Source organism: Bufo bufo, chromosome 2, assembly GCF_905171765.1.
Source record: "Bufo bufo chromosome 2, aBufBuf1.1, whole genome shotgun sequence".
In the NCBI taxonomy this organism is placed as follows: Eukaryota; Metazoa; Chordata; class Amphibia; order Anura; family Bufonidae; genus Bufo; species Bufo bufo.
In genome coordinates, this window is record NC_053390.1 from 502211972 (window position 1) to 502356150 (window position 144179).

The following is a 144179-nucleotide window of genomic DNA, read 5'->3' on the forward strand; positions in this document are numbered from 1 at the left end:
CCACCTGTTGAGAAGAGGGATGGCTGACTGATGCACCAGTACTCCGCCTGTTGAGAAGGAGAGATGGCTGACTATGCACAAGTACTCCGCCTGTTGAGAAGGGGAGATGACTGACTGATACGCAAGTACTCCGCCTGTTGAGAAGAGGGGATGGCTGACTGATGCAACAGTACTCCGCCTGTTGAGAAGGGGAGATGGCAGATTGATGCAACAGTACTCCGCCTGTTGAGAAGGGGAGATGGCTGACTGATGCACAATTACTCCACCTGTTGAGAAGGAGATGGCTGACTGATGCACAATTACTCCACCTGTTGAGAAGGAGATGGCTGACTGATGCACAAGTACTCCGCCTATTGAGAAGGGGAGATGGCTGACTGACGCACAAGTACTCCACCTGTTGAGAAGGAGAGATGGCTGACTGATGCACAATTACTCCACCTGTTGAGAAGGAGATGGCTGACTGATGCACAAGTATTCCGCCTGTTGAGAAGGGAAGATGGCTGAATGATACACAAGTACTCTGCCTGTTGAGAAGAGGAGATGGCTGACTATGCACAAGTACTCCGCCTGTTGAGAAGGGGAGATGGCTGATTGATGCACAAGTACTCCGCCTGTTGAGAAGAGGGGATGGCTGACTGATGCACAAGTACGCCGCCTGTTGAGAAGAGGGGATGGCTGGCTGATGCATAAGTACTCCACCTGTTGAGAAGGAGAGATGGCTGACTGATGCACAATTACTCCAGCTGTTAAGAAGGAGAGATGGCTGACTGATGCACAATTACTCCACTTGTTGAGAAGGAGATGGCTGACTGATGGACAAGTACTCTGCCTGTTGAGAAGGTAAGATGGCTGACTGATGCACAAGTACTCTGCCTGTTGAGAAGGGGAGATGGTTGACTCATGCACAAGTACTCCACCTGTTCAGAAGGGGAGATGGCTGACTGATGCATAAGTACTCCACCTGTTGAGAAGAGGGGATGGTTGACTCATGCACAAGTACTCCACCTATTGAGAAGAGGGGATGGCTGACTGATGCACCAGTACTCTGCCTGTTGAGAAGGGGAGATGGTTGACTGATGCATAAGTACTCCACCTGTTGAGAAGAGGGGATGGTTGTCTCATGCACAAGTACTCCACCTGTTGAGAAGGAGATGGCTGACTGATGCACAAGTACTCCGCCTATTGAGAAGGGGAGATGGCTGATTGATGCACAAGTACTCCGCCTATTGAGAAGGGGAGATGGCTGACTGATGCACAAGTACTCCACCTGTTGAGAAGGAGAGATGGCTGACTGATGCACAATTACTCCACCTGTTGAGAAGGAGATGGCTGACTGATGCACAAGTATTCCGCCTGTTGAGAAGGGAAGATGGCTGAATGATACATAAGTACTCTGCCTGTTGAGAAGGGGAGATGGCTGACTGACGCACAAGTACTTCACCTGTTTAGAAGGGGGTGGCTGACTCATGCACATGTACTCCACCTGTTGCGAAGAGGGGATGGTTGACTCATGCACAAGTACTCCACTTGTTGAGGAAGGGGAGATGACTGACTGATGCACAAGTACTCCACCTGTTGAGAAGAGGGATGGCTGACTGATGGACCAGTACTCCGCCTGTTGAGAAGGGGAGATGGCTGACTGACGCACAAGTGCTCTCTGTTAAGAAGGGAAGATGGCTGACTGATACACAAGTACACTGCCTGTTGAGAAGAGGGGATGGCGGACTGATGCACCAGTACTCCGCCTGTTGAGAAGGGAGATGGCTAACTGATGCACAAGTACTCTGCCTGTTGAGAAGGGGAGATGGCTGACTATGAACAAGTACTCCGTCTGTTGAGAAGGGGAGATGGCTGATTGATGCACAAGTACTCCGCCTATTGAGAAGGGGAGATGGCTGACTGACGCACAAGTACTTCACCTGTTTAGAAGGGGGGTGGCTGACTCATGCACAAGTACTCCACCTGTTGCGAAGAGGGGATGGTTGACTCATGCACAAGTACTCCACTTGTTGAGGAAGGGGAGATGACTGACTGATGCACAAGTACTCCACCTGTTGAGAAGAGGGATGGCTGACTGATGCACCAGTACTCCGCCTGTTGAGAAGGAGAGATGGCTAACTGATGCACAAGTACTCTGCCTGTTGAGAAGGGGAGATGGCTGACTATGAACAAGTACTCCGCCTGTTGAGAAGGGGAGATGGCTGATTGATGCACAAGTACTCCGCCTATTGAGAAGGGGAGATGGCTGACTGACGCACAAGTACTTCACCTGTTTAGAAGGGGGGTGGCTGACTCATGCACAAGTACTCCACCTGTTGCGAAGAGGGGATGGTTGACCCATGCACAAGTACTCCACTTGTTGAGGAAGGGGAGATGACTGACTGATGCACAAGTACTCCACCTGTTGAGAAGAGGGATGGCTGACTGATGCAACAAGTACTCCGCCTGTTGAGAAGGGAAGATGGCTGACTGACGCACAAGTACTCTGCCTGTTGAGAAGGAGAGATGGCTGACTATGCACAAGTACTCCGCCTGTTGAGAAGGGGAGATGACTGACTGATACGCAAGTACTCCGCCTGTTGAGAAGAGGGGATGGCTGACTGATGCAACAGTACTCCGCCTGTTGAGAAGGGGAGATGGCAGATTGATGCACAAGTACTCCACCTGTTGAGAAGGGAAGATGGCTGACTGATGCACCAGTACTCCGCCTGTTGAGAAGGGGAGATGGCTGACTGATGCACAAGTGCTCTCTGTTAAGAAGGGAAGATGGCTGACTGATACACAAGTACACTGCCTGTTGAGAAGAGGGGATGGCTGACTGATGCACCAGTACTCCGCCTGTTGAGAAGGAGAGATGGCTAACTGATGCACAAGTACTCTGCCTGTTGAGAAGGGGAGATGGCTGACTATGCACAAGTACTCCGCCTGTTGAGAAGGGGAGATGGCTGATTGATGCACAAGTACTCCGCCTATTGAGAAGGGGAGATGGCTGACTGACGCACAAGTACTTCACCTGTTTAGAAGGGGGGTGGCTGACTCATGCACAAGTACTCCACCTGTTGCGAAGAGGGGATGGCTGACTGATGCACAAGTACTCCACCTGTTGAGAAGGAGAGATGGCTGACTGATGCACAATTACTCCACTTGTTGAAAAGGAGATGGCTGACTGATGCACAAGTACTCTGCCTGTTGAGAAGGGAAGATGGCTGACTGATGCACAAGTACTCTGCCTGTTGAGAAGGGGAGATGGCTGATTGATGCACAAGTACTCCACCTATTGAGAAGGGGAGATGGCTGACTGATGCATAAGTACTCCACCTGTTGAGAAGAGGGGATGGTTGACTCATGCACAAGTACTCCACCTGTTGAGAAGAGGGGATGGCTGACTGATGCACTAGTACTCCACCTGTTGAGAAGGGAAGATGGCTGACTGATGCTCCAGTACTCCACCTGTTGAGAAGGAGAGATGGCTGACTGATGCACAATTACTCCACCTGTTGAGAAGGAGAGATGGCTGACTGATACACAATTACTCCACCTTTTGAGAAGGAGAGATGGCTGACTGATGCACAATTACTCCACCTGTTGAGAAGGAGATGGCTGACTGATGCACAAGTACTCCACCTATTGAGAAGGGGAGATGGCTGACTGACGCACAAGTACTCCACCTGTTGAGAAGGAGAGATGGCTGACTGATGCACAATTACTCCACCTGTTGAGAAGGAGATGGCTGACTTATGCACAAGTATTCCGCCTGTTGAGAAGGGAAGATGGCTGACTGATACACAAGTACTCTGCCTGTTGAGAAGGGGAGATGGCTGACTATGCACAAGTACTCCGCCTGTTGAGAAGGGGAGATGGCTGATTGATGCACAAGTGCTCTGCCTGTTGAGAAGGGAAGATGGCTAACTGATGCACAAGTACTTCACCTGTTTAGAAGTGGGGTGGCTGACTCATGCACAAGTACTCCACCTGTTGCGAAGAGGGGATGGTTGACTCATGCACAAGTACTCCACTTGTTGAGAAGGAGATGGCTGACTGATGCACAAGTACTCCACCTGTTAAGAAGAGGGGGTGGCTGACTGATGCACCAGTACTCCACCTGTTGAGAAGAGAGGATGGCTGACTGATACACAAGTACTCTACCTGTTGAGAAGGAGAGATGGCTGACTCATGCACAAGTACTCTGCCTGTTGAGGAAGGGATGATGACTGACTGATGCACAAGTACTCCGCATGTTGAGAAGGGGAGATGGCAGATTGATGCACAAGTACTCCACCTGTTGAGAAGGAGAGATGGCTGACTGATGCACAATTACTCCACCTGTTGAGAAGGAGATGGGGAGATGGCTGACTGATGCATAGGTATTCAGCCTGTTAAGAAGAGGGGATGGCTGACTGATGCACAAGTACTTCGCCTGTTGAAAGGGGGGGGGGGGGCTGGCTGGCTGATGCACAAGTACACTGCCTGTTGAGAAGAGGGGATGGCTGACTGATGCACAAGTTCTCCACCTGTTGAGAAGACTGGATGGCTGACTGATGCACAAGTACTCCACCTGTTGAGAAGAGGGGATGGCTGACTGATGCACAAGTACTCTGCCTGGGACAGCGTAGTGCCCGTCAGAACATAGCAGTACAGTACAGTTACTCCTCCGAGGAAGAGAGCAATGTGGTTGCTAATAGACATAAGAACTAAATTAGACCTAACAAACAATAGCGCAGTTAAACGGACTACTGAGGTGGGTAATGCGGCTGTCTGATGCATGTCAGAGCTGCATAGGTTAGTCTTATACAGCGTCTAGCCACAGCAGAAACACTCCACTATTGAAGGGGTTCATGCTGAAGTTTAGTGCATGTCTATAGCAAGCAGCATTGTGTGGCCTGACACCAAGCGAGAGCCCAATTACTCCAACTATTGAAGGGGCAGTGCAGTTGACTGGCACACCTCATACCTATGCTTGGCAGTCTAATGACGGTACAATTACTCCACCTATTGAAGGGGCAGTGCAGTTGACTGGCACACCTCATACCTATGCTTGGCAGTCTAATGACGGTACAATTACTCCACCTTTGAAGGCTGATGCCTGGTGCAGTACCTGGGAGGATTGTATGTAGTGTAAATAATGTAACCCTAATGGTGGTGTTAGGGTACAACTACACGTCTCACGACATTTCATGTAATGATTGTCAATGCAGTCACAAAGCGATACGCTGTTCCTGTACTGCGACATGCTGGATTTTATAGCAGGTCACGTCATGCGTGACTTCTCATCCATTGACTTTAATGGAAGTCGTGAGCCACACGTGACCGGCCTGCGATTTGTTGTTCTCACAGCCAAAACACAGTTCTAAAATAGATCTGTGGCAGACAAGTCATACACATTCTTTTGTCACACCACTTTTCTGCAGTGAGGTTCATGGTCACTTCGGAATTCGGGCTTTTGATGTTACATGACTCGGTGACGTCACAAAGTCCTTTCCGATTTAGACACTATCTTTATAAAACGCCTTCTATAACACTAGTGTACTTTAGGGTAGTGACCAGCAAGGGGCAGAAACATGGGGAACAATGCAACCTTTTCCATTAAACCGAAGACCGTGTCATCAGACACTGAAGAGGTTAAAACCACCCCAGTCCTCCCCACAATGTTCCTGGTGACGTCACTTCAGACAGGAACACTGGCAATGCCTGACTGTGTGGGTACGGGACCGAAGTAAAAATGGCCGCCGGCAGCTTCCTAGCCTTTCAAGCGTCATTTCCGGAGAAGGCGGAGCTTTGGGGAACATCCGTATGGCTGTAGCATAACCACGTGCCTTCCAGTAACCGTTCATTTCGGTGCGCCCTCGGACCCGGACTGGTGCGGGATTCTGCCACGTGACTGCTTTCCATATTCTGTAGTATACAAGGTGTCAGCCCTCATCATTCACTGTTTGCACTACAGTAGAAATTAGATTTCAGCCATTGAAGCTCCTAAACCTTTTTAGCCTGGAATATGCATGGTCATCAATTCATACTTTTTCGGAGCTTATTAAAAGGCTTTACCAAGACTCAGGATAGGTCATCAGTATCTGACCAGTGGGGGTCCAACACCCGGGACCCCCGCCGATCAGCAGTTTGAGAAGGCACCTGCACTGTCCTGTGTGCGCCATGGCCTTCTCACAGTGCGCTACATTGTATAGCGGCTGTGCTGAGGCCATGTAACCGATGGAGATGTCATCCCTGGCCTAGGAAAAGCTGTGAGAGCAGCTGATCGGCGGGGGTCCCAGTTGTTGGAACCCCATCTATCAGATACTGATGACCCATCCAGCGGATAGGTCATCAGTAGTGTCGAGCTTCATCCGAAGTCACTTTGTTCAAAGCTTCGGAATAATACTGTATGAAGATCTGTCTCCGTACAGTATTAGAATGTATGGGCTCCAATGAGCCGAAGTAAGTTATTCACTAAGTCGCGCGCAACTTTGTTGAATAACTTCAGTAGTTGATTTTTTTAAGTGGAAAACCGCTTTAAAACTTGAAACCAAACTCGGCTTAGGTTCCGAGGTACTCGGTAAATAACTAACTTCGGCTCATCGGAGCCCATACATTTTAATACTGTATGGAGACTAATCTTCGCACAGTACTATTCCGAAGTTTTAAACGAAGCGACTTCGGATGAAGCATCTGAAGCTCACTACGCTCAACACTAGTTAGTCATCAGTATTAAAATCCTTGAAAACCTCTTTAATGACAAACTAAAATACCTCATACTCATGCCTTGCTGGAGATGATGTCAATTCTGGCCAGAATTTAGGGATGAAATCCACTTGTGAACAAGGCCTTAAAGGGATTATATGAGACTAAAATGTCCCCCATATGCCCGAGCCCCTCACACTGAATCTACTTACCTGGTTCCCCATGCCGCTCCTGGTCCCAGCACCGCCACTGCAGCTTCTCCCTGTGCGCGGATGAAAACATCCGTAGTCTCGGATAACCCCTTTAAAAAGTTGTTCAGCTTTTATTAATTTGCATTGTGGTTAGGTGTACTTCCATATTTGCGTGCACTTTTTGGGCTTCCAGGCTGTCTTCTTTGGATTTCTGGTCCCCGTTGGCCAGCGACCGGCCTCTGCAGGGCTGGGTGTACTAGTGTAATTCACCACCCAATACAATAAGGCTAATTTCAGGTGAGCATGCTCAGTGGGACTTCCTGTTACGGATTCTACTCCTTTCACAGGACCATACGGCATTATAAAGATTTATAATGCTGTGTGTCTCTGCCAGACCTGTATCTACTGAATTATAGGGACAGGACTATGTCAGTACAGTTCAGTAGATGCAAGGTCTGGCAGAGACACACAGCATTATAAATCTTTATAATGCCATATGGTGCTGTGAAAAGAGCAGAATCCGTAACAGGAAGTCATACTGTCACACGAATATTTTTTTTCCACATTGAACACTCTTGTCTGAAATGAGCCTAAAGAGCCAGTTTTATTGTCATTTGTGTCCCAATATTAGACTGCCCATTGCAACCGCCAGGTATATTCTCTTCCTAATCTGAAATTGGGGGTAGAGACTCGCTCCTGCATCATGATGGTACAGTTGCTGAGGCAACCATATGACAGACTATTGTACGGTTGACCCTTCTGGCGACTTGACTGCCAGCCATGCAGTAGTAAAAGTCTCTACGCCCCAGATGTCAGATTTGGGAGCTTTGGTCTTGAGATCTGAAAGACTTCCGACCTCTGATCTATCTGTAACTAGAGAGGTTGTCCAGTAGAATACATTTTTATTTATTGCTCAGAGGAGGTTCAAAGTTAAAAATGAAGCCACACTCCTCCTCACCGATACACTAGAAATGTAAGATCAGCCAATCACTGGCTGTAGCTGTGACCTGTCTTAGCCAGTGATTGGCTGACATTTCCTGTGTCGAGACAGGACCCAGAAGTGGAGAGCAGCAGGGATAGGAGCAGTGTCGGAGTGACAGTGGACCAGGGAGAGCGAGGTTTCTTTAACCCATTGTGAGCCATATATAAAAAATGTCACTGGACAGCCCCTTTAAGTTGGGTGGTGGTAGAGTTCTCTGTGTACTGACATTACGTTTCTCTCTCTTCCTCCAGATATATAGATATATTGTGTGGCCTCCCTTCTGCCGGCTGCAGCCTGGTGAAAGCCATGTCTCCCCAGGGTCGGCTTATACTGAACCGATTTGCAGGCTGCTGGCGAAAGATGTTCAAGGGGCAGAATTTGCTGGTTACTAACACAGTGAGCGCTGGGGTACTTCTTAGCCTCGGAGACATAATTCAACAGACTCGAGAGGTCAGGAAAGACCCAGATAGAAGGCGAGACTGGCTGCGGACAGGTAGAGATGTTCTCTTTACGTAGGAATCAACATTGGGTGAACGCAGTGTCAGGCCCCATGCACATGACCGTATCTGTTTTGCGGTCCGCTAATCACAGATCTGCAAAATACGGATGCTGTCCATTTTGCATCCGTATGGGGCCTAACAATGATAGAAGTGTGGCACAGACAAAAGTACAGGCAGGAAAAGGAGTAAGTGCTTGTCGAAAGAGGTACGTGAATAGAGGGGAGGCACAAGAGAAGGCTTGTATCCAAGTCTGTTAAGGGGTCATTCGAGAGGGGGTTGTATCTGAAACTCAAGAAATGTGGAAACAGATAGGGCTCTGTAGATTAGGGTGAAGATGTTGAATTGGGTTCAGTGGCCACTGGCCAGCATATGTTTGTACAGTGTATGTCAAAAACTTGCAAAAGTACATGTCGGGAAATACTCCAACTGAGGCAGAAAACAAGAAGCAAACAGTTCATGACCGGGCCATTTTCTTTCAACTATGTAAATCATTTTTGTGCCTTTTTTTTCAGTGATTTCAGTCATTTTTATACTTGTGAGAATTTAAAAAAATAGGAAACGAGTGTTTTTCACATTTTTTCTTTTGTTTTACTAGCTCAAAACACAACTAAAATCCTCCTCCTAGCCCCAGAGGCTTAACAATGTTGTACTGACCTAGCAGTTTGTGCAAATACCTGACCTGGGACCCCCCTCTATAACATGGTCCTTCTCTATAGGAAGCCCAGTGATGATTGTTGCGGCTGCCATCTCTGCAAGGACATTCAGGAATGTCTTTGAAGAGATAAGCACGTACCTGCCAGATGTATAGTCAACAGGCGTCTGAAAGCGATTAAACTGGCCATACACATTAGGCCAAGTTCACACTTCAGTTATTTGATCAGTTATTTCATAGAAACATAGAATGTGTCGGCAGATAAGAACCATTTGGCCCATCTAGTCTGCCCAATATACTGAATACTATGGATAGCCCCCGGCCCTATCTTATATGAAGGATGGCCTTATGCCTATCCCATGCATGCTTAAACTCCTTCACTGTATTTGCAGCTACCACTTCTGCAGGAAGGCTATTCCATGCATCCACTACTCTCTCCGTAAAGTAATACTTCCTGATATTACTTTTAAACCTTTGCCCCTCTAATTTAAAACTATGTCCTCTTGTAGCAGTTTTTCTTCTTTTAACCCCTTAGGCTGGGTTCACACCTGAGCGTTTTACAGCGCGTTCCTACGCGCTGTAAAACGCTCAACAGGCAAAAACCAATGATTCCCTATGGGCATGGTTCTCACCTGAGCGTTTTACAGCACGTATGAACGCGCTGTAAAACGCCCAACGCCCCAAGAAGTACAGGAGCTTCTTTGGGGCGTATTGTCGCGCGTTCCCGCACATAGACTTAGCGGGAACGCGCCTAAATGGGCGTTTGCTTGTTTCCTCGCGCGTATGTAAACGCCCGATAGAAATGCCTGTAAAAAGCGCATACAGAGTACGCTCAGGTGTGAACCCAGCCTTAAGGACACATGACGTACCGGTACGGCATGTTTCCCGAGTCCTTAAGGACACATGACGTACCGGTACATCATGTGTTGTTCCGATCACCACCGCCCGGCGGTTTGCTGCGCTTTCTGCAGTTTCTGATCCCCGCGGTCCCTGACCGCGGGCATCAGAAACTTTAATATGCCGAAAGTATAGATTTTTCACCCCCCCTGCACCCCTGAATGATTTTATGCCGGCGGGTGGTGCAGAAGGGGTTGCGGGAGGCGGGATCGCGATCCCCTGCCCGCCTCCTCTTGAATATGCATTGGCGTCCAGTGGTTATACCAGAGTGTCAGCACATTGCTGACACTCTGGTATAAACGGCTGACATCTGTGCTGTGATGTCAGCCGTTTAACCCCTTCCATACCGCGGTATGTACGGACCGCTGTATGGAAAAGGTTAACAGTCAAGGGCGGCTCCCTCTCCGATCGGGGGGCTGCTGTGCCTTTGCAGCCCCCAGACAGGATGTGGCCACAACTGAGCAGACGGGGAAGGTTCCCATGGCAACAGGACGCCTTCTCAGGCATCCTGCTGTCCATGGTGCTAAAGGCATAGATCTGTTCAGACAAAGTGTAAGTAAAATACAGTACAATACACTATATAGTGTACTGTACTGTATTATACAGACATCAGACCCACTGGATCTTCAAGAACCAAGTGGGTCTGGGTCAAAAAAAAAAGTAAAGATAAAAAAAAAACACATTTATCACTGAATAAAAATAAAAAAAATTTAATACACTACACATATTAGGTATCGCCGCGTCCGTAACGACCTGATCTATAAAACCGTCATGTTACTTTCCCCGCACGGTGAACGCCATAAAAAAATAAAAACTATGAGGAAATTGAAATTTTGCCCGCCTTACTTCCCAAAAAAGGTAATAAAAGTGATCAAAAAAGTTGCATGTACGCCAAAATAGTACCAATCAAACCGTCATCTCATCCCGCAAAAATCATACCCTACCCAAGATAATCGCCCAAAAACTGAAAAAACGATGGCTCTTAGACTATGGAAACACTAAAACATGATTTTTTTTGTTTCAAAAATGAAATCATTGTGTAAAACTTACATAAATAAAAAAAAAAGTATACATATTAGGTATCGCCGCGACCGGCTCTATAAAAATATCACATGACCTAACCCCTCAGGTGACCACCGTAAAAAAATAAAAATAAAAACGGTGTAAAAAAAGCAATTTTTTTGTCATCTTACGTCACAAAAAGTGTAATAGCAAGCGATCAAAAAGTCATATGCACCCCAAAATAGTGCCAATCAAACCGTCATCTCATCCCACAAAAAATTAGACCCTACCTAAGATAATCGCCCAAAAACTATGGCTCTCAGACTATGGAGACACTAAAACATGATTATTTTTTTTCAAAAATGAAATCATTGGGTAAAACTTACATAAATAAAAAAATTGTATACATATTAGGTATCGCCGCGTCCTTGACAACCTGCTCTATAAAAATACCACATGATCTAACCTGTCAGATGAATGTTGTAAATAACAAAAAAAAAAACGGTGCCAAAAAAGCTATTTCTTGTTACCTTGCCTCACAAAAAGTGTAATATAGAGCAACCAAAAATCATATGTACCCTAAACTAGTACCAACAAAACTGAAACCCTATCCTGTAGTTTCTAAAATGGGGTCACTTTTTGGGAATTTCTACTCTAGGGGTGCATCAGGGGGGCTTCAAATGGGACATGGTGTCAAAAAAAACAGTCCAGCAAAATCTGCCTTCCAAAAACCGTACGGCATTCCTTTCGTTCTGCGCCCTGCCGTGTGCCCGTACAGCGGTTTACAACCACATATGGGGTGTTTTTGTAAACTACAGAATGGGGGCAATAAATATAGCATTTTGTTTGGCTGTTAACCCTTGCTTTGTTACTGGAAAAAAATGGATTAAAATGGAAAATTTGCCAAAAATGAAATTTTATCACCATTTGCCATTAACTCTTGTGGAACACCTAAAGGGTTAATGACGTTTGTAAAATCAGTTTTGAATACCTTGAGGGGTGTAGTTTCTAGAATGGGGTCATTTTTGGGTGGTCTCTATTATGCAAGCCTCACAAAGTGACTTCAGACCTGAACTGGTCTCTAAAAATTGGGTTTTCGAAAATTTGTGAAAAATTTAAAGATTTGCTTCTAAACTTCTAAGCCTTGTAACATCCCCCAAAAATAAAATATCATTCCCAAATTGATCCAAACATGAAGTAGACATATGGGGAATGTAAAGTAATAACTATTTTTGTAGGTATTACTATGTATTATAGAGGTAGAGAAATTGAAACTTGGAAATTTGCAATTTTTTACAAATTTTGGGTAAATTTGGTATTTTTTTATAAATAAAAAGGATTTTTTTTTTACTTCATTTTACCAGTGTTATGAAGTACAATATGTGACGAAAAAACTGTCTCAGAATGGCCTGGATAAGTCAAAGAGTTTTAAAGTTATCAGCACTTAAAGTGACACTGGTCAGATTTGCAAAAAATGGTCTGGTCCTTAAGGTGAAATAAGGCTGTGTCCTGAAGGGGTTAAATATTCTCTCCTCTTTTACCTTGTTGATTCTCTTTATGTATTTAAAAGTTTCTATCATATCCCCTCTGTCTCGTTTTTTCCCCCAAGCTATTCATGTTAAGGTCCTTTAATCTTTCCTGGTAAGTTTTGTCCTGCAATCCATGTACCAGTTTAGTAGCTCTTCTCTGAACTCTCTCCAAAGTATTAATATCCTTCTGGAGATATGGTCTCCAGTACTGCGCACAATACTCCAAATGAGGTCTCACTAGTGCTCTGTAGAGCGGCATGAGCACCTCCCTCTTTCTACTGGTAATGCCTCTCCCTATACACCCAAGCATTCTTCTAGCATTTCCTGCTGCCATAGAAACATTTCCATCGTTTTTTTTTAGCTAAAACTAGATGCGAGTCAAAAACACATTGGCTCCCAATAACTGACCAAATAACTGAAGTGTGAACTTGGCCTTAGATGTATATTGGACAAAATCACAGATTTTAGTGGGAATGGTCTACCATATAATATGTATGGGGTCCTCCCAAAAGCAGATGCTGAGGAACATAAGGTTCAGCCTGTTGGATTTCAACAAGCCTGATCCCTTTGTTCTTGGAGAGATAAACCACAACCAGAGATGTCTGGCAGCGGCTTACTTACTTCCCTCTCCCCATTGATTCTTAATAGTTTTATGGGAAAATATTAGCGTGTGATTAGTCTTACGCCGTAGACTGTGTAGATTTGAATATACTTATATGCTTTTTGCAGTATTGTATTTATTGTTAGCATTTTGTAAACATTTTCTGTTGGGTATTCTTTACACAGGTAGGATGTTTATCGTTGGCGTTTGTCTTGGGCCATTGGATCACTACTGGTACATTTGGCTGGATCGCCTATTACCTGGAGCAACAACACAAGTGGTAGTGAAGAAAGTTCTCCTTGAACAAATACTCGTATCCCCTATTCTGGGAGTTCTGTTTTTTGTTGGTGAGCATACATTATGTTATAAAAGGAAATGCAGCTGGTCTTCAAAACTGCAATAAAACAATGGGGGGGGGGGGGGGGTAGCTTTGCACCAATTTTTTTTGCTCAGATTTTGCCCTTTTACACGTTGCGTGGGTCATTTACTCTAGGGCACTTGAGATTAAGTCCATCGCATGCAGCGCCCATCTTGATAACTTCTTCCATAAGTGTGCATTGAGATTCATAAATTCTTATTCAGGTTACACTCGGCCAATATATATATATATTTTTTTTTACATGTTGAAAATGCAAAGGCAGAAGAACCCAGGCACCCAATGAGAACCTGGCCATACAGTTAAACCCCTCCCTGACATGCACCGTACATGTACAGCGATTAGTGGCAGTAGCCCAGCTGTTAATGACTGGTTTCCTGCTGTATCTGCCGGCATCACTACAAATGTCGATGCTGACTGGCATATAGGAGGTTTGCCGAGGGAGGGGCTCCCTCTCTCACCCCTTTGGATCCCTACGCTGCAATAGCATTGTCCAAATGGCTGTTATGACATTCCCAGGCCTTGCAAAGGCCTTGGGGCCCAGCATCTATAGAGGCCTATGAGGCCCAGCACCCAGGCTGGTCTCACAGGTGAACTGTCAGTTTAATACTGACAGGTCAGTGCAGTACAGTACAGCATGTATTGTACTGCACTGAAACAGGAATCAAACCCTGAAAAGTTGAAATCCCATACTGGGACAAATAAAAAAAGTAAAAAAAAAAGGTGTTTTTAAAAATTAAAATTTCAATTTAAGAGTTTCAAGTAAATAAAAAAAATAAAAAAAAACCCTGTCCCTTTATGTGCAATAAAAAAAAAGAAAAAAAGAATAGAGCTATTGGGTATCACCATGTCGGTAACAAGCGACTCTATAAAAATATCATATGATCTATCCTGTCAAGTGAACGCCGTAAAAAAAATAAAAATGCTGTCAAAATAGCCATTTTTGGTCACATTGCCTTAGAAAAAGTATAATAGCGAGCGATTAGAGATGAGCGAATTTCCGGTTATAAAATGCGTTCACGCTTCGTTTACTGGTAAAAGGTGAATTGCGTTATGGATTCCGTTACCACAGACCATAACGCAATTCCATGACGAAATACCTTTAGAGGCATTTCGTTATTCATTCCGTCATAATAGAAGTCTATAGGCTCATAATGGATCCGTCCCATTTCTGTTATGCAGGAGAGGACTCCCCTGCATAACGGAAACAGGACGGATCCGTTATGCAGCCCCTAGACTTCTATTATGATGGAATGAATAACGAAATGCCTCTAAAGGTATTCCGTCATGGAATTGCGTTATGGTCCGTGGTAACGGAATCCATAAAGCAATTCACCTTCTACCAGTTAACGAAGCGTGAACGCATTTCAAAATATGAAATTCGCTCATCTCTACAAGCCTTCAAAAAGTACTATGTACCCCAAAATACCAATTAAAACGGATCCGTTATGCAGCCCCTAGACTTCTATTATGATGGAATGAATAACGAAATGCCTCTAAAGGTATTCCGTCATGGAATTGCGTTATGGTCCGTGCTAACGGAATCCATCAAGCAATTCACCTTCTACCAGTTAACGAAGCGTGAACGCATTTCAAAATATGAAATTCGCTCATCTCTACAAGCCTTCAAAAAGTACTATGTACCCCAAAATACCAATTAAAATGTCAACTCATCCTGCAAAAAACGAGCCCTCACTCAAGACTATCACTAGAAAAATGAGGCTCTCAGAAAATGGCGACAGAAAAACAGGATAAAAAAAAAAAAGCTTTCTATAGAAATATCACATGATCTACCACGTCATGTGAACACTGTAAAAATAAATAAAAAAACTGTGCCGGAAGAGCCATTTTTTGTCACCATGCTTCATAAAAAGCATAATATTGAGAGATCAAAATGTATGTACCCCAAAATGATACTAATGAAAATGTCACCTCATCCGGCAAAAAATGAGCTCCTACAAAATTTTTACAGGGCACCTGAGGGGGCCAAATGCTCACTACAAACCTTGGTAAATTCTGTGGGGGTATTTTATTTTATTTTTTTAAATGGGGTCACTTCTTGGGTTTCTTTTTTTTTTTTTTTTATTTCACTTCAGATCCTCAGCAGTTGTCAGCCAGTGCTGTATAAATCACTAAACTAGGCCTCAAACGCCCATGGTGCTCTTTCACTTCTGAATCCTGCAGTGTACCCACACAGCAGTTTAGAACTACATATGAGGTGCTGCCGTATTCTGGAAGAAATGTGTAACAAATTGTGATGTCCCTTTTCTCATGTAACCCCTTAAAAAATGGAAACTCTGGGCCTAAAGCGACATTTTCCCATAAAAAAAAAGTTTAATATTTTATGTTCACAGCCAAGATGTTTATAAATTCTGAGAAACGCCTGTTGTGTCAAAATGCTCACTAGACCCGTGTGGTTTCTAAAAGCCATATGGTGCTCTTTACCTTCTGATTCCTGTCGTGTACCCATACAGCATTTTACCACTACATATGGGGTGTTACCGTATTCAAGAGAGAGTGCTTAACAAAATTTGGGGTGCTTTTTCTCCTGTTACCCCTTGTGAAAATGAAAATCTGGGGCTAAAGCAACATTTTATTGCAAAAAATAACATTTTTCATTTTCACAACCAAGTGCTTCTAAATTCTATGAAATACCTGTGAGGTCAAAGCACTCGCTACACCCTTCAATAAATTCCTTGAGGGGTGTAGTTTCCAAAATGGGGTCACTTATAAGGGGTTTCCACTGTAGGAGTACCTTAGGGTCTCTGACATGGCGCCCAAATACCATTCCAGCAAAATCTGCCCTCCAAAAACCATATGGTGCTCCTTCCCTTCTGAGCCCTGACATATGCCCACACAGCAGTTTATGACCACATATAGGGTGTTTTTGTAAACTGCAGAATCGGTAATAAATACTGAGGTTAGTTTTAGGGTTAAGCCTTGCGTTGTTACAGGAAAAATGTATTAAAATGGAAAATCTGCAAAAAAAAAAAAAAGAAGCAAGATGTGCCTGCTTCGCTAAGCTAAAAGCTTACATGCAGTAGGACTTTTAGTTTAGCGAAACAGGCATAGGCTGGAACCCGCTCCGCTAATCTTGGCATAGCACATTGTTACAGAGTACCCATGTGCTATGCCAGGATTTAGCCAGCTTCGGGGGGCACAGACAGGAGCAGCAATTTGTGCACCCTCCCGTACTCTGTTCTCTGCAGCCCCATTATTAAGTCAGCGATGTGGAGACCAGTGAATTTAAAGCGCACAGGAAATTAGGGCTTTAGGGGGAAATATGTTTAGTAAAAAGTCAAAATCAATAAATAAAGTATATAAAAAAATATATTTTTAGGACATTTTCACCACCTCAGCTCCCCTAGCTTAAACACCCTTAATGACCAGACCACTTTTTACAATTCTGCACTACACTACTTTCACCGTTTATTGCTCGGTCATGCAACTTACCACCCAAATGAATTTTACCTCCTTTTCTTCTCACTAATAGAGCTTTCATTTGGTGGTATTTCATTGTAGCTGAAATTTTAACTTTTTTTGTTATTAATCGAAATTTACAGATTTTTTTTTTTTGCAAAAAAATGACATTTTTCATTTTCAGTTGTAATTTTTTTTTAAAAAAACGACATCCATATATACATTTTTCTCTAAATTTATTGTTATACATGTCTTTGATAAAAAAAAAATGTTTGGGTAAAAAAAAAAATGGTTTGGGTAAAAGTTATAGCGTTTACAAACTATGGTACAAAAATTTGAATTTCAGCTTTTTGAAGCAGCTCTGACTATCTGAGCACCTGTCATGTTTCCTGAGGTTCTACAATGCCCAGACAGTAGAGAAACCCCACAAATCACCCCATTTCGGAAAGTAGACACCCTAAGGTATTCGCTGATGGGCACAGTGAGTTCATAGAACTTTTTATTTTTTGTCATAAGTTAGCGGAAAATGATGATTTTTTTTTTTCTTACAAAGTCTCATATTCCACTAACTTTTGACAAAAGAAAAAAACTTCCATGAACTCACTATGCCCATCAAGAAATATCTTGGGGTGTCTTCTTTCCAAAATGGGGTCACTTGTGGGGTAGTTATACTGCCCTGGCATTCTAGGGGCCCTAATGTGTGAGAAGTAGTTTGAAATCAAAATGTGTAAAAAATGCCCTGTGAAATCCGAAAGGTGCTCTTTGGAATGTGGGCCCCTTTGCCCACCTAGGCTGCAAAAAAGTGTCACACATCTGGTATCGCCGTACTCAGAAGAAGTTGGGGAATGTGTTTTGGGGTGTCATTTTACATATACCCATGCTGGGTGAGAGAAATATCTCGGTCAAATGCCAACTTTGTATAAAAAAATGGGAAAAGTTGTCTTTTGCCGAGATGTTTCAAACTACTTCTCACACATTAGGGCCCCTAGAATGCCAGGGCAGTATAACTACCCCACAAGTGACCCCATTTTGGAAAGAAGACACCCCAAATTATTTCTTGATGGGCATAGTGAGTTCATGGAAGTTTTTATTTTTTGTCACAAGTTAGTGGAATATGAGACTTTGTAAGGAAAAAATAAAAAATCATAATTTTCCGCTAACTTGTGACAAAAAATAAAAAATTCTAGGAACTTGCCATGCCCCTCACGGAATATCTCGGCAAAAGACAACTTTTCCCATTTTTTTATACAAAGTTGGCATTTGACCAAGATATTTATCTCACCCAGCATGGGTATATGTAAAATGACACCCCAAAACACATTCCCCAACTTCTTCTGAGTACAGAGATACCACATGTGTGACACTTTTTTGCAGCCTAGATGCGCAAAGGGGCCCAAATTCCTTTTATGAGGGCATTTTTAGACATTTGGATCCCAGACTTCTTCTCACGCTTTAAGGCCCCTAAAATGTCAGGGCAGTATAAATACCCCACATGTGACCCCATTTTGGAAAGAAGACACCCCAAGGTATTCAATGAGGGGCATGGCGAGTTCATACAAATTATTTTTTTTTGGCACAAGTTAGCGGAAATTGATTTATTAATTTTTTTCTCACAAAGTCTCCCTTTCCGCTAACTTGGGACAAAAATTTCAATCTTTCATGGACTCAATATGCCCCTCACGGAATACCTTGGGGTGTCTTCTTTCCGAAATGGGGTCACATGTGGGGTATTTATACTGCCCTGGCATTTTAGGGGCCCTAAAGCGTGAGAAGAAGTCTGGAATATAAATGTCTAAAAAATTTTACACATTTGGATTCTGTGAGGGGTATGGTGAGTTCATGTGAGATTTTATTTTTTGACACAAGTTAGTGGAATATGAGACTTTGTAAGAAAAAAAACAAAAAAATAACAAAAAAAAAACCAATTTCCGTTAACTTGGGCCAAAAAAAGTCTGAATGGAGCCTTACAGGGGGGTGATCAATGACAGGGGGTGATCACCCCATATAGACTCCCTGATCACCCCCCTGTCATTGATCACCCCCCTGTAAGGCTCCATTCAGACGTCCGTATGTTTTTTACGGATCCACGGATACATGGATCGGATCCGCAAAACACATACGGATGTCTGAATGGAGCCTTACAGGGGGGTGATCAATGACAGGGGGGTTATCACCCCATATAGACTACCTGATCACCCCCCTGTCATTGATCACCCCCCTGTAAGGCTCCGTTCAGACGTCCGTATGTTTTTTACGGATCCACGGATACATGGATCGGATCCGCAAAACACATACACACGTCTGAATGGAGCCTTACAGGGGGGTGATCAATGACAGGGGGGTGATCAGGGAGTCTATATGGGGTGATCACCCCCCTGTCATTGATCACCCCCCTGTAAGGCTCCATTCAGACGTCTGTATGTGTTTTGCGGATCCGATCCATGTATCCGTGGATCCGTAAAAAACATACGGACGTCTGAATGGAGCCTTACAGGGGGGTGATCCATGACAGGGGGGTGATCAGGGAGTCTATATGGGGTGATCACCCCCCTGTCATTGATCACCTCCCTGTAAGGCTCCATTCAGACGTCCGTATGTGTTTTGCGCATCCGATCCGTGTATCCGTAAAAAACATACGGACGTCTGAATGGAGCCTTACAGGGGGGTGATCAGGGAGTCTATATGGGGTGATCAGGGGTTAATAAGGTGTTAATAAGTGACAGGGGGGGGGGGGTGTAGTGTAGTGGTGTTTGGTGCTACTTATTACTGAGCTGCCTGTGTCCTCTGGTGGTCAATCCAAGCAAAAGGGACCACCAGAGGACCAGGTAGCAGGTATATTAGACGCTGTTATCAAAACAGCGTCTAATATACCTGTTAGGGGTTAAAAAAATCGCATCTAGGAGTGGCCGGCGGCGCATGGAGCAGGACGCACACTAGCTGAGCTTCAGTGCCATTAAGCCTGTATAGCGGCTCATAGCGAATTTTCAAGGATAGCTGGTGAGCTGGTTTTTTCCCCAGCAGGAGACAAAGTCGGGGAAGAATGGTTAAGCCGAAAAAGAAGCCGGCATCATCAAAACTCACCGAGTTCTTCCCAGCGGTAAAAGGCAGCCAAGATGGCGCGGGTGGAATCGCGGCCCTGCACACCGCGGCTGAACAGACCTACATGAGCCCTGCAGCTTCTTCCTCACTGCATGCGAGCATCGGATCCCCAGCGAACCGGCTGACTCCAACCCAGAGTGAGCATATCGGCATACAAAATGTCGTCAATGCAGCCCTGTTTACAGGTACTGGGGGACAGCAGCACAGCATTAGGCATGGGCATAGTGGGAGTCCAGAGGCACAAGGCAGATCAGCTTTGATGAGAGCTCAAGAAGATCACCTGTTATCATCTGGGTCAAGATGTGGGGACAATCCCCTTACAGAATCCATGCTAATTATGCTGATGGGGGACCTGAGGAAGTCCCTGCAAGCGGACATTAAAGAAATGTTATTGCCACTGCAAAGAGAGATTACAGCTGTGGGTCACAGAACGTCTCACTTAGAAAATAAAATGGCGGAGTTCACCAGAGCGCATAATGATCTTGTAGATTCACAAAACGAGAAAGAGGAGGAGCTAAAGTTTATGAGAGCGAAAGTAATTGATTTAGAGGACCGTTCTCGCGGGAACAATATCCGTTTTCGCGGCATTCCAGAGACGGTTAAACAGGAGGAGCTGCACACCTTTTTAACGGATCTATTTGTGGCCCTACTTCCAGACCTGTCTCAAACTGAGTTAAATATTGACAGGGCTCACAGGATCCCCAAGCCCAAAAGTCTGCCATCTGAGGTGCCAAGAGATGTTTTAGCGCAGATTACTTTCTACCACGTAAAAGAAAGAATAATGGCGGCTGCCAGAGAGAATCCCAGCTTACCTGCTAGGTTTTAAGCTGTGTCCCTATACACAGATCTGTCAGCTGCTACACTAGCAAAGAGAAGAGAATTTCAAGAGGCGGCCAAGATTCTTCGCCATCATGGCGTCCAATATAGATGGGGGTTCCCGGCAAAACTACTCATCTCGTATAAAGGCAGGAAATTTGTGGCTTCGACAGTAGAGGAGGCTGTGTCTTTACTGGACAATTGGAATTTGTCATCAACCAATATACAGAGGACCAAGGCTCCTTCACCGGCTAAGTTGGATGGCGAGTGGTCCGAAGTGACAAGCGGACGTGCACTAGATACTTGAAGAGGCTCTATGTAGTGGAAGAGGATTTAACTCCTTTATTGCCAATTACACAGACACTGTATCATAGTCAGGCTTAAACGGTTGTAAGTGGTTATTACAACCCCCACTAGGACGCATTGTTGTCGGCGTCCCGATATGGAAAAGTTGAGGTTTACTTGTTTTTTTATTTATTTTTTATTTACCATGGTCCGGAAATATGTACTTGCAATGTTGTATGTTTATATCCCACAAGGCACAATGGAGGTTGACGGGAGATTAGGAATGGGGCCCATACTAACTAGCGTCTATTATTCTTGTCAAAATGGTGATTAAGTTTACCACTATTAATGCTAAGGGGCTTAATAGTCCTTTTAAAAGATCTCAGCTGTGGAGGAATGCGCTACTAGACGGATCAGATGTCCTGTGTGTGCAGGAGACGCACTTTGTCACAGCTGACGCGCATAGATTTAGACATAAAAAATATCTGCATGTTTTCTCTTCCACTCTAGTGGATAAGAAAAAGAGAGGAGTATCAATAGCCATAAAAGATTCTGTGGCATTTAGGATGATAAACTCTAGAATAGATGCTGGGGGTCTGTGAAATTAATAATGTCCCATTTACATTAGTAGCACTGTATGGGGCCTGTGAAATTTATACGCAAATTGTTTAACACTGTTTCAGGTCTCAAATCAGGTTCCTTAGTAGTCATGGGGGATTTTAATTCGCTGATGTGGCCAGCGTTAGATTCTTCAGCTGCTGAGAAGCAAGATGCGCCCTCCAAATTATTTGCAGTCACGCAACAGGAAGGATTAGTTGATATTTGGCGGGCCAAACATGCTGATGAACGTGATTATAGTTACTTCTCTCAGAGGCATAAAACTTACTCTAGAATTGATCTCATTTTATCTGATTTAAACACTTTGCCTAGAGTCATCTCTTGTGACATAGGACATATCAGTTGGTCTGACCATGCCCCAGTTCATATTATGCTTAGGGAGCAATACAGGTCAGGTACTCGCACTTCGTGGCGTTTAAATGAGCGAATTCTTCATTCAGCAAAATATATTCAAGGGTCACACAAATCTATCAAAGAATATTTTACCTATAATGAGACGGGGGAAGTTAATATTAGGTCGGTATGGTGTGCTCATAAAGCCTTTGCTAGGGGGCATTATCTTAGTTTAGCAGCCAAAGATAGAAAAGAAAGAGAAGCGCATAGAGCACGGCTAGTTAACTCTATCATTAGAATTAGTTCCCTAAATAAGAGTGTGTTCTGTGCATCACGTGAGCAGGAACTAAAAGAGTTGAGGCATGAGCTACATATTTTGGATCTACACAAGTACGATTTGGCGCTCCGGCGGATGAAAGCCCAATACTACGGGAGGGATAATAAGGCGGGTTTTTTATTAGCTTCTAGACTAAAAGCAAGGCAATGTAAAATGAAACTTCCCTATATACTTAGTGAGAATGGTACAAACAATTTTGACCCTCAATTGATAGCTGAGGAAATGGCTTGTTTTTACTCGTCGCTTTATAATTTACGGCTTAATGACACAATGATTCAGCCCTCCATAGAGGGAATTGATAGATTTTTAGAGGGGGTAAATTTACCGGCGGTATCACAAGCTCACCTAGAGGTTCTTCAGGCAGAAATCACTGATGAGGAAATAAATTGTGCCATTAGAGGTTTAAAACCAAACAAAGCTCCTGGTCCAGACGGCCTTACAAATAGTTATTATAAGGAATTTAAGGAATATCTTGTACCTTCGCTTAAAAAACTTTTTAATGAAGTGAGAAGGGGGGGGGGGGGACTTCCCGGCTGAAATGCTAGAGGCCACTATTATCACACTCCCGAAGCCTGGGGAGTCTCCGGATAAACCAGAGAACTTTCGTCCAATCTCATTGCTGAATACAGATTTAAAATTGTATGCAAAGATTCTAGCTGTGAGATTGGCGGAGGTTCTCCCTAGTTTGGTCCATAAAGATCAGGTTGGCTTCGTAAAAGGCAGACAATCAGCTGACGGAACCAGAAGGTTCATAGACCTAATTGAATTGGTTGAGCAAAGTCGAACGCGTTCTCTACTTCTATCTCTGGATGCGGAGAAGGCGTTCGACAGGGTCCATTGGGGATATCTTGATAAGATCTTAGATAAAATTGGAATTGTGGGGGTAGCGAAAACTGCAATTTTGGCTATGTACTCTAAACCAGGGGTCTCCAAACTTTTCAACAGGAGGGCCACATTGAAGATTTTACAAGTATTCGGGGGCCGGAAAAAAAAATCAGTTATGTATTAAATTAAATGTATATATTTTACATGGATCGTTTTTGTAATCAGCATGATATGACTGAGAACAAAAGAGAAAAAACTTTAGCAAAACAACGCAAAGACACCCGTGTCCCTATCAGCGGTGTCCCCATCAGCACAAAAATGTCCCCATCAGCACAGCAATGTCCCCATCAGCACAGCAATGTCCCCATCAGCACAGCAATGTCCCCATCAGCACAGCAATGTCCCCATCAGCACAGCAATGTCCCCATCAGCACAGCAATGTCAGCATCAGCACAGCAATGTCAGCATCAGCACAGCAATGTCAGCATCAGCACAGCAATGTCAGCATCAGCACATCAATGTCCCCATCAGCACAGCAATGTCCCCATCAGCACAGCAATGTCCCCATCAGCACAGCAATGTCCCCATCAGCACAGCAATGTCCCCATCAGCACAGCAATGTCAGCATCAGCACAACAATGTCCCCATCAGCACAGCAATGTCCCCATCAGCACAGCAATGTCCCCATCAGCACAGCAATGTCAGCATCAGCACAGCAATGTCAGCATCAGCACAACAATGTCCCCATCAGCACAGCAATGTCCCCATCAGCACAGCAATGTCCCCATCAGCACAGCAATGTCCCCATCAGCACAGCAATGTCCCCATCAGCACAGCAATGTCAGCATCAGCACAGCAATGTCAGCATCAGCACAGCAATGTCAGCATCAGCACAGCAATGTCCCCATCAGCACAGCAATGTCCCCATCAGCACAGCAATGTCAGCATCAGCACAGCAATGTCAGCATCAGCACAGCAATGTCAGCATCAGCACAGCAATGTCCCCATCAGCCGTGTCACCCTTAAGCACAGCAATGTCCCCATCAACGATGTCCCCATCAGAACAGCAATGTCCCCATCAGCGGAGTCCCCATTAGCAGCTGATAGGGGCCACCACTGATGGGGACACTGCTGTTGGGGACGCGGCTGATGGGGACACCATTGATGGGGACACCCGTGTCCCTATCAGCGGTGTCCCCATCAGAACAGCAATGGCCAAATCAGAACAGCAATGTCCCCATCAGAAAAGCAATATTCCCATAAAAAAAAAAAATATTCCCATCAAAAAAACAATATTCCCATCAGAAAAACAATATTCCCATCATGGGGACACCCACTGATGGGGACGCTGCTGTTGGGGACATTGCTGTGCTGATGGGGACACCACTGATGGGGACGCTGCTGTTGGGGACATTGCTGTGCTGATGGGGACACCACTGATGGGGACACCATTGATGGGGACACCCGTGTCCCTATCAGCGTTGTCCCCATCAGCACAGCAATGTCCCCATCAGCGGTGTCCCCATCAGCACAGCAATGTCCCCATCAGCGGTGTCCCCATCAGCACAGCAATGTCCCCATCAGAACAGCAATGTCAGCATCAGCACAGCAATGTCCCCATTAATGATGTCCCCATCAGAACAGCAATGTCCCCATCAGCGGAGTCCCCATTAGCAGCTGATGGGGACACCACTGATGGGGACACTGCCTTTGGGGACGCGGTTGATGGGGACACCCGTGTCCCTATCAGTGGTGTCCCCATCAGAACAGCAATGTCCCCATCAGAATGGGGACGCTGATGGGGACATTGCTGTACTGATGGGGACACCATTGATGGGGACACCTTTGTCCCCATCAGCAGTGTGCCAATCAGCGGTGTCCTCAGCAATGTCCCCATCAGCACAGCAATGTTCACATCAGCAGTTTCCACATTAGCAGCGTCCCCATCATTGCTGATGGGGACGCCGCTGTGCTGATGTGGAAACCGATGATGGGTCACCGCTGATGGGGATACCCATGTCCCCATCAGCGGTGTCCCCAGCAATGTCCCATCAGAACAGCAATGTCCCCATCAGCAGTGTCCACCGCAACATCCCCATCAGCACAGCAATGTCCCTGTCAGCGGTGTCCCCAGCAGCATGTGTCCCCATCACCGCTGATGGGGACACCTCTGATGGGGACATTGCTGTGCTGATGGGGACATCGATTATGGGGTTACCGCTGATGGGGACATTGCTATCCTGATGGGGACACCATTGATGTGGACACCCATGTCCCCATCAGCAGTGTGCCAAACAGCGGTGTCCCCAGCAATGTCCCCATCAGAACAGAATTGTCCCCATCAGCAGTGTGCCCATCATCGCTGATGGGGACACCTCTGATGGGGACATTGCTGTGCTGATGGGGACACCATTGATGGGGACACCCGTGTCCTCATCAACGGTGTCCCCATCAGAACAGCAATGTCCCCATCAGCACAGCAAAGTCCCCATCAGCAGTGTCCCCAGCAGCACAGCAATATCCCCATCAGTATGTGTCCTCAGCAGCTTGTGTCCCCATCAGCGCAGCACAGCAATGTCAGCGTTCCCCATTGTGTCCCCATCAGCGTTGTGCAACACTTGCCTCCGCTGTAGCCGGCTTCTGCTCCTCTTCTTTTTTTTTTCTTCTTGGACTCCTGAGTCCCGACTCCCGCCCGCTGCTACACACGTGGATTTGTTATTTCAAACAGCGGGCGGGAAGAGGGGAGGTGCCGCACCTGTGACGTCACTGGTTGCCGGGACATCGGCGGTCCCAGCAGCCAATCAAAAAGCACAGCGTGACAGCATGGGCGGTTGTGCGGCTTTCGTTCCTGCAACCTGTCAGCTGCGGGCGGGCGCGGAATCGAACACACAACACAAGCGTGACAGCATGGGCGGTTGTGCGGATTTGGTTCCTGCAACCTGCCAGCTGCGGGCGGGCCAGATCGAACGCACAAACGGGCCGGTTGTGGCCCGCGGGCCGGGGTTTGGAGACCCCTGCTCTAAACCATCGGCTAAAGTTCTAGCCTCTGGTTTCATGTCTGGGGCGTTCCCCATCACAAACGGCACGCGACAAGGGTGCCTGTTATCACTCCTAATCTTTACCCTAGTCATGGAACCACTGGCAGAATATATCCGAGGGGCGCGTAATGTCTCGGGAGTCCAGGTAGGAGGGAAGGAGCATAAAATAGGCTTATTTGCGGACGACCTCATTATAGCATTAACGGAACCAGCCAGCTCTTTAGTAGCAGTTTTGTCCATACTGGAGGAATTTAGTACCGTTTCGTACTACAAACTCAATGTTAATAAGTCAGTAGTATTAAATATGGGATTAGTACCTGCTGATCAGTCATTCATAGCATCTAAATTCCCGTTTAAATGGGCAAAAGAAAGTATTACGTATTTAGGGGTAGAATTGTCATTCCCTTCTAAAAAATTATTTAAAGTAAACTATGAACCGCTGATAGATACAATAACTGAGGACATCAAAAGTTATGCATGTAATGAATTATCGTGGGTAGGTCGGATAGCTACGATAAAAATGATGGTGTTGCCGAAAATTCTATATGTGTTTAGAAATGTTCCGATTTCTGTGTCCAAGAAATATATTGCGAAATTGCAATCTTTGCTGTTGCGTTTCGTATAGAAAAATGCCAGACACAGGGTAGCGGCTGTCACCCTCTATAAGCCAATTGCTCAGGGAGGTCTTAGTTTTCCCAATTTACTATATTATCATTGTGCGGCACTTTTGACGTCCTTAAGACAAAGCCTGGTAGATCCGGATCCTCCACTATGGGTGCAGGTAGAGGCGAACACGTCAGCTGTAAAGAATACCAGGGTGACATTACAATGCCCATATATTGATCCCACTAGTAGTGAATCAAAGTTAACACTGTTCAAAGCAGGGTTCGCGTTGTGGAAGAATGTAATTCTCTCCAAAGATTTAATTCATATGAAACGGTCAGACATACCGTTAGAAGCTATAGAGCAGATGATACCAGATATATCCTTTAACTCATGGATGCAAAAAGGACTTAGGACAGTAAGAGAGGTGAGGGACGATTCAGAGATGATGCAATTTTCTGATATCTCTCATAAGTTTGGGATTTCTAGCAGAGAGTTCTACAAATACTTAAGATTGAGATCCTTGTTGAATTCCCTACCAGAGGAAGTAGGTAAACCTGACTCATTATTTGCAACATTCTTTTTTAGTGCGGGAAATAAGGAGAAGGGTATATCTAAGTTCTATAGGCTGCTTCTAGGCGCTTATAACAATGAGACCGTGACAGGTTTAGATAAATGGGCCAAAGATTTGGAAATACCTGCGGATCAAATTGCGTGGGAACATATATTTTCGCTACCTCAAAAGCACTCTAAATGTTCGTATCACCTGGAAGCTACTAGGAAATTAATTTACAGATGGTATATGACTCCAGAAAGGTTGTCCTTGATATATCCGGAAGTATCAAACTTGTGTTGGAGGTGCGGGAGGAATGTGGGGGGTATGATGCACATTTTTTGGGAGTGCGTCAAACTGAAACCCCTCTGGAAAGAAGTGTTTAGCATGCTTGCCTCGTTTCCTCAATTAACTCTCCCTTTTACTCCTGACTTGGTTTTATTACTCAATGGGTTACACTTAGTGCCGAAAGCATACCGCACGATTGTTTTTCATGTATTAACGGTTGCCAAAATCCTCATAGCTAAATATTGGAAATCTAATAAAGTCCCCTGCATCTCAGAGGTTGTCAACCGTGTCAGTTACCATTGTGAAATGGAAGGTACCTTGGCATCATGTCAGGGCAGGTTTAAACATTATTTGAAAAGCTGGGGGGGTGGAAAGAGAAATTTCCCACTAGCTAACGGATAAAAGAGAGAGATGGGGAAATCTTTGGGAGTAGATGTTCTTTTTATGTCATTACGAGGGATGCCAAATCAGCATGTGTAGTTGGAGCACGTCTTCCTTCATTATGAGACCTTGGATTATCTCGTGGGCTTACTGAATACCATTCGTGCATAAAGTGTAATATGTAGTATATATGACTTCGGACCATGGATAGGTTGTTGTTGTTGATATGTTCATGCTTTGTTTTCTCCCCTATGTCCCTCCCACTATCCCTCACCCCGATTCGGGCAATTAATGGATGTAGAGCCATGATTGTATGTAGCATCAAGATCATTGAATGTCTGTATACGCTGCTAATACCACAATGCCTGTATTGTTTCACTCATTAACTTACTAAAAATATTGTGAAAGAAAAAAAATCGCATCTACAGCCTGCCAGCGAACGATCGCCGCTGGCAGGCTGTAGATCCACTCGCTAACCTTCCGATCCTGTGAACGCGCGCGCCTGTGTGCGCGCGTTCACAGGAAATCTTGCGTCTCGCGAGATGACGCATAGATGTGTGACTCTGCCTGAAGCTGCCACCTCCGGAACGCGATCCTGCGTTAGGCGGTCCGGAGGCGGTTAAAGAAAATTGATTAAAAGTTGAGTTACTCTTTAAGGCCTCATGCAGATGACCGTTGTGCGGCCATTCTGTGCATTGGGGACCGCATTTGCGGTCCCCAATGCACGGGCAACGTCTGTGCATTGGCCAGAACAGATTGAGACCCATTCGACTTGAATGGGTCTGCATCCGTAATGCGGGGAGCACACGGCCGGTGCCCACATAATGCGGCCTAAGTGTTTAGTTTCTAAAATGGGGTAATTTATGGGTGGTTTCTAATATGTAAGTCCTACAAAGTGACTTTATACCTGAATTGGTCATTAAAAAGGCAAGTCTTGGAAATTTTCTTAACCTCTTCAGGACACCGGTACGCCCTGATGTCCTGATACTTAAGGACACAGGGCGTACGGGTACGTCCTGTGTATTTTCGATTGCCGCCGCCCGGCGGCTGTGATCGGAACCCGGTGCCTGCTCAAATCATTGAGCAGGCACCTTGGCTAAATGCGGTTTGCGGCTTTACCTGCGGTTTCTGCTGCTGGCAGCGGTGCCATCGGGTCCCCATGCGGCTGTAGGGGGGACCCGATGGCATGGAAGGCATCGCGCTGCCTTCCGGTGACGAGCCTGTGAGATCCAGCCCCCTGGATCTCACAGGCTGGAAGCTGTATGAGTAATACACACAGTATTACTCATACAGCCAATGCATTCCAATACAGAAGTATTGGAATGCATTGTAAAGGATTAGACCCCCAAAAGTTCAAGTCCCAAAGTGGGACAAAAAATAAAGTCAAAAAAATTAAAAGTTTCAAGTAAAAATAAACAAAAATGTCATTTTCCCTAAATAAAGTTAAAAAAAATTGGTAAAAAATATGGGGGGGGGGGGGATATACATATTAGGGATCCGTCTGCATTACTTAGAAATTTTCGGAATGAAAGAAGCCTGAGCGGATCCGTTCAGACTTTACATTGAAAGTCAATGGGGAACGGATCCGCTTGAAGATTGAGCCATATGGTGTCATCTTCAAGCGGATCCGTCCCCATTGACTTCCATTATAAGTCTGGACGGATCCGCTCGCCTCCGCACAGCCAGGCGGACACCCGAACGCTGCAAGCAGCGTTCAGGTGTCCGCTCACTGAGCGGAGCAGAGGCTGAGCGCTGGCAGGCGGATGCATTCTCAGTGGATCCGCCTCCACTGAGAATGCATTAGGGCCAGACGGATGCGTTCGGGGCCCCTTGTGAGCCCCTTCAAACGGAGCGCACGAGCGGACACCCGAACGCTCGTGTGAAAGTAGCCTTAGATAATCGCCCAAAAACTGAAAAAACTATGGCTCTCAGAATATGGAGACACTAAAACATGATTTTTTTTTTGTTTCAAAAATGATGTTATTGTGTAAAACGTACGGAAATAAAAAAAAGTATACATATTAGGTATCGCCGCGTCCGTATCGACCGACTCTTTAAAAATATCACATGATCTAACCCCTCAGATAAACACAGTAAAAAAATGTAACATAAAAACTGTGCTAAATAAACTATTTTTTGTCACCTTACATCACAAAAAGTGTAATAGCAAGCGATCAAAAAGTTATATGCACCCCAAAATAGTGCCAATAAAACCATCATCTCATCCCGCAAAAATCATACCCTACCCATGGTAATCGCCAAAAAACGGAAAAAAATATGGCTCTCAGACTATGGAAACACTAAAACATGATTTTTTTTGCTTCAAAAATGAAATTATTGTGTAAAACTTACATAAATAAAAAAAAGGTATACATATTAGGTATCACCGCATCCGTGACAACCTGGTCTATAAAAATATCACATGATCTAACCTGTCAGATGAATGTTGTAATTAACAAAAAATAAAAACTGTGCCAAAACAGCTATTTCTTGTTACCTTGCCTCACAAAAAGTGTAATATAGAGCAACCAAAAATCATATGTACCCTAAACTAGTACCAACAATACTGCCACCCTATCCCGTAGTTTCTAAAATGGGGTCACTTTTTTGGAGTTTCTACTCTAGGGGTGCATCAGGGGGGCTTCAAATGGGACATGGTCCAGTCCAGCAAAACCTGCTTTCCAAAAACCATATGGCATTCCTTTCCTTCTGCGCCCTGCCGTGTGCCCGTACAGCGGTTTACGACCACATATAGGGTGTTTCTGTAAACTACAGAATCAGGGCCATAAATATTGAGTTTGGTTTGGCTGTTAACCCTTGCTTTGTAGCTGGAAAAAAATTATTAAAATGGAAAATCTGCCCAAAAAGTGAAATTTTGAAATTGTATCTCTATTTTCCATTAATTCTTGTGGAACACCTAAAGGGTTAACAAAGTTTGTAAAATCAGTTTTGAATACCTTGAGGGGTGTAGTTTATAGAATGGGGTCATTTTTGGGTGGTTTCTATTATGTAAGCCTCGCAAAGTGACTTCAGACCTGAACTGGTCCCTAAAAATTGGGTTTTTGAAAATTTCTGAAAAATTTCAAGATTTGCTTCTAAACTTCTAAGCCTTGTAACATCCCCCAAAAATAAAATATCATTCCCAAAATGATCCAAACATGAAGTAGACATATGGGGTATGTAAATTAATAACTATTTGTGGAGTTATTACTATGTATTGTAGAAGTAGAGAAATTGAAAGTTAGAAATGGGCAAATTTTTCTAAAATTTTGGTAAATTTGGTATTTTTTTTATAAATAAAAAATTATTATTTTTTTACTCAATTTTACCAGTGTCATGAAGTACAATATGTGACGAAAAAACAATCTCAGAATGGCCTGGCTAAGTAAAAGCGTTTTAAAGTTATCACCACATAAAGTGACACTGGTCAGATTTGCAAAAAATGGCCTGGTCCTTAAGGTGAAATAAGGCTGTGTCCTGAAGGGGGTTAAAAATGGTAAAAATTGCTTTTAAAATTCTGAACCTTCTAACGTCCTAAAAAAATAAAATCACATTTAAAAATGATGCCAACATAACTTGAACGTGGTAAATGTTAATAACTATTTTATGAGGTATCACTAGCTGTCTTAAAAGAGTAGAAATTCAAAGTTAGAAAATAGCCATTTTTACCAAATTTTCTGTAAATTTTGGATTTCTTTTTATAAAGGTAAAACATATTGACTCAAATTTACCGGGACTTGCTGCTGTAATGTGGGAGCCAAAATGCACCCATATTATACTTATATTAAATCAAACCAGCCTCAGAGTTCTTTCGCTTTAGGGCTCGTTCACACAAAGCAGTCCACAATACGGCAACGGGCAGCACACGTTCGTGTGAGCGAGCCATTATGTATAGATGTTACATGTTGGCAATAGGAAATTATCAAACGTCCTGTTTTTTATTTCAGTAGTGGCATTTTAAGACAATTTTCCAACTTTTTTTTTTGTACCTTGGCATTATTTTCAAATTGCAATGTACTTGGATGTGCATTTTTTTCAGGTGTTTCCCATTGAGTTCTCTAGATGAAAAAAGTCTGAAAAAAACAAGTAGAATGTGAATAAAAAAACACCACCCCAGAAAAATGTTATAAATGCTTGAATTTCATGGTTTTTGTTTTACAAGCCCATAAATGCCCAGAAAAATGTAGTGTGACAGCACCGTTAGGGCACTTTTGCATTTTTTGCGCATGCAGTTTTACTTAAAAATACTAACTCCAAATGTTTGCTGAAAGTCTTTGGGAATTATGAAATACAAGACAGACCAGGCTTTTTTGAGTTTGGCATATTTTGTCTGGTATTTAAAAGAAAAAAAAAAAACGCAGCATGTTAAACCCTGAGTTTTTTTGTTTTTGCGCTCCAAACTTTTTTATATTTCCGTTCACATAGCTGTATGAGGGCTTATTTTTTCGGGACAAGTTCTTACTTTATAATGGGACCATAAATTATGGGATACAATGTAGTGGGAAGCGGTAAACAAATACCTAATGGGGTGGAATTGGAAAAATAAACGCAATTTCTCCACCGTTTTACGGGTTTTGTTCGCACGGCGTTCTGTTTGCGGCAAAACTACCCATACCCTCCATTTTCTGGGTCAGTACGATTACAACGATACCCCATATATATAAGTTTTTATGTCTAAATAGTGTAAAAATAAATGTAAACTTTGAAAAAAATAATTTCTTTTTTTTACATCACCATATTCTGACCCCCAAAATGTTTTATAGTTATATCTGCTGAGCTGAGTGGGGGCTCATTTTTTGTGGGACAATCTGGAGTTTTTATTGATATCATTTTGGAGTGTGTGACTTTTTTCTAACATTTTTATTGCATTTTTTTGGGTAAGAGAAGCAATGAAAAAATGGCAAATTGGCCATTTTGACCCCTTTTTCCGTTACGCCATTTGCCATATTGGAAAAATATTTTTATATTCGAATAGTATGGGTGTTTTCAGTCATGTGATACCCATGATGTTTATATTTTTTTATTATTTAGGTATTTATTTTTTATTATACAGAAAGGGGGGTAATTTAAACTTTTTTTGTAATGATTTTGAAGCTCGTATTTGAGCCTACAAAATCAGTTTTTTTATTTTGAACAATCATGTATTTTTATAATGACTTTATTACTGTCTATTGCTCATTTCCTATGTTGGCCTGCTACATTGTGGTCTAAATAGGAAATGCAATTTGAATGCTCTCAGCCTCTTCAGCGAGAACACCCCGGGAAGCGTGAGCGTCTGGGTTTTTGTGCATTTAGATGCCGTGATCTCACTCAATAGTTTTTTGTTTTGTTTTGTTTTTTCAGGCTTTTTTTCATCCTCTTCTCTATAGGGAAAAAAACTGCATTCAATCAAAACTGCCAACACAAAACCCCATAAAAAAAAACGCATGTGATAAGGAAAAAAAAAAAAAAGTCCAAGTACCGTATTTTTCGCCCTATAAGACGGTGCGGCCCATAAGATGCGCCTAGGTTTTAGAGGAGGACAATAAGAAAAAAATATTTTTCATTAGACCTTTAGGTCAGAACAACAATCAGACCCCCAATGTTAATCAGACCTCAGCTGACAGCCCCAATCAGACCCCCAATGCTAATAAGACCTTATAAGGACCTCAGATCAGACCCCCAATCAGACCTCGGCTCAGACCCAAATGTCACACAGCAGCAGGGAGCTAACTATGGCAGCCAGTGCTTCAATAGCGTCCTGGCTGCCATGGTAACCGATCGGAGCCCCAGACTTACACTGCTGGGGCTCCGATGGGAACTGCCACTGAGGAGGAGGGGAGAGGGGACCCTGTGGCCACTGCCACCAATGATTAATACTGGGGTGCTTGGGTGGGGGGGTGCACTGCGCCACCAATGAAGATAACTCTCTCATTAATTCAAATACAGGAGGCGGAAGCTGGCTGCAGAGTTATCTTCATTGGTGGCGCAGTGGCCACAGCCCCTCCCCTCCTCTCATTGGTGGCAGCGGCACAGGGGGGAGGGAGACACTGCTTCCTTCTCCCCTGTGCTGCTGAGGGAACACGGATCGCGCTGACAGCAGCGCGATCCGTGTTCCAATTAGTTATCGGAATATCGGCAAAATAGATGCCGATACCGATAACTTTCAAAATCCTGAATATCGGCCGATAATATCGGTAAAACCGATAATCAGTCGATCCCTACTTTGTTCCCCGACTTTTGGGGGGACAAAAATGTGTCGTATTTTGGGTGAAAAATACTGTAATTTTTATATTTTTTTTCAGTGATCAAGAAACTGTAGTGAAAATTTGCGTGAAGGAACCCCTAACCCCTTCCCGACATCCACTGTACATGTACAACAGATGTTGAGTCTTTAAAAATTGTGCCTGCTCCAGAGCAGAGCAAGCACCACAGCTGCCTGGTGCCTGTTGTTTCACTCAGCAGGCACCTGGGGCTAATGTCTGCGATGGACGATAACGCTATTCTCGGAATTTAACCCCTCAGATACTGTGGTCAAAGATGTCCATGGCATCTGAAAGACAAAAAAAACAGAAGCGAGCGCTTGCCAGACAGGAGCACCATCCACTGGCTGAGATTTCCATAGAAATACCTATTTCTGGTATATTCTAATTCAGGCCTGCAGATGGCAGAACTGCATTGAAATATACTGATCTTTGTGTTCTGCAATGTATAAAATTCCTTTACTTTTTATACAAAAGGTAGGCTAGAAGCTCCATTTAGACAGCTGCACTTTGGGTCCGGATCCGTTCTGCAATTATGCGGAACGGGAGCGGACCCATTCATTTTCAATGGGGACTGAAAAGATGCGGACAGCACACAGTGTGCTGTCCGCATCCGCATTTCCGGTCCGCGGCTTCGCAAAAAAATAGAACATGTCCTATTGTTGTCTGCAGCTGCGGACAAGAATAGGCATTTCCTAACCTACCATTTACTGAATCGGCATTTCCATACCCTAACCCCAGTATGCTGCTTAACTGGAAAAAAAAATCTATATGGCCGATTCAGTTTTTTTTCATCTCTTCAACTCTGCAAAAATTTTAATAAGAAGTAATCAAAAAGTCATACACCCCAAAATGGTATCAATAAAAACTACAGATCATCCTGCAAAAAAATGAGCCGTCACACATTTTTTTCAGTATTGAAACACAAGTAATACTATATAAATAAGGTATTTTTACAATTCTACTGACACAGAGAGTGAAGGAAACTGGTCAATTTTACCGCATAGTGAATGCAAAACCCATAAAACTGGTGGAATAGCATTTTTTTTTTTTTTTTTTTACAATTTCATTTGGAATTTCTTTCCAGAATTCCACTACATCAAATGCAATATTAAATGGTGCCATTAGAAAGTACAACTTGTCCTGCAAAAAAACAAACCTACATTTGAGAAGGGAAAAATAAAAAAGTTATGGCTCTTGGAAGGCGGAGAGTAAAAAACTAAAACACAAAAAAGAAAAATTGTCAAATCGGGAAGGGGTTCATCACTTTTTTTTCACTTGTAATCAACACCATGATTTTTGTGTGTTTTATTACAAGCATTTTGGGTGGCATTTAATATAGACTTTTATTGTCCTACATTATTTTCCCTATTGCCTTACAACTAACATCTGGTTGTACCTGTGCTTATTAGGTCTACTGCAGTAGCTTTGGCACTGAAATTACAAAGCTCCCTCCACTATACAGGTCATGGAGGTGGTTTACTGTAATGCTTCTCCCACTGAAGTGAATAGAAGAGTCAGACTCTTGCCAATTTGATATTGATGACCTATCGTAAGGATAAACGATCAGTATAAGGCCACATGCACACGGTCGTTGTGCGGCCGTTCCGTGTGGCGGCCAGGACGGATTGAGACCCATTCAACTTGAATGGGTCCGTGATCCGTCCGCACCGCCTAAAAAATAGAATGTTTTTTTTTTTGCGGTGCGGAGGCACGGAGAGAAACACCACAGAAGCACTTCGTAGTGCTTCCATGTGTTTCCGTGCCTCCGTTCCGCACTGCAGATCCGGATTGCGGACCCATACAAGTGAATGGGTCCGCATCCGTGATGCGGGAAGCACATGGCCGGTGCCCGCATATTGCGGACCCGCTGTTTGCGCTCCGCAGTACGGCCACGGCCAGGCAACAGCCGTGTGCCTGAGGCCTAAAAGTCCAGGAAAAATTCTTGCAAACATTTTGTGACATCGCCCTACAGGAAATGAAGATAGAAAAACATTGGGGAGATTTATCAAACTAGTGTAAAGTAGAACCAGCTTAGTTGCTCATAGCAACCAATTAGATTCCACCTTTCATTTTCCAAAGGAGCTGTGAAAAATGAAAGGTGTTATCTGGTTGCTATGGGCAACTAAGCCAGCTGTACTTTACACCAATGTTGTTGGTAAATGTTATGATAGTAACATAAGTCTACATAAAATCTTTCACTTCCCATGACAGGAGTTGGCTCCATGGAAGGACATGGTATTAGGAACAGCTGGGCTGAATTTCAAAGCAAATTTTGGGAAATGTATAAGGTGAGTTAGGATTTGTATATTAAAAAACTGAAGCAGAATTTTCAGGGGTTGAGTGGCCAATAACTTTTTTTAAATCATTTTCAGACAGAATGGTGTGTATGGCCACCTGCACAAATGATTAATTTCTACTACTTACCAACCAAGTACCGTGTGATCTATGTGAATGTCATAACACTGGGCTGGGACGTCTACCTCTCCTACCTTAAACACAGGGTAAGATATTTTTTACATTAAAAAAAACTTAATTTAAACTATCACAAAACATAAATCCACCTAAGGATTTCATCCAGTTTTACATAGTTACATAGGGAGGTCATTTATCAAACTGGTGAAAAGTAGAACTGCCTTAGTTGCCCATAGCAACCAATTAGATTCCTCATTTCATTTTCCAAAAGAGCTGTCCAGAATGAAAGGTGGGATTTAATTGGTTGCAATAGGCAACTAAGCCAGTTCTACTTTACACCAGTTTGATAAATGACCCCCGTAGTTTGTAAGGCTGAAAAAAGACATTTGTCCATCCAGTTCAGCCTGTCATCCTGCACGTTGATCCAGAGGAAAGAAAAAACCCTGTGAGGTAGAAGCCAATTTTCTCCACTTTAGGGGAATAAAAAATTCCTTCCCGACTTCAATCATGCAATCGGAATAACTCCCTGGATCAACGACCCCTCTCTAGTAGCTATAGCCTGTAATATTATTACACTCCAGAAATACATCCAGGCCCCTCTTGAATTCCTTTATTGTACTCACCATCACCACCTCCTCAGGCAGAGAGTTCCATAGTCTCACTGCTCTTACCGTAAAGAACCCTTTTCTATGTTTGTGTACAAACCTTCTTTCCTCCAGATGCAGAGGATGTCCCCTCGTCACAGTCACAGTCCTGGGGATAAATAGATGATGGGATAGATCTCTGTACTGACCCCTGATATATTTATACATATTAATTAGATCTCTACTTGGTCGTCTTTTTTCTAAAGTGAATAACCTTAAGGGTCCATTCACACGTCCGCTGATCCGCAAAACACGGACATCGGCGATGTGCGTTACGCATTTTGCGGACCACACATCACCGGCACTTAATAGAAAATGCCTACCTTAGGATGGTGCAATGGAATAGGAGGGCGGGCATATGCAGACCCTGGGGCGGGGGAACAATGAAAAAAGGCAGGGCAGCCTGGGCACCAACACAGTGAACGCCGCCCCTGGGCACTTGCGAGTGCTCATTTGCATATCAATCAAAGTTCGTTTTTCCAGCTTCTGCAAGTCTAAAGACAATGACAAAGTTACCATAACATTTATGTATAGGTGTGCTATAGGGCAATGTAAGCACTGTATATGGTCATATGGAGGTGACAGACAGGACCTTTCATTGGTTTGAGTATTATAAACTGGTATGCCTACCAGATAGGTAAACGCCTCCACATGTAAATGCTTTTTTTATTTAAAAAATGTCGCTCCATGGGGACGCTATGCCCCCTGCTATTTTTGGAACCTCATATATTAATTTCCACCATTGGTACAGGTAGGAGGAGACGCTAGGGTTTCTCAATGGGCTTCCCCTTCTCCCTGCCTGTGACACCGTCCAATCACAGCAGAGCGCGTCCCAGCCAGGCAGAAGCAACAGCTCAGGGTGGGTTCACATCTGCGTTCTGGATTCCGTTATGGCTTTCCGTTCTAAAATGGCTATAACGGAAAATAATGGAATCCATAAGATGGAAGAATGGATCCGTTTTGCTGCCCATAGACTTGTATTATGACGAAATGCAAAACGGAAGACTTTAAAAGGCATTCCGTTTTAATAGAAGTCTATAGGGAAGCATAACGGATCCGTCTGGTTTCTGTTATACAGAACGGAGAAAAAAGTCCTGTCGACAGGACTTTGTTTTCCGTCTTGCATAATGGGACCCGGACTGATCTGTTATGATTCACATAGACTTCTATTAAGACGGACCAAAACGGAACGTCTCTATAGCCTTCCGTTTTGACTTCCGTCTTATGGATTCTGTTCTTTTCCGTTATAACCATGTTATAACGGAAATCCATAACGGAATCCAGAACGCAGATGTGAACCCACCCTCACCTTCTTCCTGGCTGTGATGCTTCCTTTACATTTCTATTTATCCACATAGGTTATTTCTTGTTCCTCACCCTTTTATTCCATTAAAGGGATTCTGTCACCTGGATTTTAGTGACAGAGCTTTTAACATCATCACATCAGTCTGCTCTTTTTGTATTAAAATATACTAGTATTACTACCCTAAGTGTTGTCCTTTGTCTAGTAAATCGCTTTTATTAATATGGTAATTACTTGAGTAAGGTGCCCAAGGGGCTGTCCGTCCGGCCGTTGGAGCCCAGACGCGCCCCTTCTCCTGGAGCCCAGCACCGTCCCCCGGCTGGCGCATGTGCAGTGCGTCCTGTGAGGCCAATTCCAGGCGCTGACATGTGTATCCACGGCGCATGTGCGAGCTTATGGATCAGCGAACGCATTCCGTGGATACACATGTCAGCGCCTGGAATCGGCCTCACAGGACGCACTGCACAAGCGCCAGCCGGCAATGAGGAGTGAATAAATTAGCAGTGGGGCAGTGCTGGGCTCCAGGAGAAGGGGCGCGTCTGGGCTCCAAGTAAATTTTCTGTGGACTTTTATTATTGTTTTTGCCTCCATTTTCTACCCACAGTGACTCCACATCTATATCTTCCCAGAGTGTGGGCTTTAGAGAGGACTTTACATAAAGGCAGACCCCTCTCTATCTCCGGTTTTGATGATCCTTTCTAAACAGACTGTAACCTTGTACATTAACCACCCAGTCATAGCTATCATCCAGCCATGTCTCAGTTATTCCGATATGTCAGTGATGGGGAACCTTTTACAGACAGAGTGCCCAAACTGCAACCTAAAACCCACATATTTATTGCAAAGTGCCAACACGGCAATTTATCCTGAATAATACAGTCCAATATAGTATATCTTCCATGTACTTTATCATTTATCTATAAATGCCTGCCTACATTCAGTGTGCTGTCTTTGCTGTTCATAGTGCGTCCTGCGCTGATGAATGGCAGGAAAAGTCTAAGGCATATTGGTTAGGGATCGACCGATTATCAGTTTTACCGATATTATCGGCCGATATTCAGGATTTTGAACGTTATCGGTATCGGCATCTATTTTGCCGATATACCCAGGATTTTGAACGTTATCGGTATCGGCATCTATTTTGCCGATATACCTTGCGCTGCTGACAGCGCTCTCCGTGTTCCCTCAGCAGCACAGGGGAGAAGGAAGCAGTGTCTCCCTCCCCCCTGTGCTGCCGCTGACACCAATGAGAGGAGGGAGGAGAAGAGGAGGGGCGGGGATGTGGCCACTGCGCCACCAATGAAGATAACTCTCTCATTAATTCATATACAGGAGGCGGGTGCTGGCTGCAGAATCACATAGCCGGCTCCCGACCTCTATGACAAGTAGCTTCGATCTGCGGTAGTTAACCCCTTCAGGTGCCGCACTTGAGGGGTTAACTACCGCAGATCGCAGCTACTTGTCATAGAGGTCGGGAGCCGGCTATGTGATTCTGCAGCCAGCTCCCGCCTCCTGTATATGAATTAATGAGAGAGTTATCTTAAGTGGCGCAGTGCGCCCCCCCCAACCCCAGTATTAGGCATTGGTGGCTCAGTGCGCCCCCCCCCAACCCCAGTATTAGACATTGGTGGCGCAGTGCGCCCCCCAACCCCAGTATTAAAGACATTGGTGGCAAAGACATTGGTGGCCCCACCCAAGCCCCCCAGTATTAATCATTGGTGGCAGTGGCCACAGGGTCCCCTCCCCTCCTCCTCATTGGTGGCGGTGGCAGTTCCGATCGGAGCCCCAGCAATGTAATCCTGGGGCTCCGATCGGTTACCATGGCAGCCAGGGAGAGTGTGAGGTCCCATTTCAATGAGCTAGTCCCCAGCAGCAGATCAGAAGAACCCTACACAAATCTCCCAGTAGTAGGGCTCATGCACACAAAGGTATTTTCTTTCCGTGTCCGTTCCGTTTTTTTTGCGGACCGTATGCGGAACCATTTACTACAATGGGTCCGCAAAAAAAACTGAAGTTACTCCGTGTGCATTCCGTTTCTGTATGTCCGTATTTCCGTTCCTCAAAAAAAATGGAACATGTCCTATTATTGTCTGCATTACGGACAAAGATAGTACTGTTCTATGAAGGGCCAGCTGTTCCGTTCCGCAAAATACGGAATGCACACGGACGTCATCCGTATTTTTTGCGGCAGAATACGTACAGTGTGCATGAGCCCTTACAGCTATTAGAGCAGGATCCCCACTGGACCTATGTACAGTAGTTTGCAAAGAGTTTGCTCCATTTGTATTTGGAAAAAAAAAATGCAAAATTGGAAAATTATTGACTCATATTTTTATTAAATTAGGAATCTGCTGAGCAGATCTGTAACTCGGGACCATAGCTGCTCAGACATATGTCATTGAATGGAAAAAGATAGCATCAACCTGTATCTGAGAAAAGAAGCTTGGCGAAAGTTGGAAATTTGATTGCACTGCATTACCTTATAGTTTATTATGGTGCAGCACCTTTATACATCAGTATGCCATGTCCCTCTGTTTTGTAGACTATGGCCCATTTTCCTGGTCCTTATATAGGCTGTCTAGGCATGCACTACATTTATCAAAGTGGCTCAGGCTAGACACTTTTCTCTGACTCCATACCAACTATTGGTTGGCATACTTTGAGACAGATTTTTATGTCCTGCCTCTTTCCCATGAAGCAGCACCACCTTATTGAGCATGTCGGAATAAAGTGTAGAAACCCTAGATGCACTAATTTGCACCACTTTTATTAAACAGCTTTTTGGAGCAGACACATTAGTCTTCAGACCCTTTTTTCTGGCGTTTTATTATGTTGCAGGCTTGTGCTAAAATAAAAATAAAAAATTGAATTTTCCCGATCATTCTGTACTCCATACCCCATAATGACAGTGAGAGAATGTTAGAAACCTTTGCTAATTTATGTAAAAGGAAAAACTAAAATCTTCCATTGACATAAGTATTCAGACCCTTTACTCAGTACTTAATTGAAGCCCCTTTTTCAGTGATTACAGCTTTCAGTCTTCTTGGATATGATGCCACAATTTTCTGCCATTCTTCTCTGCAGATCCTCTCAAGGTCTGTCAGGTTGCATGGGGACCGTTGGCTTGCAGCCATTTTCAGGTCTCTCCAGAGATGTTCGATTGGGTTCAAGTCATGGGTCTTGCCACTCAAGGACACTCACAGAGTTGTACCTAAGCCACTCCTTTGTTGTCTTGGCTGTGTGGTTAGAGTCATTGGGGGAGATTAATCAAACTGGTGTAAAGGAAAACTGGCAGATTCCAGAGCTCCTTTGGAAAATGAAAGGTAACACCTGATTGGTTGCTATGGGCAACTAAGGGTACTTTCACACTAGCGTTTTTCTTTTCCGGCATAGCGTTCCGTCACAGGGGCTCTATACCGGAAAAGAACTGATCAGGCATATCCCCATGCATTCTGAATGGAGAGTAATCCGTTCAGGATGTCTTCAGTTCAGTCGTTTTGAGACTGATCAGGCAAAAGATAAAACCGTAGCATGCTACGGTTTTATCTCCGGCGAAAATAACTGAAGATTTGCCTGAATGTCAGATCCGGCATTTTTCCCCATAGGAATGTATTAGTGCCGGATCCGGCATTCAAAATACCGGAATGCCGGATCCGTCCTCCCGGCCTGCGCAGACCGGTAAAAATGAGGAAAAAAAAAAAACATGTCAAGCGGAGAGACGGATCCGTTCTTGCAATGCATTTGTGAGAGGGATCCGCATCCAGATCCGTCTCACAAATGCTTTCAGTCATCCAGATCGGCGGGCAGTTCTGACGACGGAACTACCCGCCGGATCACACTGCCGCAAGTGTGAAAGTAGCCTAAGCCAGTTTTGATAAATCACCATTGTATTTTTGGAAGGTGAACATTTGGCGCAGTCTGAGGTCCAGACACCCTGGATTAGGGTCCATTCACACGTCTGGCACCACCATACAAATGCCTATCCTTGTCCGCAATTGCGGACAAGCTCTATCTTTTTCCAGAGCCGCGGCCTGGAAGATCGGCAGCCCGATCTGGAAATGCGGATGCGGACAGCACACTGTGTGCTGTCCGCATCGAGAATGAATGGGTCCGCACCCGTTCTGCACAATTGCGGAACTGATGCGGAAGTGTTAATGGAGCCTAAAATTGTAACGTTAAATGCCCCTTATGGGTGCACAAAGTGTTAAAAAAAAAAGCTTCTAGCCCTACCCCCAGCAAGCATAACTAATACATTGTTTCTATCAAAACAACCATGATGCAAAGGGAACATCATTTTAAAGTGTGTTAGGTGCACGTTGTTCTATTAACAAGAAAAATTTGAAAAAAAGTGAAGCCTTTTTGTTTACATTTTCCTGGCTATAAAAATAAAATAAAAGCCTAAACTAAAAAAGGGCTCAGATCACAGGAAAAACATGCAAAATTATTTACATGACCAAACAAGTTATTGCTTCAAAGACGTTTGCAGTAAAACCATGGAACAAGCTCCGGGGCAGGAAGGGAGGCCCGGTCTTGAACTGGTTAATCATGTGGCTGAGTAGCTGCAGACCGCACAAAGTACCGATGCTGGCCTCTCTCCACCGTGGAAAGTGCTTATAATGGGCATCTGGGTGTGAGAACTGGACCACGGAGCAATAGAGGTTGGTTTGACAAATCTTGTTTTCTTTTACATCATGTGGACAGCCAGGTATGGCTATCATTTACCTCAAGATGCACAAAGGAAGAAAAGCTGGCAGAGCCAGTGTGATTCTCTGCTGGTAAACCTGGCATTGTGTGGATTTTACTTTGACACCTACCCAATTGTTTTTTCAGCACAAATACACTCATTCGTGACAGTGGTATTCCATAACAATTAAGGAGAACAAAAGAAAAATGTATATCGTGCAGTGTATGTTTTTTACACAGGACAAAAAGTTAAGGCTACTTTCACACTAGCGTTATTGAGATCCATCATAGTGCTTAGTGCTTTTTCCTACAGTGTGCAAGCACGACCACCACTGATGGATTGCAGCGTGGTCATAACCATGGAAACGGGCAGTGTATAATGTTATGGAAAAAGCAATGAAGCGAACAAAGGAGGCAATATATGAACAATCAATACGTTTGGAGGAGTACTTTCACACTAGCGTTATTCTTTTCCGGCATTGAGTTCCGTCCTAGGGGCTCTATACCGGAAAAGAATTGATCAGGCATATCCCCATGCATTCTGAATGGAGAGCAGTCCGTTCAGGATGCATCAGGATGTCTTTTTTACTTTTCATGACAGAGATAATACTGCAGCATGCTGCGGTTTTATCTCCGTCCAAAATTCCGGAACACTTGCCGGATCTATCATTTTTTCCTATTGACATGCATTAATGCCAGATCTGGCCCTGAGTGTTCCAGCATTGCGGTCTGCACATGCTTAGACCGCAAAAAATGTGAAAAAGATAATGCCGGATCCGTTTTTCCGGATGACACTGGAGAGACTGATCCAGCATTTCAATGCATTTGTCATACGGATCAGGATCCTGATCAGTTTTGACGGATCCGACAGGCAGTTCCGGTGACTAAACTGCCTGCCAGAATCCTCTGCCACAAGTGTGCAAGTGCCCTAAGGCCTCTTGCGCACACAGTTTTTTTTTTCCATTTACGCTCAGTTTTTTGCATTCCGTATACGAAACCATTAATTTCAATGGATCCGCCAAAAAAACAGAAGGTACTCCGTATGCCTTCCGTTCAAAGATAGAACAGTACTATCCTTGTCCGTTATGCGGACAATAATAGGACATGTTCTATCAAGGGCCAGCTGTTCTGTTCGGCGGAATGCACATGGACGTCATCCGTGTTTTTTGCGGACCGCAAAATACAAAAAAAAAAATCCATGTGGTCGTGTGCAATAGGCCTAAGTGTCTTGTATTAAACTTTCTCTACATGATAAATGCTATTCCCTTTAACCTTTATTTCCACAAAGCTTCTTGAACATTCCAACTTTACTGCAGATGTTATCAGTATTTGTAAGGCAAAACCAAGAATGGAAGCTACAGAGAGAAAGCTTTGTGCTTATAAATACCGATGGAAATGACTGGCTGTGTGAAAGTGGCCTAATGAGGTTTTCATCAATGGACACCTCCATGTCTGTGCATTACACATCATCAGCCCCAGTTACTGCACCAAATGTAATAGAGCGCTGTACTCCGCATCCACTCATGTAGGGTGGGGGACACATGACCACCATTCTTGTGACTGTGGGCATTCCAGTGGCTACGTTTTTCTCTTTGCACAGTCCCTTCAAGTGTTATATTCCAAGGTAAGTAACAATGTGGAGAGAAAAAAAAAGGAAGAAATAGCCAAGTGAACAGCAGACTGAAGACTTTATTCTTAACTTGGAAAAATCAAGTAAACCATTTCTGTTAAAGGTGCAACTAACAACGCTTTCCTTATTCCCCCGCACATAGAAATGATACTTATGCATGCACAATGCTCAGTTTACCACTCTGGAGCCATTCCACAAAAATCAGCTTGTGGCTGCTCATCAGATTTACTTGATTTAGCTCAGTTTTCCCAACCATTAATTTCTTGAATTTAAAAAAAAGGAATACCTGTTAAAAGATGGACCCCACTGAATGGCAGAAATGTGTGTCAATGTGAAGGACTAGAGTAGGGGCTGGTGGCAATGAAATACTTGGAGTATTATCACCAGAGAACAAAATGCATTAATAAAAGTTCATTTTTGGCCTCCACTTCTTATTATGTAGCCAGCTTAAGCAGCTTACTGTCTGAAGGGATGCTGGCAGTCATAATCTAAAATTCCAATAGCGGGGACAGAACAATGGAGATGTTGCACCTTTAAAGAGGTTTCTTTTTTGTTAAGATCCAACTCTTTTTAGAAATACATTTATTAAAACAAAAATGATCCTCTTTTCACTTACTCTATTGTAACTACGTCAACAAAATTGCAGAGGAGATTCACACCACTCAAATGCAGTTTTAAAAAGCCTGTAATATTTAACATACAATTTGCTATATATTTGTGACTATACTCTAGGAGATCAAAAATTAAATAGAACTAGAATATTTATTTAAAGGATAATATTCTATCACCGCCTAAAGCGAGGACATTAAAAGGACTATTACTGGCCACAGTACTCCTCTATAAGCAGCTGCCTCCTTGTGGCGGGAACCTGGAACGGCACTCCATTAAAATAGAAAGATTCTCACATACATATTGCAATTTCAGACACAGGAAAACAAAAGTATAATAAAATATATACTGTATATATAAATAATCTTAACACAAAAGAGTGGCAAGAGGTACGATATGGAAGTGTTTCAATGCACACACAAAAAGCAATTCAGGGTGAACTGATAGAACATTCATGTTTCATGCGAACACATTTATAGGAGGTCTTATTTCTGTTGGATATTGCCATTGAAACGCTTGAAAAATCCATGCCGTACAGAGTCAGAGTCATGTCCTTCCATAGATCTTAGTGTTTAACCACCACTACTTTGCGTAGTAGAAAGACTCGGTACAAACATGGCATTTTCCTAGTCATTTCCATCTCATTACTATTATTGAGTCACTCTCTCTATACATATAGATATATATTTATATATAATTTATTTTTAACTTTTTTTTTTTATTCAACCACTCAGTTTTAACGCTCTCTTTGCTACATAGATTCTAACTAAAAAGGTTGTAACAGACAAAGTCATCTTCTGATGATATGCAGGTTTTTTAAAAGGTCAGTGAGGGAGAGGTCACCATTTTACAGCTGATAGGGGCAGGGGTGCGAAATGTTGTGTGTGTGGACAAGAAAAGGTATATTCTTTAGCAGGCACAGTCCTGGTGTGGTGGAGCCTGCTGGTCGGTGAGCTGAGGTCCCTGTTTTGCTCCAGTAACAGCTGGATCAGCCGTATCCAAGCTTTCGGACATCTTTTCACAGATTATGTCCACCAAACGTTCAAATGTCTGCTTCACATTAATGTTGTCTTTAGCGCTGGCTTCAAAGAATTCAAAACCTGGAAGGCAAGAATAGAAAATTAAGGCATATCCTTTAACCATCCTTCTCACTTGTCTGTTTTCCCAGTAGATCACTAATAGACTTTTGTGAACAAGGGTGTCTCCTGAAGGGAACCCTCAGAATCCTGGTTCTTTGACTGGATGAACAGAATTTACATATTTGCCATTACAACTAGGGATGAGCCAATCGACTCCGGATGAAACATCCATAGCTGCTCCGCATACAACTTTGTCAGAATACTGTACGGAGCGAGCGCTCCGTACAATATTAGAATGTATTGGCTCAGATGAGCCGAAGTCTCACGAGACTTTGGGTAATAACTTTAAAAATTCAATTCTACGGTTAAAAACAGCTTTCCGAACATTGGATGACCCCTTTAATGACCCCCAGAATGCCCGGGAACCCCCTCCAGATGCATCTCCTGCGCGGGTGACACTAGGGAGACTGGTCGCGGCCTGCTATTGGCTGCTCCCTCCATCACCCGGATATTTTGATCTGGGAGATGCAGCAGTGTCGTGGAACAGTTAAGTATGCTTTAGAGGAGGGGCCCAGGCATTCTGGGGGCATTAGAGGGATTGGATAACCCCTTTAATAGTATACAGTAAAAAGAAATTATATATATATATATATATATATATATATATATATATTTCAAATTTATACTGCCACTGTATGGCTTTAGTCTGAGGCATCTAATGTATACAGTATGTGACGAAGTATACCTCAAAAGGAGGCCATGAATGTGATGCACATGTGTCTTACTATTAAAAGACAATAGTTATTCATAAAATGAAAAAAAAAAACATAATGAGGAATGCCAACAGAACCTCTGGTATCGGGGATCAGCAAAGCTCATGAAATGGTGGAAAGGTAGTGTCTTACCAAGGTGATCTGCCAGCTGTCTTCCCCGTTCCGATGATACAACTCTTTCATCCTCCATGTCACATTTGTTACCAACCAATAGAACTTGAGCATTGTCCCAGGAATATGTCTTGATCTGAGTTGACCTAGTAAGTGAAGTGTAATCCGCAAGTTACATTATAAATGCAAAAACAAACACATGGTTCTTGAATTGTATTTATAGTGTGTATGTATGCATTCCAGACCAAATGTACCATTACATGCGGTGTAATTCGTGGACTGCTCCAGTCTGCCAGAGCAGGAGAGTGGCTCGTCATAAAGGGAGCTTTGGCATCGACTAAACAGCATTTGAAATGTGGATGTTCTTTACTGTGAAGCTAGTCAGTGAATTCAGACTTTTTTTTTATTTTTATTACAGCAGTCATTAAGGGGCCCTAGGCTAGACCCGTCGCCTTTTTTGCTGTGGCCTAATCTAAGCACTGCATGGGTTTCCTTTCCAGTGTACCAAAGAGCAGGAGGTTAAGCTGTTTTATGACAGCCAGACTCCTGCCCTAATGGTCCATATTGGCAGAACTGGTTGTTTGACCTTTTTAGGCCTCTTTCAGACAAGCGGGTGTCACACTGCAGACTCACAGCACAGCACCTGGCCTTACCTTCCAGAACTGCCGGGGTCGCATAGCATTATATTGATTTATGATGCTATATAACCCTGGATTATAATACTGTCAGTGTTATACAATACATTCCAGACCTCTAAGGGTTACATAGTATCATAAATCAATATAATGCTATCATAGGTCCTTAAAAGGGACACTGACAGGCCCAATAAGCATAATTAGCTATATATATGAATGCACAGGTCTTCTAATGTGTATTAAAAACATATAAGTATAACCCCTGTCCACCTTATAAATACAGCAAACTCATGTTTTATAACCTGATGTAATCGCTCTTCTTTCTGCCCAAGGGGCGGCGTTTCAGCTTCACTTCTGCCCAGCCAGCCGTGCCCCAACCGCCATTTTGAAGCGCCGCCCAGCTCATCAATATTCACTTCGCTGGGCGGCTTCTGCTGTCCCCGACGTTCCGAAATCCTGCGCATGCCCAATAGAAAGCTATGGGCATCGGATTCACTTTCAGCTTCTGCGTGAGGGTGCCGGGCGCATGCGCAGAAGCTGAAAGGGAGTCCGATGCCCATAGCTTTCTTTTGGGCATGCGCAGGATCTCGGAACATCGGGGACAGCAGAAGCCGCCCAGCGAAGTGAATATTGATGAGCTGGGCGGCGCTTCAAAACGGCAGTTGGGGCACGGCTGGCTGGGCAGAAGTGAAGCTGAAACGCCACCCCTTGGGCAGAAAGAAGAGCGATTACATCAGGTTATAAAACATCAGTTTGCTGTATTTATAAGGTGGACAGGAGTTAGACTTATATGTTTTTAATACACAATACAAGACCTGTGCATGCATATATATAGCTAATTATGCTTATTGGGCCTGTCAGTGTCCCTTTTAAGCTGTACTTGGAGTTTTAATTTCCTTTCAGTACAGCTGTAGGACCTTCCTTCCCATATTGCTCTCGCTGCTGCTGATCACACAGATTGGTGTCAGCAGGGAGAGCGAGGCAAGTGCAGGTGCATTCTTCCTGATCGGGCAAAGCAATGTATGTGAGCTCTGTCAGATCATTAAAAGGAAGCACTCAGGGAGGTCTGGCCATGCTGGATCTCCCCGACTGCTGTTTAGAAGACGCAGACACTTTTTGTTGCTCAAAAGTGTGTCTTTTAAAGCAAAAAATACTGTATTTATTTGGTATCGCTATTAAAATCGTACTGACCCAGAGAGTAAAGTTATTGTGTAAGGCTACTTTCACACTTGCATTGTTAATTCTGGTATTGAGATCTGGCAGAGGATCTCCATGCCGGAATTAAACGGATCCTTTTTTTTGCACATCAGGATGCGGTTGTGTAAAATCAAAACGAAAAAAAAAAAAAACAGATCAGACACTAAATACATTGACTTTAATTATTTTCATATTTTCAGTGACACATCCGTTTTTTCCCCCCGTTTTTATGACCGAACACAAAACCGCAGCTTGCAGCAGTTGTGTCCAGTCACAAAACGGAATGCTGACGAAACGGAAGACATCCTGAACGGATCTCTTTCCATTCAGAATGCATGGGAACTAAACTGAAACATTTATTTCCGGACCTCAATACCAGAAAAACAACAACAACAACAACAACAACGCAAGTGTGAAAGTAGCCTAACTTAAACATGAAAAGACAATGTAAAAAGACAATGGGCATATTTTTTTTATTATTCCTCCCCACAAAAGATTTAATAAAAGTTAAAAGGAGTTTTCTGGGATTTTCATATTAATGGCCTATCCTCAGTCTCGACTCCCAGGAGCCCCGCCGATGAGCTGTATGAAGAGGTTGTGGTGCTCAGTGAGCGCCTAGGCCTTGTAATGTCAAGTACAATAGTCAAATGGCATAGGTGCAGTTTAGTCCCATTGAAGTGAGTAGAATTGGGCTGAAATACCAAGCACAGCCGCTCTGCAATGTACAGCACTGTGCTTGGTCAGCTCTAAAGAGACTACAGTGAGCACTTTGGGTTTCTCAAAGAACTGATTTGCAGGCGTGCCAGGAAACAGATCTTTTGCTGATCTCATTCATGACCTATCTTGAGATTAGGCCATCAATATGAAAATCCAAGAGAATCCCCTTTAATCAATGATTAAGTATACCCCAAAATGGTACTATTAAGGCTACTTTCACACCTGCGTTCGGTGCGGATCCGTCTGGTATCTGCACAGACGGATCCGCACCTATAATGCAAACGCTTAGATCCGTTCAGAACGGATCCGTTTGCATTAGCATGTTCATGATAATGCAAACGGATCCGTTTTGACTCTACATTGAAAGTCAATGGGGGACGGATCCGTTTGAAAATTGAGCCATACTGTGTCAACTTCAAACGGATCCATCCCCATTGACTTACATTGTAAGTCTGGACGGATCCGTTTGCCTCCGCACGGCCAGGCGGACCCCTGAACGCTGCAAGCTGCGTTCAGGGGTCTGCCTGCTGAGCAGAGGACAAACGGTGCCAGACTGATGCATTCTGAGCGGATCCGCATCCACTCAGAATGCATTAGGACTGGACGGATCCGTTCGGGGCAGCTTGTGAGAGCCTTCAAACAAAGCTCACAAGCGGAGCCCCGAACGCTAGTGTGAAAGTAGCCTAAAAACTGCAAGTTTTCCCACAAAATATGATTCATACGGCTACATCTATGGAAAATAAAAGGTTATAGCTTTTGGAATGCAATGTGATCAAATAAATGAAAAATTGCTTGGTCACTAAGGCCCAAAATGCACCCAGGGAGAGAATGCCTTAACAAGACCAGAGCGGCTAAAGTTGGAGTCAATGCACAGGTGAAGACCAAAATTTACTTGTACATTGAATGGCAAACACTACTTGCAACAGTTTTCACTTTCACAGTCAGTGTTTGATACATGATTTCCATCAGTGATTGGGAGCCAAAACCAAGTGCAGGTCAAAAAGACAAAACAGTAAGGGCTGTTTCACACGAGCGGATGCCGTGTGTGGCATCCGCTCCGTGAATGACAGCCAAGACCCGATGCAGACTGCAGAAGCACGGAGCAGTAACATGATTGATAATGCTCCGTGCCTCTCTGTGATCTCTTTACTACGAAATCACAGTGACAACTTTATCTCACTCTGATTTCGTAGTAAAGAGATCACAGAGAGGCACGGAGCATTATCAATCATGTTAATGCTCCGTGCCTCTGCAGTCTGCATCGGGTCTTGGCTGTCATTCACGCAGCGGATGTCACGCACGGCATCCGCTCGTGTGAAACAGCCCTAATAAATCTTTCATTATACATTATCTGTGTAGCAACCATTCCTGGTTTTGGCTCACAAGCACTGATCAAACACTGATGTGTGAACACCGCCTTACCTGATGGTTTTTAGTTCTTATTTTAGTGTTTGATCAGTGATTTCCATCAGTGATTGTCAGCCAAAACTAGAAATGGAAGCTACAGAGAGAAAAGCTTTGTATGTGTTCTGTGTTTAGACCCGCACTTGGTTTTGGCTCACAATCACAGATGGAAATCACTGATCAAATCAGTGCAGTGTGAACTAGGCCTTAGAAAAGGCATGCATAGGCCATTTCAACATGTATGCCAAAACAATGTTAGACCCACAAAAAACAGAATTGAATATAATTTACACCCTGTAATGTAATAGTAGTGGAAGCTATGATGGGAACTGAAAGAGTACTAAAAAGAACGTCTTCTATAAAAACATCCAGGTTCTGACTAATATATACAGAATAAAGGAGTGACCAGGTCAAAGGATTCTCTGAAATCTACATACTAACCAAGTGTAAAGGGGTGTTTAGTGGCAGGGTAACACATTCTCCTATCGGCTGCGTGTGATAAAAATTCAGCTATACCCTGAATGTGTAAATGGTCTTCACACTTGCCATTCTTAAAAATCCTGTATAAAACCAGTGTCAGGCAGATTTTTTTTATACAGTTATGAGAATCTGATGCATGTACAGTACATTTTGGGCATTTTAAAGGCAGCAAAAAACAAACAAACAAAAAAAACTTTTTTTTTTACCATCACTTAATGACATTTCTGTACTCACCAGTCCTGTACAGCATTGAATGATTCTTCATTGGTTATGTCATACATCAGGATAAAGCCCATAGCCCCCCGGTAGTATGCAGTGGTAATTGTCCTGTACCTTTCCTGTCCAGCGGTGTCCTGCAGAACAGTGTTATTAAGGCCATGTAAGTGTACATACACAAATTACTTTGTGGCACTCCACTTACTATTGCTAGGAGTCGGGTTCCCACTCCGTTCGCAGTAAAAAGAGTACTCCAGCAGTGTGATTGCAAGGTCGTGAGTATTTATTGAAATGTCGGCTGTACAAGACGTGACGTTTCAGCCTTTATAAAACTGGTTCCGCTGAGGTGTGCGGCGCATTCCCAATAGTGCAAATACACAGCCAGATAGCGCACGCTTCACTAAATCTTCACCTCAGCGGAACCAGTTTGATAAAAGGCCAAACGAGGCCAAAATGTCACGTCTTGTACAGCCGACATTTCAATAAATACTCACGACCTTGCAATCACACTGCTGGAGTATTCTTTTTACAGTGTACATACACAATAATACGATCAGACAGTATGCCAGCTGAAATAACGCCTACACTACTTTGCGGTATAAATGGTTTGCTCACTTGTGGCGCAACACATTGCAAGATGCTGAGTGCACTGATAGGAGTCACAAACCCCCAAAAACCTCAACTGCATATATAATACAGCTCTCAGGGCTTCCTTATATGATAAAAGTTCTAATTATTAATATAGCTACCACCTATCTACAGCCAAAAGAAATAGAAATAATGATTATGCAAATATACATTATTTGTACCATTGTAATGAGCATATTACCACCCTCCCCACAGTATAGAAACTCGACAGTATGTATACCATTATCCCAACATTGGTGTATTTTACAGACCTACATGCTGCTTATAGCACATAGGAATAAAGCCCGATGTGTGAAAAAATACAATGACTGTCCCCCGGATGCCACCACTGCCCCCTATATATCCATTGTGTAAAAATAGGCTCTAGTAAACTCTTATTGGTTATTTCTATCATTTTTCATGAAACATTAAAATATAAAATGCCGAAGCGTTTGCAAGATGATAGAGGAAAATCCTGGCTGATCCACGCCTGATTCATCTTGACAAAAGGTCAGACTCTCCATATTTTGGGTGGACAGGAGAGTTCTACTTGGGGTAACTATAGCCCCCGCCACACTAAACACCTGCTCTGATGCCACACTACTGGCCGGGCAGGACAGCAGGGAAAACTCCGATAGTTGCGACCACAAATCCAGATTGGCTTCCCTGTAGTCCAGCGGATCTTCAATGTGGGGTGGCAGGGTGCTGTCCAAGAATGACAACACCTGCTGGTTCAGGTCCTGCTCCAGGTCATGGCAGTGGAACGTGAGCACAAAGGGCCCCCCGGTCAGACCTGCGAGAGGATGGACGATGGCACAGATAGGCAGCGGCCAAATGACTACATAAGATATCTCTTTAGTAGTTCAGTTTGTCCTTCCTCTCAGTGGGTGTAAAAAAGGCCCCCATTCTGGACCGGTAGCGAGGGTCTAACAAGGTGGAGAGCCAGAAGTATCCCTCTGCCGAATGGTGACAATTCAGCTGTCACTACGCAAGCAAGCATGCATCAGCCCATTTGTGTAAGTGACTCGCAGGGACTCCCTGCCTCCATTTCCACTGCATACTGCCACGGTGTGTCTGGGTCCTCTGTCTCATCTTCCTCATCACCCTGTATCTCCTCTGGCTGCTCCTCCTCTCCCGTCACCCGAGTAGAAAAACCACCCATTTCACTACACATTGCCAGTCCTTCAATGTACTCCACTTCCAGTTAAGCCCCCACAGGGCTCATGAGGCCATGAGATCTAGGCACCACGTCTCCAGTCCCCTGACCAGCCATTGTTACCACCAACTGTTCCAGGACATGAAGTAATGGAATGCTTTGCAGTGTACGAGTGGCTAAAGTGCATGCAAAGTTTCCTGGCCATTTTTAGGATGTCTTGCAGATGGGTGGAAGACTTCAGGAACCCCTTGACCCAGATTAAACACGTGTGCCATGCAGCGCGCATGGCTCAGCCTTCCTTGACGCAGCACCGACACAATGTTCTTCCCGTTGTCGGTCACCATGATTCAGATTTTGAGTTGTCAGGGAGAAAGCCAAGATTCGATTTCTTGACAAAGGACATGGAGCAGTTCACCCAGGGAAACAAGGAGCAGAACAGCGTGACACCGCCGTGCCCTGCACATGTGGTATGCTGGAGGGGCACTGTGACTTGTCCCTGCAGTGGAGCCTGAGGACCTGGTGGAGGATGAGGAGGCAGACATTGTCGCAGGACCAATGGCGTGACAACGTGGAGGCAGAAGCAGCATGACCTGGCCAAGTTGCTGGTGTGGCTGTGCAGGAAACACATTCACCCAGTGGGCCGTAAAGGACATGTACTGTCCCGGACCATATACCGTATTTATCGGCGTATAACACGCACAGGCGTATAACACGCACCTTCATTTTAAGAGGGAAATTTCAGGAAAAAAATGTAAATTTCAAATAAAGAACTTTGAAGCAAAATAAGGGTAAGTTGTTAATGCGTTACGCCGTACATAAAACCCCACTCCAGTTTACTTCACTACTTTACTTGTACCTGACGGGTACAAGTTCTCCTGCCTCAGACAGCAAACTCTTGCGAGTCTGCAAACTCTCGCAGTACAGAGAGTTACCGTGGTTACGCTCCGACGGCCGCGAGAATTAGACGTGAGGAAGGCGCGGGTTGCCTGGGCTTGCCGTTGCCTACTGATTGCCGTTACTCACACTCCACACGCTGCTACTGATCCACTCGCTGCTGTGCGGTATGTACATTATATCGGCGGTGTATATGGTGTATACGGTACTTGTTAATACTGTAAAAACATGGCATCTTAACATTATATCGGCGTATAACACGCATACATCATTTGCCCCCTATTTTCAGGGGGAAAAAGTGCGTGTTATACGCCGATAAATACGGTAGTTACAGCTCCACACGTCGGCACTGCCGTGCACTTTGGCAGACACCGACAGGCTCAAGGACTGGCCCACCTTCTGTTCTACATATTTGTGCAGGGCTGGTACTGCCTTTTTCGCAAAGAAATGACGGCTTGGTACTCTCCACTTTGGCTCGGCACAAGCCATCCTTTCTCTGAAAGGTGCAGAGTCCACCATTTGGAAAGGGAGGAGGAGCAGGAGCATCTGGACCAGCAGAAGATGGGAATGACAGACAGCTCCCTTCAGCTGAGGAGCCTTGACTGCGTGACACTGGGTGATGTAGCGAATGCTGCAGCAGGCTGGACCACCACATCAGAGCCACAGTTCTCCCAGGTCACTTTATGGTGACGCTGCATATGTTAACGCAGGGCCGTGGTGCCATCATAGGCACCCTTGCCACACTTCACCTTCTGCCCACATATTCTACATATGGCCATGTTAATCTCCGGAGGCTTATCAAAAAACTGCCACACCGCCGAGTAGGTGATTTTCCCCCAACAGTCTGCACTGACTGACTGCTACCGCCTCTGCCTCCGTGAAGCCCTGCGCCACTACTTCCCGGGCAGATCGGCTGCTGTGAAGCAGGTGGTCTACCCCAGGCATGTTTGTCTCCTGACTTCCAACTGCTGACTCCCAGCCTTGCTACCACCTTGCTGGCTCAGCCGCTGCCTCACAGGCAAGCTGCCACCCTCTTCTCATGATGATGATGATGAAGCCCCTTCTGCACCCGGCTCCCAAGTGCGATCAGCTTTATCATCATCGATTAGTGTCTGCACGTCACTGATGTCCTCCTCAACGGTCTCTGGGTCAGGAGCCTGACTGCTCGCAACACCACCTCCCACACCACTCTCCTCATCATTACTTGCCAGCCTAGCAGAGGAAGCGGCGGATGTCTCCTCCAGATCTTGGCTGGGCAGTAGCTGCTGACTGTCCTCTAGTAGCTCTTCCTCGCTGAAAAGTGGAGCTGAGCCTACATCATATAATACTTCTCACGGTGAGGGAACAGAAAAGGACAGGGCAATGCCAACTAAGGTTTGTGTCTGACGAACCCACTGACTGTTGGCTGGGGGTGTCTGATGTCACTTGGGATAAAGTGGATGACCGAGTTAACCAATCAAGAACCGCTGGTTTTCTGGTCAAGACACGACCACTAGACGACATCGGGAGCTCAGGCCTCTCACTGCGACTCCTGCTGCCACGCCCCCTTACTCTGCTACGACCCTACAACCTCTGCCTGCGCCAGAAACATTTATGCCTCTGCCACTCCTGTGCATGGCCTGGCACTTCTCTGTCTGACATACTTTTACCTGAACTAAATAAATTAAAAGCAAATTAAAACACCCCTAAAAAACGACAAAAATGTTTTTCTTTTTGTACTGAAATAGGCCACTAAGCGCTTTTGCCACAAATAACTGCGGAACTGTACACTTTTAACACTTCTAACTGCAGAAGTGAACTGAAAATACACTGCCTGTCCCAAAAAAAAGTCGCCACCTGGATTTAACAAAGCAAATTATGAGCCTCCCATTGGATAATTACTGTATGGGCGATTATCTTTCAGCTAGCAATAAGTTATTTAAACCCAACTGGTGCAATGAGTTGCTTCTCATTTCTTAAACAACTGTCGAAAGACACATCTCGTGGTCGTGGAAAAGAGGTTAGTCTGTTTGAGAAGGGTCAAATCATTGGCATGCATCAAGCAGAGAAAACATCTAAGGAGATTACAGAAACTACTAAAATTGGGTTAAGAACTGTCCAACGCATTATTAAAAACTGGAAGGATAGTGGGGACCCATCGTATTAGAGGAAGAAATATGTCGGGGGGAAAAATCCTGAATGATCATGATCGGCGATCACTTAAACGTTTGGTGAAATCAAATCGAAGAAAAACAGTAGAACACAGGGCTATGTTTAATAGTGAAAGTAAGAGCATTTCCACACACACAATGCGAAGTGAACTCAAGGGATTGGGACTGAACAGCTGTGTAGCCATAAGAAAACCACTAATCGGTGAGGCAAACTAGAAATTGTGATTACCACGAAGCGCAAAGAAATTCGCATTAGTTGCAAATCTAATTTTTTATTTTTCCTGAAATTTGGATTGAATAATGTAATACATTTGAATCATAGTCCAGCTGTAAAATTAAATAAATCAAGTAGTTAGAACGCGGCAACAGTTAAAAGGGTTTATCTCACTTCGGAAAATTGACATTTATCATGTAGAAAAAGTCAATACAAGCACAGGCACTTACCAATGTATTACATTTTTTTCGCCTAGATTCATTTTTCCATCACATTATACACTGCTCGTTTCCATGTTTACAACCACCCTGCAATCCAGCAGTGGTGGTTGTGCTCGCACACTAATGGTGGCCGGGACCATACGCAGTAGCTCCCTTCCTGGCCACCACATAGCTGCATTGTAGCAGTGGCTGTGTGAGGGATGAGAATCAATTTTGTATAAACATGTCCTCCATCTTGTGCATATGTGGAAAATTACTGAGCCAGCTGTGAAGGAGGAGGGGAGGGGGGCTTCTACGAAAAAACCAAATGTTCTAGCTACAAGGCCAAGGTAAGCAGCTCCCTCGCTCCCATCAGAGTTTGATGTCCAAGAAAGTTATGTTTTGTTTTCTCAATTTCGGGATGTACTGCTGAAGAATGTCAACTTTGATATAAGATGCTGAAGAAACTTTTTAATTATTAGAATTCTGTTAGTATAGTTGGAAGTATTGCCTTTTATGAATAACGAATCAAATTATTAGTTTTGGTTTCCACCCCCTTGGTGGTGTGCCAGATTTGTCTGTGATTATCTGTAGTGTTATAAAGATGTATGCTTGTGTGGAATAAATGAGAGAATCTGATTAAAGCAGTGTGTCTGTGTCAGCTCTCTGAGCGCTCATATGGACACTTCAATTGGGACCCAGACAATTAGACGTGGGGGTTTTGCACCAACAAAACTTGGCGCCCAACGTGGGGCTAGACTAAAGGACACTTCATTGATCTCCCGACAACTTAGATAATCCAGACCGGGACGAACAGATATAAAAGACAGCGCTGTAAGGTAAGAGACTTTATCGTATATTATATCTGTGTCTCCCTGACCTGTTGTCTGGCTCAAGGGACAGTTGAAGGAAGGAACATACGTATATTGTCCTTTTACAGTCAAGTCCATATTGATAAAGAACCTTTAAATTTGAAAAAATACCTGTGATTGTTGGGTTTAGTTTCTGATCATGAGTAACTTTGATTGGGATGTTTTTGGTCTGGCTTTAGGAGTCATGGTATACGTTTTGTTTGTTCCTTACTGTGTTTGAAAAATTGCAGAACATTATAGAAAGGGAAATCAAAGTCCTTGGACTCCAATGTCTGGTTTGTAGACATTTGATTTGTATAATAAATCTCAGTAACAAAGTACACTAGGTGAATATAGTGAGTAAGCTCTGAAGAAACTGAGGGAAAACAGACGTCTGAATTTTGTTACTTTCTATAGTTGTTCTGGTACAGTTGAAGAGCAATGGGGAATAATTTTAGTATACCCGAAGGTTATAAGACGGCCAAAACATTGGTGAAGGAAAGAGGAGATAAGGAGGGTCTGAAGAATGTGGACAATGTGTTAGAGAAGGCAGGGATGGAGTATGGGAATCTTAACCCTAGGAATACTAGTACAGTGGCACCTCGATTTAGGGAGGAAACTCAGAGGAAGCTAGGCTGGGAAAGATTCTGAAGAACAAATTGTGGTTGCATAAAGGATCATGGATGTGATCAAGTGGTTGATATATGGATAAAAGTAGCTTGTGAGGTTGAAACTGAGGGATGGAGAGGAAAAGTTGTGCGAGGTGGATTGTTGTATACTCAGAAACAGAAAGGCAGTACCATTCCTGGTTGACATGGGGCAGCCAAAACAGTAGTAGACTAGAGTTTCTTGCGGCCACATCAGTTAACCTCTTGTTATGTACCGTCTGTGGGATTTACAGGAGAAGCAGTTTTTGTCCGTGAATCTGAGCCAGATAAGACAGTACAGTTGTTGCCCAATTTTTAAAGATAACCTGCCAGAACCTCTCTTAGGGACTAATGTTTTGCAAGCACTGGGAGCCCACATACACTTTTACCCTGACAGCACTACCTGTGCCATTAAGGAAGTATTATGTCCCATAATAGAGACACTGGCCCTGCCTGAGACTGAACCATCAGAATTAACCCTTGTAGACCAGGCTGTTCTTGAGGTGGTAGAAGGATTTATGGGCAACATAAAAAAACAGACATAGGGAAACTCCCCGTGTCTCTGGTCACTGTGCATCTTAAGCCAGGATGTCAGCCCCTTCAAGTGAAGCAGTAACCCCTCAGTCATGCCCAGGGGATAGCAGTTGCCAGTCAAATTGATGCTTTTCTCCAGGCCGGCGTATTGATAAAAACAGTATCTCCCGCTAATACCACGCTGATCCCAATATAGAAGAAACCAGTTAAGGGACAGTGTCAGTTACAGGATGGTTCATGATCTTGGAGAAGTTAACAAGGTGAGTGTCTTGGGGTACTTTCACACTAGCGTTTTTCTTTTCCGGCATAGAGTTCAGTCCTAGGGGCTCTATACCGGAAAATAACTGATCAGTTTTATCCCCATGCATTCTGAATGGAGAGAAATCCGTTCAGGATGCCTTCAGTTCAGTCTTTTTGACTTTTCAGGGTGGAGATAATACCACAGGCCGGCATTAATTTACATTGAAATCTATTAGTGCAGGATCCGGCATTAAAAATACCACAATGCCGGCGCAGACCTTTAACAATGTGAATTTTTTTTTTAAACTGATCCGTTTGTCCGTATGACAAACGGACAGACTGATCCGTTCTTGCAATGCATTTGTGAGACGGATCCGGATCAGTCTACAAATGCTGTCCGTTTGCCCGATCTAGTAAGCAGTTCCGACGACAGAACTGCTTGCCGGATCACTCTGCCGCAAGTGTGAAAGTACCCTTACAAACTCCAATGGTGCCAAACCCACATTATTATTATTATTCATTATTAAAGCGCCATTCATTCCATAGCGCTGTACATGTGATAAGCGGTGCACATACATAATACAGACAATTGCACTAATCATAAACAAGACAAGTTACAAACTGGTACAAGAGGAGAGAGGGCCCTGCCCGTGAGGGCTTACAATCTACATGGTATGGGAGAAGGACACAGTAGGTGCGAGTTAAGTTGGTCATGGCGGTATAGAGGCAGCAGGGTCACTGGTTGTAGGCTTGTCTGAAGAGGTGGGTTTTCAGGTTTCTTTTGAAGGATTCCAATGTAGGTGAGAGTCTGATATGTTGGGGTAGCGAGTTCCAGAGTATGGGGGATGCACGGGAGAAATCTTGGAGTCGATTGTGGGAAGAGGCGATAAGAGGAGAGGAGGAGGTCTTGTGAGGATCGGAGAGTGCGTGTGGGGATGTATCGGGAAAGTAGCTCCGAGATGTAGGGAGGGGACAGGTTATGGACGGCCTTGTATGTATTTGTTAGTACTTTGAAGTGAATTCGCTGGGCAATGGGGAGCCAGTGAAGGGATTGGCAGAGGGGAGAGGCAGAGGAGTAATAGGGTGAGAGGTGGATTAGTCGGGCAGAAGAGTTGAGGATAGATTGGAGGGGTGCGAGAGTGCTAGATGGAAGGCCACAGAGGAGAATGTTGCAGTAGTCTAGGTGGGAGATAATGAGGGCATGTACAAGAATTTTCGCAGAGTCAAAGTTAAGGAAAGCACGGATGCGGGAGATGTTTTTGAGTTGGAGGCGGCAGGTGGTGGAAAGAGCTTGGATTTGCGGTCGGAAGGAAAGTGCAGAATCAAAGGTCACTCCAAGGCAGCGGACTTTGTTGACCGGGGAGAGTGTGCAGCCATTGATCATGATAGATAGGTCTGCTGAGGGGGTTGAACAAGATGGGGGAAAGATTATAAATTCTGTCTTATCCATGTTAAGTTTTAGAAAGCGAGAGGCGAAGAAGGATGATATAGAAGATAGACATTGTGGGATTTGTAATAGTAAGGTGGTGATGTCTGGACCAGAGGTAGATTTGTGTGTCGTCAGCGTAGGAGTGATACTGAAAGCCATGGGACTCTATGAGCTGTCCCAGGCCAAAAGTGTAGATAGAGAAGAGCAGGGGTCCTAGGACAGAGCCTTGCGGGACACCAACAGAGAGGGAATGAGACGAGGAGGTGGTGCGAGAGTGGGAGACGCTAAACGTCCGGTCTGTGAGGTATGATGTGATCCAGAAGAGGGCCAGGTCGGTGATGCCAAGAGATGAGAGAGTTTGCAACAGAATGGAATGGTCAACAGTGTCAAAGGCAGAGGATAGGTCAAGGAGAAGGAGGACAGAGACCTTATTGTCACAAGTTCCATCCACTGCTACGTGTTTCATAGCAATAGACCTGTCAAATGCTTTCTTTAGTGTCCCGCTGCATCCCGACTGTCAATATCTGTTTGCCTTTACATTTAAAGGGGTTCTGCACTTTCATTTAACTGATGATCTATCCTCTGGTTAGATCATCAGCTTCTGATCGGCGGGGGTCCGACACCCAGGACCCCTGCCGATCAGGACCCCTGCCGGTAAACAGTGAGAAGGCCGCGGCGCTGCTATAGCGCCGCTGCCTTCTCAAACAGCTGATCGGCAGGGGTCCCAGGTGTCAGTCCCCCGCTGATCAGAAGCTGATGATCTATCCAGAGGATAGATCATCAGTTAACTTAAAGTGCAGAACCCCTTTAAGGGTAACCAGTATACTTGGACTGTTCTGCCTCAGGGAGCTCAGAACTCCCCAACCATGTATACACAGGCTCTGCAATCTGTCCTTACAAACTGGGCACCGCCCGGCTCAGGGGTCCTGTTACAATACGTTGATTTGCTTTTGGACGCTGAAACTAGGGTTCTTGCGATACCAAAATTTTGATTCTATACTAGGGATCGACCGATTATCGGTTTTACCGATATTATCGGCCGATATTCAGGATTTTGAACGTTATCGGTATCGGCATCTATTTTGCCGATATACCGATAACGTATTGGGAACACAGAACGCGCTGCTCTCAGTGTTCCCTCAGCAACACAGGGGAGACAGAAGCAGTGTCTCCCTCCCCCTGTGCTGCTGCTGCTGCCGCCAATGACAGGAGAGAAGACAAGAGGAGGGGAGGGACTGTGGCCGCTGCGCCACCAAGGAAGATGAGTCTTTCATTAATTCATATACAGGAGGCGGGAGCTGGCTGCAGAATCACATAGCCGGCTCCCGACCTCTATGAACGGTAGCTGCGGTCCGCGGTAGTTAACCCCTTAAGTGTTGCGGATCGCAGCTAACGCTCATAGAGGTCGGGAGCCGGCTATGTGATTCTGCAGCCAACTCCCGCCTCCTGTATATGAATGAGAGACTTATCTTCATTGGTGGCGCAGTGCGCCCCCCCCCCCCCAAGCCCCCCAGTATTAATCATTGGTGGCGCAGTGCGCCCCCCATCCCGATAGTAAAAACATTGGTGCGCCCCCCCCCACCCAAGCCCCCCCACCCAAGCCCCCCCCCCCCCCAGTTTTACTCATTGGTGGCAGTGGCCACAGGATCCCCTCTCCCCTGCTCCTCCGATCGGAGCCCCAGCAGTGTAAGCCTGGGGCTCCGATCGGTTACCATGGCAGCCAGGACGCTATTGAAGCCCTGGCTGCCATGTTCGGCTCCATGCTGCTGTGTGCACAAAGCACAGAGCAGCAGGGACAGTGTGAGATCCTATTCACCCTGATAGAGCTCTATCAGGGTGAATAGGACAAGGGTTCTAGTTAGTAAAACAAAACAAACAACAAAAAAAAAAATATTAAGTATAAATGAAAAAGATTTACAAATAAAAATACACGTTAACAATAAACATATTAATTTTCAGCAGATTTGTGTAGGAAATTATTTTTTTCTCAAAAATGAAAATTCCCAGAATATCGGTATCCATTATCGGCTATCGGCCTGAAAATTCACAAATTATCGGTATCGGCCCTAAAAAAAAAATAGATATCGGTCGATCCCTATTCTATACCATAAAAAAAGTATTGCAATACTCAATACCACTCGAAAAAAAAAATATATATAACCCCAAAAAAGCCACGTGCATTACGTATTTAAAAAAAATAAATAAAGCGAATTACGCAGTTTGTATTTTATTTTTTTTCTGTTCCAGCGTTCATATTTTAATAGTTTGGACTTTTCGGACGTGGCAATATGTGATATGTTTATTTATTTATTGTTTATATATAAAAGTGGGAAAGAGGGCGATTTATACTTAATATATTGGCGTTTTTATTTTTACTTTTTATTTAATAACTATTAGCCCCCTTAGGGACTAGAACCTGGGATCTTTTCATCCCTTGTCCTATTCACCCTAATAGAGCTCTATTAGGGTGAATAGGACTCCACACTCTCCCTGCTGCACTGTGTATAGTACACACAGCAGCAGGGAGATTACCATCGCAGCCAGGGCTTCAGTAGCGTCTTGGCTGCCATGGTAACTGATTGGAGCCCCAGGATTACACTGCTGTGGCTCCGATCAGAAGCTGCCACTGCCACCAATGAGGAGGGGACCCTGTGGCCACTGCCCCCAATGATTTTAATACTGGGGAGGGCGCACTGCGCCACCAATGATAATTAACCTTTAATACAGGAGGCGGGTGCCGGCAGCAGATAAGCGGCACCTGAGGGGTCGACTGCCGCTGATCGCAGCTCCCTGTCAGAGGCAGGGTGCCGGCTATGTGATACTGCTGCCGGCACCTTCCTCCTGTATTAAAGGTTAACTATCATTGGTGGCGCAGTGCGCCCACCCCCCTCTCTCCTTATTGGCAGCAGCGGCACAGGGGAGAGGGAGAGTGTGACTCCTCCTCCTCTGTGCTGCTGAGGGAACATGCTGTCAGCGCGCTCCATGTTCTCTGATGCTAGGCTGCGCAGTAGGGCAGCCTAGAATCGATAAATGTCAAATCCCGGTATTTTATCGATATTTCAATACCCGCAACAACCCTAGTTGAAACCGATCAAATTTGCTGTGAAGCAACTATATATCTCTTAATTTTCCTACATCAGAACGGGTGTAAATCCTCAAAGCAGAAGCTGCAGTTTTGTAAAAACAAGGTTGTATTTCTAGGACACTGTCTCTCCCATGGAGCTCGCCACCTAACCCCAGAAAGAAAGGAGGCTGTTGAAATGATAGAGGTGCCCAAAAGAAGCACAAAGCCCAAGGGTGTTTTAGGGCTGGTGTCATACTGTCACCCCTGGATTAGACATGCCTCCATGTTCATGCAGCCATTATATGATGGTCTGTCATCTGACCCATTTCACCTGACAAAAGAGGCATTTTCATACATTGAAGCTGTACATAACCTCGGGTATTCTAAAATATGATGAGGAATTCGAGTTGTTCTGCTCAGAAATGCAAGGTCACAGCACGGCTGTACGGACTCAGAAACATGGTGACAGCCAGTGGCGTACTTTTCATCCAGATTAGATCCCGTTGCCAGAGGCGCCCCCTCCTGTGACAGGGCGGTAGCGGCAATGATAGAAAAAGCCTCTGAAATTGTGTTTATACAATCACTGGGTAGTCTAACACCTCATGACATACAAGGCATATTAACACAGGTTCAACCCAAGCATATTTCTATGGCTAGGCAACTCAGACTCCAGTGTGCACTCCTTATGCCCGCTAACATTTCTTTCATAAAAGGTGTACTACTCTGAATCCTGCTACTTTGTTACCAATCACAGATTCAGAAATGGGGAAAGGGGGCATAGAAGGTACAGGCAGCCTCCTAAATGACATGATGGAACATGACCACCATGACGGTGTACAATTAATGCAACAAGAAATAATCAGGAATCAATCATGTACATGAAAACCCCCTTGATAACCCTGATTTTGAGTATTTTGTAGATGGAAGCAGGTTCATGGGAGAGGACGGCTGGTTCCACACTGGATATGCAGTGGTCACACACACGAGGTAGGGATAGCTAAACCACTGCCACCTCACATGTCAGCACAAGAGGCGGAGCTGAAGGCACTCACTGAGGCATGTAAATAGGCCAAGGGGAAGAAGGTGAAAATCTACACGGACTCAAGGTATGCTTCTGGTATTGCACATGACTATGGACCCATATGGCAGGCTAGAGACTTTAATATCAGCCGGCCAGCTAATTAAAAATAAAGATTCTGTACTTGAACTTATGAACTCTCTGTTATTACCAGAGGAGGTTGCCATCATTAAGGTAAGGGCTCGCACAAGATGTACCACAGTGGAAGCAAAAGGCAATGATCGAGCAGACAAACAAGCTGCACTCCAGCCACTAATGCTGACGCCACCCTGGTGAGAGCCTTGAGACCTAAGGACATTTCAGTAGGTATATTTCAAAAAGTGCTCGAACAATCCCCTCCTGAGGAAAAAAAAAGAACTTTGGGCAAAACAAGGGGCCAAACCTGATGAACATCGGATTTGGAGAAACAAGTACAAAATTTACCTACCACGCCCTCTATACCGAGCTATGGCTCAGAAGGCCCACTCACCTATCAAAAGGTGCCATGGTAAAGTGTGGTTAATACAGGGTGGATAGCTCCAGGATTTTCTACGGTGGCAGCTCAGTTTGTACAAGGATGTATGATCTGTGCATTGAACAATCCCGGTCAAGTGGTGAAGACTCCAAGCAAGCACACCCCCAGGCCACTTTACCCGTTCCAGAGACTGCAGATAGACTATATACAACTGCCTAAGGTAGGAGTATATGAATTTTTCCTTGTGTGTGTTGATCTCTTTTCAGGGTGGCCCGAAGCCTTCCCAGTAGCAAATACAAAGAACACAGCAAACAAGCTCGTCAGTGAACTGGTGTGCAGGTATGGTGTCCCTGAAGTTATTGAATCAGACAGGATTATCCCCATTTGAGCTTCTGTTTGGAAGCGCCCCCAGATTAGGACTGTATTTTCCACAACAGTTGCAAATGAACAATGATAGCCTAACAAGCTACATGCGGGCCCTCACAAAGAGGCTTGAGCACACCCATAAACAAGTGTTTGCTTCCCTTCTAGATCCAGATTCAGTAAAGGACCACGCAGTCTGCAACCAGAAGACTGAGTGGTGATAAAAAGACATGTGAGGAAAGGCATGGATCCCAGATTTGATGGTCCTTTTTCAAGTCCTGTTGACTACTCATACAGCAGTAAAGGTTGAAGGAAAGCCGCTTGAAGGATACACGCTTCTCACTGCAAGAAAGTTCCAGCGCCAGAGGATGAGGATCCTACTGCTGATGGCCGCCCTAATCCTGGGAACAACGGCACTGTACCAACTGAAGGATGATTGGGACAATGCACTTATCGGACACCACCAGGTGCTGTTTAGAGGACTTAATGACACAGTAAAATTAAAGACTGTTGGATCTATACTCACAGTCTGTGAGTTCAAGAACTATGCCTTATCTGTCAATCCCTTTGATTTTTAAAAAACTTCTTCATGTGTCTTGTTGGCAGTTTGTCTCACAAAGACGACCAGGGCCTGATGAACAAAAGTATAATTCCACTGCAGTTCCTCTCTCCATAGCAGGGTGGGTGGAGGCTCCCTGGTGGCAAGACAAACAATAATGCAAGTAGTGTTGATTAGAATAGTAGTATATGCTGTGATTAAGCTTATGTTTATGTGCGCCAACAAGTTATGTACCAAAAGTAGAAACTACCAGGATTGAGAGGTCCTGGGAACTGCATTGATACCTGGAAGGGAATCTGTCGTCCGGCTGGCAGTTGGGCCTATCCCAACTGAAGTACCTCTGGGTTAAGATGTCAGTTCCAAGATATCTCAAAATGGGGGAATTGTGAAGGATGAGAATCCATTTCGTATAAACATGTCCTTCATCTGGTGCATATGTGGAAAATTACTGAGTCAGCAGCTGTGGAGGGGGGGGGGGGGTTGTGAATAAACCAAATGTTCTAGCTACAAGGCCAAGGTAAGCAGCTCCCTCATTCCCCTTATCAGCGTTTGATGTCCAAGAAAGTTATGTTTTCTCAGATTTGGGATGTACTGCTAAAAAATGTCAACTTTGATATAAAGATGCTGTGGATAGTTTCGATTTCCACCCCCTTTGTGGTGTGCCAGAATTGTCTGCGATTATCTGTAGTGTTATAAAGATGTATGCTTGTGTGGAATAAAGGAGAGAATCTTATTCAGCAGTGTGTCTGTGTCAGCTCTCCGAGCGCTCATAAGGACACTTCAATTGGGACCCAGACAATTATAGACGTGGGGGTTTTGCACCAACAAAACATCGCGCCCAACGTGGGGCTCGACTAAAGGACACTTCATTGATCTCCCGACAACTTAGATAATCCAGACCGGGACGGACAGATATAAAAAGACAGCGCTGTAAGGTAAGAGACTTTATCGTATATTATATCTGTGTCTCCCTGACCGGTTGTCTGGCTCAAGGGACAGTTGAAGGAAGGAACATACGTATATTGTCCTTTTACAGTCAAGTCCATATTGATAAAGAACCTTTAAAGTTGAAAATACCTGTGATTGTTGGGTTTAGTTTCTGATCATGAGTAACTTTGATTGGGATGTTTTTGGTCTGGCTTTAGGAGTCATGGTATACGTTTTGTTTGTTCCTTACTGTGTTTGAAAAATTGCAGAACATTATAGAAAGGGAAATCAGTGTCCCACTGAACTTGTTCCACTTAATGATAACATGTAAGGCTACTTTCACACTAGCGTCGGGGTTCCGCTTGTGAGCTCCGTTTGAAGAGTCTCACAAGCGGCCCCGAACGCATCCGTCCAGCTACCAATGCATTCTGAGTGGATGCGGATCCGCTCAGAATGCATCAGTCTGGCAGCGTTCAGCCTCCGCTCAGCAAGCGGACACCTGAACGCTGCTTGCAGCGTTCGGGTGTCCGCCTGGCCGTGCGGAGGCAAACGGATCCGTCCAGACTTACAATGTAAGTCAATGGGGACGGATCCGTTTGAATTTGACACTATATGGCTCAATTTTCAAACAGATCCGTCCCCCATTGACTTTCAATGTAAAGTCTGGACGGATCCGTCTGAAGCTACTTTCACACTTAGGCTACTTTCACACTTGCGTTCAGAGCGGATCTAAGTCAAAGTGTGTTGTATTTTACTGCTGGAATCCGATTCAAAATGTATAGCATGTAGCCACAGGGCTGATGGCAATTAGTATGTACACCACTGTCCCCACGCTGCCATTTTTCACATATGAAAGCCATGTTGCTTGATTATACATAGCCAAATGTATTTTCTATTGTGAAATGCCTTAAATGATTTGTCCAGGATTTTTACGTGCTCTGCCCTCAGAATAGGCCATCAATATCCTAGACGCGCCCGAGGACCGGCCATCAAAATCCTCGATAATGCCTTTTAACAGATTAACTATAAATAAAGATATTTGGGGGAATTTATCATAAACCAGAGTTTTTTGCCAGTCTTTTATATTTCCTGTGCTGCCGGATGATGTGTCTAATTTATGCAGAGGAGCTGCCGAAGACAAAACAAGCACAAGGGAAATGTAAAGCAGCTGCATATACTAACCGGGTTCTGGTGTGAGTACAATATGATAAACCCATGATCAGACAGGAACAGACTGCATCATAAAGCACTATGATGCAGTCATGTCAGGGAGCCACGGTCGGTCCGGGAGATGCGGCCCTCAAATGGACCTTTCTTCCAGGACCAAGCATGGTTTTGTGGATCAGCCATTACTGTAGTTGCATTCACAATTTGCAGGCACTGAAATGGTTACCATAGCCTGTATAAAAGCTGTTAATAAACCACTGATTTTTAGCAGTAACTTACTGTCTGCTGCGAGATGGTGACTAATGCACGATAATTGAACCCTAATGGAAAGTGTCACAACAGCTCCAACTGCTGATTGACTGTGCGCCCTCATACACACTAGCAATGGCTGCAAATTCAGAGATTATGTATGTTTGTTCTACCTAGACGTCAAGATGTATTACATTTCCTAGAACTAGAGACATATAGTAAACCCTACAAATATCATCTTAATTTAATTTCCATCTACCAGATAAAAAGCTCAAAACCATTCAAACCCAGTTTGGAAATCCATCTCCTTCTATGGAAGAAGGCAAATCTAAAATTTATTCAAAATGTGAGTCACCCCCATGGATATATCATCCTGTACAAATGTTGAGCTGCTCGAGTTGAGCTTTGATTTGGTCACAAGTCAGCTTGGAAGGTCATTCAGGAGAAAGAAGCAGGAGCTGTCAGATTAACTGATTTAACAGTGAACAGCATTCTGCAGCTTGCTATGTACCGTGATATACCGGTATACACTTCAACATTAAAATTGCAAGGCCAAGAAGCAAAAATTGTGGAATTAAGGAAATCAAAGGATTGAGAGACAGTCATGCGTTTAGAATTTACCATTTGCATATCATACACAACAACTCCATTCAGTATCGAGTATGAGCACCACATGCAGAAATATACATGCACTTACATGTTTTGCCATGCTATCAGAGAGGTTATCAATGGTTTTCTGAGGAATGTTTTGGCACACAAATCACCACCATCCACTGCCGGCATCTACCTTTGCAATTGCCAACCAATAACATCCCAGATATGCTTAAAAGGGAGTCTGTCACCTCCATATGGCCATATACAGTGCTTACATGGCTCTGTAGCACACCTATACAGGATTGTAACGGTACCTTTGTTCTTTTCTTTAGACTTGCACAAGCAGGAAAAACGAAGTTTAAGTCATATGCAAATGAGCACTCGCAAGTTCAGTGTGTAGGGGCCCAGGCTGCTCTGCCTTCTTTTCACTTTACTCCTCCCCAGCCTCTTCCTTTTCCCGCCCGATTCCTGTGCAGCCACGTCACTTCCGTTGCGGCCGCGTCACTTCCGGTATAGACTTTTCGCAAGGTATAGAGATCTGGCAGAACATCGGCCAAGATCCCACGCCTGTGCACTGCTTCGCCGGGCTGGGGCATGTGCACGGTGATGCCCATTGCCCTCGTCCGGACCTAGCGATAACGTAAAGGACTTGGAGGAGTAAAGTGAAAAGGCAGAGCAGCCTGGGCACCTACACACTGAACGCCACCCCTGGGCACTTGCGAGTGCTCATTTGCATATGAATTAAACTTCGTTTTTCCTGCTTGTCCAAGTCTAAAGAAAAGAACAAAAGGTACCGTTACAATCCTGTATAGGTGTGCTACAGAGCCATGTAAGCACTGTATATGGCCATATGGAGGTGACAGACTCCCTTTAACTGGAGACAAAGTTCAGAAACGCTGCAGGCCAAGGTAGCACATTTTGAACACATAAGCTGCTCACAGTAGTAGTGAAAAACAGCTGAAGGGACACTTTAGAGCAGGGTTTCTCAACTCCGGTTCTCAGGACCCACCTAGCGGTCAGGATTTGAGAATATCCCACAGAATGAATACCTGTGGTAAGTCCTGATGTAATTATATCACCTGCTCAATACTAAGGAAATCCTGAAAACATGACTGGTAGGTGGATCCCAAAGACCAGAGTTGAGAAACCCTGCTCTATAGGAATACATGTACCAATGGTTCCACGACCAAAACAATGTAAAACCAAGCTGCTAGTGTACTACAAATGAAGACTATAGGGGTTCAGATATCGTACATTATGTCATCCCACACCATAATTCTAGGCGTAGGACCGGTGTGATGTTCCCTTGTGAAGGCCTATTCATGGCATTGCCCACGTGGTCTCCAAAAATCTAGGGCTATCACTATGTCAGAGACAAAAGCAGGACTCATCACTGAAGAGAATAAACCTCCATTCCCTTCTTACTGTAACCATTTTAGCCTTTGAGAGCAGTGGCATGAGGTCAGTGGAACACCTGTAGCTGGACATCATGACTCGTAGTCTAGTGTTGTACAAATGCTTTCTGATTGTTTGAGTAGACACTGTTTGTTGCCCTAGGTTTAAGATGGAACATCCAATTTCACTTGCAGTCAGAATGGATCACTCCATGCCATTTTTGTAATCAGACGATCCGTCCGTGCTGATGTTCTCCTCTGCACACTTCCTGCTGTTATTGCAGTCCGTCGTTGTTCTCCCAACCACCGGGAAACACAACGTTGAACAGTACTGACATCTTGGCCTAGGTGTGTAGCGACAAACCAAGGTCTCTCAGTTCAAAGATTCTGTCCCAGTTTGCAAATAGTGTTGATAAATGGCAAGTCAACGAACAGGAGGCATTGCGCAATTATCTCACATGGCTTGATCTTATTTTTGATGTAACAAAAAAAAAACAAAAAAAAAAACACACCAACTTTGCTTTCAATCTAGCTTTTATGCCCCACTCATAGGCCACAGATTGGAGCTAGGTGATTCCGAATCTGATCATTTGCAGACAGACATTCACGACACCTGCTACTACCTCAATTTGCATAACCTTTACGGCTTGTCCTTCTTGGTGTTGCAATTTCAGTGTTGAGGAGCATAGAACACAGAATTGGGTCCAATTTATGAGCAAATTTTTAATTAAAAATAAAATATTACATTTGTTTTAACTCAAAATACAACTAAATCAGTAATTAAAAAAGGCAAATTACTACAATTTCAATGTTAGTTAGGTAAGAGACAACATTACATTAGGATTATCTAAATTGGTCAAATTTGATAACATTTAAAAAGAAAATACTGGTACTTTTTTAGCCCAATCAATTTTTGTTCATCACTATAACATTTTGGCCATTATTGTAAATTACTGCAGTGACCAAAAACCTTGTTTTAAAATTAATATTGCAGTGCCCTGCAGTACCTATTGATGAAGTGGCCTTTCGAGGTTTGGCAGGCAGCAGAACGTCCATTTCACTGTCTACCAGACACAGCTCCATATGCTTTCTCAAGCTATCTATCTATCTATACACATACATATATACATATATACACACACACACACACACACACAAAGAAAGTCCGCAGCACTCCTTGAAGTAAAAAATGCGCAGTTTATTCACACATGTCAGAAAATAGACAACGTTTTTGTTCTCTCACAGAACCTTTCTCAAGTCAGGTGAACATAAAGTGCATACGTGCATGTTTAAATACATTTTCACATTGTGACCAATTAATTCATTAACCAATACAACAACAGTGCACTCCCCTCATAGGATAAGCTACAATCCACATAGTTGACTCCACATGTTAACATAAGTACTGATAAGTCTAGGTATGTTTACTAATACATTCAATAGTGGTTATTCATAATTATGACTAGTGTATAAAAGTGCAGATAATAAAGTGCAAAGTGCGCTAAAAAACGTAACTATTATAGTACCTTGCTGGGGATTTATGCACAGGGATATAGGGAGAAGGAGTCTTTACTTTAATGGAGGCACGCCACTCTTCCGCGTCTATTCCTCCTCAATGCGCATGTGTCGGTCCTTCCCCCCCCCCCCTTGTGACGCAGTACATAACCTTCATGCGTCACCAATAGGCAGAGACCCAGCGTAGTGACGCCCGATCAACCGTGTCAGCGCTCACCACGCACGTCATGCATGCGCCAGTGCGCTGCACCAGTCGTCCGCGCCACATCACCAGTCTATTCCGCCATTTTACATAAGGGCACTCATTAGGGCAATACCTTGCGCCTCTATTTCTCCTTATAATCCCTGTTACAAACCACATCACCCAGCTCGGGTAAAAGTCTGAATAACAATTTAAACGGTACACACATGTAAATACATCATATTTTAAACGTGGACACCTCCCTGTAACTTCCATTGGATCCACCCCATACAGCATGCTAAAATACATCGGAACACGGACAATACGGACGGATATTAGCTGACCATTCCTCCTGTTACCCTGAATTCGACATTTAACCCTTTAGCTTTCAGTGTATCCAGCCGGAAAATCCATCTAAGCTCAGTTTTCTTTAAAATATTGAGTCGATTCCCTCCTCTATCCAATGGTTTAACATGATCTAAGATCATAATCTCAGGTCATTTTCCACAAAATGTTTTGACACAGGCAAATCCCTTCTTTTATTCCTAATAGATTGTCTATGGTTATTTAACCTGGTTTTCATATCGCATGTGGTTTCACCCACATAGAGCCTTTTGCAAGGGCACCACAATACATATATCACCCATGACGAATAACAAGTGAGATAATGCTTTATATTAAAGATCTCTCCCGTGTCTGGATGTGCGAACACCGATCCTTTATCCATCAGTTTACAGTTCACACATCCCAGACATGGGAAAGAGCCAGTGCGCCTTGTCTTAATAAACGTCTAAGTCGACCCTTTTCAGGCAATCTGGAATCCACAACCTTATCCCTGATGTTCCCTGCTCTTTTATATGCCATCATGGGCGGATTTTTGAAAGCAGCTATACTGAGGTGACCACTACTGAGTAGCCCCCAGTGTCGCCTCACTATCCTTTCAATACTTGGACTCAACTCACTATATGATGACACAAAAGGTAATCTATCGCTAGCCTGTCTACTTTTTGAGGTCAACAACTCCTCTCTAGGAGTTTCTCTTGCTTTATCAGCATGTTTTTTCACTAACCTTCTAGGGTAACCCCTATTTATGAAGGATTGTTCCATGTTACTCAATGCCTCTTTCATATTCTCATCCTTATCAACTTTTCTCCGTACTCTGAGCATTTGACTGAACGGCAGCGAATCTACCATCCTTCTTGGATGTCCACTAGTATAGTGCAACAATGTGTTCTTATCAGTAGGTTTGATGTTCAAATCCATATGTATCTGGTCCTCCTCAATATAAACTTGTGTCCAGATACTGCACCCGGTCAACCGATGCCGTTAACGTAAATTGGATCTCCCTAGCAAGAGAGTTCAAAAATACGTGAAAGTCCATCAGCTGCTCCATGGTGCCAGCCCAAATGAGGAAAATATCGTCTATGTACCTCCACCACGTCAAAACCTGGTTGAAGTGGGGAGATACATAGACAAGACGTTCCTCAAAATGACCGCACAAATATATTTGCATAAGTGGGCGCGGCATTGGACCCCATTGCCGCGCCCATCGCCTGCATATAGAACTGTCCCTGGAACACAAAATAATTGTTCCTCAAGGACAGCTCCATCAATGTTAATACAAACTGACGTACTGGAGCAGAGTAATCTGAATGTTGCAGCATCTCTGCTACAGCCAACAAGCCCTTTCCATGGTTGATAGAGGTGTACAGTGACACAATGTCAAAAGATGCCAGGGTCGCCCCCTTCGGAACCCGCATCCCTTTAATCTTGGTGATGAAATCCCCGGTGTCCCTAATGTATGATTTAGCACTCATAGCATACTCCCTCAAAATTTTGTCCAGGAAGACATTAATAGTCGAAAAGATCGAATTCCTGCCTGAAATTATTGGCCGCCCCGGAGGGTCAATCAGCCTTTTGTGTAATACATATATAGTGGGAGTAGCCGGAGACTTCACCACCAAGAATTCCTTGAGCTGTTTATCAATGATACCATCCTGTACCGCTATATTCAATTGTGCATCAATTTTCCTAGCTATGTCGAATCTGGGGTCCCTGACCAATGGTTCATAGACTCCAGGTTCTCCCAATTGCCTTTGTATCTCTTTTATATACCGAGGTGTGTCCATAACCACGATCCCACCACCCTTGTCCGCAGGCTTGATGGTGAGATCGGGGTTCCTGGACAAACTCTCTAAAGCGGACATTTCCTGGGCCGTAATATTTGGTTTTACAAATGCATCAGTTTTGGTTCTCTCTCTCAACAAGGCTACATTGCGTTTAACTGCCTCTGAAAAACACTCTAGGGCATGTGAATTTACAACAGGAAAAAAAATAATCACTTTTTAAATGCAAACCAAATTGTTTCAAAGTCAACCGCCCATCAGGAATGCTGACCTCATTAGTGCTCATGGCTCCAGAGGAACCAGTTGGGCGGTTGACTTTGAAACAATTTGGTTTGCATTTAAAAAGTGATTTTTTTCCTGTTGTAAATTCACATGCCCTAGAGTGTTTTTCAGAGGCAGTTAAACGCAATGCAGCCTTGTTGAGAGAAAGAACCAAAACTGATGCACTTGTAAAACCAAATATTACAGCCCAGGAAATGTCCGCTTTAGAGAGTTTGTCCAGGAACCCCGATCTCACCATCAAGCCTGCGGACAAGGGTGGTGGGATCGTGGTTATGGACACCTCTCGGTATATAAAAGAGATACAAAGGCAATTGGGAGAACCTGGAGTCTATGAACCATTGGTCAGGGACCCCAGATTCGACATAGCTAGGAAAATTGATGCACAATTGAATATAGCGGTACAGGATGGTATCATTGATAAACAGCTCAAGGAATTCTTGGTGGTGAAGTCTCCGGCTACTCCCACTATATATGTATTACCCAAAATACACAAAAGGCTGATTGACCCTCCGGGGCGGCCAATAATTTCAGGCAGGAATTCGATCTTTTCGAATATTAAATGTCTTCCTGGACAAAATTTTGAGGGAGTATGCTATGAGTGCTAAATCATACATTAGGGACACCGGGGATTTCATCACCAAGATTAAAGGGATGCGGGTACCGAAGGGGGCGACCCTGGCATCTTTTGACATTGTGTCACTGTACACCTCTATCAACCATGGAAAGGGCTTGTCGGCTGTAGCAGAGATGCTGCAACATTCAGATTACTCTGCTCCAGTACGTCAGTTTGTATTAACATTGATGGAGCTGTCCTTGAGGAACAATTATTTTGTGTTCCAGGGACAGTTCTATATGCAGGCGATGGGCGCGGCAATGGGGTCCAATGCCGCGCCCACTTATGCAAATATATTTGTGCGGTCATTTTGAGGAACGTCTTGTCTATGTATCTCCCCACTTCAACCAGGTTTTGACGTGGTGGAGGTACATAGACGATATTTTCCTCATTTGGGCTGGCACCATGGAGCAGCTGATGGACTTTCACGTATTTTTGACCTCTCTTGATCGGGAGATCCAATTTACGTTAACGGCATCGGTTGACCGGGTGCAGTATCTGGACACAAGTTTATATTGAGGAGGACCAGATACATATGGATTTGAACATCAAACCTACTGATAAGAACACATTGTTGCACTATACTAGTGGACATCCAAGAAGGATGGTAGATTCGCTGCCGTTCAGTCAAATGCTCAGAGTACGGAGAAAAGTTGATAAGGATGAGAATATGAAAGAGGCATTGAGTAACATGGAACAATCCTTCATAAATAGGGGTTACCCTAGAAGGTTAGTGAAAAAACATGCTGATAAAGCAAGAGAAACTCCTAGAGAGGAGTTGTTGACCTCAAAAAGTAGACAGGCTAGCGATAGATTACCTTTTGTGTCATCATATAGTGAGTTGAGTCCAAGTATTGAAAGGATAGTGAGGCGACACTGGGGGCTACTCAGTAGTGGTCACCTCAGTATAGCTGCTTTCAAAAATCCGCCCATGATGGCATATAAAAGAGCAGGGAACATCAGGGATAAGGTTGTGGATTCCAGATTGCCTGAAAAGGGTCGACTTAGACAGACGTTTATTAAGACAAGGCGCACGGGCTCTTTCCCATGTCTGGGATGTGTGAACTGTAAACTGATGGATAAAGGATCGGTGTTCGCACATGCAGACACGGGAGAGATCTTTAATATAAAGCATTATCTCACTTGTTATTCGTCATGGGTGATATATGTATTGTGGTGCCCTTGCAAAAGGCTCTATGTGGGTGAAACCACATGCGATATGAAAACCAGGTTAAATAACCATAGACAATCTATTAGGAATAAAAGAAGGGATTTGCCTGTGTCAAAACATTTTGTGGAAAATGACCTGAGATTATGATCTTAGATCATGTTAAACCATTGGATATAGGAGGGAATCGACTCAATATTTTAAAGAAAACTGAGCTTAGATGGATTTTCCAGCTGGATACTCTGAAACCTAAAGGGTTAAATGTCGAATTCAGGGTAACAGGAGGAATGGTCAGCTAATATCCGTCCGTATTGTCCGTGTTCCGATGTATTTTAGCATGCTGTATGGGGTGGATCCAATGGAAGTTACAGGGAGGTGTCCACGTTTAAAATATGATGTATTTACATGTGTGTACCGTTTGAATTGTTATTCAGACTTTTACCCGAGCTGGGTGATGTGGTTTGTAACAGGGATTATAAGGAGAAATAGAGGCGCAAGGTATTGCCCTAATGAGTGCCCTTATGTAAAATGGCGGAAAAGACTGGTGATGTGGCGCGGACGACTGGTGCAGCGCACTGGCGCATGCATGACGTGCGTGGTGAGCGCTGACACGGTTGATCGGGCGTCACTACGCTGGGTCTCCGCCTATTGGTGACGCATGAAGGTTATGTACTGCGTGCCTCCATTGAAGTAAAGACTCCTTCTCCCTATATCCCTGTGCATAAATCCCCAGCAAGGTACTATAATAGTTACGTTTTTTAGCGCACTTTGCACTTTATTATCTGCACTTTTATACACTAGTCATAATTATGAATAACCACTATTGAATGTATTAGTAAACATACCTAGACTTATCAGTACTTATGTTAACATGTGGAGTCAACTATGTGGATTGTAGCTTATCCTATGAGGGGAGTGCACTGTTGTTGTATTGGTTAATGAATTAATTGGTCACAATGTGAAAATGTATTTAAACATGCACGTATGCACTTTATGTTCACCTGACTTGAGAAAGGTTCTGTGAGAGAACAAAAACGTTGTCAATTTTCTGACATGTGTGAATAAACTGCACATTTTTTACTTCAAGGAGTGCTGCGGACTTTCTTTGTTGTTTATCCGTCCTGTATCGAGGGACCACCGCGGGCACCACATAACTTTTCTATCATATATATACACACACTGGGGAAAACGGATATTCTAACATATGCAAATGAGCCTCTAGGAGCAACAGGGGTGTTACCGTTACACCTGGGGACTACACTCTCTCTCTCTACCTGCCACACCCTCTTCAAATCAAGGTGGAGAGGGTATGGCAGTTGTAGAAAGCAGAGCCTCTAGGTGTAAATTACAACACCCCCGTTGCTCCTAGAGGCTCATTATCAAAACATAATTTCTCAGCAACGTGGGCACATATGAACATGGGACCAACACAGATGCCTTCAGCTGCCAAGCGCACATGTAACAGGTCAGTTTCATAGCTACAAATCTGCTGAAGGATGCCCTTTAAAAAATGAGAAAGCCCATAGAAACTAATGTTTAAAAAAAAAAAAAAATCAACTGTCAATTTAACAGCCTGCTAAAGTGTGATGAGATCCTAGCCTTACAGCCAAATCTTTTAAGATTTAAAAGGGGTTGTCCGGGATCAAAATATTTTTTACAAAACAGTTTACTCACTATTAATAGCTGTTTCAAGGTCCGCCCAGATGTTATTATGTATTTTTCGACATCAGCAGTGCTCCGACAGTCCCCCACTGATTGTTGACATCTATGGTTTATGTGTGCGGTAACTTCCTGCCGCACTACCTTCTGGGTCCCAGCGCAGAGCAGCATCGCGTGGTTTCTGGTGTCTGTCTCCTGCCGCACATATTCCTCCCCCTTAGTTACGCCCCTAAACTCTGCCTCCTTCACCGATAATAAAGCGCCCTGCCTGGTGACGGGGTGTGGCTTAGCACGGTTTGTTGCCGCCTAGCTACCGCCCATCCATGCGCTGTGAATAATTACTTTGGCTGACGGTGACGTCACCGGGCTCCTTGCGAAGCGCTCTGCAGAAAGGGACCCGGTACGTCACTGACTCTTTGAAGAACTGCACTTCCGGCTGAGATTTTGTGAATTGCAAAAGGGGCATCAGAAATGTCTGTTAAAAAGGTAGGACAGGCATGAATGTAATATTTAGGGGACTATTGTACACATACAACAATGTCCCCAATCCTGGACAACCCCTTTAAGCAATGGTCCTTTTCTACTAAAAGTTGCTAAGAAACATTGCTGCCGATACTCCAATTTCTAGCTCTGTTCTTCCAAGGCCATGTTTTCGGTGAAGCAGCCATATCTGCCAATTAAGCCCCTGCACCTCCCACAAACAACATGCTGCTTCTTAATTGAGTTTTCACAGGACATGTTTTTAGTCAAGGATGCGTGTCTTTTTCCAGATGGAACAGAACACTGTCCAGGCTTGTTATCTGCATAAGCACAGCATCTTCAGCCTTCAAATTCAGGAAAATGTGTTAACCACAGAGATCTGCTTACCAGGAAAAACAGTCAGTTCATTTAGCTGTGGTTCTGCAGAAATTCCTCATCTCACATGGATGCAACTCAAGGGCAAATGGGCAATGCACATGGCGCTTTGTATTTTATTTCTTGCTGTGGAGAAGCATTATTCAGTATGGTTTAGCATCCATGTAAATGTGAAGATCTACAAACCTCCCATTCATATTTTCACTAGTTTTAAGGATTGCAGTTTTATGTTCTTTTTAAAAACCTATGCCCAGTCCTTTCGGTTGTGGCAATTTTTGACCTAAATTTATTTTCCTTTACTTCCAAGTGGTACCACAATCATAGTTTTCCCATAACTGAACAATAAACTTCAGCCCCGAGTTGCAGCAATTCAATAAAAAACAACACACACACACTGCATGTTTGCCAACAATAATAGCAACACCAACATAATGGCCCAATGGCAAAATACTTCAAGATGGTGTCATAGCTGGATATCATATCCTATACATGAAATTATATATATATAATAAAGAAAGACACCGCAGCACATCCGTTTGGTGAAAAAAGTGGGACCCTTTATTCACCTGTGCGACGTTTCGGTGCGCTTACTGGGACCATTCTCAAGCAATACACATACATACATACACACACACACATACATACATACATACATACACACAGCAAGGGGTTTTGTCTGGGAAGGCAGGTATTTTCCTCCCAACATGTGCGGCTGGGCTGGTTTCGCGTTAGCCGGCGCATGCGCATTAATTACTGTGATGCCGTACATGGAATGGGCATCGCAGTGCGCATGCGCCGGCCGACAGACTGAGTGCGCAGGCGCGGGATCTCGGCGAAACAAGTAGTAAGTAGATGGGCGGTCAGAGGGAAGCGACAAAAAGGCTGAGCTAGCTGGGCACCTACAAGGGTAACGCCGCCCCTGGGCACTTGTGAGCCCTCATTTGCATATGCTACTAAGTTGTTTTTTGCCAGTTTTATAAGTCCAGGATTGCTCATAAAGGTAACGTTTTTATTAACTCTAAGGCTGCTAGAAAGCTATGGGAAGGGTTAAAAAGGTGAAACTTTGATGACAGACTCCCTTTAAATATGCAGTTGGGCTCAGCAGCTGAGTCTCTGTGTTGGGATCTGGGAGCCTTGTGTCTGGATGAATGTTTGCTACCTGTTTGGCGTGAAAACAGGTTGGTGCTACTATCAGCAAGAACTCTTTGAGGCAGAATTGCCGCATGGTGTGAATTACCACCAACAGCGCAAGGTGACTTTTTGTTTGAATAGGACTGCTTGTTTTGTCACTTGCCTTAGGCCTCATGCACACGACAGTATTTTTTCACGGTCCGCAAAACGGGGTTCCGTTGGTTTTTTCTTCTGTGGGTCTTCCTTGATTTTTGGAGGATCCCCGGACATGAAAAAAAAAGTCGTTTTGGTGTCCGCCTGGCCGTGCGGAGCCAAACGGATCCGTCCTGACTTACAATGCAAGTCAATGTGGACGGATCCGTTTGACGTTGACACAATATGGTGCAATTGCAAACGGATCCGTCCCCCATTGACTTTGAATGTAAAGTCAGGAGTTAATATACCATAGGATCGGAGTTTTCTCCAATCCGATGGTATATTTTAACTTGAAGCGTCTCCATCACCATGGGAACGCCTCTATGTTAGAATATACCATCGGATTTGAGTTAGATTGTGAAACTCATATCCGACAGTATATTCTAACACAGAGGCGTTCCCATAGTGATGGGGACGCTTCAAGTTAGAATATACTGAGAACTGTGTACATGACTGCTCCCTGCTGCCTGGCAGCACCCAATCTTTTACAGGGGGCTGTGATCTGCACAATTAACCCCTCAGGTGCCGCACCTAAAGGGTTAATTGTGCGTATCATAGCCCCCTGTAAGAGATCAAGTGCTGACCCCCTCCCTCCCCAATATTATATTCATTGGTGTGCAGATCACAGCCCCCTGTAAAAGATCGGGTGCTGCCAGGCAGCAGGGGGCAGTCATGTACACAGTTCTCAGTATATTCTAACTTGAAGCGTCCCCATCACTATGGGAACGCCTCTGTGTTAGAATATACTGTCGGATATGAGTTTTCACAAAGTGAAAACTCGTATCTGAAAAAGCTTTTATGCAGACGGATCTGTGATCCGTCTGTGTGAAAGTTGCCAACGGCCACGGATGCCAATCTTGTGTGCATCCGTGTTTTTTCACGGACCCATTGATTTGAATGGGTCCGTGAACCGTTGTCCGTCAAAAAAAAATAAAAAATAGGACCGGTCCTATTTTTTTGACGGACAGGAAACACGGATCACGTCCGCGGATGAACAATGGTGCATTTTCCGAGTTTTCAACGGACCCATTGAAAGTCAATGGGTCCGCAGAAAACAGAACAACGGCCACGGATGCACACAACGGTCGTGTGTATGAGGCCTAAAGTGTGAATAAAACACTGAACTGTTTGAGCCAAAGAACTTTTTTGCCTCGATACTGCATGCGCTAATCCCGTCTACCAGAGCGAGTATATATATATATATATATATATATATTTTCATGTTACAGATCAAATATATCTAGAAAATGAACACTCCTGGCCAAACTGTCCACTCCAACATGAGAAGTCTTAAGTGGAAGTTACACCACAGAGTTAATATAGGAAAATATTAAAGTGACCCCCATGCAGAGTCTGGGTGTGAGACTGTCAGAAGATTCACCTAGATCGACCTATCGAGGAAAGCGACTGTAACCCTGATGGTCCAACCACTTAGTCCACGTCTTCCACTCTCACCTTCTGTCTCTTCACCCCTTCAAGGTTGTAAGAGCTTGCGGGCAGAAGCCTCTCTCCAGTCTGTCATTTATGTCAGTTCATGTTAAAATGTACTTTTTTGTATTATGTTATATATGCAAACTCTTGTGCTGTGTGGAGCACACTGGAATTAAAGTTGCTTTAAAATAAATAATTTGGTAAATTTAATCCAAGTAATTTACCCATTCAGTTTATAAAATCTGCAACAGTTGATGGAACTCATCTAGCCAGTGGTGAACAATCAGCTTTCTTGCCAGGTATAACACTCGGCCAGGCATGATCAGGTTTCAGGTTTTTTTCCGTTATTTTTTTTTTTTTTTTTTTTTTAAGTGTACATATGAATAGAGCCACTCCATGCAACTGCATACCCATATGGTCATATAGATGTTCAACTGAGATATACACACACACACACACACACAGCTGGCCAAAATTGTTGGTACCCTTCCATTAAAGAATGGTCACTGAAATAACTTGAAACTGACAAAAGTAATAAATACAAATTTACTGAAATGAAGAAACTAATGAAAAATCAGACATTGCTTTTGAATTGTGGTTCAACAGAATAATTCATAAAACAAACTGATGAAACTGGCCTGGAAATTTTTTTAATGGTACCCACAATATTTTGTTGCACAATCTTTTGAGGCAATCAATGAGACTTTTGCACCTGTCCACAGGTATTTTGGCCCTCTCCCTGTGAGCCAACTTCTCCAGCTGTCTCAGGTTTAAAGGGTGCCTTCTCAAGACTGCATGTTTCAGCTCCTTCCACAAATGTTGAATAGGATTTAGATCAGGGCTCATAGAAGGCCACTTCAGAATATTCCAGTGCTTTGCTCTTAGCCATTCATGGATGTTTTTAGCTGTGTGTTGGGTCATTATCCTGTTAGAGGACCCATGACCTGCAACTGAGACCAAGCTTTGTGTGCAACACTGAGCAACACGTTTTGCTCCAGAATGTCTTGAGATTTCGTTGTACCCTGCACAGATTCAAGACACGGTGCCAGATGCAGGAAAGCAGCCCCAAAACATAACCGAGCCTCCCCCATGTTTCACATTAGCTACAATGTTATTTTCTTTGCTGATGTGACTTGGCAAAAAGCTCCAGTTTTTTTCTCATCTCTCCAAAGGACATTCTACCAGAAGCTTTGTGGCTTGTCAATATGCATTTGGCAAATTCCAGTCTCACCTTTTCACGATTTTCTTTCAGCAGTGGTTTCCTCCTCGGTTGTCTTCTATTAAGTACACTTTGGCTAAGACACCGATGGATGGTGCGATCTGACACTGATGTCTCTTGACCTTGGCGTTCACTTCTAATATCTTTGGAAGTTGTTCTGGGCTCTTTGGTTACCATTTGTAATCTCAATTTCTTCAATTTGTCATCGATTTTCCTCTTGGGGCCCATGTCCAGGAAGGTTTATAGTCCTGTAGACCTTAAACGTCTAAATAATATGTGCAACTGTAGTAACATTAAGCTGTATGGAGATGGTCTTGTAGGCTTTACCTTAAAAAGTGTTTGTCTATAATTTTCTTTCTAATCCCCTGAGACAATTCTCTCCCTAGCTTTCTTTGGTCCATGTTCAGTGTGGTACCCACCATGGATACCCACAACACAGTGACTACACTTTACCCTTTAAATAGGCAGACTGACTGATTACAAGTTTGAAGACATGTCCCTATGGTCAAATTTTTTTCAATCTTTTCTATGGGGTACCATGATTTTTGTCCAGGCAAGTTTCATTAGTTTGCTTTTAAAAATTACAGTATTTTTCGCCCCATAAGACCGTCCAGCCTGCCTGCATTGTACAGAAGCTGTTAGGATGTACAGTAATATTAGGAGTGAGGGGGCATGTTTAATCACTTTTAATTGACTGAGACATTTTATATTTGTAAACTGCAGCACTGGAGCAGCGGCGGCGGCGGGGGTGGGGGATCTGTGGATAACAGTTTTATGGGGAACATCTGTGGATGGCACATATATAACAGTGCATCATCCCCAGATCCCCCCATAACAGTGCATCATCCCCAGATCCCCCCATAACAGTGCATCATCCCCAGATCCCCCCATAACAGTGCCATCCACAGATCCCCAGTAATAGTGCCATCCACAGACCACCATTAGTTCCAAACCCACCAAAAGCACACCTTTTGGTTAAAAATATTTTTTTCTTATTTTCCTCCCCAAAAACCTAGGTGCGTCTTATGGGCCGGTGCGTCTTATAGGGCGAAAAATACGGTATTCTGTTAACCCAAAATTCAAAAGCAATGGCTGATTCAGTAAATTATTTTTTTTATTTATTTTCCATTACTGTCAGTTTCAAGTTATTTCAGTGACTAGTGTGCATTTTTCCTTTCTTCAACAGATGGATACCAACAATTTTGTCCATGTGTGTACACAAAAGGGATGCTATGTTTATTAGTATTTTGACGTAGAGTAGTCTTGATATAACTGGTGTGCTTTTTATCAATGAATTTCAGCAAGAATTAACGAGCGAAACACAAGGTGACTTTTTGATTTCATCCATTTTGTTATGCAGCAATGAATCTTCATTGCACAGTTTGATACACAATTTAGCTTTCTGGAAGGAAGGAAAATACGGATTCTCTTACAGCCAAATAAATGTTTGGTATTTGTACTACAGTACATAGTATTATACTATTACATTGATTTTCACAGCAGTTGCACATATTAGGAGGGGTCTTATGGTCTTATATTTTCCAGTATTGACATTTATTTTTACTTTTTTAATGTCTATTAATCTTGTATATTTTCAAATTTGTGCGCTAAAGATTTTTTATACTTAGACAGTGATAAGTTTGTCTTCCAGCTGTGACTACCAAGTTATTTGTCCACCATACCTGACTTCTTGAACCCAGGGTCAAGCAGTCCATACACATTAGACCGCTGTCTGTCACAATTCCCACTTACACAAACATGTCGGGTTTCCCCTGCACACAATAGAGCAAATGGCTCAGCCAACTTTAATTTAATATGTATGGCTAATTTTATTATTGAATCCATAGGCAAGGCCCTTATATTTTTCACTGCAACCAGCCTGCTAGCATGAATGACATATCAGGGGTTAAAAATTAAAGTGTCTTTAGTGAATCTCATTTTTAGAGAAAAAAAATAAAATAACTAGTTAGCAATTTTTATTCTTCACAGTCTGCATCTCTTTAGAGATGGAGATCACGTGTATTGCTCTTCAGATCCTTATTAATTGGTATATTCTCCATGGAGATAGCAGGAGGGGAACCTGGATGTAGAAACAGCAGCTGCTTCTATAGTCTTTATCAGAGCTGTTTGATATCTGTAATTAAGACTATTATTACTTTTGCAGAAAAAAGGATATTTTAATCCTTTAAAAACAGATGGGCCAGACACCTTTGTAAGAGAGACAGCCAAAATAGAAGTACTTAAACATTTTGACTCTGTAGCAGCATTAGGCTTCCTTTTTCATCTCATATATATTAGCAGTATGCATACTGGCATCAGCCTTTTTGTGGAAAATTGAAATTGTACCCGCTTTGTATGCCTGTAAATACATTGCCATTCATATCTACCTCAGCCAGTGGTTGGCAGAGCTAGCCTTTTCTGGCATGCTGAGCCAGGAAGTGGAGAGCAATGACGGGATTGGTGAGGGTTGGTACCCAATTATGTTTAAGCCCCTCTGAGCCTACTGCCCCCATTTTATTTGTGCTGAAAAAGCACCTTTAACCCCTTCCAGAAATCTACTGTATATTTACAAAGTCACATGGGAGTGTACGAAGCAGGCTTCTACAAAGCCAGGGATGGGAGATAACACTGATCACAGACGTTTAACCTCAGATGCCATGGTCAGTAGCAGTTTGTCACCCCATTCTCCCCTTAACCTCTCCTAATATGATCAGGGGTGCCGATGGGGTTCTCATTGCAGCCAGGGGCCTTATTGATAGCCCCCAGGACTGCCTTCTTATTACTACTATTAGGGAGCTTAATAGGATACTGTTGACAACTTAAAGACAAAATGTAATTACTTACTGGTAAAAAATAATAATTGTGAATTCGTCATGACGGGTGATGAGCCTCCTCCCACCAGGCAGGGACAAGAAGAATAAATTAGATGCTTCTCCAGCCCCATCTCAGTGTCTTTTTGAAACCGGACAGTCTAGGAGTGTCTGCAGCACCAATACTCAAAACACACACAACCTTATAATTCCATTTAAAAAAAAACTTATACCTTGCTCTGGGAAACTTTGACCAACTACTATCTGGTAGAGGATTCATGAAAAGGAAATAACAGTAAATGTACCTCAATTTTTCCACTTTCATCCTCCACAGCAGCACTTATGCAGAGATTTACCAGATTAGTTAAACTAGGGAGGACCACAGCATGTAGGACCTTTCTACCGAATAAGTCCTGTGCCACATTCACATCAATTCTGCAATTCTTAAAAGATTTGCTCTATGGGAACATCCCCATGTTCAGCCCATGAAACGGATACTGCTATAGTGGAATGCACTTTTAAGCTTTCTGGAGGTTCCTTATCCATAGCTCTGTAAACTTCACAAATTCCTAGTTTTATCCAACGGGCCAGCAAACCTTTGGAGCCCTAACACCTTTCAATGATCAAACTTCAGAACTACCCTATCAACAGAAATTCTGAGAAAGGGCTCATTAATTCTCAAAAGCCTGAACTTCTACTTTATGAGCAGACCTGATGGCTACTAAAAACACCTCTTTAAAGGGCTCATGCACACAAACGTATTTTCTTTCTGTGTCCGTTCCATTTAAAAAAAAAAATGTATTATAAAAAAACTTTATTCTTTGCCGATTCAGACAGATCCACTTGCATATTTCCCCACCTCTCTACTAGTTGTTGAAAAACGACGGTAGCTAGTCTTATTCTGCTCCAGAAATCTGCTTTTATGTTTTGGTTTGCCTTTCAGGTGAATAGCAGAAAGGGACTTGAGATGCCTCTCTGCCCACCAAAAATATTGATTTGAAACTTCCTGAAGAGAGACACTTTATGACCCCTTGACAATTCAGATAGGACACTACCATCATTGTCTGAGCTTATCTGGACATCTCTGCCTACAAGATTTGGAGATAAAGCTGTTAATGCTTCCCAGACTGCAGAGAGCTCTCTGAGATTTGAAGACCTCCTGAACTCAGCTGGAGACTATTCCCCTTAAAGAGAAATGTGAGCCAAATGGGCACCCCAGCCCCAAACATTCGCTTCTGTTGTAACCACCTGAAGATGCCCAACACTCCAAGGAACCTCGCTCTGTAAGTTCTTTGAGGACTCCCACCAACTAGGGATGGTTTTACTGCAGAAAATAAACATTTGATTTTCCAATCGTGTCCCCAGAGGGCAGGATCACCCTCTGAAGAGTTCTGGAATGAAATTGTGCCCATTTGACTGCTGTTATACAAGCCATCATTGGTCCTAAAACAGCCATTGCCTGTTGGACAGGTCACCAGGCACCTGAAACTCGCAACCTGGTTCTGTATTCTTACTCTCTTCTGATGAACAGAATCTAGAAGAATCCCTAAAAAACATTTTCTGAAAAGGATAGGAATTGGATTTTTTCAATTTATCTTCTGTCTCAGCTAGTACGGCATTTGTCTAGAAAACCATGTTTTCCAATGAAGATATCGTATTTCCTAGGATTAGAAGGGAGTTTAGGAGACAATGACAATATTTACCCTTCTCTATAAACAACCAAGGGGGAAAAAAAGGTGATCCCAAAAGGGAAGGACCTGGAACTGAAGGACAGACAGGAATATGAAAATATGCATCCTGAAGGTCTGAAGATGCCACATAGTTCCCTTCAAAGGGAATATTTATATCTTCCTTTGTTCCAACCCATTAAACATCTTATTCTGAATCAATCTCTGAACCTAAAGCTGGCCATACATTTGAAATAATGATTGCCATTGCGACCCACTAAACTGTCCGACCAGGGAGTCAGTTTTTTTTATTTATTTATTAAAAAACAGACTCCCTGGTGCTTGAGCACAATAGCAAGTAATTGGCTGAATTGAGCCGATCATGCCCTCAACATTCAGTTTCGGCTGATGAACGGGCAAAGTTTTCCAGCACGGCAGACGAGAGTCTTCCATCGGCGATCGCAAACACTTGTGGAGGTGGAGGCCGTTTATAGCTCAACATTGGGCACTGGAAGACATTACTAGTTTAGTGAAAATGCAATGGAAGAACTAAATGCAATGGAAGAACTAAAGAACTAAGCCCACTAGCACTTGGGAGGATTGGGGGAGATGTACAGAAAGGGGAAACCTAGGTGGGGTCAGGGAGGTGCAGGATTGACAAGATTCTTGATTGGGAAGTCTTGACAATGCTACACGATTTAAATTCGACCCAAATATCTGTTAATTGTGGATGACTACTGTTAGTTTTGTAATTGATTTAAATGCTTGAAAAAATTTAATAAAAACTTTTCGCCGCTGTTTCAGTTTTCTCAAATCAAAACACAAATTTACAAGTGGTTCAGCATTTCATATGCATGTCTCTGCATAAATATATTTATGTGCCACACTCTCGGTTAAGGACGCCTATTGAGAAACTAGAAAATGCACAGTCCCATCTCTGCAAAGTTGGCAGCCGTACAGAGAGACCCAGCGGTGACACCTTTAATAATAATGACAATCAGCAGATACCATTACTAATTACAATCTTACCCAGATCTGCAGCTTGATTCTTTTGTCATTCCTGTAAATAGTTTTCACTTTGAAGTCTATTCCGACCGTGCTGACAAAAGCTGGGGTGAAAGAGTCGTCTGCATATCGGAAAAGAAAGGAGGTTTTGCCCACGCTGCTGTTCCCAATAATTAAGATCTTGAACATGTAATCAAAGTTCTGGTCGGAGGATTCTTTCTGCCCATAGCGAGAATCTGTAGCTGATGCCATCTGCATGGGAAGAGATACATACTGTACTTGAGGAAGAGGGCAGAAGGCATGATAGGAATATGCAATAGTAACTTGGAGCCTTATTCTAGAAAAAAAACAAAAAACACACACACATACAAACTCTTATTATGAATCTTATTGTCGTAGGCTTCTTTTTTTTTGTTTTAAACATAATGTCAGTATCAGATATGACTGCATCAGGGACACCCATTCTATGCAATGTATGGGGGGGGGGGGGGGGGGGTGATTGGCCATGTATGTACCCAAGAGCCACAACAATATTTACATGGTGTTCAAGTGAGAAGGCACAGGAGAGAAGGTGGTTTTGTTTTATAAGGGTACTGCCATACTGCCATTTAGACTCCACTCACACGTCCGTGGTGTGTTGCGGACCCGCAACACACCCGCCCGGCACCCCTGTAGAAATGCCTATTCTTGTCCACAAGCTGAGGACAGGAATAGGACATGTTCTATCTTTTGCGGAGCATCCATTCTGTCCCCATAGAAAATGAATGGGTCCGCACCCGTTCCGCAAAGTTGCGGAACGAATGCGGACCCATTTGCGGACGTGTGAATGGAGCCTTAGGCCCCTTTCACATGAGCGAGTATTCCGCGCAGATGCGATGCGGGAGGTGAACGCATTGCACCCGCACTGAATACCGACCCATTTCATTTCTATGGGGCTGTTCACATGAGCGGTGATTTTTACGCATCACTTGTGCGTTGCGTGAAAATCGCAGCATGCTCCTCTTTGTGCGTTTTTCACGTAACGCAGGCCCCATAGAAATGAATGGGGTTGCGTGAAAATCGCAAGCAAGTGCGGATGCGGTGCGATTTTCACGCACGGTTGCTAGGAGACGATCGGGATGGAGACCCGATCATTATTTTCCCTTATAACATGGTTATAAGGGAAAACAATAGCATTCTGAATACAGAATGCATAGTAAAACATCGCTGGAGGGGGTTAAAAGAATAAAATAAATAAATTTTACTCGCCTTAATCCACTTGTTCGCGTAGCCCGGCATCTCCTTCTGGCTTCATCTGATCTCTGTGCAGCAACAGGACCTTTGGTGACGGCATTCCGGTCATCACATGATCTTTTACCATGGTGATGGATCATGTGATGACCGGAATGCCGTCACCAAAGGTCCTGTTGCTGCACAGAGATCAGATGAAGCCAGAAGGAGATGCCGGGCCGCGAACAAGTGGACTAAGGTGAGTTTTAAAAAAAATTATTTCTTTTTTTAACCCCTCCAGCGCTGTTTTACTATGCATTCTGTATTCAGAACGCTATTATTTTCCCTTATAACCATGTTATAAAGGAAAATAATACTATTTACAGAACACCGATCCCAAGCCCGAACTTCTGTGAAGAAGTTCGGGTTTGGGTACCAAACACGCGCGATTTTTCTCACGCGAGTGCAAAACACATTACAATGTTTTGCACTCGTGCGGAAAAATCACGGGTGTTCCCGCAACGCACCCGCACATTTTCCCGCAACGCCCGTGTGAAAGAGGCCTTAGAGTAGCAAACCAGCCCATTTGGGGTGGATTTTGCAGAGGAGGAATTAGGTCAGATGCTCAACAGGGGACTTGCTCCATGTTACCATACCCTAAAATGTATTGGTAAAGCACTCTTATTCTTCATAAAGAAGTAGTAAGGATAAAAAAACAAAAAGGAATACCCCTTTAAAAGGGTTGTCTCATTACAGAGACTTAAGGGGATAAGTGTCTAAATGGCAGGGGTCCGATCAATGGGCACCCCCCCCCCCCCAAATGCGCATATGTACTGATGCTCAAATCTATTGACTGCCAGAGATAGGTGGGCGCTTGTACTCACTTATCTTCAACAGTCCCATAAAATTTAATGGAGCAGCAACAGACCCACATGACTGCTGTTCGTTATATTGCTGGAGGTCCCAGGGGCCGGATCCCCGCTGAATAGACACTTTTCCCCTATTCTGTGCATAGGGGATAAGTCTCTGTAATGGGCCAACACATTTGAAGGGATGCCCTATTGTTAAAATCATCCACAAAGTAACCAAGCCCATTAATAAAACACACTAGTCTGAAATAATACTAGAACACAAGATTTCTAAAAACCTGTGTTTTATATACCAGTCTTAAACAGAAAATAAAGTGGAAAATACGCCAAACCTAAGAGATGCACACCTCTTCATAAATTTGGCGGCACTCGGGCTTGCCTTAAGCCAGAAAACAAATCTACGGCTGCTGATCAGGTGTAAATTTGTTCTGCTTTTAAACTGCTTCACCCATGAAAAGTGGATGGGGTGTGAGTAAGTCGTTAATTAAAATGCAAATATGATGTGCCATAATTTGTACCTTTAACACCATAAAACTGCAGCAAATCAAATCATACATCCCCCTATATCTAAATGAAGGCAAATTAGAACACAGCTTAAATTTAAACACCCAGGCCACATTGACCTCAACACAATAGTATACAACCCACAAATGAAGACATAGAACACAGCCTAACAGACAGGATAACTAACATGACAAACATAAAAATTACAACCGAATCTATAGCAAGTGCTTCGGGCCCATTGGGCAGATAATTATTGGGACAAATAAATGTCAGTAACGAACATTCCTACGAATGCTCATTCTGTAAAACTGCCCCATGTAAATGTGCGTACAGAGGGGGATGATTGCTGCATGCAAATACAACCATACCAAGCAGGCAATCAAGAACAAACTGTGTATTTCCAATCCTTGCTTCTGTGCATCGACCCATGTAAATGGGCACTTACAGAGCATTACACCCACCACCAGAAAATAGGGACTGTGTTTAGGATTCTCCTGTGGATATACCAGAAAAACTGCCAAACTACTGAGGACCAAAAGAAAGGAACTCTGAGATGTTCATCTCACAGCAATCAGATCAGTTGCTGGATTACAAGTAGCTGATACACTGTTCCTGCAAAAGGGGCCTCTTCTGCCTATGTCCGCCACTAACTGAACCCCTTAGATTACCAGCAGAGCCACTATGTGTTGTGGAAGAAGCCGAGGAGCTGGCCTCAGCACCGTTTATGGTTTCTAAGAGTCATTAAAAAAAAAAAAAAAAAAAACACAATAATAAGATTTCTTGTCAAATAGTGCGCAACCTGCCATACATACAGACTCCATGCAGATGATGTCCTTTGGATTTTGACTTTGGACCCCAGAGCTGCAAGGCACCAGTAGTAACCACTGAGCCATCCTACTTATTCTACTGCATAAATGTTGACCCCCAACTGTACAATCACACGAAAGTAAAAAAAAAACAGTCATACACCAGATTTATCACATTGGCACATGCACTTTTGTCTGACTCTGTATCACTTATTGTTTGGCTTACCTTGCAACAGAATTGCGTCCCACACCCCCTTGGCGGACAAGGCGCAGTAGATCATTCCGTTTTGCTTACTTATTTTATATACATATGTGTATAAAATTAGATACGCTAAGCTTCAAAAATGTGCCAATTTTTTGGTGCAAATTGCACCAAAATTCAGCTACAGTAACTGTGGGCTGTCACATTCCAGCCTCACACAGCTACTTTCTACAGTATATGTATGTATTGTATTTTTTCGGGACACCATTTTGTGGTACATATAACTAACTTATTACCTTTTGGGGAGAAATAAGGAAAAATGCATCCCTGCCATTGGTTTTTGCACTTAAATTTACGACACGTGTCACTATTAGGGCTCATTCACACGATCGTGGTTTGGTTCCGCATCCGAGCTGCATTTTTTGCGGCTCGGGTGTGGACCCATTCACTTCAATGGTGCCGCAAAAGATGTGGACAGCACTACATTGCTCAGTTCCATTTCCGTTTGCTCAGCATGGTCGAGTGAACAAGCCCTTAATCTGTGGGTCAGTATGGTTGCAGTGATACCAAATATATATCGCTTTTTTTCCTCTTTTTTTTTTTTACTATATTTGCGCAATAATAGTTATGTCGCTGCATTCAAAGAGCTAGAACGCATTTTTACGCTGTATGATCACTTTTTTTTATGTCGTTCACAGGGCAGTTTAAATAACATTATCTTTATTACACAGGTTGCAGCAAGCAAATAAATTCACTTTTTTTGGAAAAAATGTATTATTTTTTTTAAATCAACTTTATTAAGGCTATGTTCACGTCTGCGCTAAAGGTAATCCAGTAGTCTGTTTTAACTTTTTAGTTGCATTAGGAGACATCACTTTTATAATGAACTGGCATACCTTGTATACCAATGCATTATTGCCTATCACTGTACCAGTGTCATGCTATTGGACTGTGCCACACAGCCTAATAGACATGCAGCCATATCAGGCCTGGTACCCAGTGATTGCGTTTGCAGGGGGCCAATGCATAGATTCTGTGGTCGCCATTGCTGTATCAGTCAGTGCTCCGAACTAAAAAAAAATTAAATAAAAATACCCAGGAGCCATTGGTTCCCAAATTAAATTTCTAGTCGCCAATTTAAAATAAATATAATAAAAACTGACTTTGAGGAGGAGGAGGCGAGACGCAGGACACAGTAGTGAGACAGTTCTATTTACAGCATACTGCCTAACAGCACTAGGAAACATAGGAGAATATAGCACCACATACCTCTTACCTCCAGTGACATCTGTCACTCCTCCGTTTGAGCCAGACCACCATGACAAATTCTTTCAGCTGCATATTGCTACAGACATGTTAAGATTTCTCAATTTTCCCAGCTCAACCTTTCTATCCTGGTGTCCCAACAATGTCATCCTGCTGTCCCTCCCAATCCTGTGCCCACTTTGTTTCTACTGCAGTGTAGTATTTGGGGGCACTGAGGAGCAGTGTCCCTATGGTTCCTCCAGAAATTATAATGCCCCCTAGTAATAATATCCACTAAATTGCCCCAGTATTAATAAAACCCTATATTGTGCTCCCAGTAATAATGCCTGTATAGTATCCCCAAAAATAATGTCCCCTAATATGCCCCCTATAATAAAAATGCCCCTACAGTGCCTTCAGCATTAATATCCCCTATTTTACCCCCAGTACAAATGCCATTATAGTGCCCCCAGTATTATTAATGTCCACTATAGTGCCCCTAGTAGTAATGCCCCTGTACAAAAAAAAATCCCGCGATAGTGCCCCAGGAATAAAGTGCCTTCAGTAATGCCCTGGCAATGTCACCTATAGTGCCTCAGTATTAAAAGTCCCCAGTGCCACCAGTAATCGCTCTTTTACTGTCCCTGTATTAAAAATTCCTGTAGAGTGCCCCAATAATGCTGCCAGTTAAGTCCCCCACTGTGACCCCCAGTATTAATGTCCCCCACAGTGCCCCTTCAATAATAAAAGTACCCCCATGGGGCTCTCCCCCTCTCCTCAGTAGTATCCCCTACATTTCTCCCAGTAATGTCCCTTTTTGTGCTCACCCCCCTCTTGAGTAATGTCCTCCAAAGTGCCCCTTCAGTATGATGTCCCCCAATGCCCCCGGAGTGCTCTCTTTTCTGTCAGTAATGAACTCCAAGTCAGCATTAAAAAAAAAGCTCAAAAACTAATTCTCACCTGTGTCCCTGCGCCAGCGTTCACGATGCACGCCCCAACCTCTTCTGGTGTACGGCCTGGGATAGAGGAATTCTGGCAGGCAAAGGCAAGCACATCGCTTCACTATGTTTCGATGCAGTCGGGTGCGATGAGGTCATCATGCATGTATGAGTCGACTGTGATGAAGTCATCACTCACACGCGCGGATATTTACTACCTCATAGGCTTCAGGCCTACTAAGCCTGAGACCTATTAGGGTGATCCATGGCGGGGCAAACTCTAAGCTGCATTGGCAACCATTTTGGCCGCCATCTGGAGCACAGTCACTTACAGCCTGTGAGGCCTGTTCAGTTCCTGCCTGTATGCTATGAGCATAATATAGAGGACTTACCTCTTATGAAACCACCCCTTTGTTCACCACAAAATATGCTGGTAAAGCACAGCCGAATGTTCTCCTATATGTCTAAGCACACCATGAAGGCATTCACTAGGTTGCCCGTGTTCTCTTCCAGGTCAATATGCCCTTCTCATGATAAATTTCGATTCGCTCAAAATTTTGTTTTAATTCAGTACGGACAGCACTAAAATGTATGGACTCCGGCGAGACGAAATGAGTTATACAACTGGACCCTCCGAGTGATGGCTGCCATTGTACAGAATCCTTCAGAAGCACAGGGGTTCTCCAGGCCTGTATCTAAAAGGTCTCTTTCAGCTAACTTGTGGCCAGAAGACACTTTGAGCTATACTTACCTATCCATTGGTCATCAGATCCAGCAAGCTTGGACTGTCTGTGGACTCTTCCTATGGGGGGGGGGGGGGGGGGGGGGGGAGGGGAACTGTGGTGTTGCCCCATATAAAACAAATCAGGTAACAAAATGGCCATTCTGAAAATCCCATACACCAAATTTATAATAAAATATTCCAAGCAAATTGAAGAAAAAAAACCCAAAAAGATAGCAATTATATACTACTACAAAGCCAAAACAAAAATATCTAGGTCAGGGATAAGCAACCACCGGCAATCCAACTATGGGGAAATAAACCTCAGGCCATGTACACTTGCTTTACTGTACTCAAACCTCATATAGAAATGAAAGATGCATGCTGGGAGTTGTAGTTTCCCAACAGCTGGAGCACTGGAGGTTGCTGAACCCTGATGTTGGTGAAAAATAATGTAGTATACCATTTACTGAATGTACAAATGCAATGTCAGAAAAATTTGCTGGGTATCAGAGAACCTTCCAGAAATGGCCCTGCCGTCACAGCTAGGCAAGCACCCAGGTACTTCAAGGGTCACTAATGTCTGGAAACTCTTCCCATGAGTCGCTCTCGAGAACCATAGGCCAAAAAAAATCATCACATTCATTAAATCAATGTAGTCACGTGAAATCTTTAGTTAGCTGAGCAAAGAGGAAAAGGTCAAGAGGTTAGTTGGGCCAGTTATTAGTGCGTAAGACAGAACTTACTCAAGAAATCAGAGACTCCGCCAATAATTCAATATGAGATATGAAGTCTGATTCATTTTTAATGCAAAGGTGTTTGCTCACTGCTTTTAGAGCCCATTTCTGAGACTGGCTATTAGCACATATGCAGACAGGTTTTGGACCTGCAGCTATCAGACTTATGGCATATCCTGTGGACCACAACATAGGGTGGAAGCAATTTGGGGGTGGGATGGAGGATTCCAGCAAATTCTACTTAAGGCCTCATGCACACGACCGTATGCATTTAGCAGTCCGCAAAAAACGGATCCGCAAAAAATACAGATGGCGTCCGTGTGCATTCCGTATTTTGCGGAAAGGAACAGCTGGCCCCTAATAGAACAGTACTATCCTTATGTGTAATGCGGACAATAATAGGACATGTTCCATTTTTTGGTGGAACGGAAATACAGAAACGGAATGCACACGGAGTACCTTTTTTTTCTGGACCCATTGAAATTAATGGTTCCGCATACAGTCCTGAAAAAGAAAAAAACAGAATGGACATGGAAATAAAATACGTTTGTGTGCATGAGGCATAAGGCTGATTCACACAGTCCCTGTGCTGGCCGCGTCTCCTGCACCAACCATGGCTCCCCTGACCAGGACTGACTGCATCGTAGTATTTTATGGTGCAGTCAGTTCCTATCGCATTGTGGGTTTATTGTACTGTACTCACATCATGTCCGTGCACAGTACAATAGCCCTGCAATCAGATAGGAATTGACTGCATCAGAAATCAGTTCGGGTCACGGGGATCCGTGGGCAGTTTAGGAGATGTGGCCAACACACAGACCGTGTTTCACAGACTGACAAGCAAGCAGACGCAAGCATAAAATGCCAGCTGGTTAGCAGCTCATTCCCTCCCCCTCCCCCATGTAAACAGGGATGTGCTGCTGTCAATGTAAAGCGAATGAGTGACAAGTGATCATAGTGACAGTCATTCATCCCTCATGCACTGTCCATCGGTCTGTGGAAAGAATCTTTAAACGAGCACCAATTGACTTTGTCTTATTGTCGATCAGAGGTAGTTATGGCCCGAGACGCATAGAAGGACCCAAAGGGTACAGCCACCCGCCGTGACCAAGCCACGCCCGAGCAATAAAAGCCTGCACAAATTTTACAATATTGTCCTGGAGTCGTCGTATGCGGTCTCGTGTGGTATTCCTCGTACATTACTGTGTCGGCATCACACAACCATCTGTGAACCAAATAATGTTCTAGAGGGTATATGGAAGGGAAAGGGTACTGTACTTGTCACCCATGGGACTATCTATACACATCTAAAATACAAGAAACGAAGAAGATGGTGGAAACGCAAGTCCAGGACCTCTCCAGAAGCATTACTGCAGAGGAGGAGGGACAACGGGCACTGGCAAATTAAAATTCTGTGCGATTTCCAGGAGAACACATAGCAAAAGCCGCAGGAGCCGGAGAAAACGAGCCCTGCAATAATCCAGAATAAAGGGGTGGCCTGTCTTCTGATGGAGCTGGCCAGGGCACCTTAATACCAGGTGGGCGCTATCAAATAGATGCAGAAACCGCTATATATACACACACACATAAAGGAGTAATCCACATATCTGCATTCAGAATGCACTTATTGTATATATATTATATGTTATTTGTGTGTCCACAGAGGAAACGACACATCGGCCAGAAGTGCAATCACTGGGTATACTACATGCGGTGTGTGCCAGTGTCTGATACTGAAGGTCAAGCATTATCTTAACACAAGGCTATTTAAAGGAACAACCCACAAATGCAGAAGTGCTGATGGCATCATTCATTAGGTGACCTGCCACTTAGAGTAGATGCCATATAGCAAATCCGGCCAGAGACAGAAAATCGGAAATTGATTCCAACACTTCTTCCCCCTCCCCCATACTGGGTAAAATAGGCTAGCAAAATACACAGCGCTCAATGAAGAGCATCAATTATTCAGTGCCTTTACTTTGACACCTATGTGTAAAGATAGCAGGGAGGATATCGCATATCGTACATGGGCTTTATGGCAGGCACCATTAGCACGCTGATTAGGGAAGCAGCAATGTCTCCCTCACAGTAAGCACAAGGCGCTTTCTGGAGCTGCCATATGCCTAGGTGATGGCACTGGATGCCGCAGCATCCTCCTATGACAAATGAAGGTGACATGCTCCACAGGCACAAGGCAAGCATCACCGCAGCGCGCCCTCACTTCTCTCCCGGGCTACGCCGCCCCGGGGCTCCCGTCTGCCGCCGACAATAGGCGCAGTCCTCTTACCTCTCTTTATGTAGCTCGGGTCTTATTGCACCAATGCAGCAGCTCTCTCCCTGCACCTGCAGAGCACACGCTGACGTCAGAAGATTGACAGCCGCAAAATGGCGCTGGGCGTGGCTTCAGCGCAGCTCCTCCGTCCCCTCTGTGAAAAATGAATGATTTCATTGGCAATCAAGGGTAACCAATCAGAAGGCGCCGTCTGTGTTGATAATTAGAAGGGGGGAGGGACGGTTGCCTAGGTGAAGGGGATGGTGAGCCCGCCCCTTGTGCGTCCATGCCGGGAGATGGTGAATTATTGAAGAAGAAGGCTGACATGGCTGTCACATCGGTGTCCTTACTGAGCCGCGGCCATTGAAGGGACTGCTCAGCGCCAAATGTCATGTGTCGCAGGCTGATAGACCTGACATTATAGCAAGACTCCTGTCCTCACAAGCAACCCCGCCCTCCATTCTAATGGTAGAATGCAGTGAGGACAGGGGCCCTCTGCAGTCTTCTGGAGATATGTCCCCATAGCTTCTGTAGGTGTCAGCATTCCTGGGGGGACAGTCAAGGGCGCCCCTCATGTACCGGCCACTAGGTAGTTCTCTGGATGAGGGATAGGCAGAAAATATGGCTCAAAATGGAAGACTCGCCATAGCAGCAGCTCCCAGTTTGTATTTAGTTTGGTCACTGTGCTTTTAGAAACATGTTTTTGCTTCAATGCATCTACAATACAGACGTCTATGTGGTGGTATAGATGGCACAATCATTTGTAGATACCAGAGTAGGAGAAAAAAAAACTGCCGTTCTTGTGACTAGCTATAAAATCATTGATGCCTTTCCCAGACCTTGTGCAGCATAGTGGTCATTAGGCTACTCCCTCCACTCCTTGCGGTGTATGGCTTCATTCGCAAGTGGAAGAGCTGGTGTGTGGTGTCTCCTTTTGGTGTTCCTGCTCTTTCTTCTACTTCAGGTGTTAAAGGGAGTCTGTCACCAGATTGTGACCTTATAGACCGCTTACATAGCGCTCTAGCATAGCAGTCTATGATGCTAATGGTACCTTTGATGTTTTCTTGTGAAGTTCCCCCAAGGCAAAAACTGACTTTTATTCATATGTAAATTAGGGCTCGCAAGTGCCCAGGGCGGCGTTCACCTCGTTGGTGCCCAGGCTGTTCTGCCTCTTTTCGTCATATCCCAGCCTCTGCTCGCCCCTCCTTTGCGTCCTCCTTCTCTGCAGCGAGATCCCGCGCCTGCACTATCCATTGCTTGGCCGGGGCATGCGCACTGCGATGCCCATTGTGCCCCGGCCAAGCAATGGATAGCACAGGCGCGGGATCTCGCTGCAGAGAAGGAGGACGCAAAGGAGGGGCGGGCAGAGGAAGAGGCTGGGGCGGGGATATGACGAAAAGAGGCAGAACAGCCTAAGCACCAACGAGGTGAACGCCGCCCTGGGCACTTGTGAGCCCTAATTTACATATGAATAAAAGTCTGTTTTTGCCTTGGGGGAACTTCACAAGAAAACATCAAAGGTACCATTAGAATCATAGACTGCTATGCTAGAGCGCTATGTAAGCGGTGTGTAAGGTCACAATCTGGTGACAGACTCCCTTTAAGTGTCTCATTCCTTTGTATTTGTTTTGTGTTGTTTCCCCTGCCTTCTGGTATCTGGTCTGAGTCAAGATCCCTGTTCCATCAGCTTAAGGAACGGGTCGTCTTTGGGCCCTATCACTACCTCAGGGCATTACAGGTTAGTCAGGCTTTAGGTTCCAGTAAATGAATGGTCCTACCACTGAGGTCCGTTCATTCGGTTAGCAGTCAGTGCTAAGGTTAGGATTCATTAGGTGGTGAGCCTTTTCCTCTCCCTAGCTTCTAGGCCAGATACCTTCCCCCCCCCCCCCCCCACCTTTTGTGTTTGGTGTGGTGTTCCCTCCCACACCTCGTCGTGACACAGAGTGTGGAGGTGGCAGCAGCATCAGGAGTAGGCCACAGGGTGGCACAATGATAGTGTGGAGGTGGCAGCATCAGGAGGCCACAGAGTGGTACAATGACAGAGTGTGGAGGCAAGGTGACATACACTCACCTAAAGAATTATTAGGAACACCATACTAATACGGTGTTGGACCCCCTTTTGCCTTCAGAACTGCCTTAATTCTACATGGCATTGATTCAACAAGGTGCTGATAGCATTCTTTAGAAATGTTGGCCCATATTGATAGGATACCATCTTGCAGTTGATGGAGATTTGAGGGATGCACATCCAGGGCACGAAGCTCCCGTTCCACCACATCCCAAAGATGCTCTATTGGGTTGAGATCTGGTGACTGGGGGCCATTTTAGTACAGTGAACTCATTGTCATGTTCAAGAAACCAATTTGAAATGATTCGAGCTTTGTGACATGGTGCATTATCCTGCTGGAAGTAGCCATCAGAGGATGGATACATGTTCTCATTCTGTTTACGCCAAATTCGGACTCTACCATTTGAATGTCTCAACAGAAATCGAGACTCAGCAGACCAGGCAACATTTTTCCAGTCTTCAACAGTCCAATTTTGGTGAGCTCGTGCAAATTGTAGCCTCTTTTTCCTATTTGTAGTGGAGATGAGTGGTACCCGGTGGGGTCTTCTGCTGTTGTAGCCCATCCGCTTCAAGGTTGTGCGTGTTGTGGCTTTACAAATGCTTTGCTGCATACCTCGGTTGTAACGAGTGGTTATTTCAGTCAACGTTGCTCTTCTATCAGCTTGAATCAGTCGGCCCATTCTCCTCTGACCTCTAGCATCCACAAGGCATTTTTGCCCACAGGACTGCCGCATACTGGATGTTTTTCCCTTTTCACACCGTTCTTTGTAAACCCTAGAAATGGTTGTGCGTGAAAATCCCGGTAACTGAGCAGATTGTGAAATACTCAGACCGGCCCGTCTGGCACCAACAACCATGCCAGAGAGGGAGTGCGTGCTGTGCGGCGCAGGCTGAGTTCACGTCACGCTACGCTACGCCACATCTGAGTACCCTGCGCGCCTGGCCGCCTGCTAGCTGGTGATGGTAAGGTGAGGGCATATAAAAAAAGAAGTATGTACCCACCCCTGTCCCACAGTGTTACGAATCCTCTGTTGTCCCCTGTATTACCCTGATACCCCTCAGTTATATAATATATCTGAGGGGTATCAGGGTAAATTATACAGGGGGTAATATAACTAGGGGTATCAGGGTACATGAGGGGTAATATAACTGAGGAGGGCTAGGCTACTATCAGACATTATACAGGGGTAATATAACTTATCTTACCCCTCACCCCTGTATTATGTCCCTGATAGCCCTCCTCACTTATATTACCCCTGTATAATGTACCCTGATAGATACCCCTTAGTTATAATACCCCTGTATAATGTACCCTGATACCCCTCAGTTATATAATATAACTGAGGGGTATCAGGTTAAATTATACAGGGCGGGGTAATATAACTAAGGGGTATCAGTGTACATTATTATACAGGGGTAATATAACTAAGGGGTATCAGGGGACATTATTATACAGGGGTAATATAACTTAGGAGGGCTATCAGGGGACATTATACAGAGGTAATATAACTTATATTACCCCTGTATAATGTCCTTGATAGCCCTCCTCAGTTATATTACCCCTGTATAGTGTACCCTGATACCCCTTAGTTATATTACCCCCTGTATAATGTACCCTGATACCCCTTAGTTATATTACCCCCTGTATAATGTACCCTGATACCCCTCAGTTATATAATATAACTGAGGGGTATCAGGTTAAAATATACAGGGCGGGGTAATATAACTAAGGGGTATCAGTGTACATTATTATACAGGGGTAATATAACTAAGGGGTATCAGGGGACATTATTATACAGGGGTAATATAACTTATATTACCCCTGTATAGTGTACCCTGATACCCCTTAGTTATATTACCCCCTGTATAATTTACCTGATACCCCTCAGTTATAATACCCCTGTATAATGTCCCCCATAACAGTGTGTGTTATCCACAGGTCCCCCATAACAATGTGTCATCCACAGATCCCCCAAATTATTTTAAAAACCTGCTGTTTCTCTAGATGACCTTATGTTTATGGTAGTGGTAATAGAGTCTCAATGGTCTATAAAAGCAGCTACACTATTTTTACAGACCTTTGAGACTCTATTAACACTACTATTAACTATTAACATAAGGTCATCTAGACGAAAAAGCAGGTTTTTAAAATTCTTATTTTTCCCATTTAGGTGTTAGAGCAATCTAATTAAAGTTATGTTTTAACACCTAAAGAGAAAGAAAAAATAAATAAAAACCTACGGTTTCTCTAGATGACCTTATGTTGATAGTAGTGTTAATAGAGTTTCAATGCTTTGTAAAAAATAGTGTAGCTGCTTTTATAGACCCTTGAGACTCTATTACCACTACTATCAACATAAGGTCATCTAGAGAAACAGCAGCTTTTTTTTTAATTATTTTTTTCCTTTAGGTATTAAAGCAATCAAATGAAAGTTATGTTTTAACATAAGGGTCAGAAACTGGGTTTTGTTTAGCCTCTTGGTTATTAGTTTTTCTATGTAAGTTCTCTGGAACAAAGATTTTTTTTCCCTGTATGGGTTATATATGGAGAGCAATGTCCAGTGATAACAGAGAGGACTATACTGTATATTGTACGGGATGGTGCAGGGGTTATACTGTATTGTATGGGATGGCGCAGAGGTTTGTATGCTCTTTGAAGTGACAATTATCTTAGGTTTTCCTATCGCCCACATTTGATGGCGCTGTGCCCAGCTCTGAGCCGACCCCGCTCAGCAGCTGCGAAGGCTTAGAGGGAACACTGCCCACTGCGCCACCAATGTTTATTATACTGGGGGGGGGGCGCACTGCGCCACCAATGTTTATTATATTGGGGGGGCGCACTGCGCACAGCGACGGGTTAGGGAAATTTCACAGCAGAGTGCGCATGCGCTGGGAGCCTCGCCGGCGGTTAGGGTAGGGAAAAATTATGGGCCAGTGCACAGGTGCGGTGATCGGATGGATGTTCTCAGCTGGACACCGGCCGACACTGCGCATGCGCTGGGAGCCTCACCAGCGGTTAGGGTAGGGAAAAAGCACTGGCCCGTACGTAATTTTTCCCTTCCATAACCGCTGGTGAGGCTCCCGGTGCATGCGCAGTGTCGGCCGGTGTCCAGCTGAGAACATCCATCCGATCACTGCGCCTGCGCACTGGCCCATAGTTTTTCCCTACCCTAACCGCCGGCGAGGCTCCTGGCGCATGCGCACTCTGCTGTGAAATTTCCCTAACCTGTCGTTGTGCGCCTGCGCAGCGCGGCACACCTCCTCACGTCATGTCCGGTGCGACCGGAAGTGACGAAGGTAGGGAAATCTCACGAAGTAGGGAAGTATAACATTACACCGGCCTTTGGGGTGTGCGGGCTGGTAACTACTTGGTTGGATAGTCAGCCAGCATATGCCATAATGCCAACAACAAGCAGTGTTTTTTTTTTTTTTTTAAAGGGGGGGGGGGGGGCGCCACAAGGTTAGCTCGCACAGGGCGCCTGAACACCTAAGGCCGGCCCTGATTAGATCGCACAGGGCGCCTGAACACCTAAGGCCAGCCCTGTCCACACGGTCTGGTAGTGTCCTGATCCATCCTCTACATCTAAGCTTACAGTAGCATCGCTGGTATGTTTCACATAGCTACATAACAACATGGTTTGCATCTGTATGCATATTGTGTTTTACATGTCTTTTCCTGCTCTTTTATAGCAGCTTACAGTTAGCAGCTAGGAACCATGCCTGTCATTCAGATAGGATAGTGTGCTCATGGTTTATATCTGTATACCTTCATGGATGTTTATCTACTTCACATATGTCTGTGTTTGTATGTACATTGTCATGCACAGTAATGTATTATATGTATTGTCATATGTCAGACTGCATTAGTAAGTGCATTATTTTTCTGTTCCTCAGTTTTACCTTACTGATATATATCCTTGCAATAAAGACGAAGTTGGACGTTACTCCATTGTCAATTCATTGCCGGGAAAGGTTTAGCTGTCTGTTAAGCTACCTTCACACATAAGGAGGACAGAACAGTAAAACAGCGACTTCTTACAAGCTGGATACAAGGAGCTGCGATTCCTTAAATCCTGGCCACAGTAAAACAGCATCTTCTTACAAGCTGGATACGAGAAACTGCGATTTCTCAAATCCTGCCCACAGTGAGTCAGCAACCTCTAACAGGCTGGACCGCATGATACTGAACCCTGCAAGGTGCTACGGGGCAGCATAGTCACCCACGACAGTTGCAAGTGTGCAAACCTGTTCACAGTGTCATTATGTCGATAAGAGAATCCGAACCGTTCGAGACAAGGTCTTGCATTTCAGTTAGCTTCAGAAGCTCAAAGAGATCAGTGTACAGCTCCACGGTCGCAATTGCCCACGCAAAAGCTGAAGCCGCCAAAATCCGCGCAACATTTGCCGAACAAGAAAGACAATTAAAAGTAGAGAAAGCTCGTATGGAAGCAGCCCTAGCTGAACAACAGGCAACACTGGAAAAGCTAACTGTGGAAAAGGAAGCTGCAGCTGCTGTAGCAGAGGCTTTAGAAGAAGCAGCAAACTCCACAAGTGATAGACTCAGCCACATAGTTGGGCCTGAACCTGACCATCACAATAACTCGCAACCAGTGGCGACTCTAGGATCAATATATAGGGGGGGCACAGAAGATACACAGTCAAAAATGGGGGGGCACTAATAATTTTCACCAGCTAATCATACTACTCAAAAATACTAAAGCAGCCGCTTCCCCTGCAGCTATGCCCCTGGCGCCGGAGTAATATAATTAAGGGGTATCAGGGTACTTTGGTTGTAATATAACTGAGGAGGGCTATCAGACATTATAAAGGGGTAATATAGCTTACATTACCCCTGAATTACGTCCCTGATAGGATAGAACTCCTAAGGCCTCTTTCACACTTGCGTTGTCCGGATCCGTCGTGTACTCCATTTGCCGGAAGTGCCCGCCGGATCCGTAACACCGCAAGTGAACTGAAAGCATTTGAAGATGGATCCGTCTTCAAAATGCGTTCAGTGTTACTATGGCACCCAGGACGCTATTAAAGTCCTGGTTGCCATAGTAGTAGTGGGGATCCATGCGATCACGTCATCCATGCGCGTGGGGCACCCTGACGTCACTCTGAAGCGCCCCGGTAGCCGCACGGACGGTAAGTATACTGCTCCCCCGCTCCCCACTACACTTTACCATGGCAAACAGGACTTTAGTGTCCTGGCAGCTATGGTAACCATTCAGAAAAAACTAAACGTCGGATCCGGTAATGCGCCGAAACGACGTTTAGTTTAAGGCCGGATCCGGATTAATGCCTTTCAATGGGCATTAATTCCGGATCCGGCCTTGCGGCAAGTGTTCAGGATTTTTGACTGGAGCAAAAAGCGCAGCATGTTGCGGTATTTTCTCCGGCCAAAAAATGTTCCATTCCGGAACTGAAGACATCCTGATGCATCCTGGACGGATTTCTCTCCATTTAGACTGCTTGGGGATAATCCTGATCAGGATTCTTTTTTTTTTTTCTTTTTTTATCAAATTTTATTAAAGGAGATTCAAATCACATACAGACACTGTATAACATTTCATACATTGTTCTTAGTACATATATACATAACCATCCGTATTGCATAATATCAATATTCCATTTACCATCTCCTCATACATTTTTAAGAATTCCCTTCCCCTCCCCTTCCCCCAACAACAAAACAAACATTACAACCAGAATACCTTTGGTCACAATCTATATGCTTCGCAGCAGATTTGGGCTCAGTTTCAATACCATCCTGCCTCCCATCCATTCGGTCTTCTCCAAGTGACTCGTCATCTATCGTATCTAACTAAACCACCTTAATCCAATACCAGATTTCCTAGTTTCCCCTTCAGTTGTTCCTCCAGGTACCACTTGGTATTAAGAAAAGGAGTTATAACCTCTTTTCTTTCCAACAATTCCAAGGAAAATTCTATGAACTGTCTCCACTTATGAAAGAACTGCTTGGTCGATTTCTCTTTATTATTCTCCGCGTCTAACCTATCCATGTAAAGGACATGTTTCATCGTACCTATCGCTTCATCTAGTGTGGGTATAGACGCCTTTATCCAGTGCCTAAGAATAGTTTTCTTAACTGCCAATAAGAATAAATGGACCCCCCTAATATGTGTAGAATGTGTAATTTCGCCCCTCTGATCCAACGGCACATAGTGAAAGATACAATTAAGTGGGGTAAGCTGGGGTTCTATCCCCCAGACCTCCTTTATGTATTTAGTAGTTTCTTGCCATAGCGGCTGCAATACAGGGCACTCCCATAGCCCGTGCAACAAACCTGCTTTCGGCAGGTGACATTTTGGGCACCACCTTAGGTAATGATTTGGGGCATCTCTATAAGAAAGATCAAATGCATATGTCGCCTTATGTAGTATTCTAAAGTGCATTTCCCTCCAGGATTCACTGCAGATGGCCTCTCTCACCCTTTCCAGGCCTTCCCGTAGTTTCCCTGACAGAGAAGTGTCTCCTAATTCCTCCTCCCACTTTTTGAACACCTTTTCCCCAGTAGGGGACAAGTAAACATTTCTAATTTTTTTTGTATAAATCAGACAGGGATGTCTCCTGGGATCCCACCAAGTGCTCAAACCATCCCATCCTTTCTGACTCTCCCATAGTCACCGATTGTGCCCTGCAATATGACAAAATCTGCCTATATGGTAAGAAATGGGAGGCCGGCAGATCAAATTTAGACTGGAGATCTCGCCACCCCATTATCTCCGTTCCTGAAGTAGACAAAATCTGTTTTACCGTGTGTATACCCTTCTCTCTCCACTGTACAAACATCTTGGATTGTCTACCCTGAGAAAAACCTGGCAATGACCACAATGGCATATACGGGGTAATTGTCACGGCTGTAAGTGAGCAACTAGAGCATACACAGAAAATAGAGCCACTGACCGGACCCAAACTAGGGAGGATAAAGGGTGACCCCTGTCAGACCCTCAAAGCTTTCCCTATGCTGCTAAGCACATACCCGGATCCTAATAATGGAACGAGGCATGCCCGCGTACCTAAGACTGATGACCACTGTAACCCCTACAATAGTGGAAGGGGCACGGCCACCGGTGCCCTGCTCAGTATATGGAGGGAACCGTGGTCGCCTCGGATCCGGTCAGAAAACAAACAGATACACTACAATGTCTGCACACTTAGCTGAAGGTGCTGCGGCAGCAGAGAAGACGGATCCAAAGACAGGTGGCAATATCCGGAGTACTTGCTGCAGCAGAACAAAGGTCCAGTGAAAAGATAGCATACAAGTGAAGATACTCAAGCAAGAGCTACAACTCAAATGAGAAATATAATCCACACTCTACAAAAGGAGGAGGGGTGATTTAAAGGCAGAGAAATCAAACATAGGAGGAACAGCTGGAAGGAAGGAAACAGAAAGTAATGACCTCATCCCAGGGGCGGAGAAACAGAGCAGTGAGAACTCCTCCAAGCTCTGGTAGTGACATCATCACAGGGGTGGAGAAACAGAGCTGTGAGAACGTCTCAAAGCTCTGGTAGTGACAGTACCCCCCCCTCTACGGGTGGACTCCGGACACCCAGGACCCACCTTCTCAGGATGAGCCCTATGAAATGCCCTGAAGAGGCGAGTGGCTTTAATGTCCGACACCGGAACCCACATCCTCTCCTCAGGACCATAACCCCTCCAATGAACGAGGTACTGAAGAGAACCGCGGACAATGCGAGAGTCCACAATTCTGGAAACCTCAAACTCCAGATTGCCATCAACCAAAATCGGAGGAGGAGGCAAAGAGGAGGGTACCGTGGGCTGGACATATGGTTTTAAGAGAGATCTGTGAAATACATTATGTATCTTCCAAACCCGTGGAAGATCAAGACGGAAGGCAACAGGATTGATGACTGACAAGATTTTATAAGGCCCAATAAACTTGGGACCCAATTTCCAGGAGGGAACCTTCAGTTTAATATTTCTTGTAGACAACCACACCAGATCACCCACATTCAGGTCCGGACCAGGCACACGTCTCCTATCAGCCACACGCTTATACTTCTCACTCATCTTTCTAAGATTACTCTGAATCTTTTGCCAAATGGTAGACAAAGACGAGGAAAATCTCTCCTCCTCAGGTAAACCAGAAGGAGCCCCTCCCGAGAATGTCCCAAACTGCGGATGGAACCCATATGCACCAAAGAATGGTGACTTATCAGAAGATTCCTGACGACGGTTGTTCAGAGCAAACTCAGCAAGAGGGAGAAATGAACACCAATCCTCCTGATTCTCTGCCACAAAACAGCGCAAATATGTCTCCAGATTCTGATTGAGGCGCTCAGTCTGACCATTCGACTGCGGGTGAAAAGCAGAAGAGAAGGACAGCCGAACCCCCAGGCGAGAACAGAAAGCCTTCCAGAATCTGGACACAAACTGCGTGCCTCTATCGGAAACAATATCAGAGGGAATGCCATGCAACTTAACAATATGGTCGACAAAAGCTTGCGCCAACGTTTTAGCATTGGGTAAACCAGGGAAAGGTACGAAATGAGCCATCTTGCTAAAACGGTCCACCACCACCAGGATCACCGACTTCCCTGAGGAACGAGGAAGATCCGTGATAAAGTCCATGGACAGGTGTGTCCAAGGACGGGAAGGTATGGGTAACGGGAGAAGGGAACCTGAAGGCCGTGAACGAGGGACCTTAGCGCGAGCGCACGTCTCACAAGCAGCCACAAAACCCTCCACGAAGAGCCGGCCACCAAAATCTCCGAGCAATGAGATCTACCGTTGCTCTACTCCCGGGGTGACCAGCAAGAACAGTATCATGATGCTCCTTGAAGAGTTTGTGACGTAGCTCAGGAGGCACAAACAACTTCCCAGAAGGACAACAGGCAGGTGCCTCAGTCTAGGCAGCCTGGACCTCGGCCTCCAAATCAGAATATAGAGCAGAAACAACTACCCCCTCCCCCAAAATGGGACCCCGGTCCTCGGAGTTTCCTCCTCCCGGAAAACAGCGAGAGAGAGCATCAGCCTTCACATTTTTGATCCCAGGGCGGAATGTAACGACAAAATTGAATCTGGAGAAGAACAGAGACCATCTGGCCTGTCTCGGATTCATACGCCTGGCCGACTCCAAGTATGCCAGATTCTTATGGTCGGTAAAAACGGTGATAGGGTGCCTGGCCCCCTCCAACCAATGGCGCCATTCCTCGAAAGCCAACTTGATGGCCAACAACTCCCTATCTCCCACATCATAGTTTTTCTCTGCCGGGGAGAGTTTTTTTAGAGAAAAAGGCACAGGGTCGCCATTTGGCAGAAGAAGGGCCCTGGGACAAAACCGCACCCACACCCACCTCGGAAGCATCCACCTCAACAATAAAAGGTAAGGAAACATCGGGATGCACCAAGACGGGAGCAGACGCAAAACTCTCTTTAATCTTAGAAAAAGCTGCAAGCGCCTCCTCCAACCAAGAGGAAAAATCTGCCCCCTTTTTTGTCATGTCAGTGAGGGGTTTGACAACAGAGGAATAATTCAAAATGAACTTTCTGTAATAGTTCGCAAAACCCAGAAAGCGCATCAATGCCTTCTGATTCTCGGGAAGCTCCCACTCAAGTACAGCGCGGACCTTCTCCGGATCCATGCGAAAACCAGAAGCAGAGAGGAGAAAACCCAGAAATTTAATCTCTGATACCATAAAAACACATTTCTCCAGCTTGGCGTACAATTTATTTTCCTGCAGAATCTGCAGAACCTGAAAAAGATGATCCTGATGGGTCTGAACATCAGGGGAAAAAATCAAAATATCATCAAGATACACCAATACAAATTTCCCCATTAAATGGTAGAAAATACTGTTAACAAAATGCTGAAAGACGGCCGGAGCATTCATCAGGCCGAAAAGGCATAACGAGATTCTCGAAATGCCCGTTAGGGGTATTAAAGGCCGTTTTCCATTCATCCCCCTCTCTGACCCTGACCAGGTTGTACGCGCCTCTCAAATCCAATTTGGAAAAAACCTTGGCCCCAACAATTTGGTTGAAGAGGTCCGGGATCAGAGGAAGGGGATAGGGATCGCGAATCGTGATACGGTTCAGCTCCCTAAAATCTAGGCAAGGTCTCAGAGAGCCATCTTTTTTTTTAACAAAAAAAAACCCAGCGGCAACAGGTGATTTTGAGGGACGAATATGCCCCTTATCGAGACTCTCGGAGATATAGGTTCGCATTGCGATTCTTTCCGGTTGTGAGAGATTGTAGAGGCGTGCTTTTGGCAGCTTGGCGCCGGGAATGAGGTTAATGGGACAGTCAAACTCCCGGTGAGGAGGTAGCTCCTGAACACCGCTCTCGGAAAACACGTCCGAGAAATCAGAGAGAAATGATGGCACAGTTTTAGTAGACACCTCTGCAAAAGTCGCTGTGAGACAATTCTCTCTACAAAAGTCACTCCACTCATTTATTTGCCTTCCTTGCCAATCAATAGTGGGGTTATGTCTAGTGAGCCAGGGTAACCCCAAAACTAGAGGAGAAGGCAATCCGTTAAGGACAAAACAAGATATATCCTCCACATGAGTGTCACCCACAGCCAACCGGATATTGTGAACAATGCCCTTCAGAGATCTCTGTGAGAGTGGAGCAGAGTCAATAGCAAAAACAGGTATATCCTTTTCTAATGTACAAACCTGAAAACCATGCATGGCTACAAATTGAGTGTCAATAAGATTGACGGCCGCTCCACTATCGACAAAAATCTCACAAGAAATGACTTTGCTCTCTAGCGCCACCCTGGCAGACAGGAGAAAACGGGAACTGCAGGTCAGAGGAAAAGCATCAATTCCTACATCAACTTTGCCCAAAGTAGCAGATGAAGCAGAGTTTGATGATTTACCTTTTGAGGTTTTTCTCTTATTATCGCTCTTAGTACAGTTCAAGAATCTCCTAGACGGACAAACATTTGCCAAATGACCTATGCCCCCACAACAAAAACACACCATACTCTGAGGACTAAATCCTCTTTTATCAGGGGCAAGTCGACCTAGCTGCATGGGCTCCTCCTCAGAGGGGACCGAGACAGGATGAGGCCCTTGCACACTGAATGAGTCCGCACCACTGCCCCTAGACTGACAATGGCTGGACAGAGAGGTCTCGTTTCTTTCTCTTAGACGCCTGTCAAGGCGTACTGCCAATGACATGGCAGACTCTAAGGACGTTGGTCTCTCATGGAAAGCAAACGCATCTTTCAATCTCTCTGAGAGACCATGACAGAACTGACTCCGGAGTGCAGCATCATTCCAACCTGAATCAGCTGCCCATCTCCGAAATTCAGAACAATAAAACTCTGCAGACAGTTTGTTCTGGCATAAAAAACGTAAGTTAGATTCGGCCAGCGCAACACGATCCGGGTCATCATATATCTGCCCCAGGGCCACAAAAAATCTTTCCACGGATCGAAGGGAGGGATCCCCTGATGGCAGCGAAAATGCCCAAGTCTGAGCATTACCCCTGAGCAGGGAGATGGCAATCCTCACCCTCTGCTCTTCATTACCAGAGGAATGGGGACACAAGCAGAAATGGAGTTTGCATGCCTCTCTGAAGCGAACAAAATTCTCACTGCCCCCGGAGAACGTTTCCGGAAGTGAGACCTTTGGCTCGCAACAGACTCCATGGGCCGGAGCAGAGCCCAATGCTTGAAGCTGAGTCATAGATTGACGGAGATCCGCTACCTCCAAAGAAAGACCCTGCATGCGGTCAACCAGGCCAGAAAGCGGATCCATGTCAAAAGATACGGTTTTGGTGGATTATAATGTCACGGCTGTAAGTGAGCAACTAGAGCATACACAGAAAATAGAGCCACTGACCGGACCCAAACTAGGGAGGATAAAGGGTGACCCCTGTCAGACCCTCAAAGCTTTCCCTATGCTGCTAAGCACATACCCGGATCCTAATGGTGGAACGAGGCATGTCCGCGTACCTAAGACTGATGACCACTGTAACCTCTACAATAGTGGAAGGGGCACGGCCACCGGTGCCCTGCTCAGTATATGGAGGGAACCGTGGTCGTCTCGGATCCGGTCAGAAAACAAACAGATACACTACAATGTCTGCACACTTAGCTGAAGGTGCTGCGGCAGCAGAGAAGACGGATCCAAAGACAGGTGGCAATATCCGGAGTACTTGTTGCAGCAGAACAAAGGTCCAGTGAAAAGATAGCATACAAGTGAAGATACTCAAGCAAGAGCTACAACTCAAATGAGAAATATAATCCACACTCTACAAAAGGAGGAGGGGTGATTTAAAGGCAGAGAAATCAAACATAGGAGGAACAGCTGGAAGGAAGGAAACAGAAAGTAATGACCTCATCCCAGGGGCGGAGAAACAGAGCAGTGAGAACTCCTCCAAGCTCTGGTAGTGACATCATCACAGGGGTGGAGAAACAGAGCTGTGAGAACGTCTCAAAGCTCTGGTAGTGACAGTAATATACATAGGCAATTTATATAACTTCCTTACTAATCTCCAAGCCGTCATGGTATCCCTAATCATACTATGGTACTTTATTCCCACTGGGGTATCTCTGATCCTGGTATGCAAAAGGGCAACCAGGTCCCAGGGATAAGCCAATTCCCTTTCGGGGGGGGGGGGGTATTGGAAAAATGTGACGTATTCCTCACCCAATCTCTCACATGTCGAAATAGTGATGACACATTATAGATTCTAATATTCGGTAGCTGCAGACCTCCCTCCCACTTTGTTAGACATAGCTTGTCATATGCGATACGCGGTCTCTTTCCCCTCCATAAGAAACGTGAGAAAGCTTTTTGTAGCCTGCTCACATCCCTATGCTTTATCAACAATGGTATGGTCTGCATGGGGTATAGCAGTCTGGCGAAGCTCACCATTTTCAAAAGGTGTGCCCTCCCGAACAGAGTTAACAGCAATTGCATCCATTTCTCTAGTTCCAACTCAATTTTCCGTATCAACGGGTCATAGTTCAACTGATAGAGGGCGGAAGGTTTCCTCCCTATCTTGATTCCTAGATAGGTCAGGTAAGTGTGAGCTATGTCAACCTCTGAGCTCCCTCCCCCCCCTTCACCCCCTGTCTCTCGGTCCCTAAGATATAATAATTGACTCTTACCCATTTATTCGATACCCCGTGACCCTACCATAATATAAGATGGAATCTAAAATATCCTTAAGGTGAGCCTTTGGTGAGTTCACAAATAACAAGACATCATCCGCGAAGCAGATTAGCTTTACCTCTCTATTCCTAATTGTAATACCCCTATATACCGCAGACTGTATCAGAAACTGAACTAACGGTTCCAAAGCAAGATTAAATAGTAAAGGTGACAAAGGACAGCCCTGCCTTGTACCCCTAAAGAGACAGAAAGAGTCCGACAAAAATCCCGGGGTATTTACCCTTGCTTGAGGATTTTTATATAGTCTCTCCAAGAAAACCCCAAAGGGACCACTCAGACCGAAGACTTCCAGAGATCTCCTGAGCCATTTCCAGTTCACGTTGTCGAAAGCCTTCTCTGCGTCTATTGATAGCAAGGCAGGGCTGCACTGATCATTATAGCCTCCGGATAGATAATCCTGAAGGGCAGTTAAAGTTGGGGTCACCTCTGTATGTAATGCCTTACATACAGAGGTGGGGTCACCTCTGTATGTAATGCCTTATAGAATTTCGCAGAATATCCATCCGGACCCGGCGCCTTGCCATTTTTCAGTGACTTTATAGTCAGTTTGACCTCCTCCTCAGTGATCTGTCTATTTATTTGAGATAGCATCTCCTCTGACAATTTTGGAAGAGAAACACCAGCAAGGAGTTCCTCCGCCCTAGTTGACTCATATTCTTCCTGCATATACAATCGCCCGAAATATCGTATATTTATATTGAGCATATAAATACATCAGGTATATAAAGTACACACAACGGTATGTACCGTACAAAAAAACATAAATACAATATGTACCATGTCATGTTGATCACTCAAGTTACCAAATACACATTTCCATATACATTATGCTTGCCTTCAGTACATTCAGTGCAATATTTTATTAAATAATTCACACTTGTCTAGATACAGCAGCTAGGGAATTAGATAGATCTTGACTAGTATACAATGATTGTGGTGAGGAACACCATCTTTCCCACACTTTAGCGGATTTGGAAGCACACCCTCTGTTCTTATACACAATATTTTCATATGGGATGATGATATTTACTAAATTTTTCCACTGTTTCAATGTGGGTTCTTTCTCCCCCATCCACCTAATTGCTATTGCCTTCCTTGCCATAAACAAGGTCTCCCTCAAAAGTATCCTCTCATAATGATCCCATAACTCATCATCTAAGATGCCAAAGATGCACAATTTGGGATCCATGGGCACTGGGCGGTTCATAAGAATGGTTAAAAAATCAGTAATTTTCGTCCAGAACCTCTGGATGTGTGGGCACATCCAAATCAGATGCCAAAAATCAGCGCCTTCCATGGAGCATCTATGGCAACAGGAATGAGTCAGTGAACCAATTTTAAACAAACGTAAAGGAGATAAGTATCCCTGATGCAATATACATAATTGTATAAACTTATTATTTATTGCTGGGGACACCAGCACCGGGGACTCTAGTAAATCCTGAATATCATCATCAGCAAGATCCGGAATCAATGCTTGCCATTTCAATATCACCTTTAATGGAGTTAGTTTATATTTGGTATTCAATAGATGGGTGTACAATCCTGAAATAAATCCTTTGGGTCCCTGGGATCGAATCACTCCAATCATAGGAAATCTGGTGATTTGGGTCTGTGCCGCCCCAAAATGTGTCTGCAGAGCATGGCGTATCTGTAGGAACTTGTGAAATGAATTCCTAGGCAGGTCATATCTACTACACAGTGTATCATATGCACAGAAATTGTTATCATCGTATAGGTCCCCTAGCTGATATACATTATGCCTCTTCCAGAACTGAATTCCAGGCAATGACAGTAGAGATGGGAACATAGGATCATCCCATAGAGGGACATCTGGAATGTGATCTGAATACCCATGTAAAGTTTTACATGCTTTCCATACCTGGATACCCAACCTATGTATTGGTAGCAGTCGTCTAGGGAATAAACTTGGACGTTCTAGAACAGGCCATAGCGATTTCACATTCAAATATTCAGCCAGAAGGTATTCAGATCTGGGTGTTTGGACTTCAGTACTTAACCATGCCTTCAAGTAACGTAATTGTCCTGCCAAGTAGTAAGTATATAGATCTGGTAAAGACATGCCTCCATCTCTCCTCTGACGACATAGGGTATCCACCGATAGTTTGTGTCTATTAGGCCCCCACAGAAAGGGCGCTAGCATGGACTTGTACTGCTGGAAGGTTTTCTTTGGGATAATAACGGGAGCATGCTCCATAATGTATAGAAATTTAGGTAGGACGACCAATTTGATCAAATTAATGCGGCCTGCCACCGATAATGGTAGGCCTCCCCAGATCCTAAATTTATCTTTACAGTAGTCCAAAAGAGGCCTAACATTAAGAGCCTGAAAGGAATCAGCATTTTTTGTAATAGTGATACCCAGATATTTGAAGCTAGATACTATAGGCAAATCCCCGCTAGGGAGTTGTATAGGGTCCATGTCATATAAGGGGAAGAGTATCGATTTAGACCAATTAATTGATAGTCCAGAGAATCGACTAAATCCTTTGATTAATGTTACAGCTCTAGGGAGAGTACTTTCCACCTCTGACATGAATAACACCATGTCATCCGCATATAAGCCTGCTCTATCTTCTCCCATTCCCAGACTCACTCCCTTGAAGATCTCATCCTGCCTGATACGTATAGCCAGGGGTTCAATAGCTAATGCAAAAAGCAAGGGGGAGAGTGGGCAACCCTGCCGCGTGCCTCTTCCTAATGGAAAGCTACATGAATGTGTTCCATTTACTAGGATATTAGATTTCGGTTCCTTATATAATATGGAGATCCATTTAATGAAATTGGGGCCAAACCCAAACTTTTCTAGCGAGGTAAGTAAATATGGCCATTCTATTGAATCGAAGGCCTTGGCCGCATCTAATGACACCAAAGCCCACTTCTGTTCTCTAGCTAACCCTATTTGTGTAATCACCTGTACTCTTCTAATATTATCTGATGTAGATCTCCCAGGCAGAAACCCCGACTGATCCGGATGAATCAATGGGCCTACCACCCTGCCCAATCTTGATGCCAAAATCTTAGTTAGAACCTTGTAATTTCAGATTCAGCAGGGATATCGGCCTGTAAGAGCCACATTCCTCCGGGTCCTTTCCTGGTTTCAATATAACCACAATTGATGCTTCATACAAGGATGGAGGCAAACAACCCTGCCTAAACGCCTCACTGTACATACTTATCAGAGATTGAGATAGAGAAGCAGCATATTTGGAGTAGACTTCCACAGGCAGCCCATACGGGCCAGGTGATTTCCCTCTCGCAAGTCCGGCTATAGCCTCCGATATCTCCTGAGTTGTTATCTGGGCTTCCAATATGCTCCTTGATTCCTGTGACAATGTAGGGATTTCAATATCTGACAAATAACTTCTCACCTCATCAGTAGTGTAATCTGCCCTCCCAGTATACAATTGTCTGGTAATACTCTCGAAACCTATCAACAATGGCATCAGGTTCAGTCAATAGGGTACCATTTACGTCTCTAATCCTAAGTATCGCTGGGGACGCCTGATTTTGCCGGATTATATGGGCTAATAGTTTACTTGATTGATTCCCCAGCTCAAAGTAGAATTGTCTGGTGAAGAACAGCCTGCGTTGAGTCTTTTCTTTTAGGAGACTCAAATGTTGACTTCCTTTCACCAGCCAATTCCGTTTATTCCGTTCCGTGGGATCATCAATATATAATCTCTCCAATACAGAGCACTCCGAAGCTGTCTCTTCCTCCAGTCTAGCTGAAGCTCTCTTCACAAAAGATATGGAGGATTTAAGGCAACCCCTCAAATAAGCCTTTAGTGTATCCCACTTCAGCAAGGGATCTACGTTGTCATCGTGAACCTCCACAAATGCTGCTAATTGATCCGGTATACGGTCATTGGATGAAAAAAGGGTAAGCCAGAAGGGGTGTATCTTCATTGAGTGACCTGTCCGTCTAAGATCTGGTAGTAGAGTTAAGAGTACCGGGGAATGGTCGGAGACCCCTCTCACTCCATACTCAATCCTATAATTAGCAGAGCACATATCAGAGTTCCCCATAATATAGTCTAATCTGGACAGACTATTGTGACTGGAGGAATGACAAGAATAGGTTCTATCACTATGGTGTTTAAGCCGCCACATATCCGCCCAGCCAACTTCTGTCATCAATTTAGGGAGGAACCATATTCTTCAGCGTCCTCCAATGACCCCCTCGGGTGGAACCTATCTAAGTTGTTAGACATGGTCATGTTATAGTCACCCATGCACAACACCCTAGCCGATGGGTAGGAAGCTGCAAAACTAATGGCCCGATGGAGTATTTGCAAAGAGGACGGGGAGGTATATATATCCCTAGTAACACATACAGATTACCTTGAATGTATGCTGCTACAAATATGTACTGACCCGCGGGATCAATCTGCATTTGCTCAAGTTCCCACCGTAACGATTTATGTATCATTAAGGACACCCCTCGGGACATATTTGTATAGCAGGAGAGCTGTATCCATTGTTGCCACGGCTTCCTCAACCGTCCGATCGTTTCTGTGGTTAAATGTGTCTCCTGCAGACACAATATGTGTGGCTTGAATTTCTGTATCTCAGAGAATACCATGGCCCTTTTCCGAACGCTCCCCAGACCCCGGATATTCCATGACATTACTCTCATGTCCGCCATGTTATGATATCAAACTCAAACATACGGATCCATCGCTCATCCCAGATTCCCTCACGTCTGCCATCCCAGCAATCCCGTGACTTGGTAAACTCAATATCATATTTCTGACATAGTACATATCATTAAACAAATAACCATAAACCATAAAACAAGATATAGAGGCAGGACTTGGAATACGACTCATTTCAGGTAAACACTTTTCAGTCCTGCGACAACCAAGCAGTGTCAAGGCCCCCGTGGCTACACTTAAACGGGGAGTACTAATGGTATATTTTACCAGTCGCACTGATGTTATTAGCTATAACATGAGGGATAAATGCATACCCTAACTTTCAAATTAAGCATGCATATACGCACAACTTGGAATATTTTCTTATGCAATAGTGTCGTCAGTAAGAGCGCAATGGTCCTGGTGAGGCATCTCCCCCCCACCGCACCCACATCGATGTCTGGCGTTTTCAAAGCAGATATTTTGCTTACGTCTCGCCAGTTGAAGGATACGATCTCTATCATTAGAATTCAGCAGTCGTGCCAACAACGAGCGCGGAGGAGCTCCTGGTGGTGGTACTTTGGCGGGAACTCTGTGAGCTCTCTCCACAATGAATGCAGTAGAAAAAGTAGCGTCTGGAAAGGTAGACTTCAGCCAAGTGGTAACAAAAGTCCCAGGATCAGTGCCTTCTGCTCTTTCTGGAAGTCCCACAATGCGCAAATTATTGCGCCGCGTGCGATTCTCGTAATCATCGCATTTCTGCTGCCAGTATTCAACTTTCTTTTCTAATTCAGATATTTGCGCAGGTATCGGGTGCACTCTATTCTCAACATCAGAGATTCTCTGCTCCGATTCTTTTATGCGCTCGCGCATGCTCTGCATATCGGCCCGCAGAAGGCCTATATCTACCTTCACTTCTTCCATCTTTCCGGATAAGGAAGATCGGCAGGTAGTAATAGCCAGTAGTAGTTGCTCCGTCACTTGTTTAAGTGAAGGCTCGCTCTGGGTCGCCACCTCCGCTTCCAGTAGCGGCTCCCCAGAGGCCGACGATGCGCGTGACTGCTCTTCCGCTCCGCCGCCATCTTGGTGATCTGAGCGAGCAAACTCTTTAAGTTTTTCTGCGGCAGTAAGAGCTCTATTTCGTGACATTTTTGGCACGCGGGATCTACCCGATCTTTTGCTCCTCGGTGTGGAAATGTTGGCGTCTGTTAAGTTCAGGATTAACGAAAAGTTAGGGCATGAGGTCCGGAGCTCCTGCTAACCGCGTCCTCTCATGTCAGCTTCCCCCCCTTTATCATTTTTAATACATTTAATGTGTGAGGGCTGGTATTGGGATCTCATTAGATTAGCTAACATTTTGCCAGACTTATTTCCAAACTTAAATAACGACGCTTGCTTATGATCCATATAGAGTTTTATCTGCTGGTGTAAATGATGATCATAGCTATGTTTCGCGGTAACCCATTTGACTCTATTCAAATCAGAGGGATCAGTTAAAAAGGTGGTATAAGCCGAACGTACCGCTTCCATAGCCTGTTGTAAATTAAGCTTTATTTTTTCTTCTTTGCCACGGTGTAAGAGATTATCTGTCCTCTAATTACGGCCTTAGCAGTATCCCAAAACAAACTATGGTTCTCCCTATGATCTCCATTATTTTCTGAAAACTCCCACCACCATCCTCTCAATCTATCTATGAATTCCTCATCCGAGGCTAGATATGTGGGGAGTCTCCTGATATAGTCCGTCCCCTTTGGAATATTGTCTGCTAAAACTAAGGAGACTGGTGCATGGTCGGATATTCCCATATCCAAAATTTCAGTCATTACTACTCTCTCCATGAGCTTATTGGAGGACAAGACATAATCCAATCTGGACCAAGACTGGTGAGAATGAGAAAAGTGAGTAAATTCCCTCTCCACCGAGTTAATGGACCTCCACGCATCTATCTATTTGCGTGGCCCTCAAAAAAAGGTTGGAGAGTGAATTTTCCCCATATTTTAGAATTCGATTCTTCCTTCCGACCAGTCTTCCCCAGATGTCTTCTATCTTCATCTATATGATGGACCGCATTTAAATCCCCTGCCACTAGAACCTGACCCCCCTCCTCCTGCAAGATTTTTGATTCCAGTTCCCTATAAAAGGAAGCCTGAGCTGAGTTCGGGCCATAAACATTATATATATTTAAAATGCCCGCGTCAGTGTCCAGTTTAACCCTCAAAATCCTCCCTTGCCTATCACACTCAGTGGAGAGAACTTCATGTCTTACCCTCTTATGTATGAGTAAAAGAACCCCGGCCTTCCTCCCACTGGACGGAGAACCCAAGACCTTGCCCACCCACAGTCGTTGCATACGCCACAAATCCGCCTCCTCCAGGTGTGTCTCCTGCAATAATGCTATATCCGCTTTCAACTTTTTCAAATGCCTGAGGACCATTATCCTTTTCTGAGGGGCTCTCAACCCCTTTACATTCCAAGTGATAATCTTTATAGTGTTTTCTCTGATTGGGTTAAGTGTAAGTGACAACCTGGAGGAGGCCAATTTCCCACCCAGCAGTACAGTATAAGCAAAACATCATAGTTATAGATTATGACCACATAATAGAGAAAAAATGAAAACATCCCCAAACCCCTAGAACCCTTTCTGTAACCAAAACACAGAACTTTTTCCTCTCAGGGAGGCGTGCCCAGCTTGAAGACCCTCTGGACTTCACTTTTTTCGCACTCACTCGGCCGGGACAGCTGGAAGTCCGCGCGCCAAGCCTAATCTGATGTAATATAAAGAGATCCCTAAACTGCTCCCACCCCCCCCACACACAAAAACGGCACATTATTTTTGAAAGCCCAACTTCTCCCCCTTTTTTTTTAATTCCCAGACTCTTTAGCATTCCTATATAACAGTTGCATATGAAACCTAAGCTAATACCCCTATCCTTAGTAAACTCCCAACTGCCTCCTACATTCTGGCTGTCCACATTTCCCTCCCTTCACAACAAACAGCCCCTGACATCCTGAAAGGACTAACAACCCATGTCCAATACTTGCAGCAGGATTTTCATTCCCATTCCGGGCTGGATGATGGGTTCCGCTCTCTCGTCGGCGATCTCCGGGCCCGGCCGATGGCTGTGGTATCGCTGCGGACTTCCTGACGTCTTCCCCTGGGTGAAGATCTTCCTCTTGGTGATCAGGCGTTTCCGCAGTTAACCCCAGATTCTAAAGCATCCCAAGCTTCTTTGGGCGACATGAATGTGTCAATCCTGCCGTCTTGCCTGAAGATCCTCAGGATAGCTGGGTATATAAGAGCAAACTTCGTCTTCTGCTGCACCAAGTGAGTGCATAACTGCGAAAAGGCCCTCCGCTTCCTGGCCACCTCCGCCGAATAGTCCCCAAAAAGCAAAATTCGGTGACCTCTCACTTTCAAAGGCTGATTAAGGCGTCTGTACTTTTGAAGGACGGCTTCCTTGTCTGCGTAATTTAGATATTTAGCAATCGCGGGGCGCGGTTTCACTCTCGACCCCTCTGCTGTGGTTTCTCTCGGTGGGCCCGTTCTGTGCGCCCTTTCCACGGTCACTGGGGATTGGAGTCCCAGAGCCTTTGGTATCTCCTCTGCGCAAATGTTCATAAGTTGTTGCGCCGAAATACTTTCCGGAATACCAATTATACTCAAATTGCTCCGCCGTGAGCGGTTCTCCAAATCCTCGATTTTATCTCTGAGCATTTGATTATTACGCAGAACTTCTCCGACTTGAGACTGGGCCTTCTCCAACTCTTCTTCTATCAGCCCCACTCTCTGTTCCAGTTCTGAAATCTGAGCCGCATTCTGTGCCACTTCCCCCTGCAGCTGTTTCAAGGTAGCCGCTACCGTTGCCTCCAATGTGGCCTTGATGTCTGGGGCAAGTAACTGTGCGACTGCTATGGCCATTTCTTTGCATGGTAGGTCCATGCCCTGTACATGCTGGGATGTGTCCTTCAGCAACTCTTGGGAGTCACTTACTTCTGAGCAATGAGGTGGTTGCGAGGAGGCGCGGGTGTTTCTTTTTTTCCCGTCCGCCATCTTCTCCCTCTGCCGCTCTGCCGGCTCGCGCTACGGGCGTGGAAACTCTGTTTGTAGGGCGCCGCCGCGCTTAAGATACTTCTCCATTAACCTCCTAAGCACTTCAGGAGGTGGATTTGGTGGGTTTTTATCCCCGATCTGCGGCGATTCCCCACGATATGTGGAGGGGTGGCACGGAGCACTCACCCGCCGTCTCCTTACATGTGCGTGCCGGAATCGGAAGTCCCTGATCAGGATTCTTCCGGCATAGAGCCCCGACTACGGAACTCTATGCCGGAACAGAACAACGCAAGTGTGAAAGAGCCCTTAGTTATGTTACCCCTGTATAATGCACCCTGATACCCCTTAGTTATATTATATAACTAAGGGATATCAGGGTACATTACACAGGGGTAATATAACTGAGGGGTATCAGGGTACATTATACAAGGGTAATATAACTGAGGGGTATCAGGGTACATTACAAAGGGGTAATATAACTGAGGGGTAAAAGGGTACATTATACAAGGGTAATATAACTGAGGGGTATCAGGGTACATTACACAGGGGTTATATAACTGAGGGGTATCAGGGTAAATTATACAAGGGTAATATAACTGAGGAGGGCTATCATGGGACATTATACAGGGGTAATGTAAGCTATATTAACACCGTATAATGCCTGATAGGCCTCCGTGGTTATATTACCCTTGTATAATGTACCCTGATACCCCTTAGTTATAATATTACCCATAATGTCCCCTGATACCCCTCAGTTATATAACTAAGGGTAATCAGGGTACATTATACAGGGGGTAATATAACTTATATTACCACCGTATAATGCCTGATAGGCCTCCTGAGTTATATTACCCCTGTATAATAATGTACCCTGATACCCCTTAGTTATATGACCCCGCCGAGATCATATAACTAAGGGGTATCCGGGTACATAATTATACAAGGGTAATATAACTGAGGAGGGCTATCATGGGACATTATACAGGGGTAATGTAAGCTATATTACCACCGTATAATGCCCGATAGGCCTCCTGAGTTATATTACCCCTGTATAATAATGTACCCCGATAGCCCTTAGTTATATGACTCCGCCGAGATCATATAACTAAGGGGTATCCGGGTACATAATTATACAAGGGTAATATAACTCAGGAGGCCTATCAGGCATTATACGGTGATAATATAAGTTATATTACCCCCTGTATAATGTACCCTGATACCCCTTGGTTATATTACCCCCTATATAATGTACCCCGATTACCCTCAGTTATATAACTGAGGGGTATCAGGGGACATTATGGGTAATATTATAACTAAGGGGTATCAGGGTACATTATACAAGGGTAATATAACTGAGGAGGACTCAGTGCTATCAGGGGACATTATACAGGGGTCCTTAGTTATATTACCCCTGTATAATGTACCAATTGCCAAATTGCCCCCCTGTAGCGACGCCACTGCTCGCAACACACTTAGGCCCCTTTCACACGGGCGAGTATTCCGCGCGGAAGCGATGCGTGAGGTGAACGCATTGTACCCGCACTGAATACCGACCCATTCATTTCTATGGGGCTATTCAGATGAGCGGTGATTTTCACGCATCACTTATGCGTTGCGTGAAAATCGCAGCATGCTCTATATTCTGCAAGCAAGTGCGGATGCGGTGCGATTTTCACTCACGGTTGCTAGGAGACGATCGGGATGGAGACCCGATCATTATTATTTTCCCTTATAACATGGTTATAAGGGAAAATAATAGCATTCTGAATACAGAATGCAAAGTAAAATAGGGCTGGAAGGGTTAAAAAAAAAATACATTTATTTAACTCACCTTAGTCCACTTGATCGCGTAGCCCGCCATCTCTTTGTGTCTCCTTTGTTGAATAGGACCTGTGGTGAGCATTAAATACAGTTACAGGACCTTTGATGACGTCTCTCCGGTCATCACATGGTACGTCACGTGATCTTTTACCATGGTGATGGATCATGTGATGACCGGAGTGACGTCATCAAAGGTCCTGTAACTGTATTTAATGCTCACCACAGGTCCTATTCAACAAAGGAGACAGAAGTAGATGCCGGGCCGCGATCAAGTGGACTAAGGTGAGTTAAATTATTATTATTATTTTTTTAACCCCTCCAGCGCTGTTTTACTTGCATTCTGTATTCAGAATGCTATTATTTTCCCTTATAACCATGTTATAAGGGAAAATAATACAATCTACAGAACACCGATCCCAAGCCCGAACTTCTGTGAAAAAGTTTGGGTTTGGGTACCAAACATGCACGATTTTTCTCACGCGCGTGCAAAACGCATTACAATGTTTTGCACTCACGGGTGTTCCCGCAACGCACCCGCACATTTTCCCGCAACGCCCGTGTGAAAGGGGCCTTAATATTATGTCATGCAGCATGCTGAGTCAGACGACAGCCTAAATTCAGGTCCAAGAACAGTGTCAACCCCTGATAAAGACCCACAGCAGACTCCTGACACACAAGTGACCTCAACTACCCAGAAACCCTGCATTGAACGAGATAACGGTTTCAGCGAGCATCAGCCTTCAATGCAACCTGCATTCAAACCTACAAATGATCGCAGTATAGTCAAATCCTTTAAGAAAGAACAAGTAGATGGTGGCTATTGCAGCAACAATCCACCAAACAGATCCAGGTGTTGTGGAAATTTTATTAGAATGTGTATTTAATATATTGTGTATTGTCATCATGTCTCTCAGTGTCAGGGTAAACCATTGGAGTGGATAACTTCCCGTGTATGTCCTGTCACAGCTGCTGGGCGCAGAGGTCTCCGTCGGCGAATGGTCCATGTGCTAAGCACTGGGCTGTGGGCCGGGGGAGACTGATGTGTTCAGCAGAGCAGTGTTTTGTTGGCTGATGTATGGATGCTGGCTAGGGCCCCGCACAAGACACGGATTTATTGGCTTGGTGTGGATGCATTTGTTAAGAGAACAATATAATGAAAGGAACGTGCGTTTGTTGTCTCTAGTGCGCCTGATCAGCCGCTGGAGATAATGATGTTGTCCTGTAAATAAACATGCATGAGGATCATAGTAATTTTATCTGGCATTGATCACTGAGCAAGGCTGGATAAAGTTAACTCCAGTGGTTATAGGATACATGTGTTTGTTAGCTGGCTATGTTATTCTAAATGATGGTGTCTTGTCTTCCTATGTCATCACTTCCTGTATGTCATCACTTCCTGTATCCTTGTTACATGAAGTAAGTGGTCGGGTGATGGGCCGGCCCCTTTTCTATTGTTACACCATTTGTGAGTAAACAATAAAAGTGTACAAACTGGGCGGGAGCAGGGCAGTTGCTCACCAGAACTGAACTAGAAAACACCTTTGTCTGACTGCAGTTGAGAGATTTGCCTGTCCTTACACAAAGTCTGATGAGAGCGGATTTCTACTATTAATATTTCTACAACAGATGGTGAGCTTGGAAGGATTCAACAGATTTTTTTCTCTGTACAGCAGGTAAAAGGGGAGATCAAAGTAAACTGTAACTTTGTCTGCTGCGTCAGAGAAAATTTCTGCTTGTTAAAAGAACGTTTTTCGCTCTATTTGTGTAAGGACAAGGTAGGTGCTTTTCCATTGTGTAGTTTTTGGTACAGAGATTGTATAGTGAGATTGTGATGTGTTTGCTGAGCAGTACAGGGTATTGTGTTTTTTTGTTGTAACTTCTTAACTTTTATATTACTGTGATTTTGTAAAAGGCGATTTTATAGAGGTTTATAGAGGCAGCAATTTGTTTTAGTGTTTGTACATTAGAGACAGCATTTAGAGAGTATTTTTATATTGTTAGCCTGTAAATCACCCACAGAGTGGAGGTTTGCTCTGGTTTCGGGGGTGGGGCACAAGAAATATAGAAACTGTTTTGTTTAGATTGGTTATCCTATTGCTGGATATTGTAGATACTATTTTATTTTCCTTTGTGTGTGTCAAGCCATGAGGTTTTGTCGGCCATCTTGGTTAGTTTGGTGCTGCAGGTTTTAACAAGGAATTCATTTAAGTTTGAGCTGGTTCATTTTTAGTTTTGGTGTCTATGGAAAGCAATTTGGTTGTTTTTGCCTCAAATGTTAGTTTTGTCAAAAAATTGTTATCTTGTCTTTTTGCAACTTTCTATGTACAGTTTGATTTTGTGTTGGTAAGTTTTGTGCTGGATATCAGTTAAGTGTTCGGTTATGGTATAGCTCAGTGACCAGTCTGATACAGGAATCATTGTGTGAGCATTAGTGGCAGTTTGGCGGTGAAATCGTCCTATAGTTGATAATTCTGCTTAATATTTAGATATCTGTGGCTGTTACACTGAATTGTAGACTTGTTTGGCATAATTAATACGGGTACTACAGTGTAGAAAGGAGGTACTTGTAGTTCTGTGCCAAAAGTATTGGGACAACTTCTAGAGATCGGTACCAGTGTTTTGTTTTTTTGTAGTAACCATTGTGTTTATATTCCTGTACAATGCTAAGCATTTTTAAAGAAGTAGCAAAGTTGAAGGACACGGCGGCCATTCTTCAAGCTATGCAGGGATCTACTGATCCATGGCTGCAGGCTCAGAATTGTGTAGCAAACCTGATCGGTACCAAAAAATGGCGCAAAAGGAAAGGCAAGTATGCTCTGATTTTTGCTGCTGGGTGGATAGCGGATGAATATCAGGAGTCTTGTAGGCTGAAGCTGAGTTTGGAAGGAGAAGTGGAAAATTTTAAAGTTGAAATTGTTAAATTGAAAACTCTTGTCCAGCCGGCAGCTGAAGCTAGCGCTAATTATGAATGTACTGTGAGGTGTAATACTGAGCTCCAAAACAAGAATGAATGGTTATCTGAAAGCCTGACGCATGCACAGGGTGCTGTAAGGGAATTAGGGGGACAGAGGATGAGCATTCTCGGTGCTTAGTGCAGCCGAAGTCATTAAAACAACCGTTAGAGAGTAATGTGTCTAGGATTAGAGGAAATGTATGGGCTGTAGGTATGGAGAAGTCTGAGGACTGGGTCACATAGTGGATCCGACTCAGGGATGGAGATGGACAATGTGTCTGACCCTGGAGTTGGAAGTGTTAACACAATGCCAGAAGATTCCTCAAATGAGTCTGTGGTAGGTGGACTCAATACAGATAGTAGTGTGGGATCTAGTCATGCTAGGATGATTAATGTTGTGCACCAAGCAGGGCTGGGACAAGGTATTGTGCAGGGAGACAAGCTATTCGTTGTTTTGCATGCAGGAAAATTGGGCACATTGCACGATATTGGGACGTTGCTAATGGACACAGACACAGGTATGTTAAGTACCCCAGAACCACACCTAGAAGTAAAGTGGTTTATTCAGCAAGGTGGGGTAATGGTCCCAGACATGTTTCTTTGCAAAGGCAGAGAACCCAGGGACAGCCGAGGTCATTGATCAATGAAGCAGATTTTAAATCCCAATATGAACGGTTAAAATGTGAAAATGTGAAGCTCAGAGAGGAAAGAGATCGGTTCCTGGAATTCAGTAGAGTTTCTAATTTTTGTGTGCCAGAGAAGGGTAAATTAAGGTCTTTATAAACCATTTTAACTCTAAGACCTAATTTAAATAGATTTTTCCCTTCCCCTGTAATGACCGACGACACGCACAGGGAGGAAAACAGGGAAAGCCCTGCCCAAGGGAGAGGGAAAGGTGGTGACCCCTAACTCACCTTGCGGCTGGCACCTGACTGCCCTGACGTCCCTAGACGGGTTCCTCACCCGTGCGGCGATCACGTGCCTAAACCCTGGCTTTCCCTAATATGAGCCCTGGATAGTGAACAGGCCGGTGGGATCGCTAGTCCACACCACTATCACTAAGAGGGAAACACCAGGGAGAGGACAGACAAAACATACAAACACATACACCCAGGTGGGCGACCACAAAAAACCAAAAAGGTCCAACAGGGATCTGGAGGGTAGCGTACTGGACCAACTACCAGCGAACGCAGCAACACAGCTCCAGAAGGTCAGAATAGATGTCCAGGCAGGAAGCTCTATCTCTGGCAACCAGAGAAGTGTGAGAGAGAAATATAAGGAGGTCTGGGAGTGCTGGACAAGGAACAGCTGAGGAGAAGGAGCTACGGATCCCTGAGTGAGCCAAAAGGGTTTGCTAAGCAAACCCAGAAAGCTACCATAAGGAAAACAGCCCTATCTTAAATAGAGCGTGCAGCCAACCGCTGCGACTTCCTGACCCCGGGTATAACGGAGTCAGGCGTGGTCCTCGACACCCTCGTGACAGTACCCCCCTCTCTACGAGGGGCCTCCGGACACTCAGGACCAGGTCTCTCAGGATGAGAGGCATGAAAAACCCGAACTAACCTGTCGGCGTTTACCTCAGACGCAGGAACCCACATTCTTTCCTCGGGACCGTAACCTCTCCAATGCACCAGATATTGAAGAGAGCGGCGGACCCGGCGAGAATTAACAATTTTGGATATCTGAAATTCTAGGTTACCATCCACGACAACAGGAGGGGGTGGCAGCGGTGATGGTTCTAGAGGTGGAACATATTTTTTGAGTAACGACTTATGAAAAACATTATGAATTTTAAAAGTCTGAGGTAACTCCAGGCGAAAAGCCACGGGGTTGATGATGGCTACAATTTTGTAAGGGCCAATAAACCTAGGACCCAGTTTCCAAGAGGGAACCTTCAATTTAATATTCCTAGTAGACAACCACACATAGTCATTCACTCCTAGGTCCGGACCTGGCGACCGTCTCTTATCAGCCATACATTTGTATTTACCTCCCATATTTTTCAAGTTAGCTTGCACCTTCTGCCATACCGATGAAAGAGATGATGAAAACCGTTCCTCTTCGGGAACCCCAGAAGACCCCCCCTCTTTGAAAGTACAGAATTGGGGATGAAAACCATATGCACCAAGAAATGGTGACTTGCCAGTGGATTCCTGACGACGATTATTTATGGCAAACTCAGCTAACGGTAAATATGATGACCACAACTCTTGGTTTTCAGACACAAAACATCTTAGATATGTCTCAAGGTTTTGGTTGGTACGCTCAGTCTGTCCATTCGACTGAGGATGGAAAGCAGAGGAAAAGGACAAGTGTACCCCCAAATGAGAACAAAAAGCTTTCCAAAATTTAGAAATAAACTGGGTACCCCGATCCGAAACAACATCGGAGGGGACCCCGTGAAGCTTCACGATTTCACTGACGAATACCTGAGCAAGAGTCTTAGCATTAGGTAGTGCGGGTAACGCAATGAAGTGTACCATTTTGCTAAACCTGTCCACTACTACCAAAATAACTGTTTTACCCGCAGACAAAGGTAAGTCAGTGATAAAATCCATTGACAGATGTGTCCACGGTCTATTGGGAATGACGAGTGGTAATAGAGACCATGCAGGACGTGTATGTGAAACTTTTGCGCGCGCACAGGTAGAACAAGAAGACACAAAATCCAATACATCCTGACGCAACCTTGGCCACCAAAAACGACGAGACAATAGTTTCAAGGTTGCTTTACTACCCGGGTGCCCAGCAAGTGCCGAATTATGATGTTCCTTTAATAATTCGAAACGTAAGTTCAACGGTACAAACAATTTCTCTGAGGGGCAAGAGACCGGGGCGTCCCCCTGGGCCTCTAACACCTTCCCCTCCAAAACAGAGTGTACCGCAGAAACAACCACTCCTCTTTGAAGAATGGGTACCGGATCACTCACATTACCCCCTCCAGGGAAACAACGAGATAGTGCATCAGCTTTGGTGTTCTTTGCCCCAGGACGATAGGTAATCACAAAGTTAAACCTGGTAAAAAATAGCGACCACCTAGCCTGTCTAGGGGTGAGACGCTTAGCTGATTCGAGGTACAGAAGATTTTTGTGGTCCGTAATCACAGTGACGGGGTGGACTGCCCCCTCTAAGAAATGACGCCACTCCTCAAACGCAAGTTTAATAGCTAATAGTTCCCTATTGCCAATATCGTAGTTCTTTTCTGCTGCAGATAGTTTTTTAGAAAAGAAATCACAAGGACGCCATTTGCCAGGAGACGGACCCTGAGACAGCACCGCCCCCACTCCCACCTCTGACGCATCGACTTCAACAATAAAAGGCTGAGAGACATCAGGTTGGACCAGTACAGGTGCTGAGGTAAACCTCTCTTTTAGAGAGGAAAAAGCAACTTTAGCGGCGTCAGACCATTTAGAAAAATCAGTCCCCTTCCTAGTCATGTCAGTAAGCGGTTTTACAATTAGTGAATAATTTTTAATGAATTTCCTATAGAAATTCGCGAAGCCCAAGAACCGTTGTAGTGCTTTGAGGTTCTCAGGAAGATCCCAATCTAAAATTGCCTGGACCTTCCTAGGATCCATACGGAAACCTGACGCAGATAAAAAATAACCCAGGAATTGTATCTCCTGAACGGCGAAGACACATTTTTCAATTTTAGCATATAATTCATTCGTCCGTAGGACCTGCAGTACTTGTCTGACATGCACCTCATGTGTTTTCAGATCAGACGAATAAATTAAAATATCATCTAGGTATATTACCACAAACCTGCCGATTAGATGACTAAAAATGTCATTAACGAAATGTTGAAAGACGGCAGGAGCATTGGTCAGACCGAAAGGCATAACTAGATTTTCATAATGCCCCTCAGGGGTGTTAAACGCTGTCTTCCACTCATCCCCCTCCTTAATACGAATCAGATTGTAGGCACCCCTAAGATCAAGTTTGGAGAACCACCTAGCACCCGCAATCTGATTAAACAGGTCAGGAATGAGAGGAAGAGGGTATGGGTCTCAGATGGTTATCTGATTTAATTTGCGAAAATCTAAGCAAGGACGCAGGCCCCCATCTTTCTTTTTAACGAAGAAAAACCCTGCAGCCACGGGTGAAGAAGAGGGTCTGATGTGTCCCTTAGCCAAGCTCTCGGAGATATAATCTTTCATGGCTTGTCTCTCTGGACCCGAAAGATTATATAACCTGGTCTTGGGTAATTTTGCGCCGGGAATAAGGTTAACCGGGCAATCATAAGGACGATGAGGTGGTAACTTCTGACAACCCTTTTCAGAAAAAACATCCTCAAAGTCCGAAATAAATGTAGGTAGGGTAGTTATGGAGGCGACTAAGCAATTGCTATTTAAGCAATTTTCTCTGCACTGCTCACTCCACTCCAATATCTCCCTGGCCTGCCAATCCACCACTGGATTGTGCGCTACCAACCAGGGAAGACCCAGCACTACCGGAGTGGGAAGCCCCTCCAGAACATAACCTGAAAGCATCTCGTTATGGTGGTCCCCTACCTGAAGGTGTAAATTATGAACAATGTGCGTGAGGTTTCTCTGAGACAGGGGAGCAGAATCAATAGCGAATATGGGAATGGGTCTCTGTAAAGTACAGAGAGATAAACCCAAAGTGCGGGCAAAATGGGCATCTATCAAATTTACCCCTGCTCCACTGTCTAGAAAGAAAGAAATAGTCTCCGTCTTATCACCAAAAATAATAACAGCTGGCAACACAAATTGCGATGTACGTATGGAGGAAACGTATACCCCCCGGCTGACATCCTCCACACAGCCTGGGGTTAGTAGTTTTTCCGACGGTCTTTTGTTTCTGAGGAAAGAAGGACAGACATTAATGAAATGACCCCTCTCCCCACAAAAAAAACAAACCCCACACCTACGGCGAGCCTCAGGAGGACGGACCTGACGAGTAGTTCCTCCTAGCTGCATAGGCTCGTCTAAGTCCGTACAGACTAACTGCTGCTTGGGAGGGGTTACCAATTGCTCCGGTTTTTTCAACCTGACCCTAAGGCGTCTATCTATTCGGATAGAAAGGGACATAACCGCATCAAGGGAAAAGGGGGTCTCATATAATGCAAGCGCATCCTTAACCCTTTCGGATAACCCAGAGCAGAACTGACTCCTGAGAGCCGGGTCGTTCCATTGGGTATCCGTAGCCCACCTACGGAATTCAGAGCAATACTCCTCTACCGGCCGCTCTCCTTGTAAGAGTCTCCGTAATCTTGATTCAGCCAGGGCGACTCGGTCAGGGTCATCATATATGAGACCCAAGGCCCCGAAAAACTCATCCACTGACCGAAGAGCCTGGGAATCAGTAGGTAAAGAGAACGCCCAGGACTGCGGATCCCCCTGCAGCAGGGAAATAACAACCCCCACCCGCTGATCTTCATTACCAGAGGAGTAAGGGCGCAGTTTAAAATATAACTTACAGGCCTCACGGAATGTCAAAAACTTGTCCCTTCCCCCAGAAAATCTGTCAGGGAGAGGGACCTTGGGTTCCGCAACAACCTGGTTACCAGTAGCAACCGCTGGGCTTGCAGTCAGTTGTAATTGCTGCTGTTGCTGGAGGACCGACGCCTTCAATCCTACCACCTCCAAAGACAGGCCATGAAATTGTTTGGACAGAGCAGCAATTTGATCCATACTGGATTCTAAGTAGGTAAAAATTTTTTTTTTTTTTTACCTACACAAAATAATGGCCAGAGATAATGTAATGACCGACGACACGCACAGGGAGGAAAACAGGGAAAGCCCTGCCCAAGGGAGAGGGAAAGGTGGTGACCCCTAACTCACCTTGCGGCTGGCACCTGACTGCCCTGACGTCCCTAGACGGGTTCCTCACCCGTGCGGCGATCACGTGCCTAAACCCTGGCTTTCCCTAATATGAGCCCTGGATAGTGAACAGGCCGGTGGGATCGCTAGTCCACACCACTATCACTAAGAGGGAAACACCAGGGAGAGGACAGACAAAACATACAAACACATACACCCAGGTGGGCGACCACAAAAAAACAAAAAGGTCCAACAGGGATCTGGAGGGTAGCGTACTGGACCAACTACCAGCGAACGCAGCAACACAGCTCCAGAAGGTCAGAATAGATGTCCAGGCAGGAAGCTCTATCTCTGGCAACCAGAGAAGTGTGAGAGAGAAATATAAGGAGGTCTGGGAGTGCTGGACAAGGAACAGCTGAGGAGAAGGAGCTACGGATCCCTGAGTGAGCCAAAAGGGTTTGCTAAGCAAACCCAGAAAGCTACCATAAGGAAAACAGCCCTATCTTAAATAGAGCGTGCAGCCAACCGCTGCGACTTCCTGACCCCGGGTATAACGGAGTCAGGCGTGGTCCTCGACACCCTCATGACATCCCCCCCCCCCCAAAAAAAAATAACGGTTTTGGGACCTTGTAATGTTAAATTTTGTTTCTTTGGTAAAATGAATCTGAAGCTGGTTTGGGGCTGGGCAAATTAACATTTCAATGACTGGGTGGGTAGAAATTCTCCTGCTCACGGTTTCAGGTGAACCCTCCAAAACATTGATTTGTTAATTCAGTCCTATACAGTTGTATGTTTTCCAAAGGTTTTTTTTTTGTTTTTTGTTTTATGTATGTAAGGTTTGGTTTTAAGTTAACATTTACTGAATCTCAATGTAAATAGCAAGACTTCCTGTAACTGAAGTTTTCTACGTTTTCTTTTACTAATCCATTTTTATTTTTTAGGTTTTTATTGATGTAATCAAGTTTTTTTCAGTTTTTCCTTTTTACTAACCCATTTTTATTTTTAGTCTATTATTCCATTTTACCTTCTTCATATTTGGCGCTTTTCTCTTTCTTTTTCTCTTTTTCTTTCTCTCTCTTCTCTGTAGATTTGGTTTGCAAATTAACCGTGGAGCCCCAGTTATGGGTCTTCAACACAGTGAAAGCCAGATTTCCCTCAAAGGAAGGAAAACCGAGCAAAGGGGTGTCCCCATTACAGAGATCACCAAATCCACCATATTAAGTGGCCCCTATGTCAAGATCCCGCTCTTTTAAAAGCTTTAAGGATGTGACGGGGAAAACCTAAGCCAGTTATCCATCCACAGACAGCTGTTTCGGGGTGTTGCCCCTCATCAGTGTGGAGTAGGATTCTGGCTAACCGGGAGCAATGCTTGGAGACTACTCAAACAAAACAATAGCTGATCTTAGGGAGACCAGCTACAGAAAACACTGTGGAGCCTCATTTAAGAGTCTCGACACAGCAATCCAAAGTGCAAAGCTCCCTGGGAAACAGTGATATGCAAAATAACCGTGGAGCCCCAGTTATGGGTCTTCAACACAGTGAAAGTCAGATATCCCTCAAAGGAAGGAAAACCGAGCAAAGGGGTGTCCCCATTACAGAGATCCCCAAATCCACCATATTAAGTGGCCCCTATGTCAAGATCCCGCTCTTTTACAAGCTTTAAGGATGTGACGGGGAAAACCTAAGCCAGTTATCCATCCACAGACAGCTGTTTCGGGGTGTTGCCCCTCATCAGTGTGGAGTAGGATTCTGGCTAACCGGGAGCCACGCCTTGGAGACCACTCAAACAAAACAATAGCTGATCTTAGGGAGACCATGAACTCCCGTCCAACTAAAACTACGGAGTCCAATAGAAGCGCTTTTCTCTTTCTCTCTCTCTATCTCTCTCTCTCTCTCTCTCATCCCTCCCTCATCTCTCCATCTAACCTTGAGACGATGCACCATGTTTAATCCAGCTTCTCTTCGTCCTGGTTTTAAGAACGATGAGAAGGGGGGGGGGAAGTGGTGCAGAAAACAACGATCTTCAAACTTTTTACTAACCATTCTAACCTCTCAAATGTCAATCAATTTCTAACCTAGTAGGGAATTACGTTGAGAACCATCACGACTGCCTTTTCTTTGACGGTACTTGGGTCAGATTTTTGCAAAGAAGGTAAAAATCATGGCCGATCCATGGCCTGAATGTTCCGCTGTAAAACCTTTATTCCATCAGGTATGCCCCCAGGCAGCCCCACGGCTTATCACACGATGTCCACCACCGGGTTAGGGAGTCTCTCCCGTACCCAGACTCAATAACCAGTGTTCATTCTAGTCAACCAGGTGATTGGGTCGTGCTAAAGAAACATCCGAGGACGGGACTAGAGCCGAGATATCTTGGGCCATTCCAGGTGCTGCTGATGACGCCAACCTCTCTGAAGTTCAAGGGACGAGACAACTGGATCCACACCGGTCACTGCAAGAAGCTGCTCAACTAAGTCAAAGAATGAAGAGTATCACTTTTGTTTGTTAGTTTAATGTTTAGGGAGGGAAACGCACATCAAACTAGCCAGGGCCACAAGGAGACATTTGTTGATAGCACTGGTTTTACATTCCTAGAGGGTAATATCAGCTATAGGTTTAATAATATCTCTGGCTCCTGCTCCTCGCTTGTTAATCCTGTATGGGTGTCTGGGCAGCTAGACGATCCATAGATGTGGTAAAGGTCATAAGTTTGTGGGATCCTCCAGTTGTGAGGAAGGTATAACGGTCAACCTTACTAATGAAACACCCGATCTCTTTAATAACACCCATAGACCAGATTATATCTGCTGGAAAGAAGGGTGTGACGTTCAGACTCAGGGAGCGATCCCTCAGTCTATTCAGTTTTTACTGGAAGCCCGTGACCGTCAGAAGTTCTTGTGTGGAGTTGACAGGTCCATACTATTTCCTATGCGGGTTAGCCGCTTATAAGGTAATTCCCCCTAATGCCAGAGGTTCATGTGTCCTGGTGAAGCTTGTCCCTGTATCTTACATTGCAGCCGATTGGGAGAAACTGATGGTGTAGAAGGAGGTAAGAAGGGCAGGGAGAGCTGGAAGGGATTTGTTTTCTGGCTGGACGGGATGGGGAGTTGGACTTATGAAGCGATTGAGCAATTTCTCGTCCATAGTGGATGAGATGTTCAAAGAAACCGTTGAGGCAGTGAGAGAGATCACCGAGAAACATCAGTAGAGCGTCCAAATGAGGGTTTCTGTGAATTAGATGACGGTCATGCCTCGCTAGCAGACACCATTGACAAGGGTCAGGCCCATACTGACAGGAGCAGGGCAAAGGCGGAGCTATGACTAGTGATGGTTGGAATCCTTTTTAAAGCTTTGGGAGGTTTTGGGGCTCACTGGTTTTCCATTGGATCTGGGTGAAAGGAAATAGGACATGTACTTATGTTTTTTTGTTTCCATTCCTTCTATACGCCGGAGTGAGATGTTCCTGATGTCTAATCGACTGAGTTACCGAAGCCCGAACAGACAAGATGCCCTGAAGACCAAACCATGGACCAGATGCAGAGAATTCCAATCCAGCCGGCAACCAGCGCGAAACACCACCTCCTGAGTCAGCTCCCGAAGAAAAGAATCTCCGAGTCAAGATTTGTTTTTGAGCTACGTGTCAAGATTGACTTTCTGTTTTCCATCATCTGTTTTGTTTTATGGATTCAGGACTTTTTGTAGACCTGACAGTTTTTTTTCAAAGAAGAAGATCGAGAAGAAGATACATTTGTTAAGAGAACAATATATGAAAGGCACATGCGTTTGTTGTCTCTAGTGCGCCTGATCAGCCGCTGGAGATAATGACGTTGTCCTGTAAATAAACATGCATGAGGAACTTTATCTGGCATTGATCACTGAGCAAGGCTGGATAAAGTTAACTCCAGTGGTTATAGGATACATGTGTTTGTTATCTGGCTATGTTATTCTAAATGATGGTGTCTTGTCTTCCTATGTCATCACTTCCTGTATGTCATCACTTCCTGTATCCTTCTTACATGAAGTAAGTGGTCGGGTGATGGGCCAGCCCCTTTTTCATTGTTACACCTTTTGTGAGTAAACAATAAAAGTGTACAGACTGGGCGGGAGCAGGGCAGAACTGAACATGAAATCACCTTTGTCTGACTGCGGTTGAGAGATTTGCCTGTCCTTACACAAAGTCTGATGAGAGCGGATTTCTACTATTAATATTTCTACATCACAGGTATGTCATATTTTCTAAAATTCTTTGCCCGACATGAGTTAATAACCAAGGGGCTCTCCAAGTTTGATGACAGACCTGAAGGCTATAGGTCATGGCGATCATCATTCAGAAATACAATCAGAGACCTAGACCTGTCTGCATATGAAGAAGTTGATCTTCTTGTCAAATGGCTAGGAAATGAGTCGGCAGAGCATGCAAAGCGGATTAGAGCCATTAATATTAACTAGCCAAACACAGAGTTAAACGTGAGATAGGAGAGACTTGAGGAATGTTACCGCTCATCAGAAGTGATAGAGAACACACTCGTCAAAAGAATTGAAGATTTCCCCAAGATCCAAAACAAAGGTTTCCAGAAGCTAAGAGAACTGAATGATTTGCTGACAGAGCTCCAGGTTACCAAAGCTGAAGGAGACTTACAAGGTCTGGCATTCTTAGATACTGCACGTGGTGTAAATCCCATAGTACAAAAACTACCTTATAACCTGTAAGAGAAGTGGATTGCTCAAGTCTCCAGGTACAAGCAACAGCACAATGTCCCATTTCCAACATTCTCATTCTTTGTGGACTTTGTGCACCAGCAAGCAAAGACTAGGAATGATCCCAGCTTTGACTTCTAGATGTTTGACACCACTTACCCCAAATCAACATGAAAGGTACACCTGTTGCAGTACACAAAACCAGTGTATTTTTTAAAGACTCCTCAAACAAACAGTACCGCAGAGACTGAGAAGATCTCAACAAAGGACCCATGCAGAGAATGTCCTCTACATGAGAAACCACACTCATTGCTGAAATGCAGAGAATTTAGAGAAAAACTTCTCTCTCAGGGACCGCAAAACTTTCCTCAAGGAAAACCACATTTGTTACAGGTGTTGTGCATCAACCTCTCATCTTGTAAAAGACTGTACAGCGAACATCAAATGCTCGAAATGCGACAGTGAAAAGCACAATACAGCTTTACACCCTGGGCCAGCTCCATGGACTCACACCCTTAGACCAGGCTGTAGAGCACGGCGGGGAGGAGAGAGACACCGTACCTCCTGAAGTGACACCCCAGTGCACCCAAGTCTGTGGAGAAGGTTTTAGTAACCAATCCTGCTCCAAGATTTGTCTTGTTACAGTTTACCCCATTGGTCGTAAAGAGAAAGCGGTAAGGTTGTATGCCATCCTTGATGATCAAAGTAATAGATCTCTTGCTAACTCAGCTTTCTTTGATATCTTCAATATTAAAGGACACTGCTCTTCATATTCACTTAAAACTTGCACAGGTGTGAGTGAAGAAAAAGGCAGAAGAGCTACTGGCTTCCAAATCGAATCCATAAATGGTGAAGCATCCCTGCCTCTTCCTACATTGATTGGATGCCAAACAACAGAGAATAAATTCCTATACCTGAGGCAGCATCTGAAACCCATAGTGCATCTCATACCTGCACTTGACCCATAGGCCCAAATAGTACTACTACTCAGAAGAGATATCCTAAGAATCCACATGGTGAGAAAACAAATAAACGGTCCTCACAGTTCTCCATATGCTCAGAAGCTTGACCTGGGGTGTGTCATTTTAGGTGATGTCTGCCTAGGAAATGTTCACAAGCCAACCACGGTAAATTCTCTTTACACGAATACGGACGTCCATCCCTCTTTCAGCCTCGTCCTAACAGATTCCTTGTAAGAGAGAAGCCGACAAGTGTGCTATATCCTGACTTTACAGAAATCGAGAATCATTCTTGTGGTGGAGACCAAGACCACTTGGGGTGCACGGTGTTCCAAAGGACAAAGGAAGACCACAAGATAGCTCCCTCTATTGAAGATGAGGCCTTCTTAAACATAATGGAGCAAGGATTCCTCAAGGATAAAACAAACACTTGGGTGGCACCCAGTGGCGTCGCCAGGGGGGGCCAGAGGGGGCCACGCCCCCCCTACATCACGCTGTGCCCCCCCAACTAAAATGCCTCCCCAAGTGAGCCGCTGCAGTCGGGCACAGGGAGAAGAGCGCTTCAATTGCGCTCATCTCCATAGTCATCTGCCTGTGCTGCGGCGGGGCAGGGGAGGGAGAGGCGTGTCCCTTCCTCTGATAGGCTGCAGGCACGAGGCCGGCGCAGGCGGCGCGATGACGTCATCGCGCCGCCTGAGTCATACAGCGCGGGACACAGGCCGGAAGAGGCCTGCATCGCATCGCTGACATGGAAGTAAGTATAAGTGTTTTTTTTTTTTTTACAATAGTTTTACAGGCACATTAGGGGGGCTCTTGTTACTGGCACATTGGGGGGGCTTATTACTGGCACATTGGGGGAGCTTATTACTGGCACATGATGGGGGCTTATTACTGGCACATAATGGGGGGGATTATTACTGGCACATGATGGAGGGCTTATTACTGGCACGTGATGGGGGGCTTATTACTGGCACGTGATTGGGGGCTTATAACTGGCACGTGATGGGGCTTATTACTGGCACGTGATGGGGGGCTTATTACTGGCAAGTGATGGGGGGCTTATTACTGGCACGTGATGGGGGCTTATTACTGGCACGTGATGGGGGGCTTATTACTGGCACATGATGGGGGGCTCTTGTTACTGGAACATTGGGGGGCTCTTATTACTGGCATGTGATGGGGGCTGGGCTCTTATTACTGGCACATTGGGGGGCTCTTGTGACTGGCACGTTATTGGGGGCTCTTGTTACTGGCATGTGATGGGGGGCACTTATTACTGGCACGTTATTGGGGGCACTTATCACTGGCACATTATTGGTGGGCACTATAGGGGCATCTACTGAGGCCACAAAGAAGGGGTATTTTATATGGGGGGCTCTGTACTGTAGCATTTTATACTGGGACACATTATGGTGGGTACTATGGGGAAGGGGGGAGAGAAGTACTATGGAGTCATCTACGGGGGGCACTAAGAAGGGGTATTTTATACTTGCAAATTATGGGGGACACTGAGGGCATCTACTGGGGCACGATATATGGGGCATTTTATACTGGTACATTATGGGGGGCACTAGGAGGAAGGGGGGAGAGGAGCACTATGGGGGCATTTACTGGGGGCACTATATAGGGGTATTTTATACTGGCACATTATGGGGGACATTAGCTCAACTGGGGGCATTAAAAGGGGGCATTTTTTGCATTCTCACATTATAAGGAGAATTATTTCTACTGGGGGGGGGGGGCATTATGGTGGGCTTTATTACTCCCCCATGGTATGACCCCCTAGTAGCAGCACCAGCCTCTCCCTGCTCTGTGACCCCTCTGCACCTTCTCCAAATCCTTATTATGAAATCTTTCTCATTAGGATAAAACACAACATCAGCTCTGCGGAGCCCCCGGCCAAAGTGTTGAAGTGATGTCCGAGATCCCCAAGGGTCAAGCCAAGTGTCACGGAACCATGAACCAGACGTACAACAAGAGATAAGTGAAAATAGAAGGCTTTATTGAAAATAAAGCTGTAAAGCAAAAGTCCAAACGGATGGTGAAACCGAGCAGAGTCTTTGCGAAGCCAGAGGTCAGGAACCAGAAGGGTAGTCAGACGAAGCCAGGATCAGGAACCAGCAGGGTAGTCAGACGAAGCCAGGATCAGGAACCAGCAGGGTAGTCAGACGAAGCCAGGATCAGGAACCAGCAGGGTAGTCAGACGAAGCCAGGATCAGGAACCAGAAGCAGCAGCAGTCTTAGAAGCATGTGAACACAAGAGGACCAAGCAAGGAACTGAAGCCACAGACCTCCTATATATATGAGCTAGGCATCCAGCTCCTCCCAGGGGAAGGAGGAGCCGCAGGGTGGAAGGCTACAAGAAACCCAGAAACCAAGATGGCCGCCAGCACATGTCAAACGAAGGAGAGCAGCAAGCAGGTAAGACCATGACAGTACCTCCCCCTCAAGGGCCCCTCCTCCGCGGAGCACAAAACGGTTTCTGAGGGAAGCGTGCGTGGAAGGCTCGGAGCAAGGCAGGAGCATGGACATCTGCGGAGGGAACCCAGGAACGCTCCTCTGGACCATAACCACGCCAATGGACCAAAAACTGCAACCGACCGCGGACCAGGCGTGAGTCCAGGATATTGCTCACCTCATATTCCTCACGATTGCCCACTTGGACCGGACGAGGCCGAGGAACCGAGGAAGTGAAACGATTACACACCAGAGGCTTCAACAGGGAGACATGAAACACGTTGGAGATCCGCATGCCAGGAGGAAGCGCAAGGGCATAGGCTACCGGGTTTACCCTGCGAAGCACTCGGAAGGGACCAACAAAGCGAGGCGCCAGCTTGGGAGTGGGCACTCGAAGGTTGAGGTTGCGGGTGGACAACCATACACGGTCTCCGACCTGGTAGGAAGGAGCAGGCGCTCGTCTGCGATCAGCCTGGAGTCTCTGGCGCTGCGCAGAGACCTCAAGGGACTTCTGGATCTGTACCCAAGAAGCACGTAGGACGGAAAGGTGATCCTCCACAGCCGGAATATCCTGGGGAGAGAATACCTCCGGTAACACGGCAGGTTGGAACCCATAATTGGCCATGAAGGGAGACGTCCCAGAGGAAGAGTTCACCGCCGTGTTCCTGGCAAACTCAGCCCAAGGCAGGAGGTCAACCCAATTGTCTTGGTGATCGGAGACATAGCAACGAAGGAATTGCTCCAAGGCCTGATTGGATCGTTCTGCGGCCCCATTGGACTGAGGGTGGTAGGCCGAGGAGAAGGAGAGATGAATCCCCAACTGGGAGCAAAAGGCGCGCCAGAACCTGGACACAAACTGACTCCCCCGATCCGACACAATCTCCTTAGGCAAACCGTGCAACCGGAAGACCTTCCTGGCAAAAATCGTGGCCAACTCTTGTGCAGAGGGTAACTTCTTGAGAGGAACACAGTGGCACATTTTGGAAAACCGATCCACAATCATGAGAATGACCGTATGGCCTCGGGATGCAGGGAGGTCCACAATGAAATCCATCCCCAGGTGTGACCATGGGCGCTCCCCGGTGGCTATGGGTTGCAGAAGGCCCAACGGAAGGTGCCGAGGGGACTTACTCTGGGCACAAACGGAGCATGCCGCTACATATGCGGCGATGTCGGAACGTAGGGAAGGCCACCAGAACAGACGTGAAACAGCCCAGGACAGCTGATTCTTTCCAGGATGCCCCGCGGTCTTGGAGTTATGGTAGGTTCGCAACAACCGAGTGCGCAACTCCTCAGGCACAAAACATCTGCCGTTGGGTCTCCCAGAGGGAGCACCAGATTGAGCCGCCAAAATCTGCTCACCCAGGGGAGAGGTCAGGCTGGTGCGAATGGCGACCAGGATCTGATTCGGAGGTATGACCGAAGTCGGAATCGACTCCTCCCTGGACAGCTCGGAGTACTGCCGTGATAAGGCATCCGCCCTGATGTTCTTGGAACCGGGTAGGTAGGAGACCACGTAATTAAAACGTGACAAGAACAGAGCCCATCTTGCCTGACGTGGTGTCAATCTCTTGGCCTCAGAAAGGTAGGTCAGATTCTTGTGGTCCGTCAGGATGAGAACCGGAACCACCGAACCCTCGAGCAAGTGCCTCCATTCTTTAAGGGCCTGCACGATGGCCAATAACTCCCTGTCACCAATCTGATAGTTGCACTCCGCGGAAGACAGTTTCCGGGAGTAAAACCCACAAGGAAGCAGAGGACCCTCTGGTGTTCTACGCTGAGACAGAAGGGCGCCTACTCCCGTCTCAGACGCGTCCACCTCGAGGACAAAGGGCAACCCAGGGTTGGGATGCGACAGAATCGGAGCCGACACAAAGGCGGACTTTAGGGCCTCAAAAGCTCGGATGGCCTCGAGCGGCCAGACCTGGGAATTACTGCCCTTCCTGGTCAGATCCGTGAGAGGCTTGGCCATCATGGAAAAGTCCCTGATGAACTTCCGATAATAATTGGCGAAGCCCAAAAAGCGCTGCAGGGAACGAAGACCACTGGGCTGGGGCCACTGTAAGACAGCCGAAACCTTCTCAGGATCCATGGAGAACCCCTCAGCGGAAATGATGTAACCTAAGAAGGTTACCTGGGATCGGTGAAATTCGCATTTCTCAAGCTTACCGAACAGCTTGTTCTCTCGTAACCGTTGCAACACTCGTCTGACATCCAGAATGTGGGCCTCCATGGATTCAGAATATACCAAGATGTCATCCAAATAGACTACCACACACTGCTGCAACAGGTCACGGAAAACATCGTTGATGAATTCCTGAAAGACTGCGGGCGCATTGCACAACCCAAAGGGCATAACCAAGGATTCGTAATGACCGGTCCTGGTGTTAAACGCGGTCTTCCACTCATCGCCCGCCTTGATCCTTACCAGGTTATATGCCGCCCTCAGGTCGAGTTTGGTAAAGACCGTGGCCCCTTTAAGGCGATCGAACAGCTCGGAAATCAAGGGTATCGGGTAAGCGTTCTTGATCGTGATGCGATTGAGACCCCTGTAATCGATGCAAGGCCTCAACTCACCGCCCTTCTTTTTCACAAAGAAAAATCCAGCCCCTGCCGGGGACGAAGATTTGCGAATGTGTCCGCGTGAAAGCGCCTCCCTCACGTACTCCTCCATGGCCTCATTCTCCGCTACCGACAGTGGATAGACTTTGCCACGAGGAGGAACGGCACCAGATTGTAACTCTATGGCACAATCGTATGGGCGGTGCGGGGGTAGGGCAACCGCGCGCACCTTATCGAATACCTCCCGGTACTCCTCGTATTCAGGAGGCAACAGAGAGTCCGAGGAAGTACACAGCAGCTTGACAGACCCATGGATGCAACTAGCCCCACACTGCGGTGACCACGAGAGGATCTCGACCGATCTCCAATCGAAAGTCGGATTATGCTTCTGGAGCCAGGGGTACCCCAAGACCACCGAGTAGTGTGGAGACGAAATAACCTGGAGGCAGACCGACTCTCTGTGAACGGCACCAATGGCTATCCCCACTGGAAGGGTCTCATGAGTCACGTGTGGCGGCAGAAGGGGTCTGCCGTCTATCGCCTCAAGAGCCAGTGGGGAACCTCGAGCCTGCAGAGGAATGGAATTGGCGGCAGCGAACTCACTATCAATGAACAAACCACCAGCACCAGAGTCCACCAACGCCTGGGTCGTCACCGAGCCCCCGACCCAGGAGAGGACAACAGTGATCAGTGGTT

At 44.8% G+C, this 144179-nt stretch overlaps 2 protein-coding genes across 6 annotated transcripts; one reads left to right on the top strand and one right to left on the bottom strand.

The window, feature by feature from the left end:
• Positions 1–5454: 5454 nt before the first annotated feature.
• Positions 5455–41424, top strand: LOC120991642 (mpv17-like protein 2). 4 transcript variants are annotated; one of them, XM_040420435.1, is made up of 6 exons: positions 5455–5906; positions 8105–8338; positions 13212–13373; positions 36455–36531; positions 36616–36744; positions 40947–41423. In XM_040420435.1, the coding sequence occupies exons 2-6, from the start codon at positions 8152–8154 to the stop codon at positions 40980–40982; spliced, it is 591 nt and encodes a 196-aa protein (XP_040276369.1). In that variant the 5' UTR covers positions 5455–5906; positions 8105–8151; the 3' UTR covers positions 40983–41423. The 4 variants fall into 4 exon arrangements, with proteins under 4 accessions (XP_040276369.1, XP_040276367.1, XP_040276368.1 ...); XM_040420433.1 differs by having other exon boundaries at positions 8097–8338; positions 40947–41422; XM_040420434.1 differs by having other exon boundaries at positions 5455–5857; positions 8097–8338; positions 40947–41422.
• A 3377-nt stretch (positions 41425–44801) lies between these two features.
• RAB3A (RAB3A, member RAS oncogene family) lies at positions 44802–98423 on the bottom strand. 2 transcript variants are annotated; one of them, XM_040417816.1, is made up of 5 exons: positions 98303–98423; positions 88809–89036; positions 52155–52273; positions 47509–47633; positions 44802–46624 (listed from the first exon to the last, which is right to left on the bottom strand). In XM_040417816.1, the coding sequence occupies exons 2-5, from the start codon at positions 89034–89036 to the stop codon at positions 46434–46436; spliced, it is 663 nt and encodes a 220-aa protein (XP_040273750.1). In that variant the 5' UTR covers positions 98303–98423; the 3' UTR covers positions 44802–46433. The 2 variants fall into 2 exon arrangements, with proteins under 2 accessions (XP_040273750.1, XP_040273748.1); XM_040417814.1 differs by lacking the exon at positions 98303–98423 and having other exon boundaries at positions 88809–89042.
• Between the last annotated feature and the right edge of the window lie 45756 nt (positions 98424–144179).

What these genes read in the sequence shown, in the direction of transcription:
- LOC120991642 (XM_040420435.1), top strand. Translation starts at nt 8,152, where the DNA reads ATGTCTCCCCAGGGTCGGCTTATACTGAACCGATTTGCAGGCTGCTGG. An exon ending in AATTTTGGGAAATGTATAAG is followed by an intron (nt 36,532 to 36,615) that starts GTGAGTTAGGAT and finishes AATCATTTTCAG; the next exon opens with ACAGAATGGTGTGTATGGCC. An exon ending in TCTCCTACCTTAAACACAGG is followed by an intron (nt 36,745 to 40,946) that starts GTAAGATATTTT and finishes TTATTAAATTAG; the next exon opens with GAATCTGCTGAGCAGATCTG.
- RAB3A (XM_040417814.1), bottom strand. Translation starts at nt 89,042, where the DNA reads ATGCAGATGGCATCAGCTACAGATTCTCGCTATGGGCAGAAAGAATCC. An exon ending in TTCAATGCTGTACAGGACTG is followed by an intron (nt 47,634 to 52,154) that starts GTGAGTACAGAA and finishes TTCACTTACTAG; the next exon opens with GTCAACTCAGATCAAGACAT. An exon ending in ACAGCTGGCAGATCACCTTG is followed by an intron (nt 46,625 to 47,508) that starts GTAAGACACTAC and finishes CTTGCCTTCCAG; the next exon opens with GTTTTGAATTCTTTGAAGCC.